This window comes from Uranotaenia lowii, chromosome 2 (genome assembly GCF_029784155.1).
Source record: "Uranotaenia lowii strain MFRU-FL chromosome 2, ASM2978415v1, whole genome shotgun sequence".
Classification (NCBI taxonomy): Eukaryota; Metazoa; Arthropoda; class Insecta; order Diptera; family Culicidae; genus Uranotaenia; species Uranotaenia lowii.
The window spans coordinates 192703125-192847303 of NC_073692.1; the positions used below are offsets into that span (position 1 = coordinate 192703125).

Sequence of the window (144179 nt, forward strand, 5' to 3'; positions counted from 1 at the left end):
TATTATTGGTTCACGGAAAGGCAATTGTCAAGCGATTTGGATAATGATACACGTCAGCTCTTCCATGGAAGTGAAGTATGTTGAAGATCTTCAAATTAAGAAAAGACCTGATTGGAATGGGGATGGTATGACATTAGGTAAAGAGTACTACCATGTTAATAACGAGACTTACAATTTTGCCTCTACAACCCTTGGAAAACGCTTCACTATAAAGCGGGTTATGGGAGTTGCTTGATCAATTAGGTATTCAAAGAAACCAATCATTAACATCAAATTACAATGTGTTCAAAGCCAGACAAATGATAGCACAATACATTGAATTAAATAGAAGCCGCTTCGAGGTATTTCTTTTAGAATACACTGAAGTTTACGGTGGTTTTGAAAATGTTGTAAGAAAAATTAGAGAAGATAAAATTTGGCTAGGACATGAAGCAATAGTAGTGTGAAGAAGCCCCTCGTCAGTGACGCATTACAGGTTCATCAAAAGTGATTCAAGCCTAGTGTCAAAACGAACGACATCATAGCAGGAAGAAAAGCAAGTTGTGCTCAGATCGCCGCATCGTGGAATTATTAGTTTTACAATTATTATATTTCTTAGTTAGAATTGGTGAGTTCTTACTATTCAAAGTGCCTTGAATTGCACCTTATAAAGTTCTTTATTTGTATTTACTCAGTTTAGAGCCCAGTTTCCAAAAACGTAGGAGTTAGTTTGCCGCACGATTATTCCTCGGCACAGAAAGTTACAATCACGAGGTAACCATGAATAACGTGTTAACTTTTAGTTGAATTATTATTAATTTTTATATATATAGATATATTAAAAACAGTCCCGTATCGCCGATAAAGTGGTAGAATGCAGAATCCTTTAAATGCTATAAGGATATACTAAATGTAAGAACTACAAATTTACACTCCTCACTCTTGTCTTACTTACATAACCTATATTCTAGGAATTTAAAACTCGCTTATAAAATACAGGAGATTCAAAGTTCAGAAAGCTGTACATTCATTGCCACCCGAAAACACATCTTTTAAATTCATTTATACGGCGCTTACGGATTGAATATTGGCAAATTGACTCCAAATACAGTCGGAATGGGTCTCAAAAGAACACCCACAGGATCCAAAAGTGGGGAAGTTGGACAGCGTACACACAACACCGTTGGATTTAACTGTCAAATATGCAGCGAATGTGATGATGATAGGATGGTTCTTTGTGATGATTGTTCCCTTTGGCATCACTTCAGCTGCGTGGGTGTTGATGAAAATATCGAGAACTTACCATGGAGCTGCGATCAGTGTACGCTGCTCAAGAAGGCAAAGAAAAAGCAAGCGGCTAAGATCGATACAAAGAAGAGTGGAAAATATGCGACGGAATCTGGAACGGTAGTTGGTAAGTCACCAAATAGGCTCGATTGTGCACCTCCTTTAAGCCAAAGATCAGCATCTTCGAGGAAATCTTCAAGATCGGTCCTCGAGCTCAAACTGAAAAAAATTCAAGCTGACCAAGAACTTCTTGCGCAGAAACAAAAACTAATGGAGCAGGAGTATGAGGTATTGGAAGAACTAGCGGAATTAGAATCACAAGCCTCAGTGGATGAAGAACAAAATGCCAATTCTAAGGTCGAGGACTGGCTGAAAGATGTTCCCGAGACTAACCAACTACGATGTGAAAACACTTCGGATGAAAGTTCCGAGGATCAGGAGAACAGCTGTGTGGCACAACAAAGAACAACTTGTGTAGCCCGGAAAAACTTTCAACCAGGTAAACAATCAACTCCTGTACGGGATTGCAGCAAGCGTAAGGACAAGCGTAACATGCAAAGTGAACCCAGCAACCAGCAAGCCTGTAGTCTGGACCATAATCAACTCGCAGTTCGTCAGATTGTAGCCAAGGACCTTCCGGTATTCTCAGGAAGTCCGGAAGAATGGCCAATATTTTACGCCACCTACGAAAGCACAACCAAATTATGCCGCTTCACGAACGATGAGAATCTGGTACGGCTTCGCAATAGCTTAAAGGGAGATGCCCTAGTCGCCGTTCGCTGTTTTCTCATACATCCGTCTACCGTCGACAAAGCCATGAGCACTCTGAAGCTGAGATTTGGACAGCCAATATACATCATCAAAACCTTGAAGGAAAAGGTAGCTTCTTGGCCTCCACTGAAACCTGATGCTATGAACAAGCTTATTGATTTTGCTCTTTTTGTACAAAACATATACGCAACCATAGAAGCTTGTGGTCAGAAAGAATATAAGCGCGACTTTTCTTTATTAAACGAGTTAATAGGCAAACTATCACCGCCACACAAAATGGAATGGGCTCGCTACCAGAGATCTCTGAAGACGGTAAGCTTGTCCGCATTTAGCGAATGGATTTATGCATTGGCAGAAGATGCTTGCTTAGTAAGTGAGCCTCCGTCGAACCAACCAGTTACCAGGTTTAAAGCTTCAATGCACTTCCACCAAGAATACGAGTCGGAAGCACAGAGATCTGAAGGGCCATCTCAACAACTACAACGTACAATCCCTGGTAGAAGTTCAGGACCTAGCTATACCACCAACTGCTTCGCGTGCCATCGATCTTCGTGTAGAACAATAGAGACGTGTAACACATTTTCACAATTATTGTATGACGAAAAATGGTCGGCAGTTAATAGTAACCGAATATGCCGGACCTGTCTTCATCGTCAGCAAGGTAGATGCAATAGAGGACCTTGTGGGAAAGACGGGTGTACGAAGAAACACCATCCTTTGCTGCATAAAGATGCCGTCGATCCTTCTAGGGCAGGAATTCCTACAGCTTCCTTCAATGCTCACCAGTCAACAGCTAACGCTACTGGACTATTTCGTTATCTGCCCGTCATCCTGTATGGAAAAGAAAAGAAAATTTCATGTTACGCATTTTTAGACGATGGATCGCATCTCACTCTGATGGAGCAGGGGCTAGCTGATGAACTGGCGTTAGATGGAAAATCACAACCAATATTTTTACAATGGACAGCTGGGACCTACAGATATGAAGACAAATCCAAATCAGTAAATTTACATATATCCGGCATACACGGTCCGAAATTAGAGCTTAATGATGTCCGTACTGTAGAAGACTTGCAACTACCCATTCAAACGTTGGATGCAGACCAAGTAAGAAATGAAAATGATCATCTGCGTGACGTTCCGGTTGAATCTTACAAAAACGTTCGACCACGTTTATTAATTGGAATAAAACACGCAAATATTACGTTGGTCAGAAAAAGTCGTGAAGGAAGACCTGAACAACCACTAGCCGTAAAAACTCGCATTGGGTGGACAGTTTACGGCGGAGGAACGGGCGATCAATCGTCGAGCCTGGTTCATTATATCAACCACATATGCTCATGCAAACCAGAGCGTGACGACAATTTGGAAAGCCTCTTGAAACAATATTTTTCTATCGACAACATGGGAATAGTTCCACCAACACCACCACCTCGATCTACCGAAGACGAACGCGCCTTGAAGCTTTTACATGAAAATACGCGTTACGACGGGGAACGATTCGAAACATCATTGTTATGGCGCGATGATAACACTGTGCTACCTGATAATAGGGCAGCAGCCCTACATCGACATCAACTATTAATGCAACGCTTACGACATAATCCAGAACTTGCTAAAACACTTGACGATAAAATCGAAAATTATATCGCACAAGGTTATGTTCGAGAGTTATCTAAAGAGGAGCTCGAAAGGCAACACAATCGGATATGGTATCTTCCTGTCTTCCCAGTAACTAATCCAAACAAGCCAGGAAAAGTTAGATTAGTATGGGATGCGGCCGCAGTAACCCGAGGTGTGTCCTTAAATTCAGTTCTTTTAACCGGACCCGATCAAGTTGTATCTCTGATATCTGTACTTCAAAAGTTTCGTGAACATCGCGTGGCGGTTTGCGGTGATTTGCGTGAAATGTTCCACCAAGTTCGGATCAGGGAACGAGATCAGCATTGTCAGCGCTTTTTTTGGCAAACAAGAAATCAGATAGAACCCAAAGTCTACATCATGAAGGTAATGATTTTTGGTGCTTGCTGCTCGCCAAGTAGCGCGCAATTTGTTAAAAACTTGAACGCCGCCAAATTTTCAACTGCATTTCCAGAAGCTGCATCTGTCATTGTATATTGTACATATGTGGATGACATGCTTTTTAGTGTACCGTCAGAAGACCAAGCTATTCGAATAGCCAACCAAGTGAAGGAAATTCATAAACAAGGAGGATTCGACATCCACAATTGGACGTCTAATTCGCTAAACGTTCTACGTTCTATCGATGACCAGCATGACGCAGGAAAAAACTTAGACCTAAATTCAAAACTCGCCGTAGAAAAAGTTTTAGGTCTATGGTGGTGTACAAAATCCGATAGCTTCACCTTCAAAGTAAACTGGGAGCGCTTGGATAGAGATTTACTAAATGGAGCACGCAAACCGACCAAAAGAGAAGTCCTTAGAATTCTGATGACAATATACGACCCACTTGGGTTAATCGCAAACTATTTGATGTTCTTGAAAGTACTGTTACAAGAAATTTGGAGGTCAGGCATCGAATGGGACGAACAAATACTTTCTAAAGAACACGAAAAATGGCTAACGTGGGTTAAAATTCTCCCCAGAGTCGAATCTTTGAAAATACCACGTTGTTATCATACACTCGACGAAGCCAGAGCTGACGTTTCTGTAGAGCTGCACACATTCGCAGATGCCAGCGAAAATGGTATTGCGGCCGTTGTTTACATTCGATACAAACAAGGTGAACAAGTACAGTGTTCTCTTGTGGGTTCTAAAACTCGAGTTTCTCCATTGGTGTACATGACGATTCCGCGCCTGGAGCTGCAAGCAGCAGTGCTCGGTGTAAGAGTAGCAGCAAGTGTACAGAACAGTCTGTCTGTAACTGTATCACAAAGAGTGTTTTGGTCCGATTCTAGGAATACTCTAGCATGGATTAGATCTGACCACCGTAGATACTCTCCCTTCGTAGCGGCCCGAGTTAGTACAATTTTGGAAAACTCCGTGGTATCAGAGTGGCGATGGGTTCCCACTAAATTAAACCCCGCGGATGATGGTACAAAATGGAAGCGAGAACCGGATATGTGTGACGGAAGCAGATGGTTTCAAGGCCCTGAATTTTTAAGAAAATCGGAGGGAGAATGGCCTACAACATCCACAAAAACCATGAGCACGAACGAAGAACTTAAAGCATGCCTTCTTATGCATTCAGCTTACACTCCTCCATTACTTGATGCTAGTGAATTTGAAAGTTGGAAGCATCTAGTGAGAGTAACGGGATATGTTTTGCGATTTGCGCACAACTGGAAAAATAAAACCTTGCTGATTACAGGCGTACTAGGAAGCGAAGAGTTGAAAAAAGCCGAAGAATATCATATTCGGTGCGCTCAGATGCATTCATACGAAAGTGAAATAGCAGCATTGAAATCAAATCCACCAAGAACAATCCCAAAGAAAAGCCCGCTGTATAAGCTCTCCCCCTTTGTTGACTCACAGGGAATACTTCGCGTTCGCGGGAGGACGTCCTGCTGTGAGTACCTGATCTACGACACTGTTAATCCTATTATCCTGCCTTGGAACCACACATTAGCCCACAAAATAGTTGCCTTCTATCATAATAAATATCATCATCTCCTTAAAGAAACCGTTCTAAATGAAGTGAAACAACGTTACTACATCGCAAGACTACGTGGCGTTTTCGATAAGGTGAAGAAAACTTGTGTAAGATGCAAAATCCGTGAAGCCCGCCCACAGCCACCAATGATGGCAGACCTACCAAAAGGCAGATTATCCGCATTTACTAAACCGTTTACCCACACCGGCATAGACTACTTCGGGCCAATAGAAGTGGCCGTTGGACGAAGAGTTGAAAAGCGTTGGGGTGTTCTTCTGACCTGCCTAACCATACGGGCTGTGCACCTTGAGCTAGCTTGCTCTTTGAATACAAGCTCATGTATTATGGCCATCCGCAACTTCATAGCTCGTCGTGGATATCCAGCAGTATTCTACAGCGATAGAGGAACTAATTTTATAGGAGCCAACCGAGAACTGCGCGAAGCTATGCAGTCCGTAGCACAACATGACTTGGCTCAAGAATTTATCACTACGGAAACCAGTTGGAAATTCAACGTTCCAGGATCTCCACATATGGGAGGGAGCTGGGAAAGGCTAGTGCAGTCGGTCAAACGAGTACTAGCTGAGATGAAAGTTGCCAGACGCCCAACAGACGAGGAATTGCGAAACGCTTTAACCGAAATTGAAGGAATTTTGAACTCGCGCCCACTGACTCACGTTGCTGTAGACCACGAGTCAGAGCCAGCCTTAACTCCAAACCATTTTCTTCTAGGTACCTCAAACGGAGTAAAACCACTGACTGCTCTAACTGACGATCTTATAACTCTGCGTAGAGGATGGATAACGTCTCAAGTCATAGCGAATCAGTTTTGGAAACGCTGGTTGAAATCATACCTTCCAGAAATAACAAGAAGATCGAAGTGGTTTAACGAGGCTAAACCAATTGAAGTTGGTGACATCGTAGTGATTGTGGACCCCGAACTTCCTCGTAACTGCTGGCCCAAGGGACGAGTTATAAATACTTCAGCCAGTAAAGGACAGGTGAGATCAGCGACGGTGAAAACAACCAAAGGCATCTACAATAAACCAGCGGTTAAGTTAGCGGTTCTAGACATCGGGTCTAATAATCGTACGTCGGAATCCACAGCGTCGGATCCTCCATACTCGGGGGGGAGTGTGAAGAAGCCCCTCGTCAGTGACGCATTACAGGTTCATCAAAAGTGATTCAAGCCTAGTGTCAAAACGAACGACATCATAGCAGGAAGAAAAGCAAGTTGTGCTCAGATCGCCGCATCGTGGAATTATTAGTTTTACAATTATTATATTTCTTAGTTAGAATTGGTGAGTTCTTACTATTCAAAGTGCCTTGAATTGCACCTTATAAAGTTCTTTATTTGTATTTACTCAGTTTAGAGCCCAGTTTCCAAAAACGTAGGAGTTAGTTTGCCGCACGATTATTCCTCGGCACAGAAAGTTACAATCACGAGGTAACCATGAATAACGTGTTAACTTTTAGTTGAATTATTATTAATTTTTATATATATAGATATATTAAAAACAGTCCCGTATCGCCGATAAAGTGGTAGAATGCAGAATCCTTTAAATGCTATAAGGATATACTAAATGTAAGAACTACAAATTTACACTCCTCACTCTTGTCTTACTTACATAACCTATATTCTAGGAATTTAAAACTCGCTTATAAAATACAGGAGATTCAAAGTTCAGAAAGCTGTACATTCATTGCCACCCGAAATCACAAGTAGCGTTCTCAGAAATTTTCGGCATGCTCATACAGGTCACTTGCCAGAATAACTATGAATTCAATCTAGGGTTAGAAGACAGTACAAGCATCTTGAAAATTTTCTACTGCGGAGGAGATGTTTTGAACCATTACGATAGTATTTTGAATTCACATTCTGATTCTGAAACTAATTCCACCAACATAGAGAACATCGAAAAAGTTACTTTGACTATGACAAAAGTTGACAAATCAATAAATGAAAATACTGGGGAAAGTGGTGACCAATTACCTAAAACCAAAAATAGAGGCCTGAAAGTAGCATGTTGGAATGTGAGAGGATGCAGGACAAAATCCAAACGACAAGAGATTGATGAATTACTAAACCATTATCAAGTTGACATAGCGTTCTTACAGGAAGTAAACACACTAGGTCAGGAAATAAATACTCTTAATTACTGCTGGAAAGTAATCGACCAAAGACATAACCGAACTAGGGGATTAGCTATACTTTTGAGGAAACAGGACAGAAATAGTGTACAAATCCTTAAATCTAACGAATTAAATAGAGGAATTGTTTGGACAAAATTGAAAGTTGGAAATTAATTGTTCTTTGTTGTCAATGTTCACGCTCCAAATCGTAATCAAAATACGTTTCTTTCAAATTTGCTAGAAGGTACTAAGAACAACAGAAACAAATTACTAATTCTTGGCGACTTTAATGCCCAGATTGGTTTGAAAGATAAGTCTATCGAAGATGAACGTTTTATAGGTAACGCTTTAGGACATGAATACTGTAATCAAAATGGAGAACTGTTTAAAATGTTTCTGCACACTGCTAACTTGAAAAATATTTCATCCATAATAGGTAAAGACATTGTTCATACATGGAAGGGACAAGATAAGCGAAGTCAAATTGATCACATCTTAAAACCTCCGTGCACTGATTATTATGTCAGGTACATCAAGGGTGTATGGACTCCTATTAGAACGGATCATAAATTGTTAATGGCTGGAATAGTTTTCAAAAGAAGTTTAAATAAAGAAACTAAAGATTCCAAAGCTATAAAACTCAACCTAGATCTACTTAAAATACCCAAAGTTCAAGAAAAGTACCAAAATAAGCTACAAGATATTTTAACTGAAACTGACTTTAAAACGCGAGACATAAACGACAAATACTATACATTAGCTAAGGCACTTAAAAAAGCTGCATACACTACTCTTACAAATTCAACAGCTCCAAGCACACCGACGAGGAAAAAAGCACTTAACCGTTTGAAGAAAGCTATGGAGTTGACCAAAAAACACCCTGACATGGAAATCTATAAACACAGGTTAGCAAACAGAAGGCAAGAACTATGTGTAGCAAATAAAAAACACAAGGAAAAAGAAATCATGAACTTTTTCAACAACCTTAACGATTTTGATGCAGGAGTAAGGATTCGAAAAACTTATAGTTATCTTAAAGGGTATGTCAATCTAGGAAGAAAAAAAGAGCTCTGATTAGTTTGAGAACATGGGAAGACATTTTAAAATCTTTTGAGGGCCCAGAAATTGAATTTTGTAGAGAACATGATTTCATACCTTTACCAAGTCCTCCAACGCCTGAAGAGTTAAAGACAATAATAAAAAATTCAGCAAATGGGAAATCGCCAGGATCTGATAAAGTTTACATGGAGTTTCTTAAATTTGCGAACGATGACACTGTTCAAATTATAATAGAAATCGTTCAAGAAGCTTACATACAGAACGAACTTCCGCAGGAATGGAATCAAACTGTCCAGATTCCTATTCCAAAAAAATCTGGTGCAAAAGATGCGGATGATTTCAGGAGAATATCTTTATGCAACGTTGTATACAAAATTTATGCTAGGTGGTTGGATAGCAAGCTTCGAATATATGCAGGAGAGGTAGGATTGCACCAAGCTGCATTTACTAATAATAGATCTACTAGTGATCATATCTTTATTGCGAGAAGAGTGATGGAAGAGCATTGGAATGGAGGGAAAAATTTGTTCGTGCTAGCATTAGATATCAGAAAAGCTTTTGATACAGTGAAATTAAAATGTTTAGAACAGGTTTTAGCGAATTTAAAAGTACCATCACGCTTCATTGACAGAGTCCTTGCTTGTGTTAAAAGTGAAATGACGCAAATTTTATGGGAAAATCAATTATCCAGCAGCGTTAAAAGAGGTATGGAAATCAAGCAAGGATGTCCACTATCGCCTCTATTATTCAATTACCGTAAACTGGGAGTACTTTGATCACCGGGGTAACTTTGATCAACATGAATTTTTTGCAGATAATCATCATGAACTAAGCAAAAAGTTAAAATATCTGAAAACTGTTTACTACGTTTGAAAGCCTATAAATTTAGTTACGAATAAGCTAAATTTGGTTTTTGTTAGAAGATTTTTGATATTCCTAATAATGTAATTTTCAAAACTTAAAATATCTGGTTTTTCGAAGGCTCACAAACAAACATCTCTCCTGATAAAATTCAAGCATTTAGGAGCAAATGGGTTGTTTAATGTGAAAGTTCAACTCTTTCTTTGTTTAGGTTTAGTTTAAGTGTTATCTTTAAGGTCATTTGGTGATAATTTTTTATATTGAAAAAAAAAACGGTGTATTTCCATGAGAAACCCCGTATAGTAAAAATGGCTTAAACCCTATCAAATGGTTCAATTTGAAGAAAAAAAAATACATGGGAACAGTGCGAGGATCTAGGGAATTGCATGAAGGTAAAATTTTATTTGTTTTTTAGGCCAAAAAACATTACATTATGCAAGATGTCCTTCTGAGGGTACAACAACAGGTAAAAAATCTTAAATTGATTGGATTAGGTAACCTTCAACTCCCCCTTCTATTGGCTTTTGCTGATGATTTACTGATAATTTCTTCTAATCAATCAGAATTAGAGGAGATTTTGTGTACAGTGGAAGAAGAGTTAGCTAAAGTAGGGCTTGTTATAAACAACAACAAAAGTCAAGTTCTTATCAGACATCCCAATGCAAAAGCTCAATATCATCAAAGCATGTCCTTGAATGGTAAGGAGTTCAAGGTTTGCGATAAAATTAAATACTTAGGAGTTTGCATAACTTCTACACTTAATAGGAAGATGACTAATAGAGATAGGTGCCGAAGCGCATTACAAATATCAAAATTTATCATCAACTTCTGCAAGACATTTAAACCATCATGGGAGATAGGCAAATTGATATACAAAACTGTAATAGCACCAGCACTTTTGTACGGTACCAAAGTAGCAGTTTTAACTAAAAAAAGCAGAGTTTCAATGGCCACCCAGCTGAGCGCTCTGCATTGTAATGGTCGACTCAAATGTTAGATAGGTTTATTATGTTCTTTCGATGGAGACAACTCAATCCTTTCCCCATCTAGAGCTATAAGCGCTTCTGCTTATATCTCTTCTCCTTTGGAACAGTCCATTCAAAGGCATTTGAACTTATCAATCGGATGAGTCTGGAACAAATTACAGAGCAAGAGTTGCTCGCTGCTACCGGCTGTGCCTTGCTACCTGGGTGGTAGAAATACATACATACATACATACATGAATCAAAATTCTACAAGTGAAACAGCTACAATCGAATAAAACAACTTATCGTAAGAAGAATTAGTAACTAGATTGAGATTAAGATTGCTCAGTTGAAGTACTTGAGATTTCTAAACACTTAAAATCAGCCACAGCCGAACTTAATTTTTGCTTATAAAATACTTTTTAAAAGAATAATTGAGAATTTTGTAAATGCTGTAAGCACAGAGCTCTTAATCAAAGCTTGGATTTTTTATCATCAAAAATCACTAAAGGGAAATTGGGAAAACGGAAAATTTAATGTTGGTTCCAAATAACTTAATCCATTGCGGACCAAATACGAGATATCTCGTTTTTTTCGCTTGACGCGAGTGCACTTCGCTGACAAGCATAACTCAAATATGATACATTTTATAAAGGAATGCATTCTTCAAAATTTAATACAATACCAATAACTCAAAGTTACTAAATTTGTAGAATTTGGTCCAGTGGTTTCTGAGAATGACAAATTTTGGTGTTTTCGGGTTTAAATTTCTTTGCGGTCCTTAATGTGTTAAAATGCCTAAAACTTCAAGATCTTGTGTTATCTTGGAAAAATAAATTTAGCTTAGCTTGATTCACTACCCAAGCTACGGGGCTTCCAGGTACTCATATTACGTAAAAGTTACTCTGAAACTTTCATTTCCTTTTAAAGGTCTAATGCATTAAACAAGGAACTTCAATGCACCTTTCATACGATATCTTCTTAAAGACAATCATGCTATGCTCTTTCTAACGAACCAGTAAGATCACATCTGGAACTTCTAGGAGAATTTCAAGTATTTGTCAAATACTTCTTTAATTTCTTTAATTATTTTCGGATTGTTGACATCGGCAGAACATTGCATTGAATCTGTAAAAAAGTCAACATTAAAATCAATGAAATAATCCAAGAGAGACCGGTAATCAGCAATATGTCGTTTGGTTGTCTGAGCACTGAGGTTTTTCGGCGCGTAAAAGGTTCTTTATGTTTTTTAAGGGGCTGAATAGCATTCTCTTCAACCACTGATATTATCTTCAAAGCAGCTTTAATTACTTACATCTTATGCTGATTAGGATTCTCTAGGAACACCCGCAGAAGCTGATTAAGCTTCTATAGTACCTCTTTATGGAACTTTTGGTTGCTTGGGACTCACATCCACCTTACATCACTAAGTCCGAGAAGATTCATACAATTTTTCAATGTTCTATGTTCCTAGCATTTTTCGATTAATTTAATTTTAATGAAGGTGAATACATTTAGATTCCCATGATCGCTGGTGTGGCTCAGTAGAACTAGTTGCACATCAATTTTGATCAAAGGTCAAAAGAATGTTGCCTGGGATTGGCAGTACATTCACAATGCCCAAAACTGATGCTCTCTCTTTGATCATCAATAACGGCGCCAGCCACGTCCTGGTAGTCAATAGATAATTTGGAAAAGAGAGAAAGGAATGAAAGATCAATGTTTTGCATTAGGACCGAGGTCACTTCTGTATCCTATAGCAAAAAAAAAAAAATGTTCGAATCGATGAAATGATATGATCAGGAGGCACTTTTGACTGGTGCGATTATCTAAGACTTATTACTTTTTCCAGATTTTTTTGTGTCTAGGTTTTCAGATTTTAATCTTTGATCATTTTATCTGAACCTGCCGAAAAATAATTGTTTTACTTTTACCATACAAAAACTGTTACAAACTTACTTATTACTTAATGAAACGGAAGGGTTAAAATTGAAATAAAATAAACAATTGTTTTCAAAATTAAAAGTAATTTTCTAACCTGCCTTTTTGCCTTTCTTGAGTTTTGAAAAATGTAACGTTCAAACACGATAATAAATGATAGATCGTGCCGAGCGCAACGAGCGAGGTGGTTTGACCAAGTGAAGCGTGATTTGCCGTATGTGGGATGCCCGAAAAATTTGAGAACGGTTGCCATGGACCGAGTGAATTGGAGGAATATTGCTCATCAGGTTATGTTGTGAGACGGGGAACCATGTGAATAAAACAAATAAATAAGATCGTGCCGAATTAAAAAATAAACAACTGAAAAAGCATATTTGCGTAAACGCGTTATGACACAATCATGGATCTATTTTTATTGCTTTAAAAATTTGAAAACTGATCCTTTTAAATAAGTTCAAGGATGATCGATTGAAAAAAAAGTTCATATTTTTAGAACCTAATACTGTAAAAGATTTAAATTTGAACCAGCTATGGCTTTCAACTAAAAAGTAACGTTTCGAACCCGGTTTTAAAGTTTTAATAAAAATTAAAAAGAAAAAACCTTTGGAAAAAGCTGGAATGCAAAGCTGTAATGCTTGAAAGGAAAGCTGTAAAGCTTAGATCCCACCTCGCAGAGCAGCGCAGCACTATAAACATAGTGTTGGCGTCGTCAACGATTTATTCGAGAGAACAACTGCCCAATTATCTTGATACTTAGAGATTTTTGGGTTTGAAGATTGGAAGTCTCAATCAATTAATGTAACGGTTAAAGTGAATTTCAATCATAAGCTGATGACCTTGTGTTGATGTTCTGATGTTTATCAGAAATTTCAATCCATTGTATTTTCAAGGGGAATGTCGCCTGTGAGATGGATGTTTCGAGAAATTCGTTACAATTAACACAAACGTTTATTTAATGGTCACTTTTTGGTTTTCTTTATTTCTACAGGCTACCAGCTAGTATTTTGTGTGTGTGTTTACGATGGGACTTAACTATGTACGTTTCTTTTGTTTCATATATATTTTTTTGAAAAAATAAAACATTGAACAACAATATTTGTATTATATTAGGAATTTAATCAATTTAGAATCGATCGTGCCAATTGTATCCTATACGTTCCTCATGTAACTGCAAACGTTTTTTATGTTTTGAATCGTGTATTTTTTAAGCGATATTTCCTGTTTTTTGTATGCTTGTTGTTATTCTAAAATTTTCATTCGCATAGTTTTTCATAAGTTTTTCATATGAGTTACACTTTCAAAGCTTGGACCGGTTCAAATTGTTGCGGGATATCTACTTAAGATTTGAATTTCAGAATTTCATGGATCTCAATTGTTGGCACACTTCTATGTAATAGCATTCGGTGAACATTGCAGTTAGGTTTTGGTAAAGCTGTTGTTGATCTCACAGGGCTATGTAAGGATGCTCCGATATCTGTGTACTCTTATTATCTACTGTAGCATTTCAGAGTTACTTATAACATATAGTATTGCACAAATTCATATTTACATGATACATTCTACGTTTCAAGCTTCTAGCTTCTCTATAGGACACAAGGATCGCAACTAAGTATAAACAGTTTACCATGGACGCCACATGCTGTCATCGCTAGATCCATCGTTATGTTGATCGTGCGAAGGACCTTCGTTCGACGATACGTTTTCGTACGAAGCTCCGACCTTTGGAGTGATTGATCGATGATCTTCACCACCGTGCTGCTCTTCGATGGTCTCATGTGATCGTGGTGGACTTCCTGGGTTTAACTCTTTTTTAATGCTATGATTGGAGCTTTCATCAATATCCGGTACGGGAGAGGTTTTTTGTTCATGGGGTTCATCTACTTCCATTTTGGTTACTGGCGGAGGAGGAGGGGAGCTAGATATCTGAGGCCTGTGAGGAGCAGATCTTGCCATCAGGGCACGCACATCTTCGAGCGTCATTTTGCTGATAGAATCAGGGATCCCTAGAGATTTTTTATAAAGCTCCCAATAACTTTCGTCCACGTTTTCCGGAAGCGTGTGTAAACTTGCCAGCAAATCGGCGGTCATCTTCTCATGGAGCACAGCCTGGCGACGATTTTGTTCTATCAGTGTTTCGAAATCGGTGGCCGGATGTGCACCAGCATGGTGTTCGATCATGGGTTGGGTGTTCAGTCCGAGTGCCGTTGCCAGTTGAATATAGTGATCGGGAAGTAGCAATGACATCTGTCCGTCATTTATCCGTACTTGAGGAGGGTAAGCGTGTAGGGGGATGTGGTGTTCCGAGTGCTGCAAATAAAGTAAAAAAAAAGATTATTAGTGCTGAAAATCTATTGACTTAAACCGCCTTCGAATGAACATTTTGCATAGTTTTTCAATCAATGAATAAACAATAATCGAACGTTCGAAAAGTGTCTTTTGTATCTGAGAATCCATCAGTTTGGCCTTGAGATTTATTATTTAATCTTAAGAATGTTAAGCCTCTTGATTAATAGTGAGGAGTGTAGGAATTGATGTGAGTATATTTTTATTATTTTCTAGAAATAAACAAATTAAGAGAAAAACTATCCTGTGTTAGAAACTGGAATAACTTTATTTCTTTCCATTTACTTCGCTTTATACTTTCTCCCCCAAAACGTGCACGTTTTAATATCCACCGGACCTTCTCATGGCTCTTGACTCGGTAACCTTCCAATGGTTTGCGTGCCTACGACAATCCTTGGCACTAGTCCGACGACCTGCTCTGACCCAACGATGCTCCAGTTTCGACGAATTTCCAGAGGCTCTGATGCAACGACCTTCCTGAATTTCAAAGGATCGCAAGTGGCAATACAAAGCAGCCAGGGTACCTATACCAGAGAAGATGATGGTATCATTGCAGCATCGATCCCATCATTTCAAGTTATTCATCAACTCAGCTGGTACAAGAATTGGTAGGCTCTTTCCATTTTTTTTGTGTATTTGTTTATTTTGAAAAATCTCTTGTCAATCCTATCTGCCAAGTAGGATTTCCTATAAACATAAAAAAACCCTTCCCTTACCTTTCTGAAACAGCATCTTTATATGTAGGGTCGTATGAGTTCTCTGCACCTGAAAAGTTTATTTTGCTGTTTCAAACTATCCCTACATGATTACATTGACTTGACACGGTGTGCATCACGGTACCATACTAATCCTCAATAGCAACACTTGAAATGGGTGTTGAATCCAGGTACTAATTTTGGCATCTTGTGTTGGGCTTGATTATTAGTTGTACCTTGTGTATCAGCCAATTCAAGATGTGTGTAGTCACCCAATGCTATGCTATGCTATGCTATGCTATGCTCTGATGCAACGACCTTCCTTAGAACCAATTTGATGATCACTCTATGAATTTCAACGATCTTCAAACAATTCCTGTCTCGCAGACCTTCTCTGGTGGACGACCTTTAAGGGGATCGTGTCTGAACACCCTTCTCTCGTTTTAGTCCAAAGATTTTCTTATGCTCCAATCCGAAGACTTTCAAGTGGAGTCAAGGTTGGACGACCTTTAGATAGATTACTGCTTGGCTTGCTGCGTTAAACCAATCCCCCTCCCATGAAGGTGCAAGCCCAAAAAAAGAGATGTACCGTAATCCGGGGTAAGATTGATCACTTTTTTCAATATATTTCGATTATTTTTTCTGTTAAGGGGAATGTGGCATGTTTTATATTTTTAAAACCAATACTGGACTCCAATGAATGTTAAACATGGATGCAGAAATTTATTAGACTACTTTTAATTTGATTTAAAAATCGTTTTCGTCTATGTTCAAAATTTGATGCTTAGGGGTGACATTGATCAGTCTCTATTCTGACGGTTTTAACGAGTTTTTTTTTATCATAAAGGATACAAAACACCTTCAGAATATTTAATAATGCTAGTTTATCTATTTAACTTTGATTTTTAACGTTTAATTTTAAAAATATTTATAACCGAAAAAATAACTATGATGCTGCTTAAATTTAGGGGCAAAAATTATAATTATTGCTAAATAGTTTGAACTTCAAAATACAAATAAAATTTTACCTTCACACATTCCCCTAGGCCCTCCTACTATTTACATTTTCATTTTTTCCTCAAAGATAACGATTTTATAGGGTTTCTATCCATTTGTCGAATACGAGCTTACTCTTGGGAAATGTCCTTATTTTTTAAATATCAAAAAATTACCATTAAATGACTATAAAAATAACACTTAAACTATACAAATACAAAGAAAAATAGTTGTTCTTTCACTTTCAACATCCCGTTTGCTTCTAAATTATTTTTAGTTCATCAGGAAAGCTGCTTTTTTGCAAGCCTTGGAAAAAATAGATATTTTTGGATTTTGAAATTACATTATTACTAACATAAAAAAATTTTTTAAATACAAATCAAATTTTCCCTTCTTGATACTCAAAAAATAGGCTATCAAATGTAAAAAAACAGTTTTCAAAAATTCAAACTACAGGCTAAGTTATAGATGATTATGTGGAAAAATGTCATGTTGATCAAAGCTACCCCGGTGATCAATGTTACCCCGTTTTACGGTACATATACTAAAGATTAAAAATCTGCATCCGATTCTACAAAAGCACGTAACTATCCTTTCAATTTTAAAAGAAAATCATTTTAGACCCTATTTAAAAACTGATAATAATTATAAGGAATTTGGAGTATTTTGATTTCCGATGTAATTCGGAGAATCAGCTTGAAATTTTAATATCCAGATTTGCATTCAGAATTGAATTTATTATTGCGATTAACTAGGAAAGTACAATATTCTACTGATTTTGTTTAGCTAATCCGTTGTGACTGAAATATTCGATTTGATTTTAAGATTCCAAAAACAAATAAGATATCGAATTTAAAAACAAAATAGCAATGTATTTATTTGAAATCATACGTAATAAGTCATCATAAATACATATTATGTCATTCAGTGCTGAAAGGTCGAAATGTACAGTTTATTACCTACTTGATCAGAAATTTTCTGCCATTGCTGCCAACTCTGGCTCTCCTGATTCTCCCGTTGCTAGGAAACAACCGAACAGCCGCTCGTTCGTTAGCTAGGAACGCCCTCTACCTAATCCAGTGGGCGAGCGCACTCTCCGAAGTACAGTAGTGGCGGACAACAATCAGTCCTATTATTTTCCGGAAGATGGGGCTGCTCCTATTCAACGCACGCACCGGACCTCATTCGTCGCCTCCATTGCACGACGCGCTTCGCCCCTGTTTCAGCTTGACGACCTTGCTTCTGGCTTCCGGCACGATGATCTACCAGTGGCTCCAGCCCGTCGATCTTCCATGACTTCTGGCTTAACGACCTCCTGGTCCGACGCCCTTTCATGATCCGTGATCCGACGACCTCCATCTGGCTCCATCCGACGACCTACATCTGCATGATCTCGACTCCCTTGCTTCGTCTCGAAGCTTTCTCCTTTGCCTCTACGTCTTTCCTGAGGCCTGCGCCTCCTAGTGGTTCCAGCCCGACACTGACTCGATGTTCCATGATACCGGCCCGCCTACCTTCCGTAGCTTTCGGTACGACGACCTATCAGTGAATCTGGTCCGACAACTTCCTCGTTGTCTCAGCCCAGCGACATTCAATGGCACGGGTCCGACGACTTTTTGGTTCCGGCTCGACGCTCTAATTTTGGCCCGACGCCTCACCAATGGCACGGCGACCTTCCATTGACTCCCGACTCGCCGATCTTCCATGGCACCTGTCCGACGATAAGGTTCTGCACCGACGACCTTCCAGTGACTCTGGTTCCTGCCTCGATGACCTCCCAATGGTTCCTGAAATGCTTTATTTCACCTCACCTAACTGTCTTTTATACAAAAACTATCTCCATGGTTACTTCACTTATTGTTTTTATCAATTACGTGTATGTTGTCATTTGTTCCATCGATTGCTACAAAGAGACAAATCTTCACACTTATGTCCGTTTGAAAAATCTAGAAATTTTGGAAATTTTGGCCCTGAACTGGTTTTGTAACATTTTTGTTTTGTTAGGGTTTGAAAAATTAAAAAATTAACAGAAATCAACTCAGTCTAATGTCGCATCCCTATTTGAAGTGAAGTCAAAAAACACTTGTCATGATATGAAAGTTGCGGATTTTTTAATGCTTCAAACGACTATTTCTTAATTTTTTTAAGCAACAAAATGCCAGTTGAATCTACACAGCAATAAGATTGCTTTTTCCGCTCGGGCCCATAATCCTCCGATTCACAGGAAAATGAATCCAATTACCAGTGATTGAAACCCTCACAAATTTTCTCATCAGAGGCTCTCAAAATACACGCTTTTAGGCCTCGCATACCCAGTACCCAGTAAGCGCGTCCTCTCAGAAATCGACAGAGCATGCAAAAAATTGAGAGTTGAGTCACCGAACTTAGAATAAAACGGTTAACTTCGGCGACACTCCAAGAACGCAAATATTTTCATTCGGTTTGTCCTGCCGAGATACCTAGAGTTAGAGGCAACAAATACGAATGCGTACATGCGAAATCAGTTTGAATCGTACACTCGTACGGTGTGGTCGCATTTGGTTCCCGTGTCCCGTGTGTGCTTTCAATCGTAGTTGTCGACTTCTCAGGCAGGCGAACACGCGTCTCGGAGGGAAACATACAAACACGATTCGGATTGTGTTCGTGTGTTTCTCTGGAGGGCGTGTCTTAGCTTAATTCGTGGCATTCACCCAAGGCACGCGTATGGTGTGTTCCTCTCTAACGATGTAATGATGCAAAATCGCCAGAGAGATCGTTACGATCCCTCTGGCGATTTGAGTTACCTCTCTGCCGATTCAAATTTACCGGGATGATGCATTAAGAAGACGAGGCACACATACTCATTTACGTTATTGAATTTGATGGACTCAAGCCGATACCCGGTAAATTTGAATCGGCAGAGAGGTAACTCAAATCGCCAGAGGGATTGTAACGATCTCTCTGGCGATTTTGCATCATCACATCGTTAGGGAGGAACACACCATACGCGTGCCTTGGGTGAGTGCCACGAATTAAGCTAAGACACGCTAAATCAAGGAACGATCCCTTGTGTTCAAAAAGACATGGTTTTCAACTAAATGAATCGTAATCACAATTTAGCACGATGTATATGATATATATTAGACCGCTGCAAGCTTTGTATGGAAATTTCAAATTCCTAAATTTTCACACCTTCCATAACTTTTTTTTTATTGTGTTTGCTGCCAGGAATAGCAAATAAAATTTTTGTAAGCGATCCATCTAGTCCTGAATTAGCGCAACGAGTTTTAAATTTGTATGGAAATTTGTATCGAAAAACAAATTTTTTCACTCAAAAATCGCCAGATATGTTCTGAAAGTTGCAAAAAATTTAACTTTGAATGGAAAATATTCCTTGATTCTTGTAGTACATTTCATGTGAACATAGCACAAACCTAACTTGTACCCCAGAAAAGATTTCGATGTTATATAAAATTTTTATTTTCAAAATTATTTTTTTTTAAATTTTAGCGTTTTTGACTGCTTATTTGAAAGCTGTGAACCCGTAGGATAAGAATAAAAAAATTTAAAAAATAGCTTTGCAAAGTTATTAAATTTATTGATTTATAAAACCTTTGCACAAACATTTCATGAAATTATTAAGAGCTGTAGCAAGCAAAGTCTGCCATAATTTCTAAATACTTTTCGATGGATTCTGATTTTTTTTTATTTTGAAATGGTTATAACTTTTTCATGAAATGTTCAGCTGCAGGCAAAAACTGAAGCCTAAGAATAGTCAAAACCAAAAATCAAAGACCAACTTCATTCTTATTTGAATTTTCTGGAAAATTTAATGTGCAAAAATTGTTCCATACAAATTTCCACACAAAATTGAAACGCGTTGCGCTAACTCAGGAATCAACCAAATCATCTCAAATTTTACACTGATGCTCGGTGACCCAAAAGGCATCGAAAAAACGTATGGGAGAGAGTCATTTTTTGCAGCGGTCTAATATATATCCATAATATAATGTTTGCCTAGTTGATTGCCATATGTCTGCAACCCAAAAGTCATAGCATACTTGCAGGCGATAATTTATAACGGGTGTAAATAAAAAATGAGAATGTTTTCAATACCTTGCAGTAACTCAAATAAAGAGCGTAAAATTTTCTTTCTACAAGAAAATTGCTCTTTGAGCTCCCTAGTAACAGTAGGCGTGCTTGGTTTTGCTAGTTTGAATTTAGTCAAAGCAAAGATGGCGTCGAAACAGCACGTGCTCCGCGAACGCATTGTACGGTTCTACGAAACGCATTTCCAGCAAGGAAAAAAGTTCACGGTGGCACATTTTAAGGAAGAAAATGTACCTGTCAGTACGGTATATCGTATCCTGGGTTCCCTGAACGTTGAGCGGAAGGTCGGAAGTGGTCGTCCGGTGACGATAATGACGAAGCAGAGGATCGTTAAAGAAGCTGTTTGGCAACAAGGACGCAACCAGCCTGCGTGACGCCGGTCGGAAATATGGCTGCTCCCACGTATTGATCCATCGTACCCTCAAGATGGAAGGAATCGTCTGCAGGAAGAAGACGAGGTCGCCGGAGTACACGGAGGAGCAGATTGAAACGGTTAAATCACAGTGTCGGTCTTCTGGCCGGACAAAGCGTCTTCCCATTACGCCAAGAAGACGCTGGCGTACCTTGAGGAGAAAAAGATACCGTTCGTGCCGAAAGATCGTAACCCAACAAACTTGCCGCAGTGCCGCCCAATAGAGGATTTCTTTGGCTCACTCAGTGCCCTAGTGTATAAAAGGAATTGGAGGGCCAAGGACACGAAGCAACTGACTGCAAGAATCCGGAATTGTATCCGGAAAATGGACGTGAGGGCCGTACAAAGTTCTTGTGAGAGCATCGCGACAAAGTTGCGTCGAACATCAGACCACGGCCCTTACTCAAACATACACTGACATTTTTTTGAAGAAAATACATTATGTTATTAATAAAAAATACTGAAATCGATGAAAAAAAAAAATAACAATTTTTTTATATGTGATTGAAAAAAATCTCATTTTTTATTTACCACCCGTTATTTTAAGACAAAATCAATCTTTAAGCAGTGCTTTAAGTCTTTTTAATTATACACAGCAATTTTTTTTGCTGGAAACCAGCAATATTTTGCTGGTTTTTATCCCGCTGACTTTCCAGCAAAATTTCCAGCGATTGCTGAAGACGATCAGCAAACTCAATTGCTGGAAATCCAGAAATCTCAATAGCTGAAACAAACCAACACTTTTCGCGCGCAACGAAAAATAACTAGCTAAAACAAAAACAAATTCGAGCTTAACAGATCGATTTTCAGCAATGAAGATCAAGTGCTAGAAAATTAGCAAGAAGGAGAATGTTTGGATTGGATTGCTGGACTTTTCCAGCAATTTTTTTTGCTGGAAATCGGTGCAAAAATTTACTGTGTAGCATGCTATTAATATGCCTTAAGAGACTGATAGTGTTGATATGACACTATTTGGTTATTGGAAGTTTGGCGGCTTGTAACTTTTGTCGGGTACATCAAAATAAAAAAAATCTTCCTTAATTATGCATCATTACTTTTTTTTATGGACGCACTATGAAGGCCCAGATAAAAAAAAACTTCCTTATCGGACCTTGAGTGTCAATTTTAAATTCCTCGCTTAAAACTCTTTGTTTTTCAACCGATCTTTACGAAATTTGTAGTTTTAAAAACCTAATATGTTTCTCAGACATTTTTCAGCTACAACACTTCAGTTTTACGTTATTCAAAGTCTAAGAAAAAAAATCCCAAAAAACATTCGAATAAAAGGCTGTGTAGATCATCTAGTAATTTGGCCCATTTTCGCATCTTTTGATTTTAAAAATTCGAAACACAGGATTTTTGAAGAATTTCCAAATGTAGGTAGCTGTTTTTCGAACTTTTTGTCAATTTATTATTTCTCAGATTTTCTAACACTTAAATTGCACTTTGCGCTGGATTTTGAGTACATTAACGCATGATTTCCGCAATAAATTTATATTCACCAGAAAGGAAGCTTCATACCGGTTCTAGTGGTGTAATAAATTCGTCACAAATTTTGGGTTCAGTATTTTGAAAATCTAAAGATGCGAAATTGTGTCAATTTGCCTCAACTTTTCAATCTTCTTTTTAAAATTTATCTGGTGTGACTTAAGCAAGTTTGACGGTTCATTGATTGAAAAGCACTGTTTTTACACCACTTTTTTACATTTTTTTTTACGTTTTTACACTTTTGTGGCCATGAACTGAAAATTTCAAAAACATATATCCTTGAGCGCAACGTATAGCTACTAACTTCAGTTTTCTGTGGAAAGTGTGAAACTTATTGGTATTCGGACGAGAGCCGTAGAACAAACTACTCTGCTTGGCAGTTAGAACAGGATTGAATTTTATTTCTAATAGCATACTTATAACTAACATAGAATCGCTTACTGTGATCTAGACGTAATTCAACACCACGTGTTTCAACACTCCTCCTCGTCTAGATCTCCGATGATTCCAATTCGATCACGCAGGAACTTGATTCGCTGGTGCTGCAACGGCTTCGTCAGAATATCTGCTTGCATGTTTTCCGTCGGACAGTACCGCATGTTGATAAAACCTTTTTCATTAAGATCTCGGACGTAGTAGTATTTCGTCTCGATATGCTTGCTCCGCTTCTCGATCCGATCACCTTCGACGAGCTTGATCGCACTTTGATTGTCCTCGAAGATGGGGATTGGCGTGGACGTATCTTCTCCAAAATCGGTCAAAAGCTTCTTCACCCAAGTTAGCTCTTGACAACCTTCGGTGAGTGCGATGAATTCCGCTTCGGTGGTAGATAGGGACACACAAGTCTGTCGGCGAGATCCCCAGCTAACGACACCTCCTCCGAATCGTATCAAGAAACCAGAATTAGATTTCCGGTCACGATGGTTACCAGCCCAATCGGCATCAGCATACATTTCCAGACCGGCTTGAGTGGCTCCTAGATGTAGGCGATGTGAACTGGTTCCAATCAGGTAACGCAAAACCCGTTTCGCTTCTTGCCAATCTCGCTGTGTCGGACGACTTGACTTCTGAGCTAAAATGGACACGCTGGCTGACACATCAGGGCGAGAGTGAACGGACACGTACAGTAGACCTCCGATGAGACTGAGGAAGTTTCTGTTGTTCGGAAGTCGATCATCCTCCTCCTCCTCCTTCTGCTGTAGGTGTGCAGGGTCCAAGGGAATTTTCGATGGTTTCGCGTTTTCTAATCCGAACCTTGCTGCGAGTTTCCGGATGTACTTCTGCTGGCACAACGAGTAGCTTCCATTTTCTCGTCGTATGTCGATTCCCAGAAAATGTTTGACATCTCCAAGATTCGTCATCGCAAAGTTCTTTTCCAACACGGCAAAAATTTGTTGGAACTCCTTCTCCGTTTGTGTGGCAATTAGGACGTCGTCTACATAAATGATGATGTAGGCGAAACAATTGCCCCGCTTTCGAGTATACAGGCATGGATCAGCTTCGGACGACTTGAACCCCATATCTCGAAAAACGCCGTCTATTCGTTGGTTCCATACACGGGCCGACTGTTTCAACCCGTATAGACTCTTCTTGAGTAGGCAGACTGTGTTGGCTCCTCCTTTAGCGTACCCCTCTGGCTGGCGCATGAAAATGGTTTCCTCCAGTTCACCGTTGAGGTAAGCCGTTTTCACGTCGACGTGCTTCACAATCATACCACGACGACTTGCCACAGTCATCAGCGTCCGGAATGTCACCTGCTTCGCGACCGGGGCAAAAACTTCATCGAAGTCTACCCCGAACTTCTGGGTGAATCCTTGAGCGACCAGTCTGACCTTGTGCCTCACGATGTTGCCCTTCTCGTCTTGCTTCGTTTTGAACAGCCATTTGCAACCAATAGCCTTACGATTTGAGGGTAACTCGACCAGTTCCCAGGTACCGTTGGAAATTAAAGAACGGTACTCCTCGTCCATCGCGTCTCTCCACAAGGCAGCATCCGGTCCGGCCCACGCTTCGGTTGGTGTGCGTGGATCAGCACAATCCGCTGTGCGCCTCGCGGCCAGTCCCAGCTCAGCATGGCTCGCCGCTGGTTTGGATACTGACATCGTTTGGTTGGTTGTACCACTTCCCTCGGTTGCTGTAAAACGATTGGAGGACAAATATTTGCTCGGAACAAGAAAATCTTTTAACTTGCCTGGAATTGCGCGCTCCCTTCCGCTTCGCCTCAACGCCTGTGACACGGGCGGATTTGAAACTGTTTGCGTGGGGAGCGCAGAGGTTGTCACGTCACTGGATGGGAAGTTTTCTTGGCTGTCTTCTGCTTCAACAAAACTATCGTCGCTGACCTCGTCAATGGGAAGTACCTCGTTCGGCTCACCATCGGCGTCGTTACCTTCAACCTTGGTCCCATCGATTTGCACATCGCCACTCAAGTTTAACGGTACCAACTTGGGGCGGCGTGCTCCGCTGGCTGGATCCTTCGGTTTCTCACTGATGAAAGTAACGTCTCGAGAAAAAACAATTTTCCTCGACTCCGGATTCCACAGTCGGTAGGCCTTCGTGTCTTCGTCAAATCCAGTGAGAATGCACTCCACAGCTTTCCGATCCCACTTCCGGCGTTTCTGTTTGGGAACATGGACCATCACCGGCGACCCAAACACTCGCACGTGACCTAGATGTGGTTTCTTGCCGCTGAACATTTCCTCTGGCGTTGATCCGTGACCTTTCGTAGGAGAGCGATTAATCAAATAAACTGCTGTTCCGGTAGCCTCAGCCCAGAATCTCTTCGGTAGATTGGACTCAAAAAGCATACACTTCGCCCGTTCCACGATGGTTCGGTTCAACCTCTCCGCCAGTCCATTTTGCTCCGGCGTGTATTCCGTCGTTGTTTGATGACGGATTCCTCGATGACGCAGACGATCTTGAAGTTGCTTGTTGATGAATTCCTTGCCATTGTCCGTGCGTAACGTTTTCATCTTCTTTCCCGTTTGGTTTTCCGCCATGTTAACAAAATCGTCGAATGCTCTGCATACTTGGTCGGCTGATTTTTCCGGCAGGAAATAGATGAAAACTCTGCGAGACTTATCGTCAGTGAAAGTCAGGTAGTAACGACTGCCACCGAGCGATTCCGTTTCCATAGGCCCACAGATGTCAGAGTGAACCACTTCCAACAGTTCACTTGCACGCGAACCAGACTTGCTGAACGGAAGTCGGGTTTGTTTTCCCATCGCACAGATTCTGCAGTTTTCGTCATTGGTCGTAGCTCCAGCATCACTCATTTCGACACCATTCACCAAACCGCTTCTCAATCGTTTCAGGCTGCTAAAGTTGAGGTGACCCATGCGCCGATGCCAAAGTTCGGGACTTGTTTTAGACGAACATGACAACGCACACGACGACTCTAGTTGGTTCAGCTTGAAAAGGTTTCGCTCACGACTTCCTGTCGCCATCACCGTTCCTTCCTGGTTGGTAACCTTGACACCGTCGATGTTGAACGTCACTGTGTGCCCTCGTTTGACAATTTGATTGACCGACACCAGATTCGCCGATAACTCCGGAAGTACTTGTACATCGTGCATCACAATCGGAGGGTCTTTCGGACAGCATTCGGGCAAAATTTCAACTTCACCTGTGGCGACTACTTTCATGGCTCCTTTGTTCGCTGCTATAACCGTTCCGCTGGACTTCTTGACATTCAGCAAATTTTTCTCCGACTTCGCAAAGTGACACGATGCTCCAGAATCGAAGTACCAGCTGTTGTCTTCCCCAGCAAACGTGGACAAAACGGTGCACCAAGCATTACCTGAGCGTTTCGAAGTACATGCTTTGGCAAAGTGACCGAATTTTCCACATCGTCGACACTTGGGACCGTTGCTTGATGATGGTTTTTCCTCGGGCTTCGGTTTGTGACCATGCTTTTTCCCAGCAAAAGCAATGCCAGACGACGGCACTCTCGTTTCTTGCAGCAATTTGGTCTTGATAATGTCCGCATTTATCGCTGCTCCCGAATTTTCAAGCGCCATAATCATGGGGCGATACTCCTCAGGTAAACCAGCAAGCAACAACGTGCCCACCCATTCGTCGCTGATATCGAAACCAATGCCACGCAACTGATGTGCGGTTGCTATGACACTGTTTACGAAGGTTTCCATGGAATCACAACAATCCAAATTAGTTGTGATGAGTTTTCGCAACAATCCAACTTTCCGGGTTAATCCGGAATCTTCAAATGCTGCTTCCAGGCGTGACCACGTTTCTCGAGCGGTTCGCACGTCCCTCACATGCACGTAATTAACGGGATCGAGCAGGAGAATAATTTTCCCACGTGCTCGCCTATCCTTATCAGCATCCACGTTCTCGAAACTTCCGTCAGGGTTCTGACCCGGCTTGACCGCTTCCCACAGGTCTTCCAGCTCCAAAAATGTCTGCACAGCGAACTTCCAGGTTGACCAGTTGTCTCGTCCCATCAGAAGCTCGATCGACGGCAGAGCCAAGGAATTCTGGCTGCGACTGTGACCGGCGCCCGGCGCGTTAACTCCATTCGGATTGGTTTGACCGTTCATCTTAAACTGCTTGATGATTCAAATCTTCAGTTCTTGATGCGCTTCGATTTCTTCACGAACTCTCAAAAGGCCCATAACCTATTGGTATTCGGACGAGAGCCGTAGAACAAACTACTCTGCTTGGCAGTTAGAACAGGATTGAATTTTATTTCTAATAGCATACTTATAACTAACATAGAATCGCTTACTGTGATCTAGACGTAATTCAACACCACGTGTTTCAACAAAACTAAGTGAAAATTTTTTGAGCATTCCGTAGTTGATCTACAGCTTTCCAAAGTATGTTTTTTGTTTTTTTTTCTCACACTGAGAATAACGGAAAACTGAAGTGTTGTAGTTGAATATTATCTGAAAAACATATTTGAGTAACATGACGAGGTTTTAAAAAATATAAATTTTGTACAAATCGATTAAATAACAAAAAGAGATATATTGGTTTTAGTCAGGAGCAGGCTTGAAATTTTTCATTCATGTCTTATGAATGAGAAATTTTTAACATAGTCACCATCATGTTTTCCCAAAATATGTCTTCGAGCATGTCATGACTGATGTAACGAATGGTCATGACAGACGAAAGATACCTAAATCACGCGAGAAGAATAACTTTCACATGTGAGAAAAGCAGGCAGTGAGTGAATGATAGGCCATAGTTATTTAATTCAAAAGACAATCTTTGTTCTTCGAGTAGTTTGTTTTTTGATTGTCTTATATTTATTTATTCACAATTTTTATGGCCGTTAGCAAACAAAGGCTATTCAGGACGAAAGTTTTCAGTAAGGTTTTCTTATAAACTAGATTAGTTAAAATTGTCCTGTTTTTTTTTTTAAAGAACGATCACAGACGAATAACTTTGTTTTTTTTTTCTTTTACCAATAAATTTAGAGAATTTACGGAAAGGGTTGGTTTTTATCACAATTTCAAACATAATGGATACGACTTACTTTGAATGAATGCAACACTAATTGACCTGATAATTTATTCAAATTTTTATTTTTTAAGACTGATGCGAAACACAATAAAGGGTTGAAGAGCTCGTGCTATTTATTCTGGTTTATATTGTGGTGGTACCTACATCTTTCTGTCTGGCGCCGGATGTGAAAAAAAGTCAGTCACTGGAGTCCCTAGATATCAGTAGTCATACCAACGTTAACGTTAACTTAATTAAGAATTGTTGAAAAATAACACCATAATCGATTGGTTCGAAGAAAAAAAAATCCGTGCTGAACTGAAGAAGGCTTCTGAATTCTTGATGATTGATGTCCCAGCCATAAAGATCACCACAACACTAGATTGTTATAGTTGTTAGGATTGGCAGCAAACAGATTAGTAGTTCCGTGGTTCTTTAATAATCGGGTCAGATTTCTTTTTGAACGCAACACCAAGTGCGCTAAAATGTAGAACTTTTTTTAAATATAAAATTTAACAACAAAGTACCTACAGTAAAAGAAACTCTCCTGCCTCGCGGGTTTTGTTCTCTGATTGGACATCTGGAACTGCAACGGAAAATTTGCAACTTCCTGAGATATTGAATTAGTTCGTCGTTGTGCTGTGCCATCAACGATTTCTCCTTCCTGTATAATACTCGCAATGACCGGAACTCTCCGGCGATAATTCTCGTACTCGAATGAACTCAAGGCATCTTTGCACATCTTCAACTAATTTTCCCAACTTCTTCAAGTGGAGATCGAAAACGAATGACCGATTGTGTGGAAAATAAACAATTGTAGAATTGCCTTGGTGATGGTTCTCATGACACGTCAACCAAGACCGGTCATGACTGATTTTTTTTGCATTGGTCGCGAAAGCAGGCTTTGATGACTGATCACCATGTGATGATATGTTTAACAGTCTACATGATTGAAAGATATATACATGAATGAAATACAGATTTAGAATTTCCATCATAAACCAAGCAATCATTTCGTTTCTGTTTTCATCGCGATAGATTTTTGAATTGGTGACAGACGAAAAATAAATCGACTCCTTGGTCGCAAAATTTAGTTCATGACACTGACATAATCCCATCCCTGGTCAGGAGTGTCAAATTGACACTCTAGGAACTTTAACGGGTAACGGGTTTCATTGTGATTCATTGTAAACATTTGTCTGTGGTAAAAGGTTCAGGGTACTTACATTCGAGATATCCTTGTCGGACTCCATGTTCCCGGAGGATGGCGTGGGCGAAGAAATGGCTGGAGACACTGTTGAAAATGCTCCGCTCAGTAGTCCCGGTTCCTGCTTGATGCCGGCTGTGCCGGGATCGATTCGACAATTCTTCAAACTATTGATGTCGATCAATTTCTGCTGTTGGCTGAGTATCATTTTGTTGAGCGAGACGTGACTAGCGAACGGTGATGTAACACCGGCGGCGACAGCGGCACCCACCGAGGGAAGGTTTCCGGCCACCAGGTCACTTCCGTGGCTCATTTCATCCAAATGGTGAGGAGCCAGTGGCGATTGGATCGTTTTGGACCGGTGACCACCCCGATTGTTGTTTTCGTCTTGGTGATTCTGTTGGGGAACGAAAAAAAGGGTTAGAAATTTATTATTGTTTAAAAATAGGATTTCCGGAAACTCACCGATTTGGGTGTTGTTGATAGCAACGCTAATTCGGTTGTCGGGCTTCTGTAGGAGAACGGTGAGCGACCAATATCCCGATTAGTTTTACTGAAGTCCAAAGGGTTCGAATCTTGACTGCCAAACTCTAGTAACTCCTTCGATTTTTTTATTCCACAATGACTGTCGTAGCTGCTTTCTGATTTTGAAGTTTCCACAACTGTTCCATTGGATGGAATTTTTGGACAAATTTCCGTATCAATTTCGGCAATACAATTGTCCAGATGCCTCAGAAGCCTTGCCTTGGAACCGGCATCGGTAAGCGTGGGCACGCTGGGCAGTGGTGGTGGTTCGGGAGTGGCCAAGTAGCGAGCTACTTCCCGGGCGCAATCTGTATATCCGGCCCGATACTTATCGATAGCTGGATTGTCCAGATTCCGATGCCTCTGGAAGTGACGAACCGTAAGTTCTAGGATGTCGGCTTTCTCCAATTTGGAGTGCTTGGTTTGACCATCGCCTGATTTGGTTTTGACCGTTGATTCTAGGATCAGTGCCTTGAGGATTGCTAGGCTCTGGTTGATCCTAGCGCGCCGGCGTTTCTCCATCAGAGGTTTGTTGGTACGTTTCAGTGGATCCTGAGCTGAGATCAGACCACCCGTGGCGGATCCGTTCTGTAAGTGCGCGTCTAGCTTCGATGATAAGGCTGTTGCGGTTAATTCTATGTGAAAACAAAAATAAAAATGTTCAAACACATGTCATTTATAATAAGCTTTTTGATTCGTCTTACCACTTCCGTGCTTGTGTCCTTTGTAGTCTTTATCCTTCTTAGCAGTCATTTTATGCTACAAAATTGTTAGTCCGGGAACAAAAAAGTCTAATATTGTAAAACGGAGCTTTGGTGCACTTCCGCAAAATCATTCATCTGTATCGTTTATGTTTTTCCGGCAATAAGTCTGTTGTATTCTGAAAAGAGAAAAAGAAAATAAACTAATGGGACTTGTGCATCCAACTTGAGTTGAGTGAATAAACGTTGAAATTCTTAGAACCTGCTTAGTTCTGCTGGAGGTACAGTAATCCAGTCTAGATATTCATGAACCGAACACTGAGAGCTCAACATGTTCATCAAGTACTCTCTGGAGCCACCTTTTGATGTGATTTTAATCAACCAAATTTTGCACACTTTCTTATTGATGTGTACTGTTTACATGCTGTCAAATTCGAAGTCGTGTTTTTCGATTCAACGAAAATGGAGGTGAACCAACGCGAGTCGAGAGAACAAATTCTTTCCAAACACCTGGAATTTCCTGACCTGTCGCATCGGCAGTTGGGAAAAACGTTGAACATTCACCATTCAACCGTCTCCAGATTATTGAAGCGGTTGACGTTGGACCACGGCAAAGGAGCTGGAAGAAACCCGGGACTGGAGAACAAAAAGACGGAGGGAAAGGTGAAGCGGATGATGAAAGCAAATTCCAACGTCTCAAGCCGTGATTTGGCTAAAAAGATCGGCATGTCGCAGAGCTACGTCCAGAATGCAAAGAAAAGAGCTGGACTACATACATACAAGATACAGAACTTCTCATACATGATAAGCGGCAACAATCGACAGCTAAAACTCGGGCACGGAAGCTTTACGAGAAGATGCCAGGTTGGAGTTTTTCACCGGCAAGAGCATGTTTGATGAGGACGACAAATTTAAGAAGAGATAATGTCGAAGTTCGCCTCCAAATATCTCGTTTGGCAAGCCATCTGCTCTTGCGAGCCTGGGGAGTGAGCCTTTTGTGACAGAGGGCACAATAAATGGCGAGATCTACAAATCTGAGTGCCTCGAGAAGCGCCTTTAGCCGGTCTTGAAGCAGCTATTTTGACCGGATTCGGTTTCTTGCCACTATTCTAAAAGTGTCTGGAGCGGTATGAGGCCAATTCTGTCCATTTTGTTCCAAAGAACATGAACCCGCCAAACTGTGCTGAGCTGTGCCCGGTGGAGCAGTACTAATGAAGCGGGATCTTCGGAAGAGCTGTTTCATAGAGCTAATTCAAAGCGGTACTTTTCGTTTGATTGTCACTCTTAGAAAAATAACTTAAAAACTATAACAATGAAAAAATATTTCACCAAATTATCCGAAACCCATTGAATTACTCTGATTTTTTTCTGAGATATATCATAACAATTTTTCCGATTTTATTTTTAGAGTTTTTTGCGGTTGTTTATACCTAATGTTAAAAAATAGAAAGAAAACTAAAAATTCCAATTAATGCAAATATAATTGAAACCAATATTCACCACACTTATTTTCTTCATGCAATGAGAAGGCGACACCGTCAGCATCTTCTAGCGGACAAAATGGAAGCACTTATTCGAGAAATTCGTCTAACTTGTGAATAGCGTGTATTTCGGACTCGACTTGATCAGGGATGCCAGTTATAATACATAAAGTTATTTATTTCTATTCTTGCACCATCAAAATTTCAGTGAATCAACAAACAAAGAAAAAGGGGTTTAAGAAAATATCTCCATTTCATATGTGTAAATATTTCTGAACAAAATATGGAGCGGAGTAATTGCTTTCAATTACCTTCCTAATTTGAATATTTCAAAAGATAGATTTGGATAGATTTAAAATCTTTCATTCAATCGGCCAGAATAGAGAAAACTGTTTAACTTTTTATAAAAATTTTGCTTACTAAAAGTTAAGGAAAAAAATATTCACGTAGAAATATCGTTATTTTTTCTATACTAGATGACGGGTTTCGCTTTCCAATTTCCAAAAAATTGGTTTTTCCGACGATTCATATGAAAAGATGGTATTGTTATTATCTCATGCTTGATGTTCCTTAGGCGGCATCCATAAATTACGTAACGCAAAAAATGCACTTTTTTTACCCCCTCCCCCCCATATGTCACAAATCGTAACGCTTCGATGTACCCCCCTATGAAAATTACGTAACACTGACAATTACTCCCCCCCCCTCCGATCCTTTCATGTTTTTAAAAACTGATTTTCAAAGAAAAAAAAAGATTTCAACACAAATTTTTTAACGTTCTTCAAAACGGAATTAATATCTATCCAAATCGCTTCTTAAGTACTGATGATAACTCTCTGATAAGAGAAATTAAGTGTCTTATTACGAGTTGCTCTATGCCTGTTAACTGATGATTTACCTTGTTTACTTTATTCTGTTCAAGCAGCATAAATTGTTATGCAAAATATACTCTACTTAGTAATATTCGTCGGAATAATCAAAATTGCATTTTTTAAATCAGTGGAGAAAAAATAGTAATATTTCCGTTTTAAGATTGGATTGAGTTCTTGGGGGTAAGTGTACTTAATATTCGGTTTTCCAACGGTTATTTCACGGATATCCAATACACATTTTTGAAATATGTAGTCTATCTCAAAATTTTTGAAGAGGAAAGGTTACAAACCAGTTTCAATTTTGTTGAAGTTCACTAATTTTAAGCTGATATCAGTTTGTATATTATTCTACACAAATTGCATGACATCTAAAAAGCTACAATTAAACTGAAATTTTTAAGGAAAAAATCGTTACGTAACGATGAGCATAACTCCCCCCCTCCCCTATGTCACAACTCGTAACGCTCGAGCTTACTCCCTCCCCCCCTAGGAGCGTTACGTAATTTATGGATGCCCCCTTATTAGTATTTAAAAATTTTTAAACAAATTGGTTCATCATTATCAAACTATGAAGTTTGTTAGATCATTTATCAAATCCAGATCTTAGGTCAAAGAATATTATACGGAGCTTTTATCCGGCAATAACATGACAAAAATCTCTTTTTAAATTTTTAATTAATGAATTGATTAAAGAAATCAAAGCTTACAAATCGTTTCTGAAGTGCCAGTGCTCCAAAAAAAAAAAAAAGCCCCCAATTAACATTCATATACTCTGATAATGGACTTGCATTCATGCCTACGAGACTTACACTAACATATCTTTAAGTTTCCGAAAAACATAAAAGAAGTACAGGCTGGTGGTGCGAATTTTGGATTTATTTCTCAAGTGAGCGGAATTTAATTTTTTAAAGTGCACGTAAACTAAACAAAAAAGTGATGGAAATATGTTCGGACGGCATCCCTGATCAGCATTTCGACAGCTCCAGATTCACATTTTGAAAGGGCACAAATTGATATTTTTTTTATTAATAGAAACAAAAATGTGCAACAGAATTGCGATATATTTTTTATGGTTTTCCCATAATTTATTTATGCACTGTGCACGTGAACTTAAAACAAAAATTTAAACAAATGAAAAATCGAAGCTGAAAAAGTTTCACAGAAACAATTATCGAGAAAAAAACAAAATTTCAGCACATTTACTTTAAATTAATACAAAAATTGAGTACACATTAAGCATCTTGTGATTTGTTATTAGCAAGAAGGAAAAATTCTGTCCCCGCCATGGAATGTGACGAAATTAAATAAAAATTCATCTCAGGTTCCGAATGGCATGTGTGATGGTTTCAAATAGAAATATTTTTATTATTCCTTAAATTTTTGCTATTTCAAAACAAATGATAATCCAAAAAACATAAAACTATTTACATACAGTACCGTTCATAATTGTATAGAAATTGGAAGCAGGCGCACAGTCACTTCGGCTTTGAACTTCCATATTTTTTTTTCTGATTGTAGAATGTTAAATATGATTTTCCTATGGAAACATTCGTCCAAAATTCTATAAAAATCGTATTTTTAGGTTCATTTTCAATGCAAAAGTCTAAAATCTGTGCTGGCAGATTTTATCGTGAATGTCGTAGTTCAATGTATTTCTAGTTATTTATGAAGTCATAATAAATTAGTCATTTAATAATTTTTATTTATTCAAAAAGTGCTTATTTTACTTCCGCCTTTTCGATATGCTACGCCACACTCTTTGCGATTGTCAATTGAAAAATCAGGACACCTGGCATCTCTGATCAAAGCTCCGAAAAAAAAATAACAGTGTAATACTTCCATTTCTGTCGCCAGATAGCGCTATTCGTGTCTCCCGTTTTCTCGTTAAGTGGTTATTATTTATTTACATAGTATTCCGTCTCACGACATAACTTGACGAACATAATTCCTAAAATTCACTCGGTCCATGGCAACCGTTCTCCAATTTCTCGGGTACCCCACGTTCGCCAGATCACGCTCCACTTGGTCTAACCACCTCGCTCGTTGCGCCTCCGCTCGTCTTGTGCCTACCGGATTTGTAGCGAACACCTGTTTTGCAGGGCAGTCGTCCGGCATTCTCGCAACATGTCCTGCCCAGCGTATCCGTCCAGCCTTCACCACCTTCTGGATACTGGGTTCGCCGTAAAGTCGCGCGAGCTCGTGGTTCATCCTTCGCCTCCACACTCCGTTCTCCTGTACGCCGCCAAAGATGGTTCTTAACACTCGTTGCTCGAATACCCCGAGTGTACGCAGGTCCTCCTCGAGCAATATCCATGTCTCGTGCCCGTAGAGAACAACCGGTCTAATAAGCGTCCTATACAGGTTACACTTCGTGCGAGGGCAAAGTCTTCTCGACCGCAGTTGCTTGTGGAGTCCATAGTAGGCACGACTTCCGCTGATAATTCGCCTCCGGATCTCACGGCTGGTGTCATTGTCTGCCGTCACCAGTGAGCCGAGATAGACAAAGTCTTCGACTATCTCCAGCTCGTCGCCGTCGATCGTGACCTTGTTATTACTGGACAAGCGGGTTCGGTCGGTCTCGGATCCGCAGGCCAGCATGTACTTCGTCTTGGACGTATTAATCATCAACCCAATCCTTCCTGCTTCGCGTTTCAGTTTGCGGTAGATATCCTCCACCGCCGCAGATGATCTGCCGTTAAGTGGTGTATATCGGTTCAAGTATATCTGATTAATGGCTATGTTTTTATTCAGGTAAACATTTTTCAGCCAAGTTTGGTTTAATTTATCTGTTAAATCAGTTCGACAAAACATTTAGAAAAATACTGAATTCAATGTTGTTTTCAGTTTCTTTTGTAATCCGTGTGGTTTGTTGAACTATGAACTTTTATTACAAAAATACTGAAATCGAGTTGATAAAACTAAATTTCAATATACGAATAAGACTCATGACCTTCGTCCAAAACATAGGAGAAAGTCGGGTAAGATGGACACCCTAAGGTAGATTCGCAATAGAAAATCAGATATTGCTTTTTTTTATCGCATTTTTCGTGCAGATGGGCAGTTTAGGTTGTTTGCCTTCGCATTTTTCATTGAAATTAGTAAATTTCCTTCATCAAGACTGTTTTTATAGGAATCTAAGACATGCTTGCAAATTGCACTTTACAAAAATGGTCGGGTGAAACGGACACTGCTCAGAAAAGGTACATTTTGCCGCAAAAATTGCTGTGAAAGTAGATATTTTTGTGAGTTAAGTATTTAAAAACGTTTTTAAACCAAAATGGAACCAACTGGTCCGAGTCTAGAACCGAACAGTGTGGTTTCGGTTTTCCGTCTTTTATAGGCGCTTTCTTCACCGGAGATCCTATTTTTACAGTTTTTATGGCCTTTTAGAGATGGTGAGTGCTATTCGACCGACAATTATCTTGCCAAGGTCTTTTGAAGGCATATGGAGAATCAAACCGATGAAAAATTTCTAATATCTGGAGAAACTTATGTGTCCGTTTTACCCGACCTTGAGGTGTCCGTCTTGCCCGCCTTAGCAACTTTTTTTCAAAACGTTTGTTGTTCAAGCCCTTGGACGGAAATTCGCTGATTTCCCTCGAGATGGTTGAAAAGAAGCCTAATAAACACTCTACCTTTGAAAACGGTTGAAATTTTCGAAAATTTTGCGAGTTATGAACTATTTAATGAGGAAAGAGAATCACATCAAATAAAGGATCCTCAAAGTTTTTGTTTGTTTTGTTTACTATTATGTGACCTTGCTTGCTATACATAAACAAAGGGTCTCGAAAGTGTTGATACACTCAAACGAACATATTCCCATCATTAGATTTGTGCCATACATCGTAATTTTCGAAATATTGAAAGTGTCCGTTTTACTCGCTGTGTCCGTCTTACCCGACTTTCCCCTAATTGTTTCTGACGTCTTTAGGTCCAATTTTCAGACGTCAAAAAAATTCGATCAAATTTTTCGTTAAAAACAGTAAAAATGGTTCAATAGTTTCAAAGTCATAATTAAAACACGAATTAAGGTAAATATGATCCTAACCAGCTAATGGATAAACTTTTTGGCTTTCTTACAGAAAGGCATAGCGAACGGTCAGTTGGGGATATCATTAATTAAGGATCCAAGACCCCACTTTATATATACCAATCGACTCAGCTCGACGAGTTACGATGATGTCCGTGGATTTGTATGTTCCATTAAAACGTTCTTACCACCCTTTCTCCTATTCTGGGTTTTACGATTTTGATGAATTTAGTTTAAAAACATTGGATTTATTTTTGAGGTCATATCTTAAAACCAAAAAAAAAAAAACTAAATTGTTTAACATTGTTTTATTCTATTCTACGGGGGCTATCGAAAATTTGACAAAAAGTTCATCAACCAGCCGAGAATCGATCCCACGCTATCTATCATGAGAGTTTAGGAGGCTAACCCCTTGACCACTAGTGAGCGTCGAGAAATGTGGCTCTCAAACTTAAACAGTTTGAAATATTTTAATAGTAAATGAACTCGTTGAATATCAGTTAGCTTATCCTCCAAAAAATGTACTGGCTATCTTTTTTTTAAATTAAGTTTAGTAATTTTTGCTTTCGATTTTCTTTAATCATAATCTTTTTTATAGATTAACTAGCTGACCCGGTGTGCTTTGCTACACCTTTCAAAATCAAATGATATTTTCAAAAATTATTCAATTTTTTATTGTTTTATTGGCATTATTTTAAATCAAATTATAACATAATTCATTAGCAACCGCTATAAAATGAGAGCTGCAGTTGGAGTTACAAATTGCAACACCAAGATAACTTAAACAAATATTCTAAATCTTGCTCTATAAATTTATGTTAAAGATCTGATAATTTGAATCTGTCTGAAGGGTCTCAAATTAATCGTACGAAAACAATTTAACTTATAAAATAAGGTTGTTTTTTCTTAATATGTTCTGGATTTATGCTGAAAAACTGATAAGAGAGCCCCTGCCCTGTCCTTACCTTCACCCCCTGCTGAACGGAGGTCGTGATTTTTAATAATCATACCTTCGTTCCCAAAAATCCTCTTATATCAACTAAAGTTCCATGGGTGATCATTTTTCAAGCTTTACAACAAAATTTATATGAAACCTCCTACTTTCTTCCCCTCTCTACACTGTAAAGCGTAAGGATCTATAACAATCGTAGAAACATATCTCGTAACCAAGTACCTTTCCATGCCATATTTGTTTCCATTTATTGGCTTCGTTAGCATAAATTGAGAACTTATGCTAACACTATTGTTATGGGCTCACCTCCCTCCTCCTATGTACCTACTCACTGAAAGGAGGATGGTGTGTCAGGTAATCATAGAATCATACCAAAATGATTTTCCATGTTTTCCATGTTATGTTTATCATCCTACTGCAAGAAAAGAATTGTTTTACAAAGAAAAAGCATTTTTCATACTCAAATACTTTTTGATGTCAAACTTGGTTTCATTTGCTCGATTAATTCTATATGGAAGCTCCCCTTTCCCTCTTTATATCTTTCCGCTGAAAAAAGGTGGGGCTTCAATTTATGATAGAAATATTTCTCGTATCCAAATAATCTCATATGCCAAATATGGTTCAATTTGCTCGATCAACTCTCCAGTTATACTGAAAATTGTAAAGGAGACCTTTCCTCCCCCTTTTCATCCACCTCTTTGAAGGAGTGAGAGATTCCAAATATTCATAGAAGCATTTCTCGTACCCAAATATCGTTCCATGCCAAATTTGGTTCCATTTGCTGTTGTTGTTTTTGAATTATGCTGTAAAAATTGTATGAAACTCCCCTCCCTCTTTCCTTTCTCCCCGATGGAAGAAAGAAGGGGTCTCAAACAATCATTAGAACATGTCACGTTCCCAAATACCCGCTTATGCCAAATTTGGTTCCATTTGCTTAATTAGTTTTTGAGTTGTGTAAAAAAATAAAAATAGGCCCCTCCCCCTTTTATTTCTCCCTACTGGAAAGAGGGATGGGTCTCAAATAATTATAGAAATATTTTTCGTATCCAAATACCTTCCCGTGCCAAATTTGGTTCCAATATCTTGATTAGTTTTCGAGTTATATGAAAAAATGTTAGGTAGCCCCCCTCCCCCTTCCTATCACCCCACTGAGAGGAGGGAGGGGTACCGAATATTTATAGAAATATTCCTCGTACCCAAATACCACCCAATGCCAGTTTGGATACCATTTGCTTGATGGGGGCTTGAGTTATGCAAAAAATTGTCTTTTGTTTGAGAGGCCCCTCCCTCCCTTATTGAGAGAGGGAGGGGTCTCAAACCATAATAGGAACCTTCCCCTGCCTCCAATACCCCCACCTGCCAAGTTTCACGCAAATCGGTTCAGTAGTTTCCGAGTCTATAGGGAACAGACAGACAGACAGACAGACAGACAGACAGACAGACAGAAATTCATTTTTATATATATATAGATCATAAATTCAGAAATAAGGTATCCATCCTTGTGTCATATGTTTCCAAAGATAATTTACACTCTGTAAGAAAGCCTGCAATCCACTGTTAAATAAGTGGATTAAATCGGGTTTTTTATAATTAGAAGCAAGGTTTAATTTCTATTTGAAATCTTAAACAAAATGTATGTTTGTTTTAAAAAATTGGAAGATACGATCGGTAATCAGTTTAATTCAACCCTGACACGAAAGTGGCTCCAGATAGTCACATGAGTGTTAGAAGTTTTAGTTGTTATTCTATTCAAAAATGATGAGATTGCCTTCACTTAAACAAATATTTTCAACAAAAAGTTCATGTTAATTGTAATTACTGTTTGACACGATCGCAATCATCACCCTCGAGTGGAATAGGGAAATATATTCATCAAAATTGTGCAACTGACAGAAAATCTTCCGATAGCATTTTTCAAGCCGCCAATCATGCAAACGGAACGGTTGTCAATAGATTAAGTTTTCTAATTTCGTTCGTTCTTCCCACAGCCATCGAAATATTCATTTTTTTTAGGAAAGGGGATAGACACGCAAAACGTTCTATCGTCGTCGCCGGGTGTAATAAAAAAATGTATTCCTGCTACCAAAACATCACTTCGCCAAAGCAAAGTGAAGCAAAGTGGGGAGGCGACCCAATGTGGCATCGGCAGGCCACGCGCCAACAATTCTCCCCGACTTGGATTCTAGTTTTTCACGAATCGTTGGGAAAACGGTGCCTGTGAACAGGGCGTGGAAAAAAGGGGGGTCAGAGTTTGAGGAGGTTAGATGTTTTGGATGGGCTACAAAGCGTACAAGAGGTCTCCGCACAATCTCCCAAAAGGCATCTCAACTCACGCGACACAACCAGCCGGTGCGCCTGGATTCACATTTGTCCCGGAGAGCTTGCCCCCAAAATCCCTCGCCTGGTATAGATTCTTTTGCGGTGGGGAATACATCAGGACACGAAGCAGCAGAGAGAGACAGACAGGATCAGAAAAAAATACTGTTGTAGGAGCAATCCAGAAAGTTCACCCAAAGTGTACTCGTGCCGCCGCCAGTCAGAAGCACGGCAAAAAAGGGAAAAAAAATAAATAAAACCAGCGCGCGCGAACAACCGAGGTGTCATGCATAAAAAATAAACCACCCTCTGGAACGGTAGCGCCATCGTCGTCGTCGTCATCATTGCCATCATCATAGCCACTGGGGTGGAAAAGCGAGGCCCCAACCACTTTAGGTGAACAGTTTTTGAACGGGGCGAGGTGATCCCGTCAGGGATGGTGGAACAGAACAGGAAACGGCGAGTGGGCTACCCTTCAGCCGACATCGAACGAGGGTGGCCAGTCGGACGTCTTCGACGGGGAGCACTCGTTTTGCCATATAGCTATGTCACGTCGCCGTCGTCGTCGCCGTTCTATTTAGTTGGAGGGGGCTCCTCGAAAGTTGACTCGACTCCATTGCACGCACGCACGACACGGTGCCACTTATCTGAATCATCACCTCGTGCTACTGACATTGCTATTGTTGTTATTGACATTCTTGCTGTTGCTGTAGCTGTTGCGGGGCAGGGGTTTTTCCTTCTTGTCCCTCTTGTATAGCTACTACCGAAGCTTATTGTGGAATCCTCGAACCTCGAACCTAGTTCTGCTGGTGGATTTTGTGCTGCAGCCGGAAGCTTGCCAAACGACCTATGATCACCTATAGGTTGTCTTCTGCTAGTGGGTGGGTGGATTTATTTCGATTCTTTGGCGGGGCAATAGTTTTCGAGATTCATTCACTGTATAGTGTCTTTTTATTTAACTAACAATTTTCACACAAGTACTAGTACATAGTGATTTATTTTAATACATACTCGTATCTTGCATCGATTTTCGTAAACTTCAAGGTGATGCGTTTCACCCATGAAGACACTTGATATTAAATGAAGACACACACATATATTGAATCTCAGTGAAACTTCAATTTCTCATTTACTTAACACTAAAACTTACACCTTTCAAGGAACTGATGGCTGGCATCTGGTAAATGCTAAAACCAAAAGCCCACAGAAAGTGTACTTTTTATGCCGTGACCGAGATTCCATTTCATGATCATTGGCTTAGAAGACTAGGCCACGGCGCATCGTCAAAGAAAATAACAAAATACGTCAAATTGAAAAATAATTGTTTCTCGTGGATGAGTTTCGATTTATGCTTTCTCATTAGGTTGAAGATTAACTACATCAAAAGACTTAAACGAAATCCTGAAAGTCTGCACTTGAAAGAACTTCTTGCACACATCTCGAATAAAGTTGATTTCAAAAAGTGAAGTTGTAAACGACCTTACTATGAAAAACTTCTCAGTAACACTCCCCATTCAAAGTTGTGGAAAAATATCAATTAAATTTTAGGTAGAGCGAAAAACAAATCCCCCTTGATGTAAATAATGCCCCAATCAATAATAAGCACCAAGTTTGCCAGACTTTTAATGACTTTTTTACAAACATTGGCAAATCACTGGCTGATCAAATTACTGTTGATCCAAAGTATAACTCATTAGCAAACTTTCACAGAGTTTCCAATTCTTTGTTTTTACGTCCGACAATATCAAACGAAGTATCTACTATCATTCAATCATTGAAAAATAAAAAAAGTTGCGGACCAGATAATACTTCCACAGGCTTATTAAAAAAACATGTTGAATTTTTTGGACCAATTCTCTCACAATGTTTCAATCAAATTTTAGAAACGGGAATTTATCCTGATTGCCTGAAAACGGCAAAAGTATTACCTATTTTTAAATCTGGTGATCCTTCAAATGTTAATAATTATCGTCGCGTTTCAACTCTGAGTGTTTTAGTAAAGTGTTTGGAAAACTTTTAATCAAAAGAATCAACTCTTTTTTGAGTCCAGTAATGTTCTCTACAATCATCAGTATGGGTTCAAATCGGGTTCAAGTACTCTTACAGCTATTTGTGAACTTTTAGATTTAATAATTGATAACATTGACAAGAAAAATATAGTTGGTGGCCTTTTTTTTAGATCGTAACCCTTCATTTCATGATTTTTTATTTTTCCTTAAAAATCATTTTAAACAGTCGGAATTTATGTGTGCATTAAGAAAAAAATTTAAAATAAAATACGATTTTTCACTTCTTCCATACATTAAATGTTGCAAATTTGTTACTTTATGAAACGAAGGGTTAAAAAAGCTTTTGATACTTTAGACCATAAAATACTTCTAAAAAAACTCGAATGTTATGACCACAGAGGTATCACAAACAGCTTGATTCGCAGTTATCTATCAGAAAGAAAACAATTTGTCCGTATTGATGAAGTATCAAGTTCCTCAGGGAGTTTTGAAGTCGGGGTTCCGCAGGGTAGCAACATTGGACCAATCCTATTTCTTTTGTACATCAATGATATTAGTAACCTGTCATTGCATGGAATACCAAGATTTTTTGCGGACGACACGGCACTTTTTTACCCAGGAAAATGTCCTAATGTAATTATTAAAAACATGGAAGATGATCCCAACATTCTGCATAAATATTTTAATTCCAATCTTCTCACTTTGAACTTTGCAAAACAAAATACATGTTATTCCGGTCATCTAGAAAAACAATCCAATTCCACAACAGTCCAAAAATAGTTAATAATGTTTTGGAAAAAGTACATAATTTCAAGTATTTGGGAATAACACTAGATGACACTCTGTCGTGGAAATCGCACATTAACAACTTACACAAAAAGATATCGTCGTTTAGTGGCGTTTTAAGGAGGGTGAAACATTTTGTACCATGCCATGTAATGTTGCGTTTTTATTTTGCGTTTGTTCATTCACACATGAATTATTTGATTGCGGCGTGGGGTAGAGCTTCCTTATCTCTCCTATCTCGTATACAAACTTAACAAAATCGTTGTCTGAAAACTATATTTAAACTTCCCTTTCGTCATCCATCCAATCTGTTGTACTCTAACCACTCTCACAATATTTTACCATTGGCTGAACTTTGTAATTTCCAAACTTGTACTTATGTCTTTGATAATTTACATTCCTCTCATATATCTCGAAATCTCAGGTTTACTTCAGGAATTCGTATTCATAACACAAGGCAGTCTCATCACCTTCTGAGGAGTAATTCGTCAACAAGCCTAGGCCAACATAGGATTTCTTTTGTCGGACCTACGAAGTACAATAATCTACCCGAAGAGTTAAAGATAATTAATAACAGGAATATTTTCAAGACCAAACTGATGCAACACTTTAAGAACTTATTAAACCAATAAACAACGAATCACCAAACTACCAAACTTGTTTGTCTGTAGTTTATTTTAATTTCACCTAATTTTAACTTTTAGTTTAATTTATTTTAATTCATTTTATTTTTTTTAACTTGTTAATACTCTTCAATTTCTTCCATCGAGAAGTGGATCTCTTAAAAGGAAAACTTTTTTCCACTGAGATTCACTGTATTTGCTTACTTTTTATTACATTCTTCCGCGCCTTAAAGTTAGAATATATTGTGTTCTCAGCATGCTTAAATTTTGTGTTTTTGCTCGCGTTTTTTAAATTAAATTTAACCTGTTTGCTGCCAGACATGCTGAGAACTGAAGTTTCCATTACTAGGGGGCTCTTTCGAGCTTTTTGGTGTGGGGGAGTGTGGTGGGCCAAAAAAAAAATTGAGTACTTAAAATTTTCGGTCTAAAACAACTCGATTTTTTTTATTTTTCACAATGCAGATTATATGAAAATTTTTTGTTGGTCATTTATGTAGGGGAGAGTGGGGTATTGTGGGCCATGGGGAAACGTGGGCCACTTTTAATATCTCAGATGTGTGTTGAGGTAAAAATCTCAAACCAACTGTCATCGTCGTCGCTTTGCGTGAGCATATATTCCTATATGTTGTTGACTGAAATACGCATCATATGCTTCTTTTATTTATCAATCTAAAAAAAGTAAGGAAAATTTACTTACATAATTTAAAAAACACCCGCTAATTTCATCGATGGGGAGCCTAAAGTGCATAACAAAAATATGCTCATACGCTTATGATCTTAGTTTTGTCATGATCTTTCACGTGGAAAAGGAATTTTTGATGAAACATCAATAAGTCACACAAACGCAACCAATTTGCAAATCATAGCTTGTGGGGAATCGTGGGCCACACATCTTGAATCACCTATATTTTTATGTTTTTATATACATTCCGAACTTAAATACGTTTTTCCTATCTGTAAAGTTTTCTTAAGCCAAATGAAGAGTTATGAAACATATTTTGTCCATCCTATATAAGAAATTTTGCCAAAACGTTCGCGAGCCAGGTTTTGGAATCTATGCGGTCATACACAGCTCTCTTTTTTATTTCATCATCTGAAATTGCTTTAAAATAACGAAATGAATTAGGAAATCACAGTTTTGGATCAACTCATAAACTTTGCATGTTATTTGGTCAATTTAGATTTGGTGGCCCACGATTCCCCACCATTTTTCAAAATCCAAAAAATATTGCTTTTTTTCAAGCAGTCAGAATTTGGGGAAAATAACTTATCAAAAATTTAATAAAATAACCTTATGATACCTTGAAAACGTAGAAAACCATACCATTTTTTATTTTCATTTTAACTTTTATAGTAAAGAAGTTATGGAACAACGAAAAAAAGTGGCCCATGATTCCCCACTCTCCCATACAATTTAATCGTATTTATCGTAATTTGTTGAATTGTTTATTTTATTCATTTTATCAGATTTTTTTATATGACAAAATATATCACTTATACGTGGACTTATACGGCGAACCCAGTATCCAGAAGGTTGTGAAGGCTGGCCGGATACGCTGGGCGGGACATGTTGCGAGAATGCCGGACGACTGTCCTGCAAAACAGGTGTTCGCTACGAATCCGGTAGGAACAAGACGAGCGGGGGCGCAACGAGCGAGGTGGTTAGACCAAGTGGAGCGTGATCTGGCGAGCGTGGGGTGCCCGAGGAATTGGAGAACGGTTGCCATGGACCGAGTGAATTATAGGAATTATGTTCGTCAAGTTATGTCGTGAGACGGTATACTATGTAAATAAATAAATAATACGTGGATCTATTTTGACCAACAGTATATCAAAATGTAGCTCTAAGATCTTCCAAAGATGTATCGAGATTTGTAATAAATTAGTTAAACAGCCAAACAAGTACTATAAGTATTGCTCCGAATGTGTTTTTTTGTGCATTTTCTCTACTTCTTAGTGACCTGATTAAACTGTTTTTGTAATGACCATGGCACAGAGAACAGACGTACAAGCTCGAACAAAATATTCAAACAAGTGTGTAAAATTTCAAATGCTGACATCCAAAAAATACGTTGAAAATTGACTTGAAACAAACCAAATTTTCAAGGGCCCAGATTTCGAAAAGGCGTAATCGTATATGAACTCATTAATAATTAAACTAATGCCGCTCTAAAATAGACGAGTTAAATTTATTGCTAGATAAATGCAATAAGAGTTACTTTTGACTGGATAGAATTTCACTTCCTTAATTTTATACGGTTTTTACTTATTGAGTTTTTTCGGTGAGTAGAAACAATTTTTTTAAAATTTACCTAACGTTTCGGATTACTTCATCCATCATCAGATCTCCCCCAGAGTAACCAGAAACGAAACTTAAATTAAAAAAAATGTTGTTTCACTTACCGAAAAAAGTCATTAAGTAAAAACCTTAAGGGGATAAACTTTAATTCATTCCTTTATTTTGCACTACTGAAGCAGTCGAAATAACTAACAGTTTTACAATAATTTTTTGCACATTTTGAGCGGTTATCGTCAGAGGACGAATCGACTATATCCAGGGAATTAGTAACATAGTTGATGATCAGCCTTAGACCAAGCCCACCCAATGGTTGCTAAACCACGAATCGAGCACATTCAGCAACATATCTATCAACCCATCATCGCACCAGAAGTCGCTAACTTGATTCGAGAAATAGCATTCGAGTAGTAGGTTGTTACAGGATGCGTTTATGTAGCAACCCGGTAGCAACGCAGCCGGTCGTCCCTATCAGAAAATAAACAAACACAAATACCAACCTGGATGGCAACAATGGGTGCGAAAATCAGTAAGTAGATAAAAACGCAACCAATCAAACCATCTAAAATACCGACCGAAATAGCAACGCCTGGTGGGTTTGGTCTTAGTCATCAGAACTGATTCTATACATTTCGAAGCGGGTTACTTTAGTATCACTTTTGCATCCCATTGTTCAAAATTGAACACTTTAAGCTTGAAGGAAATAGCGATTGACTTTTAAGATATATTTCCATTATGGAACTGGGCGAAAGTGTTACGAAACTTCAACAGTAATTTTCTTGAAACACGCTAAACAGTTCATACGACCTGTTCAGAACTGACCAAAATTTTGTTTTTTTTTCCTTAGTTTGGTTAACAGTTCTTTTTGGTGTGTTTGGAGACATCTGGTGGCCCAGCCAAAAAAAAAATGATTCAAATTGATCGTTGGAAATTTTACACAAGTTTCGTTGGCTAGCTTGTACGTCTGTTCTCTGTGGCCATGGGTCGTAGTTACGGCCCGAAAAGATTCAATTTTGAAAATCACGGGTCACTAGTTCTAATTATGCGATTTATCGTCGCTTTGTGGCAAATTGAAGGAGAAGAATAAGTGCACACATTTTATTTTTTGCAACACTTCACCCCGCTCATTTCCCCTCTAGCTGGAATGTTTTAACACATTGCGCATCAATCATGAAAGGTTTTTCGGAAGCCTAAAATACGAATTTAAATCTGTTAATGAATTTGAAAACAAAAAATTAAGGACAAGTATTTGAAGCTAGCTCTATATCTACGTTGTAGGTAGCGGACAGTTATTGAAAACTTATCCGGAACAAATGTGTTCGATGTTTAATCTTGGGCTCATGAATGTGTATAAAAACCTTTAAATATCCCCCACGAAACCCCAAATTTTGTGGCCCATGATTCCCCAAAAGCTACGATTTGAACATTTTTTGCATTTGAATGACTTATTGATATTTCATGAAGATTCCCTTTACGTGTAAAAGAGTAAGACAAAGCTAGGTTCATTACAAATAAACATATTTTCTTTATGAACGTTTGGTTTCCCACCAATGCAACTTACAGACGTTTCAAATAATCAAAAAATACATTCATTTTGGTAAGTTAAATATAATTACCATACGATGTGTAAACAGGTCAACAACTTACGGGAAAAAAATACTTACACAGAACGACGATAGAACAGCTGGGCTGAGACTTTTATCTCCAACACAAATCCGATGAGGGGGCCCACGTAAATCCATGACTCACGATACTCCAATCTGCCAAACTTATTTTCCTATTGATTAATCACATTAAATGTTATATTTCATGTTTTGATTTATTTTATCTTATTTTCATTATTGTTGTTTTTTTTCTTTTTCGTCTTTTCTTTTTTTTTTGTCTAAAATGTAAATGAATCAGTAATTTTGAGCTTTAAAAGATTGTTAAAGTCTTCGTCGATGTAGGTGATGTGTCACTTTATCAAGCCATTTCCTGCGGGTGGTTGGAAGTTCAACATACCGACAGTGTGTAGGTAGGTCCCTAACAAACCCCTTGGGGAAAAGAAAAAACCACCATCACGTACTGGCAAACCAAGTGCCGAGGTCTGGCCGTCAACGTTGTCGTTGACGTTCTTCGTCGTCGTCATCCACGTCGCCAATGTGAAAGCGCCAATCGTTCATTCGACGAAGCAGCAGTCGTTCCGTTTATAGAGAAAAACCGGAGGTTTGACTACACAGGAAGATTGCCGTTGGCCGCTGTCCGTCCCGTGAGTAATCGGGCAGTCACACACAAGCACACATACATAGCACACAACAGAGTTTGTTCGGTCGGTCTTCACCGGAACGATGCCGTCTCTTGAGGGGATGTTTTTTCTGTGCTGTCCCGGTCCTATACGGTATTATAGACATCGTCCTATGCCAACATTAGCAGTTGGCTGCTCCATTCCAGAAGGCTCACAAACTATAGAGAGGTAGATACTCGGAACTGCGACTTGCTGCTGCTCTACTATCGGTGCTACAGAGCCTGACTTCGTTAGTGGCTGCGTCGTTCCGTGTGTAGTCTCTGACACGTCGAGAAGTTTTCATGTCCTCGACCATTTATCTACCTCTCCATTTTGCTGCTGCTCGCTGAATCAGCTACCCATGGCCGGGCCAACCAACAATCCAACGACGATGGCCAACCGATATAGACGCACCGGCACACAGCGCCAGGCCAGGGCAGGCCACAGCACCGACCAGCATCTGTCTGTCACAGGGTTTGCTGCTTCTTCTTGCATGGTGTTTTTTTATAGGGAAGGGTGGAAAGCCACGTTCTGTTGGCAGAAGCGTTTCTGTGGGTGGCTGGCAGTGGCGAATCCAGGAGTATATTTCGAAAAAATCCAGGGGACCTTTACCTTTGTTAAAAATTGAACCAAGTCGATGATGAAGGTTCATTTGCTATAACTGGGTTATTTAGCGTTTCGCTTCTAATAATAATACTGCGATTACTTGCGATTGCTCGATGCTTGTCTTTGAAACATGAATGACAAAAGAAAAATTTGATATTTGTTCCGGCCTTATACGGTATCAATCAATCTTCTATGGTTATTTGTGAGAGATTCAACACGTTTTACGCCTTATATACGAAAACACCAGCCCTTTAAACTCCCTTGATTGATGTCTGAGCTACAGAGAAACTGTAGTTTAACCTGCAAACATCATACTAAAACGCTATCTTGGAAACAAGACGGATTAAAATAAAGATCAATCTTTCCAGATTGTGACCTTATTTACCATCGTCATATCGCTGAAATAATCAATAAAAACCTCGTGATCGTCGTCTGTTGCCATTTTGTCGTCCTTTTACAGCTTTACTCAAAGGGTAATGGTACTTGATTGCGCATTTGAGCTCGAAACTGCACGGTCGAACGGCAATAGAACATGGTTATGCTAATATTAGGTTGTTGATCAACACTATCAAGCTATCTTGTGAGCCAGACGCAAGCTCTCGCCGCTGGTCCAGAGTGGAAAAGCTTCTCCAAACCTGACGATTGCAGATATACGCCCAGAGAACTATAGGCTGCCTACAGATGAGCCCACACACGGCACCTAAAACACCCAGCTGTTGATGTTTGAAGTTATGATTGCACCTTCGTGGAGTGCTATATTTCCATCTCTTATAGATTGCATTAATAACTTGAGTATTACCACAATTAACGAGAATCGCCATCCGATATCCCCTCGTCAGTAAACGCAACCGCCAATCTTCTATCGCATTCATCGCGCGAGCATCTCCCTCTCATTCATCAGCCCATCGCCCGCGCGGACAAGTCGCAAGTCGAGAAGCGTCAAGTCATTGTAGTGAATAGAATTGAGCAAATAAATAAAGTTAACCGCTTTTCTATGAAGTAAGAAACAAAACGAAAAAATAGAACATTTCTGGCTAGAAACTTATTCATCCAAATTAAAGTTAAAAGTAAGTCCCAAAATGATTGAAAAATCGTTAGCGTGCAAGCGTCACATAACATGAACATGAAACGGTAAAAAAAAGAAAAACTGGCATTCTGTTGATTAAATTAGGAAAGAGAAGACGTTCGGTTTTAAGGTGCAGTTTGTTATCGGTAAAGTTTTTGGTGAATTTGAATGCAGTTTCTTCGAAACTTACATCGACAGTTACGACAGTCATGTCATCGGATACTCGTCTAGGTGAGGAACCGCCAGCTCACGGGATAATCATCCTTTCTGCCGAACGCGAACCCACAACCTTGTAATAAAATAACCAGAATCTGGACGCAAAAGCTGTCCGACACTAGAGGTGTTAGCCGTAGACACAAGAAGTGGTAGCGTTGTATTTAAGTATTTGTGTTTATTTAATTTTGAGCGTGTTGTTATTGTATTAATTGGAGCCAAAATTCAGTGTTTAGAGTTAAGAGTTTTAACGTCAAACGCACACCTGTGGTGAAAAACATAAACAAGAATCGGCAAAGCAAAACAAAATCTGCGGAACGAAACTAGTTAAATAAGCATCAGAATTAGCCAATGCGATTGTGATTCGCTGAACGTCGTGGACCGTCCGTCGCTTACATCCCGGAGTCGAAACCAACAAACTGGAAGCAAAATTCGAGTTGGTTTGGTGAAGAAGTGAGGTCTCTGTAGGAAATGACGGAAAGATTGAATGACATGACCATTCGGAAAACGATTGTTTTGACGAATGGACGTTGCGAAAGTAGTAATAGTAGTAGTAGTAGTAGTAGTAGTAGTAGTGTCTTGTGTTTTAAATCGGTACAACGAACGTTTGACTATCGATCAGAAAGAAAAAAGTGGCAAAAATGGACCTCCGTATAATGTTAAGGATCACAGCGGGTAGTTCAAGCTTTCAAGAGGAATCCCAACAGTTCAGTTCGAGATGTGGCGAAGAAACTGAATCTAACCAAAACTTTCGTGCAAGTTGCAAAAAAACGTGATGGACTGCACACGTGCAAAGTCCAAAAGACGCCTCATCGCGATGAACAGCAGAATGCGGTAGGTAAAACACGTGCACAGACTCTCCACCCAGATGTTGACGAAACCACATTGCCTCGTTGTGGATGATGAGACGTTCGTAAAAGCAGACTACTGGCAGCTTCCAGGGCTCCAGTTTTTCACCGCTCTTCATCAGTTCGATGTCCCTGAGGACGTTAGAATGCAGAAGATGTCAAAGTTTGCCAAAAAATACATGATTTGGCGCAATTTTGCTCGTGTGGAAAGCGGACCACCCCATTCGTAACAACTGGAACGGTCAATGGGCAGGTGTACCTAAAGGAATGTCTTCAAAAGCGTCTTTTGAGGTCACACGATGGTCCTACGATGTTCTGGCCGGATTTAGCCTCGTGCCATTACTCGAAAGAGATTTTGTAGTGGTACAAGGCTAAGGAGGTAAATTTCGTGCCGAAGCATCTAAACGAACGCATCGGAACTGTGGCCAATTGAAAAGTACTGGGCCATCATGAAACAGACACTTCGGAAGCATCCTAAGGAAGTGAAATCGGAAGAAGATATGAAGAAATCATGGATTGCCACCCAAAAATGTTGGTTCAAATGTTGTACAGGACCTTATGAGTAGTGTAAAGAAGGAGGTTCGTGCATTCCGATATAGAATTGAGTTTGAATAAAACCAAAATGGGAAAATATTCATAACATGTTTTATTTTACTCCCTGAAGGTTTGAAGGTGATTAGTTGAACGGGTGAATTTTGCCGAATATTTTTGTGTGTCGCAATTTGATTCCGTATACCCTTTAAGATGGAAACGGGCCCGTGAGACGATAATGTAAGTTAGCTTAGGATTTTAAAATGTCGTGTGATAGTAAATAATTGTAATAGCTACAAGTTTTAGGTTTTGCGTGTTTGTGTTTTGGGTAAAAGTGTTGCTCAACTTGTATCAAAGTGTCAGAAGAGTCAGGGTCCGAAAAGCGTTTCGGGAGGTCTCCGATTCGTGTCTGTGCCCGAGGAAAATACGATGGACAACTCGATTTGCGCTTCAAGAGGTGTTAGAGATTAACACAAGAGGTATCAGACGCAGACACAAGAGGTATTAGAAGTGTCTGGGTTTGACACATGCTTCGGTTGGTCAAAACCACGACTTGTATTTGCCACATGAGGAAATTCGGTCGACGACTCGAATTAGAGCTTAGGACTACCTGGATCCGACTCACAGAACGAGTAAAGTTGTGCAAGGTGTGGAACTTAATTCAACACGCCGAGAGGTTGGTCCTTGATTCATGGAGAGTTGAGGTCATTGTTGAGGGAAATGAACTCATATATAAGTATGGTGTGAAACGCATTATGTCGTGGAACGATGACCTTCCACATCAAGTGAAGTTTAACGATAGTACAATGTGTAGGGCTTGTGAGACGTGGTGGAGAATTCAATTCGTAAACAATGATTTTCCACTTGAGTAGTTGATTCAAGAGGGCTGTCGCATATAGATACGCCATGCTGGGGATGTCTTTGTAGCTTACAGCGAGCTTTAGTGGAGGTGTTCTATCTAGGCTACATTCTCTGCTGCTTGTTAACGGGGTCTCTTCCAAGCTATTTGTAGGATAAGGACACTTATCCATGTCCATCCATGTTATTAGATGCCCAACTTAGGGAGAAGACTCCGCTTCCCGGAGATGCTGTCGCATTTAATGGTCCTCAGACTACCTTTTCGGTGGCCAGGTACGTTCCAGGTTGAGAGCCAGACAAGAGCAAGTCGGAAAAAGCATCCGACGCTCGGATACTTCTTCCGGTCAGACCAGCGACGATTGACGAAGATTCTCCTGTTTACCCTGACAGTGACTAAGTAGTATCAGTGAGTTACTGCCAGCCCATGTTGGAGAGGTCGGACCTCCGTTGAAAGTGAGTCTCCTCAGTTAGGTATTATCTCAGAGGACGTTGTCCAAGTATTCTTAGGATCCGGGGAAAGCGGTCGCCTCTATGTTGGCTTCAATGTAACTATGAATAATTGAATTAAGATGACAATACGAGCATCAGAGGGTACTGATGAATAAAATTTAAAATAGTAAGGTGAAACATGCCAGAAATACTGTATACTGAATAGAAATTCCTTCAATTTGCACTAACTATCAGCAACTGGACAATACCGGAATTCTTCCTTTTTGAGCTTATTTGTATGGAGAAATAATCTCCAACATGTTCATACGAAAAAAAAACGGTACTTTCTTATGTAAAAGGCTGATCAACCGTAAAATGTCAAAAGAAGCTTAGAACCTAAACCAAATCCTACTTCTGTACGAAGACACTCCCGAATAAATCAAGCCGAAAAGGAAAAATAAAAAGAAATGAATATCCGTTTTAATCCCACTTGTTGAACGAAGTTCTTCTCAATGCCCTCGGAACCCTTCCAGAATCCAGCCCTGATTGACTGTGTTATGTTTGATGGGTGGAATCATTTTTTCCCCTGTCTGGCCTCCGGGGGTTGGCGAGGTCGAATTTCGAAATCCACCCTCGCTTCGGTCGACACGCCAACCACCGCGAATAAGCTTCGAAAACCAATGGTTGACTGGGGATGGGAAGCTCTGAGACACCATCGACAGTTGCCAACTTCCCTTCCACCCCTTTTGGAAAATGGCACAAAGCCAGCAGACGGGTGGCACGCGACGACGTGAACAACAAGCGCCAAGCAAGAGTGAAATATGCGGTGCCGTAAATCAGCGGAGCTCATCGTTTGTGGGGACCGTAATCGGTCCAGGGTTGGGGGTGGAGAAAAAAAAGACGGCGGATGTAGGAGAGTCAGTTGGTTGGAGCCTATTCTACTTGGTGGCGGCATTTCCACTCTGAGTTGTCGTTCTCATGCTCCTGTAGGGGAAAAGTTCATATAACGCCCCATGTGGCTAATACGCGCCACCCTTGTTTTGAAGAATCTGAAGCATTTTAAGCCTGCAAAATATTACCAATTTGTTTTAAATGCTGTGATTGGTCATGGCAAGTATGAATTATTTCTTAAAATGCCCCTGTGTCGTGATAATTTCACAATTTAGGTTTTTCTTCATTTCGATCTAAATTTTAAAACACTTTCAATAAGGTGTCACCGAGCTGAGAAAAACGAATAAGACAATATTTTCTGACACATCGATAGAGGAGAAACTAAACTATGATTTTATACTAAAAAATCATTCTGAACTCGCTAAGGTATGCTTTTTATGGGTATGTTCTATCACGGCCCATGCGCTCGTTATAACGCGCCAATCGTAGTAGGCTGAAAATAGCATTTATTTTTCAAAAAGGCCAATTTTCATTGAAAATGGACAAAAAGTCTAAAACCATATTTTGAGCGTTCATTCAGCCCAAAAAATCTACTTTTAATTTTTTTTTAAATTTTGATTAGTCCATTTTGATTTTATTTTCAGTCAAAATGTCTGTAAGTATTGGTGTGTTTTCGGTCTTCGGCTGCTTTCGGGTGTGCTCGGCTGCTAGGCGCGTATTGAATACACAGCGGCGCGTATTTGCATCACAGTTTTGTTCTGTGGCTTTGAATATGGTTTTTAAAAATCAAGTTTTTGAAGCAACTATAGCAATTTGAGTTAAAACAAATCATAGGCATGTGTAGAAAACACTTTTCTTCAACAATTATACCAATTTTTAACACAATTTGTACGTGGAATACAAAGAAAATCAGCGATTCGCTTAGGTGGCGCATAATAGGGCATGTTCCCCTACTGTTTTTTTTTTCTACAAATTTTGGGTATGGGCGCGTTGCTTGTCGTTTTTCGGAAACATCACAACTTGGCACTTGTGCCGTTTCCTCGCTCACAAGATCTTTCTACAGCAGACACATTTGAACTCGCTTCGGTCACAACAATTGGAGGTTACCTGATGATGGGTGGAAAAAAAGGAACAACAATCCTTCATGGTTACACCGGTAAAACCTATTGATGCATAGTTCCGAATCGTGCCTATTTTTGCCACCATAGATAGTTTTCTCGGCATTAATGAAACAATTAAAAATGATCAATGTTTCTAGTGTTTGGTGCTTTGAATCCAGTATAACGTTTCAAATTTCAAATTCACTTTCATAATACCGTAATACACACCTTTACCATAATGGTGAAAAAGAACCCCGCTGGCAGTAATGGCTGTTACGTTTGGTGTTTGGATTGGCATGGCGCGTGCACGAAAACGATTACCTCGCTCGGGAATGTGTCGACAAGTGCCTGACTGCTGCTCCTAAACGGATGGCAGACGGACACAAACGGTGTGGCGTCACACGAGTTGCTGGAACGGTAACGGTTAAGTCACAGGGAGCAAGTTTTTTTTCTATTATATATTTTTTATTATCCTTTCGAAACGTCTGTTGGGAAAAGCTACGTCACCATGTTTGGTTCAACATATAGCGCTTCTGATTGATGTATAGTGAAAGTTTAAGTAAAAATCGAGAATATCGAATCGTTATTGAGGGTTTCCCTCAATATAAAAAAAGTATAAAAATGTTTTTTTAACAAATTTGGCAGCCGAGGTAGGGTGTGCGAAGCTACTGACCCAAGTCAATATAATTTGCAATTTATAAATTTTATAAATATTACCTAATGAGTGTAGAAAAATATACCATCGAACGGAGATCATACAACAGCAGGGTTAGATGCTACACATGTATGTATGTATGATTTGGGGTCATTTTTGAATTTCTCAAACCCCGGAGTCTTAAAAGCTTCGTTTTGGTTCAAAACTCATTCTTGATTTTTGGCAGAATTTTAAAGTAACGTTTCCATGAGCAAATTTTAACTTTCAGATTTGTATTGAGAAATTAAATATTTTGTTCTTAAAAATTAAAGTTTTATTTTTGTTTATTCTGTGCTAAAAATATTTAGTGCCAATTCATAAATTCTTTGGAGGAAATAGCCGTGACTTTTGGCATTAAAAACGGTCAATTCAATTGAAATCACTGCTGGTGTCAGGTATTGCATGACTGGAAATAAATACTACGCTAGGCACCAACAGTGATTTCAGTTGAATTGATTTCCAAGAAAAATGCCGGAAACACCAAGTCCCTACGCACCATCTATTCATCGACTTCAAAGCCGCATACGACACGATTGACCGTAACTCAGACTGATCAAGGCGATGATGGATGGAACGCAGTGCTGTATGCGGATTTCGGGTGAATTGTCGAGTTCATTCGAATCGCGCAGGGGGCTTCGACAAGGTGATGGTCTATCCTGCATGATGTTCAACGTGGCGCTAGAAGGTGTTATTCGACGAGCGGTGGGCGAAATGCGGGGCATGATTTTCAACAGATCCAGTCAACTTATCTCCTTTGTCGATGACATTGATATAGTCGGCAGATCATCTGCGGCGGTGGAGGAGATCTTGCGGTAGATCTCCACCTCCACCTCCACTGAAACGCGTAGCAGAAAGGATTGGGTTGATGATCAATGGGTCCAAGACGAAGTACATGCTGGCCTGCGGATCCGAGACCGACCGAACCCGCTTGTCCAGTAATAACAAGGTTACGATCGACGGCGACGAGCTGGAGATAGTCGAAGACTTTGTCTATCTCGGCTCACTGGTGACCGCAGACAATGACACCAGCCGTGAGATCCGGAGGCGAATTATCAGCGGAAGTCGTGCCTACTATGGACTCCACAAGCAACTGCGGTCGAGAAGACTTAGCCCTCGCACGAAGTGTAACCTGTATATGACGCTCATTAGACCGGTTGTTCTCTACGGGCACGAGACATGGATATTTCTCGAGGAGGACCTGCGTACACTCGGAGTATTCGAGCGACGAGTGTTAAGAACCATCTTTGGCGGTGTACAGGAGAACGGAGTGTGGAGGCGAAGGATGAACCACGAGCTCGCGCGACTCTACGGCGAACCCAGTATCCAGAAGGTGGTGAAGGCTGGCCGGATACGCTGGGCGGGACATGTTGCGAGAATACCGGACGACTGTCCTGCAAAACAGGTGTTCGCTACGAATCCAGTAGGAACAAGACGAGCGGGGGCGCAACGAGCGAGGTGGTTAGACCAAGTGGAGTGTGATCTGGCGAACGTGGGGTGCGCCAGAAATTGGAGAACGGTTGCAATGGACCGGGTGAATTTTAGGAATTATGTTCGTCAAGTTATGTCGTGAGACGGAATACTATGTAAATAAATAAATAATGACTGCCAAGCAAGCAAAAGTTCCATATCTACCTAAACGAGTATCTCCAAAGTTCAAATTTTGCTTAACAAAGGTTTCAAAGAGAATTGGTACTAAATTTTCTCGAATGCGAGCATAATAGTTACAACATGTTCCTTAAATAGCCTTTCTGTGACACGTCAATCGCATCACTCAGTATAAAAGTTACAAATAGCCTTCTATGGACTTGAAGTTTCAAAAAGATCCACAAATAGCCTTTTTTGTGACATGGCAATCACACCCATTCAGTATAAAAGTTACAAATCGGGTCTCAAATAGCCTTCCATGGACTTCATCAAGTTCCAAAAAGTTCTTCAAGTAGTCTTTTTTGAGACATGTCCGCCATTTCATGAATATGAAATGTGAACGAACATCACAAAAGGGCATATAACCAATAAATCTTTTTTTTTGTAGCTTGGAAATTGCTGAAATGTACAATTTATATTCTTATTTCAACTCAGATCAACTTAAAACTAACTTGCAAAGGATTGTTTTTGTAAAGAGTAAATTTTTTCACTTTAAAAAATGTTGCCCAACTGTATTTACTCACCACAAAATTATCATACATTGATAGTCAGTTGAAGCAATTCATGAATTAAATATCAAAAAGTTATAAACATGGAATTCATGGAAGTTATAAACATGGAATTCCATTTTTTTTAGAACCGATATTATTTCAACAGATGCCTATGCCGTTTTGTAATGTTCTGAGCAATAATAAACCCTTCGTTTCATAAAGTAACAAATTTGCAACAATTAATGTTTGGAAAAAGTGAAAAATCGTATTTTTTTTTAAATTTTTTTTCTCATCATTTCCAACTTTTATAATGATTTTTGAGGAATAATAAAAAATCATGAAGTGAAGGGTTAATATGCTTCTTCGCTGCTGGTGGCTGGTTGCCCTTGCAGGTTTTCTATAGAAAAGCTCATTACCATTTCGAATTTTAGCTGCTGGTAAGACAACAAATAGGCGTGACCTCGTGACCGTGTGTTTGGCTATCATCTCGGAGGGTCGCGGTTCAAATCTGATATCAGAACTAATTTTTTAATTAGGTTGTTTGATTGCTTGAGTAAGCAAATAAAATAAATGTGTAACAGAACTGGCGTGCGTGCCGGCTTGTATCGAACAAAGTCAAAAACAAAGCAATTAAGTCAGACGAATTGAGGTGATGGGAGGGCTAAATATGGATGCCGAGAAACCGGCAGCACCACATGGGCTGGTGGTGACCGAATAATGAGAGCAGAGAAGAGTTTTTTTTTTGGTTTTTGCTGATTAAACGATTTCTTGTGAGCTGAACAGAAGGCTGTTCAAATCTATAATGGAACTTTAAAGTTTCAATAAGAACTTAAATTTTAGGCTGAATAAAACGAACTTCAGCACATTGGTTATGCTGATTAAGCTTTGTTTGACCTTTTTAACGAAACTTTTGATTGCTTGGGTTGTTTATCAATGCCCAAAGACATACTTCTATTAAACAGCTATTACCTTTTTTGCCTAATGAGATACGAAGTTGCGGTCTTCGACAAAGTTGTTCAGTGCAAACTTTGCTAAAGAATTTATGAATTGTCACTAAAACCATTAGGGGGATTTGCCAATCGTTGTCCCCTTACCCATTGTTGCACGGAATGACTAAAATTGTCAATATTTCAGCTGTTTCAACTTTTTCTCAAAAATAATACTGAATCATGTTAATTGGAATGTTTGCTAATGAAATGAGGCTTTTTACGATATTTTCTGCTGTAAAATAAGCATATAATGACAGTTTAAATTTTTCTTGTTTTTTTCGCGTGATTTTTGTGCTAGTTGTTAAACAAAACCTTTAGATTCCTTCTACGGTAAATAAGGTTTAACATCAGAACAAAACATTTTTCGTATCGGTTTCTTTATGAAATGATTGTTGGACATTTCTAGCATATCTGAATTTCCTGGATGATTTCATATGCAAAAATTTCTTCTGCTTTACAAATTTTCATGCAACTGCAACTGAAAAAAACTGAGATTGTCTTTTAATATGACATGTTTTTTTTTTGCTCAATAAGTAGATATTTACGTTTAGCTATTAGTTTTAGTTTTTTCTATGCTCTGATTAACTGTTTTCCACTCAGAATTTTCATATTTTAAGCACTTAATGTTGATTTTCAATAATTAAAACTTTTATTAAAATTGAAGTTTTGAGATTATTAAACTCGTTGAAAAACATATCTAAGCAACTTGCAATGTCTGAAAAGTGTCAAAGTCACTTGAACTGCTTTAGCTTTGAGGGACTACATTTTTATCAGATTTATTTCGAAATCCTTTATCCCGACCATTCACTCAACATTTTATGCAAAGAATTCAAAGATTGTTCTCAAAAACCCAGTTTATCTAATTTCGAGACAACAAATCTTAAAGAACTGTATTTCATGTCAATGTTTATGTTCATGTTTATGATAATAATATTGTCAAAATATTGTGCAGTAGGAAAACTTCGACCTTAAATCCAAAAATACTTCGTCTTCGTCTACCCGAAATATTACTTATATGTGCAATTTTCTCAGAAATTAAAATCTGCCGTCGAGCTAGACCGTAGACATTTGAGTGAAGCTTTATTTGGCTCTTATTATTCAGATAAATATACAGTCATAACTTCGTAAACTTATTTGATCAAACAGTTTTCCAGCCGAAAAGTTGTTGGGAAAGATTTGAATGTGAAATCAACGTTTCTTGAAGATTGATGAAATGCTACAGAGGATATTCAAAATAAATTAATTTTTGAAAAGATATTTTCAATAAATCGGACCAACGATCTGAAATTTTGGGCGTGGTTGAGTTCATTTTTAAGCTTTAAATTGATATTTATTATGTAAAAATCGATCGTACTTCCAAGTAAGTCGTAAGCCAATTATTTTATAAAATCACATCTTCTTCATACAGGTAAAGGAGGACAAAACAGATCGCGTCCTTTTATACTTTCACCTGTAAATATACACTTAAAAAAAGTTTTAAATACCTTTCAGTTCATTCTATGGAATTTCAATGACACTAAATTTTATCTTGGGAGGACATATAAAAAAAAGCTCATTACTGGCAAATAAGGTCAATGGCTCCGGTTAAATTCAGCGGCAGATTTGACTTCTGAGGAAATTTCACGTGTGATAAATGCTATTCCAGACTCTCAAACCGGCGAATTCGTGTTTTGTTAGATTTTGGGTCCGAAATGTCCCATTGTGCATTGGACGGTTTATGTGGAAGACCCCCCTCAAAAGGGGCCGACTCCCAATTGGATTTTATTTCACGGACAATAAAAAAAAGGTAAAATTTACCTTTTTGCGAGGTGATTTTTTTCCACCCCGCTTTCGAGGTAAATTTTACCTTTTTTTTCATTCATTTAGCAAAAAGGTAAATTTTACCTTTTTTTCAATTCACATAGCAAAATGATAAATTTTACCGTTTTCGCATTCACCTAGCAAAATAGTAAATAATATCGTTTTCCCATTCACTGATTTGAAAGGTAAATGCTAGTTGGTTAGGTTGGTTTCCTCAATAAAAATGAAAACAAAATTCATTTAAAATTTTATATTTATTTTAAAAATAAATAGGGACAATTCATTATATGATTTTTAAATATATCACCTTGTTTAAAAAAATTATTGAGGTAAGTCCTTTTTTCGCCAGGCTCGTGGCAATTCGGCTTCGCGTTCTTCCGCGTCATTATGGCGACTTATCCAGTCAGGTCCGGCTTTTCCGGAATGATATCTGAAGGATGACGTGGAATACAACTCGAAGCTGGGCTGATCTGAAACAAAAGCAAATTATTATGATGAGAACCAGCACAACTAAATAATAGCTAAGAAAACACTTACCATTCTGTTCCGATTTTTCCATATTGGCACGAAACAAAACTTCACTTCTGAACGACAAAACAGCTTAACCTCAATAAACGGATTCGGCAAATAGTTCTTTTGTTCGAGATGATGGTACCGTTTTGTTTAGCTCAATCCAGGTCAATTTCACCTCGCTACGAGGTAAGTTTTATCTTATTTGGATTTACTTTTTTTCTAGGTGAATTATACTTTTTTATTGAGCTCAATTCAGGTGAACTTCACCTCGCTACGAGGTAAGATGTACCTTCTTTGGATTTACCTTTTTTCTCGGTGAATTGTACCTTTTTTTCAACCTCGATTCAGGTCAATTTTACCTCACTGTGAGGTGAGTTTCACCTCGAAGAGGTAGAAGTTACCTTTTTGGCTTTCACGAGCGTTCACCTTGCTATCTTGGTAAATTTTACCTTTTTTTTATTTTCCGTGTTCCAATCCAATCGGTCGGAGATCTGGACAATTTGGTGGATTGATGTTTTTCTCGACGAATTGGATGTCATTGTCTGAAAGCCACTGCAGGATAGGCTAGGCGAAATGTGCAAATGCCAAATCCGGCCAGATGAGAGGAGAATACTGATGCTTTCTATGGAGGGCAGCAATCTTTTTTTCAAGTATTCATCTTTGTAAACTTGAGCATTTATTAAACCTTTTGTGAAGAAAATACTTAACCGCAGACCACAGGTACAAAAAGATTACTTTTTAAGCATGTAAACAACTGTTGCTTGCATGCACACAAAAAAAAATTCACCCATTTTCTTGAGTAAACTAGTTTTAAAAGTTGCCAATGACTTTTCGATACAGTTCTTATCGTTTACAAGCAATATTGGTTTTATTACTCTTGTAGCATTATAATTAAGTCTGTGTAGCTATTTTGTTCTGACTGTATCCTACCATTATGGTTAACAGAGAATGAGTGTTTAGAATTTAGAGTGTACATTTTGTGTATTCCCACCCAGTAAGCGCGTCCTCTCAGAAATCGACAGAGCATGCAAAAAATTGAGCGTTGAGTCACCGAACTTAGAATAAAACGGTTAACTTCGGCGACACTCCAAGAACGCAAATATTTTCATTCGGTTTGTCCTGCCGAGATACCTAGAGGCAACAAATACGAATGCGTACATGCGAAATCAGTTTGAATCGTACACTCGTACGGTGTGGTCGCATTTTGTCCCCGTGTCCCGTGTGTGCTTTCAGTCGTAGCTGTCGACTTCTCAGGCAGGCGAACACGCGTCTCGGAGGGAAACATACAAACACGATTCGGATTGTGTTCGTGTGTTTCTCTGGAGGGCGTGTCTTAGCTTACCAAGGGGTACGATCCCACGCGTGTCTTAGCTTAATTCGTGGCACTCACCCAAGGCACGCCTATGGTGTGTTCCTCTCTAACGATGTGATGATGCAAAATCGCCAGAGAGATCGTTACGATCCCTCTGGCGATTTGAGTTACCTCTCTGCCGATTCAAATTTACCGGGCAGTAAACATGAATCGGCAGAGAGGTAACTCAAATCGATAGAGAATCGTATCGATCTCTCTAGCGATTTTGCATCATCTAATCAGCAGAGAGGAACACACCATACGCGTGCCTTGGGTGAGTGCCATGACATAATCTAAGACACGCCCTCCAGACAAACACACGAACACAATCCGAATCGTATGTTTCCCTTTGAGATGCTTGTTTGCCTGCCTGAGAAGTCGACGGCTACGATTTAAAGCATACACGAGACACGGGGACAAAATGCGAGCACACCGTACGAGTGTACGATTCAAACTGATTTCGCATGTACGCATTCGTATTCGTTGCCTCGGCAGCACAAACCGAATTAAATTGCGTTCTTGAAGTGTCGCCGAAATTAACCGTTTTATTCTAAGTTTGGTGACTCAACTCTCATTTTTTTGCATGCTCTGTTGATTTCTGAGAGGACGCGCTTACTGGGTTGGTGCATATCCTTCACACCATCTCTACATTCCTTCTCACCTCCATTTGAAATTGAAACTTCTTACTTATAGACTTTTGTTTCTTTGTTCTTAAACGAGATTTTGTTTACCAAATATCCTTCATCTTTATTCCAAATTCCATTTTAAGAAAAAGCTGTTGTTTATTTTTCCAAATATCCTTCTTCTTAATTGTTTATTGTTTATTGTTTATTGAAAATAATATCATCTGACATAGGTGTCTTAATGATCTTAATACTATTTGTACATAACAAGATTCTTAGTTTCGTAATTGTTCGCTTAAATCAGATTCAATCCGACGTCTAAAGATTGAAATGGATACATTAAAGTCAAAGTGTGTAAAATGGCGTAAAAAGCAAGTTATTGCGGAACGTAGAGGATCATTGCTGCCATAGCGCGTGCTTCTTGATTCCACAGAGAGCCAATTTCGATTGAGAAGAGTTCGTTCTGGTGCGTAGATGTTACATCGGGAAAGCAGCCATGCGCAATCGATTTCGTTTCGTAAAATCTTTGCCACGAATAGAGATTGGGCGGTGGAATGGCGATCTGATAGCGTCTGAAGACCAAGCAGAGCACAACGATGAGCATATGGTGGCAAGTTTAACGGGTTTTCCCAGGGTAGCTCACCAAGAGCATAACGCACAAAACGTCGTTGAATTGCCTCAAAACGCGTAATCCAAGCATCTTCGAAAGGCCACCATACCAGGTTCGCCGATTCCAATATTGATCGAACCAGGCAGCAATACAAAGCTCGCAAGCAGATCGGATCGGTGAATTCTTTACTCAAACGTATGATGAATCCCAGCATGCGGTTTGCCTTCTCGAGTACCACAGAGTAATGACGTTTAAAAGTCATACGACTGTCCAATAAAACGCCAAGATCCTTTATCTCCTCTACACGATGCATTTGCACGCCCAGTATATTGTAATTATACAAGAACGGGTGTTTCCTGCGCCCAAATGTGATAATACAGCACTTAGAAACGCTCAAAACCAGTAAATTATAGGCACACCAGCTCGCTACTATGTCCAGGAAACGTTCTACAATCTATTCTCAGCACAGGCTTTTCAAATCTATAATATTTTATTTATTTTCTGCATATCCTTCATTTCACATTTTATGCCAATTTCGTCTTCATCCACCGGAATGTTGAATCATAACAAACAATCAGCAGCAACAGTCTTTAAATCTGCGCTTTCTAAGACAATTTATCTTTTTTCTACCGGGAGGCCGAATCAAAACAAACAATCAGCAGCAGCAGCCTTAAAAATCTGTGTTTCTCTTAGCGAATCCTTTTTTTTACCATCAAAGGGCCAAATCAAAACAAACAATCAGAAGCAGTAGCCTTAGCAATCTGCGCATCCTAAGCCAACTCGCCTTTTTTTCACCGGAAGGCCAAATCAAACAAACCATCAGCAGCAGCAGCAGCCTAAAAAATCTGCGCTCCCTAGGTCAATCCGTCTTGATACCGGAGGCCGTTCGCACTGTAAGTTTTCATCTTGTGGGGCGAACCACGCTAGGCCTACTATTGTGTGGTGGTAGCTACAATCAAAGATCCCTAACTATCAAGATAATCGGGCATATTATTTCACGAACGAATCTTCGGAGACAACAACACAATGCATATGGTGCTGCCATCCAACGAAATGGGATCCAAGCTTTGTACTTGACGATTCCACCTTTCACTAATACATTGAAAACAAACGTCACTTTACCCAAACGAAATTTTGTTTACATTGTTCACGCCAATCAATTTGCACTATGGGTGAATTGTTATTCTTTCCCACTGTTGATGGAATATTTTGTTGCAACTGGCCTTTTTCAGTCAACCCTGACCCCGATCGTTCGCCGGCGGAACCGATTCCCCTAGCATTCATCACCAAAATTCAAAGAAATTCGCTACACCGGTAAGTTAACAAACTAAAAGTGAACGAAATTTGATTCTGAATCCAAATCAGGATGCAAGAAGGAGATTCAGAAATGTGTTATCAACGAATTTAATTTAAGCTTATTATCCGATGGAACGGCCAATGAAACGAGGGTCTCGTACAGAATCAATGTTTTATTTATACGGGGCAAATAAATGTTTCAAATAATCATATCGAAAATTAAAATAACTGAATGCAAATATTCCACAAGATCATAATGTTCAATCCAGTAACATATATATTCAACACATTTGAACAACTTTGTAAAAATTCACATTTTTCGCAACTTTGACCACTGTGCTGTGGTGTAAACAAAGAGAACTGGGATGTAAACAAAAAAGTAAACGCCAGCTGCTTTGATTTTTATGCAGAAGTGTGAGTAAAGCCTAGTCCACACTAGGCAACATGAACTGCGATTTTTGTTATGAGACGAACTTTGTTGTCTGTTGTTGTTGTTGGAAACCTGAGACGGTCTCAGTGTCTCCCGAAGAAAATGGGAGACGCTGAGACCGTCTCGAGACGAACCGTCTCCTAGTGTGGACTAGGCTTAACAGATTACACAATTTGAGCTTGGATCTCAGTCCGTAAAATCTATTTTTTCGCTAGTATTCTGTCGCCAAAATTTCTCGGAAGCCGGTAGGACCTGCTACAATTCTATCTGTATCTACCACTGTAAGGTAGTTGACCCGTGAGGAACAAAACGATGAAATGTGATGAAAAGTTTTTCAAATTAAAATTACCCTTCCGCTCATTTTCAACATCTTTCACCTTATTCTAATCTTCTATCCGTCTATAATTTTTCAATTCTTTAATATTCTTTCTCATTGAATATAAATAAAATAAATAAAATAAATTTACGGTTATCAATTCTTTATTTCAAAGATTATTTAAAAATTTACTCAGGGGGACGTTGAGCTCGAAAATTTACAAATTGGGAGCGATGAAGGAAAAAAAAAGATTGAAAATCACTGTTTTAGAAAACATATGATAATAAATGTTAATGGTAATGAATACCTTTCTCTCCTCTAAACTTGTTCCAATGCCAGGATATTAAATATCTGTCTTCCTCACTCTCAAACAACTTCCAATAAAGATAGAGAAGTTCAACTTGGTCTATTTTAAACTTTGGTATTTAGGGGTTTTTTTACAAGAAAACTGGCATTTTCACAAAACAATTCAATCAACTGGATTACAGAGAATGATGTTTCGAAGGAATATTTTACACAAAATTTTCGTGTTCGCTAATTTCAGTAAAATCACTGATCACACCTAGTATTAACATCGTAAGACCATTCAGGCTTCCTAACCCCTAATTACCGCTTTGTTTCAAATTCAATCTATTTCACGGTATTTTTCACATTTTATCCTTCTCTGTGTTGTTTCCACTTGTATTTTTCATCGGCGAAAGACCACAAGTTTCGGCTGATTTGGCCTGATGCCACAACTTCACTCCATCCCAGCCCCGACAAGCTTTTCCCATTCGATTCGGTTTGGTTTAGCTGCTTGCTTGCAAGTCGAGTCGTCAGAATCGCTTGTCGCTTCCCTTTCCGCATTCTGTTACACATCATCAGCAGCAGTGTCTCCATTCCCCAACTGACTGACACCAAGTCTGTCTGTTCGTATTTTTCCGCCGTTCCGGTTACACTTTGTCTCCCCACCTGGCACCAGAACCTCCCTGTCCCTGCCCCTATAAAACGACATGGTCGTCATCGTGTGGATTTGGCAAGTGGATGCGGGCAGCACGTGTTGGATGCCTTTTTTCCTCTGTTGGCTCGTTTCGTTCGTTCATCCGCACACCATAAAATTCCACCCAATTGCAGTGGGCGGGATAAGGATCTTTTTTTTTGTGGTAGTTCGCCATCGTCCCTAAAATACAAGTGGGAAGTTCTCGGGGGCAATGGAACGAGAAGGACGAGTATGAAACCATCCGTTCCACTCAACGCCCAATCAGCTCAATCTCGTTGGTTTTTTGTTGCTCCAGAACCTCACCCGCCAAGGGTTCAGGTTTCTATGGCTCGGGGTTTGAGGGTGTTCTGATACCCAGAAAGTCAAAGGTGAGGCGCACATCGACTGGATTTTTTGTTTCTTTTAGGTTTTTTTTCCCTACAAAACGGCAGCAGGCAGAATGGGATCATACGAATAAAAAAAGCGGGCTCCAAAACCGTGTGGAAAAATTGTCACCGAAAATTTTCCCAACGAGTAAACGGTGCGGCATCCATTTGTCATATTTCTTTGGCGGGTGATTCCACCACTTTTTTCTCTGTTGCCGTCCTACATGAAATGATGTTGCCGCCGCACAGGAGGAATTCGAATGGTGGAGCGATGGGTGATTTTTTTTCTACCGGCTGCCTGGCTCTGGAATATTTGTACATTGCACGTGTTGGATGGGTTTTTAAGTATTTCAAGTGGGTTTCGTGTTCTAGTCGCTGCTGTGGATTAGGTAGCTAGATACATAATACATGTGTTATGTTTTCCCAGATTGGGGGTGCTGTTATTTAGTGAAACAATTTTGTCAAGTTCGGTGATGGTTTTGATACCTGTTAACGAGCTTTTTGGGAGCAATTAGCCATGGGTATATGTATATTTCAGATTTTATTTTGAAGCTTTCGATACTGTTTCGATACTGTCAGAAACATTATGAAATTACAATTTGATTGTATTTCTTTGTATATTATTTTCGTTGATATATTATGAATTACTGATGGATTTCGTAACAAGTTAACTACATGTGATTGCTGGCTGTTTAAAATGAAATGCTAGAACGATTAATTACGTTTATATGGGAAAAGATTACCAAATTTTAGTGGAGAAATTCAGAAGAAAAACTTTGGATTATGGAATCGTCAAACTAGCTCTCTGGAGCCACTCTTAAAAGGATTATTTTGAATGAAACTTTATGAATCATTAAAGGCTGTCACATTTAGTTTAAAATAAGATTCTTCGTCATGAAGAATGAGCATTGCATTAATATGTATTTTTTACGAAAACTTAATTTTTCTTGATGTCGTGTTTAATTTTTCGGCTGAAGTGGATTTTAAAATACTGTTGCCAAACATCATAATGATGGGTTTTTATACTTGTTTTTTTACAATTGAAAGTTGCTCAACTCGGCAAGCCACGTTGAATAAATGTTGAGCTTGTGAGGAAGTCATCTTATTTTTGCAGCTTATTGCATAAAGACTCGAGCTCCCAAGCTAAAGGGTAACTTCTTAAAAAATATTAAGTAAAAAAATATATAAAAAGCCGTCGCCTCACAATGGGGCAGACCTGACCAACCGATGTTCAAAAACTCATTACTTTTTCAAATCAAATCCTACTGGTTTGAAGTCTTCTGAATAGTTGTTCATCTGATCAAAATCTTCAATTTGATGTATGTAACTTTTTTTTATCTAGATGTGGTGAAATTTGATCTAGATAACTTTGTTTAGCTGATTTTCCCTATTAACTTGGAAGCTACCCCGTCGATCGGCGTGAAAATTTTAATATAAAGGTTTTAGGACCGTTATCTGCACAACTCTTGAATTAATAATGGAAATGGATCCAAATTTGTCAAGATTTCTCATATTCATGTTATTTTAACGCTAGTTTGAGACCCATCTCTTTTCTGGAAGAGGGAGATTTCATAGAAATTGTACAAAATTTCTAAACTTTCAAAAACTAAGCAAGCAACCACAAAAGATCTACCAACTGGTAGAAACTTTACAAGGAACAAATCAAGCAAATGGAACCAAATTTGATTTCTGAGAATTTCGAGATACGACAAATTGTTTATTTTGATGGCTTAAAACTCATTCCATCTATGAAACGAATACTTCCATACAAATTAAATATAAAATTTAAGTAAAACTCGAGAATTCAGCAAGCAAACCGAACTAAAGTTGGGCATTCAGTGGCCAATTTTCTTACAGAAGAAGAAGAAGCTTCCGCAGAAAAGAAACTCAAAAATCTTGATACACTTAAGAAAAAACAATCAAACTTTCTTCAAACCAATAAAAAAACACGTGCACGATGTCAGAGCTCAGTAACGGAACAAATAAGTTCATATAAATCAGCCATAAACTCATATTGGTACTTTATATAAGTAGCTGATGGATCAAGTAGGCTGTTGCTGAATATGACAGCAAAAAACATGGTTGCATTGTTTTTTTAAAATATCAGAACATTCAGTGTGTGAATAATTTGTATTTTATTTTTGAGTAAAACTAGAAGATCTTGTTGTAGAAACATTTTACAAAAAAAGTTCAATATAAAATTAGGTTAGTTAACAGGTACTAAGCATCTTACCGAAAAGGATTTGAGAAGGTTATAGAAAGTTTATATTTCAAAGAATGTTATCTGCTTTTCTGTAGATTAAGAAAAAACATTTAAAAAACCGAAATAATATTATTAAAATTATTAAAAGGAAAATTAATTTGCAAAAGAAAAAAAAATGAGCTGAATTTCAAATTCGATTGAGTTCAAGTTTTTCAGTCAAAAACATTATCAAAAGCAATCTCAAAAGTACGAAAATTGTCCAAAAACATGTTTTACTAAAACGTGAATAACTTTTGAATTGGCGAAAAGTGGCAATTAGTTTTTGTTTTGTTGGATAGCTAAGAATTCCATTTAAATATTTCAGTAGGAATGAGAGTGGGGTCTCGTGGGGGTAAACATGTTTTCCAGATGTCCGAATATGATGAAAATTCGTAATTTTTAACGTTATACGTTTGTGCTCGAAAAAAAAAACGTTTTTTTTTCACTTTTTCAACCTCAAATAAATAAATTTTATATTATTTTGAACACATCTATGGCGATAAAATACAACAGCATCAAACCCCAACTTCACCTTCATAGATAATTGTATGAAATAACGGATTTTAAGAAACAGATTTGTGATCGGTGTAATTTCCAGTTTCTGAAAAGCATAATTTTATGATGAATTTTCGAAATTTACAAAAAGAAGTTTTAACCAAGCTTTCATAGGTCCTGCCCCACTGTGCGCCCGTGGCATAGAGGATAGCCTTCAAGTCTTCTAAGCCAACGATAATAAAAAAAGAAGAATACTATGAATTATTTAAAAAAAATGACAGATAGTGCAGCTTTTAACACAGAAATAAATTTTTGTCGACATAAACTCATTCATTAAAGCCTTAACGGTGATAAAAATTTGTTTTTTTTTAAAGAATCTGTGATAATCAAATTTTCCATCAAACAAAGTTATCTGCAAATTTGCCGAGATTTTATAGAGCTAATAGTTATCAAATATTTTTTCATAAAAGTCTCTGCTGGTGTCACAGATCTAACTGTGGAAGTTTTTTTTTGAAGATAAGTTAACCACCGTAAAATTGATTCTTGTAAAAGAAAAAGGCAATTTGGTTGTCTAATGTATGCAGATGTATAATATACGATCCAAAAAATCTTGACCGCAAACGTCCCGGGCTGCTTCTTGACCTAGATGAAATGCAAAGATGAGCAGCTGTCGCAAACGGTGTGTTTCGCCTCCTGAATTTCCAATTTCTAAGCTTCTGAATAATTAAAAAACAAATAGGATGAATGATTTTGAGCGAAACTAAACGGCTCAATTCGACGCAACTCGGAACAGTTTATCAGGCGGTATGGATATGGGTTATATCCGACCGAAATGTTTCTCAGTTCAGCGAATAGATCTTGGTTTTTGCTTTCTAATGATGATTTTAAGAATATTTTAGAGTAAATCCTAATAACTCTAGAGCTGTTTTACTAAAGTAAGAATTCTGATCTTGAGCGGAACTAAAATATGATCTTGAGCGGAACCATTTTGTACTGTCAAAACCTTTAATAGCTCTCATTCCTTATCTTTGTGTAACTATGAAAGCTTCAATTAAATTTCATCTTTGAAGATTTGGAAGTTAAAAAATTAATGTTTTTACGTAAATAAATGAAACTTAGCCTTCCAAAGTTGTTCTCAAAATATCCAATCAAATTTATATCTTACACAAAAAAAATACAATTTTCACTTTGATTCTCTGTATCTTATTTTGATGTAATTGATTCTCTAAACTCAATTTTTTTTTTACCTCAAAAATTAAATTCGTTAGTATATTTGATTGATTAATTGAATGTGCGTATTTAGGGTCATATTGCCCTGAATAACTTTTGAAGGTAACGACGAAGTCAGTAATATAAAAGAAGATGCCTTAAATAACAGATTTTGCTATAAAAAACTGTACATCGGGTTTTTTTCATATTTTAGTTGGGAAAAATCAGTTTACATTGAAAATCTTTTCATACTTTTCTAATTCAAAGTAAGAACCCTTAGTTTTATATTTTTCAATTCTGTGAAATTTCAGATTTTTCTGTGATTTCGGTAACCTCGCTCTAAACAACACATTCATAGAATAAAGTTTATAATAAATTCCAGTTTCTTATGAATCACAATAAAATTTATTTATATTAAAAATTTATGGAAACATTAAATATTTAGCTCAATTGATAATACAATTATTATTATTTAAGCATTATAACATTGCTAATTCGGTGTTTTTGCTACACTTTGTAAAACACTTTGTAAATTTATATAAAAAACAATTCGAATTTTTGTTTATTAGGTGTTATATCGTTTTCAATTGGAATTTGAACATCTAAAACAACCTCTTTAAATGAAAGCTGCTTCATATAGTTCGAATAGTAATGGCAGATTGATTCTTATTCTGAAATAATGACTTTACTATATTAGATACATTAGGTCTCGAATGCCAAAAATGCCAAAAAATATGTATAAAAGCCTTCCTTCTCCTTCCCGTCGCGTCGTCCTTCTGAAAGACAGAATCAAAAACACATTTCTTGTACCCCAAAAATTAAACTTTTTGTGTACATGGTTTGGTACGCTGTTACACCAATTAAAGTAATTTTTGGTTCTATTCGAACTTAATTTTACATCTTTTCTGTCCCTAAAACTGACATAATAAGAAAAATACATAGGTGCTGCATACATTCAGGGGTATAAAAACCGTGTGAGATATTAGGCATAAGGCAGCGCACCTAGCGGTTTATTTTGGAAGCTAGTAGTTCTGCTCAAGATCAAAGATGGTTCCGCTCAAGATCATATTTTACTTTAAAAAACTACGCCATTAATTGATTTTTTGATTTTGAAACTGTAGAGAATATAGGAACAAGGTTAAATGAAAGTATTGAAAAATATGAGTTTGAATAACTTATAAACTTATATGTGATATGTGATTCACAGTGAAGACGTATGTTGTCTGTGAAATCAGGAGCTAATCCAGATCAGTATAGAGCTTTCTAATACCTATTGAACCAGTATCTTCACTAACACTAACACTATCACTAACATGCGACGTGAGAGATACGAGAGCGTTTATATAATTGAGATCGAAGAAATGGAACTTAACGAAACGAACGTGTGACTGTGTGTGTAATCGAAGCGGAAAAATATTCTCGCTTCCCGAACCAAATCGTTGATAGAAGTCAGTTGATAGAGTATTGCGTTGACGAAAAGTTCGAACGTAAGCGACTGAGGAAAGCATTTCCGAAAGCGAGATCAGAAATGAATCCTCCGGACTCGACAGAAACTTGTTACAAAAACCCGAATAATGCTTTCATATGAATTTTTCTACCATTTTATTCATTAATAATCAGTTTATAACGGTCAAGGGTGAAATAGATTGACTTTCAAAATCAGCGTAGATTGATGAAAATTGCAGCAGAAATTTATATGCTTTTAAATCTTCTTATATTATTATTTCCTTTCATAAATTTTAGCCAAAACGATTATGCTTGAATGAAAAGATATTGGAAAAGTGTTTTTTCATCATTTCGTTAAGATTCATAAACAATCATTGCCTAGATCTTATGAAAAGTAAATGGTTCTGCTCAAGATCAGATTTCGACTAGTTCCGCTCAAGATCATTTACCCTATTTTCAAAATCCAATTAACATAGTTTTGTAGAGCAGTTTAAAATCTATAGAATGAAGTTTTTCATCAAGTTAGTAAAACCTTTCAAAAAAATTCCTCCAAACCTGTTGTTTGAATAATTGCCAACATTTTTCTCAAATATTCATTCAACCGTCGACCTGCGACGTTTCTGTCAGCCGTCAACTTCAACCACTCACTCACAGTCATTTGCCTCTCCTCGTAACGGAGCGAACGTGTTGTCGTTGCCAGTAAGTTCTTCTGCTTTGGTCGGTGGGTGTTTGGTGCGTGCCTTCTTGTTCGTTGTGTTTATTTTTTTATATTTATGTAGCATTTTCAACCCACGTTAAGCGGGCTTCCAACCCCACCCTTCTGTCTGAAACATGGATGGTCGGCACCCGCCAGTCAGTAGCAGCTTGTTCAGATTGTTGATGATGACGTTCCACAGACCACATCGAACCACCCCAATTATGGGCGGGAGCGTCCCCCCTTTTTGCCTCGGACGCGACGTGAGCAAATCCTTTGCGGAAGTTTGCCGGTGGCCATCAGCATAGTATTGTCGCTGGGTATTACCCTACGTCCTCGGGTTATGACTTCAGGGAGGGGATTCAAATTTCTCACACCTGCTAGGTGCGTCGTGTTTCTACCTTCGATCCGTTTAGGTCCTTCTGGCTTTGGAAATCGGTACCGGGATACATAAAATAAAATTTACAAGTTCATGGCTCGGTTATTTGTCACCCGTCGTCGCTGCCGTCGTCGTGGTCGTGAAAAACGTTTGTGAGACGGTCCTTTCGAGCCAAAAGTCGTGTCACCAAAAATATCCTCGGTCGTCGTTTGAGACTGGTGTCTGGGTGCTTTCGAAGGTAGGAAGGCATAAACACAAATCCACACCAACCAGGACGACTGAATGGTTTAATGGCTCTGTCGTCGTTTCTCGCTGCTTTGTGCACATGGTGGTGGAGAAAAGTGGAATCGTTTGATCTGGCCGGTGTAGTACCAACACGTTTGGAAGCACCGGCAGACTCCACAAATGGACGCCAACAACGACGACGACGCCTAGTCCTCAGTCTTCGATCGGCGACGAATGACATCGTCAAAGTTTTATTGCTCGGTGCCATTTCCGATGACGAAGCTGATGATTTTGGTGACGACCGGTGGCATCGTGACAGTATGGTGATGCGTGTTTTTTTTTGTTATCAAATGGAAAAGCTCCATATGCAGAGCGATGTCTTCTGAGGAATCAATCCAAATATAGACACACATATTTACATACATGTGTTAGGCTTTTTTTTTTACAATTTTTAACAAAAATAAAGTACCGTCAAAAGTGTCAAATATTGTAGGAGGTTTTGGATCCGCTTAAATTATAGTCGTTTTACCATATTAATGGCATACGCCAAAATAAGGTATTGATGAAACAGCTAAAAAAGTGGCTCCAGAGAGTGGTGAACAGTATAAAATTAAAAACGACGGTATAGTTTGGAACATATGTTTCTAATTTAAAAAATGTACCTCGGACGCTGATCATTGGCCTTCAACCATAACTCAATCATATAATTACTTTTTTCCGATAAACCAATTGGCGTTAAGGACCAAAAATATGAAAAAAGGATGCGAAATGAAAATAATACCACTTATGTAATTCTAAAAAATCAAGAATATTTCATAAAATTTTTTACTTGCAAGTGAATAATACCTAATGTTTCTACGAACTAGAGTGTCCATTTCCCGGCCATTTTAGCGTTTCCGGGAACCGGGAAATCTGACGATCCTTTTCTCGGGAATTCCCGGGAAAAAATGAAGATCTTAACCCTCTACTGCGTACGAATTCTTATCAATATGGTATTTTTAAATTCAAGGTAGTACCTAGTATTGCAAAACATTTAAAACTTTTTTAATGTCTCATAAATTCAATAAGCAAACAAAAGACACAAAAAAAGTACTTTAACCACCAAACTAGCTGCAAAAGTTTGAAATAATTGAAAAAGATTTCCCACTATCGATAGAAGTTTGTTGGCTATACTTCAGGTTATTCATCAAATATCGTAGATTTTCAGATAACTATCCATTTGTTGCACAATATGTCATTTTGAACCAATAATTTGACTAAAAAAGGGGGGTTAATAAATGGGAATAAACAAATTACGATTCACTTAGATAATTTTCGCAAAGTAGGGACGCCGAGTAGATAAAATGTGAAAAATCAACAAGTAGCAACTACTCTAAGCGAAACCCAAAAATTGCAATCATCGCTAGAATCGGGTGCGCATCTAAGAAAGCACATGTAAGTCGGTGTGGTGCTACGTTTTTGCCTGACTGTGTATTGACAGTACACAGTCCAACTGGCCTGCTGTGTTTAGGAATGTGTTGATCAAAAGTCGATCACGCTTCCTATACAGAGTAGTCTGTTGTACGGCAAAGGCGTACCACCACACTTTCATGCTTTCCAATAAAAATGCCCTAGACTTACAGTTTCAACACCTATCCAAACTTTATCCTACGAAGCTCATCTGATGCTTGCCTATCCGCCTATTCTTCATGCCTTTACAAATTCTTCTACCTAGCGTTCCATCTCGCCGCACGTGTCAATGAACATATTAAATTAATTTTGATTTTGTTACTGTAAAAGATGAATGTTGCAAAATATAACATTCAGATTCTTTCCGTAGCGTTTCATTGCTGGAGTGTCATGTCAGTGTGATCAGTAGTTCTACCTTGAATTTTTTTTCTCAAATCTGGTTAATACATTGAATTTGATGAAAAAAATGTTTTTCCAACTGAAAAATTTGTGTAAAAATGAAAAAAGACAAAGAATCTATAAAACCAAACATTTAGAGATTCTCTGTCGTTTTTCATTTTTACACTAATTTTTCAGTTGGAAAAACATTTTTTTTATCAAATTCAATGCATTAATGTGCCTGTGTATCCCAGTTTTATCGTAGAAATAGCATATTTCTTTTCAAGTTGGGTGGCACTTCCTAACTGGGATAACATTTCTTCAAATCGATCGATGCGCACTCTGGAATCGATATTGCGTACTGTTGGAAAAATTATCCAACAAACCAAATTGAGTGTCCAGTCAGTATGGTCAGTGGTAGAACTATCATTCTCCTTGCTAAATCTGATTAATTTTTCGAATTTAGATCGTGTAAGTTTGTATTAATTTAGCAAATTTTACTGGCTTTGGGAATTCCGGAAAATATCGGAAAGTACATTATTATTCCGATTACCAGTTCAAAAAAATCACTTTTGGTGAAATTGATACAATTCTAATTATTTGATTCAGTGATATTAGAATGGATCGATCAGAAAAGCATAACAAAATCGTTACAAAAACCTATCTCATCGAGATATTTATATCTTATCCAGTTATAATTTTATTATGAGAATTGCTGTTAATGTTTTTTCAAAAACAGATTTATATCTGCTTTAGATAAAAACAATTTGTTTAAACGCCCCAGCATATATTTAAGAATTATTCAAACAAATGTACCAGGTGAAAAGTTTGTATTAAACTTACCAAAATAGAATATAGCTACAAAAGTGGAGGCGATATATCTACAATTATAAGATTCCAACGATTAGATTTTCCCACAAAAAGCAAAATAAACAAGTAATTTAAGTAAAACGAAAAAAAAACTTGACGATCGAGATTTGAAATCCAGTCCTCCGAGTTTGCTGTCCGATATCTTACCACGACGCAAACTCATCAGTTGATATGATGCACCTAAGGTTGCCAGATTGCCCGGTTTCATCCGTGTTTGCCCGGATATATAATACCAAACTTGGAAACAGTCCGACCCGGCCTGGTTACTCTGACTTTATTGATAAATGCCCGAATTTGGCCCGGATTTATTCACTTTATTTGGCAAACAATTAAAAAAAAAGTCAATCGTGTTGGTAACATTTATTATTTATGCCTCCAAAATGAAAGTTTTTTTTTGCATTTTTTTTAATAATCTTGAATGGTTTTTGGAAGCCTAAAACACAATTTAAAATTTGTCAATTAGTTTTGATGGATTTTTTTTCTCTTGATTTTCGTTGAGTAATTTCTGGGTTTTGACAAAATTTGCCCGGACATTGCCCGGAGTTTTGGTCATCAAATTTGTAATCAAATGCTCAAATTTTGCCAGGTTTTATATAGAAATTGTCCGGATTTGTCCGGTCCGGAAATATGCTGAAAAAATTATGGCATCCTGGAACCTGGCTCTAGAGGTCAGGTGCCCTGATATGTCCGGAAAACACAGACTTTCGAGCCTTCGTCCAGATGTTGCCAAACAAGGATTTGGCCCAGATTTTTGCTCAGAGTGCCCAAATTTGACACCAAACTTTAGTAAGAAAGTTACAATCATAGCCAAAGAAGGAATTACTAAATATTTAATTCAAAATATAAATTTTATTTCAATTTCATGTTCATACACACAAAAAATCGTTTTTACGTAATGGTTTTAAAATTTTAAAATGTGATGCGGATTTTAAATTTCATACCAAATTGGAAACAGAAAAATTTTAAATGTCACAAAAAATATATTTGTAAACATAAAATAAAGATTGTAAATTAGAAGTTCAAAACATAAAATCAGTAATCATTAAAAAAATCAGAGTTTAGAAGTTTCAACAAAGATCTCGAGCTCCCAAAATGTAGAAAACCATGAACATAAATAAACAACACAAGACTTGAAAAAGTTACTGAATCTCTAATTGTATTGAAAACAATTATAAATTTAAATTGAATGCTAAATTCAGGAATAAAGTACATCAGAATCAACTTCAGTTGGAAAAGTTTCAATTTGAATTTCTAATCTAAGATAGAAATTGGAATGAAAATTCAATAAAGAATCTCAGAATGGCCGATTGGACCAATTTGAGCAACTAGAGAAATTTTTTTTTTGTAAGCTGATTTTCGAAAATTTCAAAAATGATCAAAAAACTAATAATAACTTTACATTGTTCATACTCATAATGATGCTTATAAAGCGAGCATTCTAGATTTCCCGATTTTATAAATTTAATTCCCATTGATTTTCAATGTTTCTCTTCAAGTTCTTAGTTTTTTTTTTAATTTCAAAAACTCCCGGCATTTGCTCTGATAATGTCCGGATAAAATTCAGGAATATTTTTTTGTAAAGTCTGTAAATCAATTTAGGTAAACATGAATTATAAATTTCTCACAAATAACGGTAAAGTTGAAATTTGAAGCAATATACCTTGCAATTGTGCAAGAATTCGAACTTAATTAAAAGGGGAGATGTTTTTCTTTATTCTACCTATTTTATGCTACAAGTCTTCATTCAAAAACTGTATTTTGTTCAAATCTCGACGAAGCCAATAAAAAGTAATTCCAGTCGCCGTAAAAGCCTTAAAATTTTTTGACAGTTGAGAAAATATTTCATTAAGCTTAGTTCTTTTGAAAATGGGACAGTTACGAATTCGTGTATCTCTAAAACCATTCGTTTTATTGAAATAATTTCTATGAAGGAAATAAAGTTAGTCTAATGACAATTCATGAAAAAATTTGAAAAAAGATATTTAACGTTTTTTGTTAGAAAAAAATCTAATTTACTCTTGGTATCTTCCATCAGCCGGCGCACACTTTTTTCAGTCATGATATTGATCAGTTTTTTAAACTTATACTTCGTCTAATCTGTATATTAGGTAGCTGCATCCTCCTCCTTAAATTTCTTCTACTTTTTGGTCCAATTCTTCTCTTTCAAAAAAAAAACTGAGGGTAATTTAGGAGATACAGCTGTTTTGAATTTAACAAAACTTGATTATTTTTGAGCCCTTTAAAGTAAAATCGGTTAGTATAGATCGTAGGTTACGAAGGGTTACATACAAATTACTCTTTTTAGGCTTTTGAAAACAGCGAAATCCAATGTTTTTGTTTTGAAAATTTTTAGTTCGAAGTTTGGCAAACGATTTTAACGTTGCTGACGCGTTTCTATTAAAATTATGAAATTTGTCCTCACTTCCTTTTTTTATAATGACTGAATTCTGTCTAGATTTAACGAGATTTGGTTTATCAATAAATTTGGACCGTTTCACCCTTCATGTACACATGTATGTGCAGAAGCTGAGCACATCAGGACCAATTTTTTTCTCCAAAACTTGATAAAATATGAGCATATGGTTTGCTCATATTTTATCAAGTTTTGGAGAAAAAAATTGGTCCTGATGTGCTCAGCTTATGCACATACATATGTACATGAAGGGTGAAACGGTCCAAATTTGGTCAATATCAACTTGACGTATTTCTTTCAATTTTGCCTTTAAAAAACCTAAACACCCCTCATTTTGAAGGTGTGTGTGTGTGTGTAGAATGTTGCTCCTATTTTGATTTTGGAATTCACTCTTCAGTTGTCAAAATGCCTTAACCGTTACAAATGTAATTAAAGTGTTTAGGGAACGTTTGTCGACAGCCAGGAAGTCTGGATCGGGGGGAAATCGAAAACCGGAAGCCGCTGAGACGACAAAGAGAGTTGCCGGTTTCAAGCGAAACCCTAACCTCTCTCTCCGAGATGCCACAAATAAGCTGGGTGTATCGTCTACAACCGTGCATCGAGCTAAAAAACGAGCCGGACTATCGACTTATAAGAAGGTAGTGACTCCAAATCGTGATGATAAACAAAATACGACGGCCAAAGCGCGATCCCGGAGGCTGTACACGACGATGCTGACGAAGTGTGACTGCGTGGTAATGGACGACGAAACCTACGTCAAAGCCGACTCCGGGACAGGAGTTTTATACGGCAAAAGGAGGGGGAAAGGGAGCAGATATTTTCAAGCACATGAAACTGTCAAAGTTCGCGAAGAAATATCTGGTTTGGCAAGCCATTTGTACCTGTGGCTTGAAAAGCAGCATTTTCATAGCTTCCGGGACTGTCAACCAAGAAATTTATGTGAAAGAGTGTTTGAATAAACGTCTGCTGCCTTTCCTGAAGAAACACGGTTGTTCCGTACTGTTTTGGCCGGATTTGGCATCTTGCCGTTACGGTAAAAAGGCCATAGAGTGGTACGCCGCCAACAACGTGCAGGTGGTTCCCAAGGACAAGAACCCTCCCAACACGCCAGAGCTCCACCCAATTGAGAAATACTGGGCTATTGTCAAGTGGAACCTAAAGAAGACCAAAAAAACTGCTAAGGACGAGCAGCAGTTCAAGGCAAACTGGCTTTCTGCGGCGAAGAAGGTGGACAAGGTGGCTGTACAAAATCTGATGGCAGGGGTTAAGCGTAAGGCCCGGCAATTCGGATTTGGAAAAGCGGAAGCCTAACTGAATATTTTTCCTGAATTTTATACTAATTACACTTGAAAAAGAAATTTAATTTTATTGTTTAAATAAACGATTTCACCGATTTACACGCGTTTTCCCTTTACAAAATTTTGACCGTATCACCCTTTATGTACATGCGGAATAAATTCTGCAATACTCACTTTAAATAAGGGGCATATATGTATATTCGAGTGAAACTATTCGAAATATTGTTTATTTCAAAGGAACCCCCTTATCAATAATATTTTATGTTTTAATTCTGATTTTCAAGTTTTTATTTCCGTTCCTTGATTTTAAAGTACTTGGTTAAAGTAGTTAAAGTAAAGTAATGCTCATTTTCTTACTCTGGGGGTAGATCGGGGCCCAGGGAAGTTGCCCTCATTGCCCCCCTCTTAATACGGCCTTGCAAAGAAACCAAATGTCACTAGAAATTCATCGAACCCAATCCAATCACAAACGAAATATTCCTGGCAAGCGTGAACGGTGTTGTAACGTGTAGAAATAATATAGGTAGCTTGTTTATGTTTCGTTCCTGTCCTTTTTACGAATGTATGACAACAACAATAACAACACGCGCTCCAGAAAGGATAGGTACGTCAGCAACAGGATCATGGGCAAAGGGTCGACCGACACACACGACACGTGCCCATCAGTTTAACGATCGGGAGGCCATGTGTGTATGTTGCGGTCACTGACTGATTGCTCCAAGTGGCTGATCGGATATCACCACCACCCACCCACAACTGGGTAGGTAGATATGTCTTTTTCCACCTAGGAACGCGTGGGTGTGAAAGTTGCCACCATATCGTCGAGAAACCGACGGCTGCTGACCTGAATCCCGCTGAACCAGCAGCCACCCACAGCCAGTGGATAGATGGATCAACTGGCTCAAACGATAGAACTCCTGAACTTCTGGCCAAAGGATTACCGTCACCAGGTCCTATGGCTATGAGTGACTGACGGGTGTCGGAAAGGTTATGATTTTACGCTCATTTTCTTTTTATGGTTCGAGGATTACGGCTGGGTTTTTGCCATTCTTCACACGACCATATCGCCATATCCTGCCGGATTGACCTGTCTCGTTTCGTTTCTTTCCGTCTGTTCCACCTGTCCAGCTGGGTGGGATTTTTCCGACGAACGTTTGCGGAACAGGTGTGGCGCGTGCTGTGCTATTGGGTTGACCCTAGCGGGGAGGATTAAAAGAAAATCTACCTTTTTCACACTGCTGCTGGTGCTTGCTCTGCCTGCTTGCCTGCCAGTGACTTCTTCGGTCCTATTTGGGATGCCTTTTTTCCGCCGTTGGTATCCTTCTCTCGTTCGTAAGTTTCGTATCCAGGGATTTTCTTCACAACACTTGCCAACTTCACTCTGTACGTGTGTACATCAACATTCACCTTAACCACAAAATCTTTTGTGTGTCGATCTTCTTATAAATATCTAGCTCTCCAGATATAGCTTAGGGTCACCGCAAATATCCTCCTCAGCACACCAAGATATAGGTAAATACCGATGATAGAAAATTCACATGAGCAGGATACTCGGCAGCTTTCTTCACTATACCCACCGAGAAGGGAAAAACACCCAACTGCAAACTCGAGAGCTCTATTACACGTGTTCAGAATTTAAACATCGCGCAAAAACACCAGAACAAAACACAAGGCGCGTAACCGAAAATCCTGCTTCAGTTCTGCCCCAAACAACCAAAACCGGCTGACTACTGCTGCTGGAGCGAATATTGCCAGACAGACGCGTACAGACCAAATTCGCCTTGACGAGCGCGGGAGAAAACCAAACGTGCGAACGTCCCGAAGTCCTGTCGTAGACTGACTCTGTTGTTGTGGCACATTCTGGCTCGCTGGCTGGCTGGCTGGTTTGTTGGGCTGGCTGGCTGACTGACTGCCAAACTACGGCGACGACGACGACGACGACACGGCCATCCAATAGCAGTCAGCAGGAAATCCTTCGATTCCTTTTTCGATGGGTGGTTGGTTGACTAGAAGGCTGGCTGGCAATAGGTGGTATGGTTTTGGCAGGCTGGATGTTTCAGCTGTGGGCTTAGTTCTGCGAGGGCGTGTCAATTTCGGACCGGTTTCTTTCCATGAAAAATGTAGCATACAGTTATGATGAATAGCATATCTCCTATTTTGTTTAAATAAGTTTTGTCACAGTAGTACACAATAATCCTGTGTTACACACCAAATAATTTCTAAAAGTACACGGAATCTAAAACACGAGTGATCTATTTTTTCTTGAGTGTAATTAAAAACAGATGAAATTTTAAACTTCTTTCGATGTAATATTAGTCTATTTTCCAAAATTGAATAGAAATAAACTGTTTTGATTTAATATTACACTGCATCATGTAAAAATCAACCGGTAATATTATTATATCTGTTTGATTTAAAATTGAATGCAAATATTAAAATTGTGCCTTTTTATATTTCAAGTTAGTTTGCGCGTCGGGCACAAATTGAACAAGTCGGAAAATTATTCGGAAACGAGTCATTCAAAGGCACTTTAAGAGTCTTTAAAGTAGTAAGTTTATGAGACGTGAAATGAGGAAGGTCAGATTTTTCGCAGCGGCTGATATCCGGCCAGTGATTATCCAGAGAAACTTTTGTCAGAACAATTCAAGTGTGCAGGATGCTGACCGAAAAATTGTGATTTCCGGAACCATTCGAGGATGCTGATCGTGCTGATTCGAAAAACATCCCCGTGCTGGGAATCATCGGATTCATTTTCACTAAAGGAAATTATACTTTCATAGACCTTTAGGAGGGAAGATATTTAATTTCCTTGTGGTTTATACACTTTTTTCCTCATTGTGCACCGTTTCGATTGAATAATGAAGAAACTTTTTTGAAATAAAAAATTGAAAAAAAATCCAGAAAATCTCATTGTGAGACCCAAAACACAGCTGAAAATCAACTATTCGACCAAAGTTTACATGGTTAATTGTTCAAGAAGTCGTAGAGGATCCAATAGTAAGCTCAAGTTTGAATAAAAGTGAAAGTGATTGATTCCATGAAGTTAAGGAATGTGTGATTTTTCAAGCTCAATCCGAAAATATTATTAGAGGAAGTGATTAAACAGTCAAATTTTTATGACAGGTTCGTCTAGCTGATAAATAAACAGGCCTGACTTTGTTTCTACAAGGAAGAAAAGCTGCCAACCGGTAGAATAAACAACATACGGTGGTCAAATCGTGCGCAAAATATTTGCGGGAACTACATGTGGGGAAATATTTTGAAAAACTTCTAAATGGACTGCAAAACCAACTCTTTAGCGGTCACCTGGCAGGTTTCCAACCGGAAACTTTTCGTTTGTCAGTCTCGCCTGTTTTTCCCGGAGATAAATAAGGAGAAAAAATTGTAAAATTTAATGTCTAGTACTCGAGGGCGCGAACCATCTGTAAAAACTGCAAATCACTCAGTTTTTCATAACGATTGACCCGATGAATGGCTAAAAATACAAAGAAGACTGCCTCCAAATGCGATCGTTTTCTCTTAAAAGCACTTCAATAGCTAAGCTCAGCTTAGTTGACTACTCATATCCACCTTAAATCATTGAACTTGAAGTGCTCTGATCATGGCCGTAGGAACGGGGGGGGGTTTTGGGGGTTAAACCCCCCCCCCATGAGGATCCAAAAAAGCATGCGAGGTATTCTACTCTTCACACCAAATTTTAAATTCAGAACCAAATTATAATAATAGAGTAAGGTGAATCAAGATTATCAATCTAGAATAAAAACTAATGCCGAGACCTCAAAAATCCATCCCACTTTTTCAAAATTTTCTTACTTGTTCATATAAATTCAGGTCTGAATATTAAATTTTAAATTAAATTAAACCCATTTCGTAGGTTCTGATTCCATAATTCCCATAACCAAAATTGTATTCCTATTTTCGTATTTCGGATTCTGTATCCAGTTTAGAATTATGGATTTTCAGTTTGATAATCATAAGAAGTTAGAAATAAAAGCTGCTTTGAAATTCTGGTTCAAATTTGGTTTTGCATTTCACATCAAATTTGAATCACGCTTTTCGAGATTATATGCATTTTCACTATTTTGATAATAGTTTTCCGAATATGAAAAAAGAGAAATATTTAAATTCGAAGTTCTTAAACTTGATTCATACATAAAATTCAAACATTTAAAGCTTCAAAATGGCAATCCAAAATTAAAAAATCAGATTCAGATCATTGCAAATTAATATTTTAATGCTGATTCACAAAAATATAGATTAAACCTAAACTACAGGATATAAATTATAGATTCTTGAATGAGAGCTCAAAAACTAGGCTCATAAAATTCTGATCTGGAATTAGATTTGGAAAATCGAATTTTTTGTACATTTCAGAAATCGTATGGAAATTCGGATACAGATTCAAATTTTGCAATTTTTGAATTCAGGTTCAGAATTAAGATTCGGAATGCAGGTTAAAAATTCAGAAAAAAACCAGTTGGTAAATAAATTTTACATTCAACATAAATTATTGAGGAATTCCATAGATCATGAATTTATCACATGGCGGACTCAATACGAGATATCTCGTTTTTTCACTTGCAAAAGTGTGCTTTTTACACTTTGAAGTAAAGCTCAAATGGACTGAATTTAATTGCAATTTTTTTTTTGAAAAAACTGAAAACAAGATTTACCGTAACTTAAAAATGCTAAATTTGTAAAATTTAATCCAACGGTTTTTGAGATATAGAATGCTGAATTTCGGTGTTTCTCGTCATAGATTTCTTCGCGGTACTTAATGTGTTAAGATTGCTAGTCAATTCAATTTCGAGATTTCAAATTTTCAATCAAAATTATTTTCTAAGCACAGTTCAGCTGAAAATCACAAATAAAAGGTTCATTTTAAGTTATTTGTTTTATCCGAAAACCCCTAATTTCATTTTAAAAATCATCCACACGATTTTCATTATGGAATTGATTCTTCTTTATGAAAAATATTTGCTGTTAAAAAAACATTCTTACCTTATTAACATATTAAGGACGCCCAAAATTCGACATTTTATGTTTCAGAAACCAATAGTCAAAATTTTGCTAATTTCATATATTTGAGTAAGGGTCAGTGTTGTGTTAAATTTAGTAGAATGAGGTTTCATTATTAAATTTACGAACGCCAGCATCGATACGAAAAAACACTTCAATAGATAAAATCAATTTACGAACACACCGTTAGGATCAGGTTTTTCATCAAGCAAATTTGATCCGAAAATCTAATGATAATTATTTCCTACTTTTTTTTTTAATACAAAAATTTTTAATATCAGAGTACTTAAAAATAAATAATCATATAGTCACACACCTAATTTGTTTTTTTTTTTTTGTTTTCGTGCAGTATTGGGCAATAAATCATAGATAAAAATAAGTCACCAAAACCCCCCCCATGAGTCGGTTCTTCCTACGGCCCTGGCTCTGATATGATCATACATTTAAAACTTCAGATAACATATTTATTAGACTTTGTTCAACTGACACACTTTAAATTCCATGATCGTTGGCGTGGCTAAGCAGAACAAGTTCTACCTCGCCAATGGTTGCTACTCCGTGATTGATTGAGGCAATCAGTTTTGTGCAAGGGCCAAAAGAATGGTGCTTAGGACTAGAAGTTCATTCACAATGCACAAAACTTATGCTCTCCCTTTGAAAATGATCAATAACGACGCCGGCCACGTCCCAGTAGTCAATGAGGAATGAAGAAAGAATACCTTATAGGATCAACTAAAAACCTATTGTCCCTTTGTATTCCAAATATTGAATTTGAAAAATTCAGAGACAAAGGTAACTCAATATCTCCAACTATAGAAACCGTCTATACGTCTGCGAATCTACGTATACTTAAATACCCAAGGAAAGGTTGTGTTAGTAGGGGTAAGGTTATAGATCAGGATCCATTTTGGTGAATGGTGCGATCAATTTTCCCTACACCTCCTATACTCCTAGATTAAAAAAGCACTTCAAGTATATACTGTGTTAAAGTAGGATCTGGATTCGTTGCATTACACAAAAACTGTGGTGGAGTAATAAAAAGTCAAATATATTGTTTTTGTGCCGAAGCACGCATATATTTTATATTACGTATATTAAAACGTGTTGAGTAGATGCTTTTACTAAGACATCTGAAAAACTAAATTTCCTCACAAGGCTTCGCTTTCATTCTTGCTTGAACATTTTATTCACGTCCTATAGTTTTTAGATTTTTTTTTTCAATTTGTTAGTCAAAAGTTTCAAAGTTATTCCACATACAAAAACCATTCTTTATGGATTTTTTTTCAAATATTCTATTGTTTGCTCGTCATAAACTGTTTGGGTTGCTATAAGGCCTAATTTTATCAATTTCTTCTCTTTGTTTAACCTAAAACTGTAACAATACTTATTTACTGCCAAATAAGTTTACTTTTTTTCCTATTTTTTCTCAAAGTTTACTATGTTTAATGGATAATAATGTTTTCAAACTACTATTTGAATACATAACTGCATTTTAGGCGACTCTTAGTATTCTATCAGGTTGTAAAGGATTTTGTGAGATTTTCCTCTAGCACTCAAGAAATTAACATTTTAGCTACATAATATTGTAATTTTCTTGAAATAGATTCGCCTGCACATTTTTCGATGGGTAAAATTTGCATTTTTTTTTCACACCTTGAATTATTTGTTTACACATATCAGTTGACAAGTTTGCAATGTGACGATGTTTGCTTGGCGAAATTTCAGTGATCCACACTAGACTGTCAAATTTCCCAAATCTAAAAATCCGGATCGTCCGGTCCATACAACTGGTTGAATAGTCTAAAACCGGACTAAGTAACAAACCAATGTTGGACCGTTTCAAGGCCCTGGTTAAACGTCTGCATGTCAACACAGTATATACATTTTTGGACACAAACCATGTCCATTTCAAAGCTATTATTTGGCCTGTTGCCATAAACAATCTGTATGGAATTGCTGAATATTTTTAAACATTTTGATATTGAAAATATATAAAAGTTTATTCTTTCAGTCTAAATTTATTGTAACAAGACTCTGCGATAAGCGATAAAGAATTATTTAAATGGTTTAGAAGTAGATGAGATTGGGGTCGAGCCTGTTGTTCTGCCGCATGTCGTCCCTCATGATCTCTTCTTTAACTTTGACCCTAGCTTTATCACAGCCTTGTTTCAATCCAGAACACTTTCGAATTCCAGAAAACAGCTCAGATAATACTTGATGGTGGAAAATAAAATAAAATTTTAAAAAAATTACATCCTTTGGTGTCAGAAGGGTGCAAGTGCACTTGCATTACCGTAGCTAATTTTTCGTTTTCTAACACGCACAAACAGAGTGGTGCTATTTTTGTTTAGTTCAGTGTGTGTGCTTCAAAATTGTAACCCTGTTTAATAAATAATCAATTCGAACCACCTGAATAACAAATAACATTCAACTGAACCCGGACATCAACATCAAACAAAAAAAAAATCAAGATTAGCTCGTATTTAAACTCCTCCCATGACCTCAATTTCTGCTTCAACTCAGTCAGTTGCGAGTGCCTCCGACGATGCTCGCTGGCACTTTTTCCGTAGGGGAGAGTGGGGATACTTGATCCCCTTTTCTTATTATCACCATACCTTTTTAGAAACATTTAGCAACTCGCCGTCTTTGACATTTTCTGACAGCTTGTAACTTCAAGTTTCTATGCTCCAAAAATTAGAACGATACTTGAACCCGTTGATGAACTAGAAGTATTTTCGTGGGAGTAAAAAAATTGCGATTTTTCTGAAGTTAGGGGAGACTTGATCCCCTATTGAAGGAGATCTGAACTTTTATTCAGGAAGCCCTAATATTTGTATAAAAATCAAACAAAACTCCAAGATAGAATGTTAATTGACTATTTTGGTCATGTTTGTTCTCATTTCACAATTTAGAGCAGACATGCGAAGAAAATTCTATAACTTCGTCTTAACGCTAAATACATTGCATACTTAAAGGCGCTATTTTCTATAGTTAAGAGAAAATTAATTATTTTTGCTCTTTTCTTCAGACAATTGTTTGAGAAATATTAGTTTTTGGATAAATATTAGTAATTTTGTAATCAGCAATCATAACGATCAATTCAGAATAAGAATATGCCGTTTGGAAAGGGGATCTATTGTACCCAACTCTAAGGGATCAATTGTACCCATAATCAACATTTTAGAAAACTTTTTCTGAAAAAAGTTGAGAGTTATCCATTGCTTTGAAAATATGGCATTAGGAAGTTTATTTTACGCTCGAACGATTGATATATTGGAACAAATATATTTTTCATAATTTTCCCATGTAAAGAACATTTTGAAGTGATGAAAAAAGATCTTCAAGTTACATTTTGTGTATTTTTTCAAACAAAGTTCAATTACTCAAACAATTATTTTTTTTAAATTTTTTAAACCGCAAGCATTGTTATTTTGCTCATTTTGACACATTTTTCTAGAACATTTGATCTTTGTGAGACATTCCAGTTTCGAGATATAGCTAAGGAATCAAGTATCCCCAGGGATCAAGTATCCTCATTCTCCCCTATATGTCGTTCTAGACGCTTTAAGATCATCTCCAGTGCCGCATCGTAAAGCTGAGAGTTTTTCCTACAAAATGTACTACATGGGATATCCCTTTTGGTTTGACAGGCGAGTATAATTGACTTTAAAGCCCCAGAAGCGAAAAAACTGAATTCTTCTGCACCAAAGTGTTCTCGTTTTTAATATAACTTGAATAAGTTGTTCAAGACGACTTTATAATGCGTTTTCTGGGATGGTTGGCAGCACTGCCGTGTTGATGGTGGCAAAATTTTTAGTCTAGGTTTAAAATTCTGAAATTTACCCGAATAGTTGCATTTTACATTGTGGGTTAGCTAACTGTTGTTAAGTTTTCAACCTATGAAAGTGAAGTGTTGTGTGAAATCAAGTTAAAAAGTGTATAAAACTCGATTAAAAAATTCCAAGTGATAGAATTGCGAGGGCTGGTGCTACGCCCTCCGGCACGAACTATTTATATTGTTATGCAGCGTAATCTGATCTGGACTCCCCGGAACTGGATAAATTCCTGGTTCAAGTTTAAGATAAGTATCTGCTTTCCATTGCTTTCCTCCATACTAGTTTTCGTTCACCTGTTAATTCTTGTTTTTGTAAATATTTGTTTTAAAAGTTCACAATCTGAGCCAAATTTTTGGAAATGTTGGCGAATTTAATTTGAACAGCAACCCGTGAATAATTTAATCACATGAAAGATTGAACGCAAGATAAGTTGCAAGAAAAAGCTCACTCCACCGAAATATAATACTACGAAGCTTTTTCATCTTAACGAAACTAAATGAAGTATACATTTAGGCGTTTACCACCCACGAACAGCTAAAACTTTAAATCACCAAGTATATAAGTTGCAAATTCATCAAAGTTATCAAAACATCAAATACCTATATATTTTTTGAAATGATTTAAATTAAAATATTGATATTTTACAAAATTTGCAAACTCAATTTAGTGACATGCTTCAAAACAAATAAATAATATTCTAAATTTGACCTATTTTGACTTGCTTTTCGTTACAGCTGCACTTAGCATTCCCACACTGCCACTATATAAATATTTTCTGAGATTGCTGTGGCTGTGGCTTTTTGTGTAATCAAAAATTAAATGAATCTAATTTTTAACTAAATCTTTTTTAACATCTTCATCAATCATAAATCTTTTAAGTACTTTTTAACTTCGTCATCAATCATATTATTAAATTTTTGAAATCATTTTACAGAATTTCATTTTCAGACGTTTCAGGAAAGCTAGCAGTTTAAAAAAACTCATACAAATTAATGGTATGGTGAAGAAATATTCCTTATTTTTTACCTTTTTCTTTTTTTTTATCTTAAGTACATATATTTCAAATACATTTCATTCTTCATATTTCAACCTTTCAACATTCAGCAACAGCATGTATGCAGCTTAAAAAGCTCGTTCATAACAGCAGTTTTAAAATAGGACAGGGAACCACGGAATAAAATATATTTCAACATCTATGTATTGGACACCGTATAACTCTATCTAAAAATCATCAATTCAATCAATCTATACACTAATGCTGCTAATAAAACTGTCTTATGAAGGTTTTAAATATTTTTTGTATGTAGTTATTTTTTTACGTGTTTTTGCATTTATTCTGGAAAAACAAACAAATAACTTGTTTTTGCATGAAAATATTCGAATATTTCTTTTCTCTTTCTACATCTTTTGAAATTAAAAAAAAATGTCATTGATTCGTCTCTAAATTTGTTTTTCGATACATTGTATGAATCTCAAAAATAAAATATAACGTTATATTTTATATGGGGTATAAATAACTAGCTATTCTTAAAAAAATTTGGAATTAAATTCATTTTTGACTGCTTCTTTCTATTGAAAAAACGACTTTTTAGATAATGTTATGAAATGTTTACGATGCAGATTGGCGAATTGGAACAGGAATTTAATAGAGACAGTTCAAAGGTGAATCTCAGCTAAATTTCTTTTAAAAAAACTCTTTATTTTCAGCATCTCGAATGAAGGATGGTTTAATAGTCTAAATTGTAACTTGTAATGTACTTTATGTTTCCCATATATTCACACAAAAATAAGCAGCATCATTGAATCACAGCTTTTTTTTCATTGTATTGCCATGCCACGAATCAACTTCATCTTTTGGAAAGCATGATTGGTACATGGCGTTTAATATATTAATATTTTATTACAGCTTCAACCAGTAGAATAGTCGCCCACAAATCAGATATTAAGTGGTAAAGTAGGATAGAGTGAAAAATAACATTTTGTTTATAAACGTTACACATTTGAAAAGTCAAAAAAAATGTGCATTTGATTTATTCTTATTATTAATTTTCAAAAAAGAGTTTGTGATATTTTAACGATACTTGTGTTTCAGCTCCTTCAATCAGCATTTTAATATTTTTTTCATAATTTTATTTTGTTTTTTTTTTTGTTTATGAAATTATCTTTTTCCATAATATAATAATAATCATAAATGTATACCACCGTTAACTAAATACACGTCTATCTTTTATTGGATATGTTAGGGTGCTATGTTTATATAATAAGACAATTATATTAATATAGTACTGAATATGTCAACAATAAGAGATGGAAAGTCTAATCATAATTACATGGCCCATTTGGTCATGTGACTCTGATTGGGCGGGGCTTATTGATAAGGAAAGTTACCTCGGGATGTGCAGCTAGGTCTCTGTCATTCTGAAATGGGTTTCTGGAATTTCAATAGAGCTAACACTACCAGCACCCGCAATTGAACAATTTTAATCAAATGGATTAAAAATGATTCTTTTGCATAACATACCTGCCAGTTCAGGGGGTCGTTGGATGGATCACACACACACACACACACACACAACTTGAATAAGTTGTTCAAGACCCCTGGATCGATTTATTCCTGAATAGTGCGTTGAATAGGGTAGAGTCTCCTCTATAAAGGATCAAATTTTTAGAAATGCCGATTTTTTTTCTTGAAATTGTTCATAAAAATACCGTGACTTTCAAATGAGACTAGCTTTTTGACGGATCTTCGGTTAGCTTAGAGTATTATGTAGTAATGAGATTTTTCGGGAGTCAAAAATAGCAGAATAGTTTAATCAGACTTTTATAATTATCTCCGTAAATAAAAAATAACATAGGATAAGAAATATAGCCTCGACATGGCCTCCCGTCTGTGATAGCTATAATAGAGGAGAAAAATGAGAAGCTAGCACGCGCGAGGGTGCGAGAGCAAAATTTACGTTCCGGGAGCGAGCCGACTGCCGGCCGACAACGACGACGGACATCGGCATGATGCCGCACGGCGCGATTATCATCCAGTGTTATTGGTGGTGGAGCAGCACATCCGTGTCCGGCAGGTGGGTGGGGTGGGTGGCGAGAAAAGCTGTGCGGTAGAAAAATGGTCTGGCCCGGTGGCCTCTCTCTGTGTGTTGCTGTTGCTGGCAATGCGATGGAAGCAATGGAAGGACGGCCCCATCCCATCCTCAATCGTTTGTTCGGTCGTTCGTGCACACGTGCTGGCACTACTGTTGGGCTCTTATGTGGCAATGTGTCTGCAGGACTTCGATACCGAACCGACTCGACCAAACTGAACCGGGAGTGGGTTTCGTGTTGAAGTTTGAAGAGTCGAGTTGGTCGTTCGTGTTCGACCTGTGTGGTGTAGGACACTGTGCACAATACCTATGCTATGTGTTATGTGTGTTTGATAGAGGACCGGTTAAAAACCTTCGGCGTCCGGTGTTGCTACTGCTGCTGCTTATGACTGATGGATGGAGGGCATGAGTGCCATCGGTGGCACTTCGAGTCGAAGCCGATCCAGAAAGTACGTCGTGAGTTGTTATGTTCAAAGATTTTTTAACAATACAACTTCATTTAACTTTTTTTCAGAGACAGCATTTAAAACTTTTTGTCATTATACTTAGAGGAGAGTAGGGTATCGTGAGCAACTTTTTTTCATTGCACCATAACTTCTTTATTACATAAGATCATTAGGTAATGATAATTATTTTTTAATATTTTTCCCCGAGTAATGGCTTTTAAAAAAACAGCCTATTTTTTGGATTGAAAATAACTGTGGGAATCGTGAGCCACCAAACCATTTAATCATTTAATCGAATAACATGCCAAATTTACGAGTTAACCCAAAAATTTAATTTCATAATTCATTTAAAGCATGGATCACGTTAAATCTGGACGCTTTCAAAAGGGTCTATCTCGGAGCTATGTAAACAAAATAAAAATGTTTTTTACTCAAAATGTAGGGGTTTTATTGCACTTTAAAGAAAAAAATATTAAAGAAATATTTTGATGTTGTTTTGATAAAATTTCGAACTTTTCGTCGAGTACCACTCATCATAGTTTGGACACCCTATTCGCTGACCTCAGCGGCCATTTTGTTCCACGATCTCTTCATTTCTGTTGCATCCCGAGTCGTCCTACCATTCTTCTTCATCTTCTGCTTGACAATTATCCAAAATTTTTCGATAGGGCGGAATTGAGGGCAGTTGGGTGGGATGATGTCCATTTCGACAAATTCCAACGCGTTGTCCTGATACCACTGTAGTACCTATTTGCTGTAGTGGCAGCTTGCCAAATCTGGCGAAAACTTTACTGGTCCTTTGTGAGATCTAATATACGGAAAAAACGTTTTTCAGGCACTCCTCCTTGTACATTTCGGAGTCCATGGTCTTGTTTTTCACAAAAAACCGGGGTTTTTCGTCCGCAGCTGCAAATCTTATGCAAATGCAAACTTATCGGCAAAAACGAATTTGAACTTGGCGGGAACATTGCCCCGACCAGCGGCTTTATAAAATTTTTGGCCAAAAAGCTGCTCAAAATTCATGTTGACGTATGTTTAGTGATGTATGAGGACGCATCCGTCGTACTTCGTTAGAACCTTGTTGTATAACTTCTGGGCCCGTCCTTTGGCTACTACATTCATTGAATTTCTCGGCGATGTCATAGTCCGACTGCCCTGGGTTTACCTTGATCGTTCTCAACACCTTCAAATGCAGTTTCCGATCCTTAGGTCCACTATGACGCTTGGTATGAGCCTGCCGGTCGATAGCATGCATCTCACGGAAACGTTTGAGAACGCTGCACACGATCGATTTGACCATCTTTACAGATTTCGCGATTTTTGAACCCGACCACGTCAGGTTTTTGACGTGGGTGTCCAAAATTAATTTTCGTCTCGCGGCTTCCATCACTTTTTTGGAACAAAACGAATCGTAATGAAAAACGTTTCCATTTTTCTATATAATATCAGTCAGATAATTATCGTTGATGGCTTTATGGCCAGCCCCCTACCGAGGGTTGGCTCTGAAAAATCACACACGTGGTGTAATATTCGACGTACAGAAGTATGGCACGCGTTTTGTTGGAGCAAAGTCATGCTTCCTTTCACAATCTTCCCTTTCCCTCGAGCAGAAAGCAAAAGGTTCTTGGCCCTGATGATTTTATAATACAATTTCGTAGCCGTTGTCATTCGTAACTTGAGTCCTGTCTCTTCGGAACATACTTGAACTTGCCACGGGATTTAGATAGACATCAACCGGAACGTCTACTAGGTACGGACTTTCAAACCTCCATCCCTACTAGCTAGTAGATTCCTCATAATTGTCCGAGCTATCGGCACAGTCTCAATTGGATAGATGGATGGATGGAGGAAACCGTTTATGATGATCTGGCGTTCCCGTTCCGCTTGCTCCTATCCTTGGGGTGTTTAGATGTTGATAAATACGGTGCTGTTCTGTGCAGTGCTGCTGGTTCGTGTTCTCTGTCCTCCGTGAATGGTTAATAGGCACACACACGGTGGACATCCGGGCTATGTCAAGAGTTCGGCGATGCTGTTGCTGCTGCTGGTTTGAGTTATGGTGAGAACTTTTGAGACCATAGCCATACTGTAACAGGAACTTACAATAGATAGTGGCACAAGCAGACACAAGCAGGACAAGCTTCCACACGTAGTCCTTCGGTGAGCGATGTTAAACCTGTTTCGTCCTGGTTCACCTCGCCTATACGGGACTGTAAATGATGTTACTTATCTGCTCGTCGTTACCGCAACAATTGCGGTGTTTTAGGATTTTTTTTTTTCGTTTGCTTTTTTAGAGTGGTTCAGATACAAACTTTCGAAGGCAGTTTCCATCCTTCAACAATGGAGCAACTGAACGACCTTGACCTGGCAGACGATATTGTTTTGCTCGCCCAAACAAAACCGGATATGCAGAGCAAACTCGACGACCTCACCGAAAGCTCCAAGGCAGCAGGTCTCAAATTCAATGTGGGAAAGACCAAGTCGATGAAGATCAACACTGGAAATCCCTTCAGTTTCATGGTAGCTGGGCAACAGGTTGAGAAAGTGGAGTGCTTCTAGTATCTTGGTAGCCAGATAACGCCTGATGATGGTACCAAGAAAGATATCGAAACCCGGATCAGGAAAGCCCGATTTGCGTTTGCGAGTCTCCGGAACATCTGGTGCTAACGTAAAAAATAGTTTCTATTAATTTTTATGTTAAAAAAACATGGGTTTTTTACCTTACTCGGAGAAAAATTTTCTTAATTTTTTTTTGGTTTTATTTATGACACTCCTGTGGCATTCGTGTCTGAATCACTTTTTTTAAATGAAAAATCGAATGATAATACCTTTGAATATTTATTCATAAATATAAGAATAACAAAATATTACAAAAAATGTCATACTTTTAATTTAAAATACAAAAATTTCGGTGGATGAAATTTTACTGTTAACAAAAGTGGGTTGTAAAACAATCATATTCAAGCGTAAGAAAACGGCATGGGAAGAAATACATAAGGCGTCACATTTTTTTCCATCTTACCTAAGATTTATTACTGAATTATTAAAACATTTCTTTAAAAAACATACAAGGATTTTCTGAAAAATATTATTTCAGTAAAGTGTTAGTAAAGTGTATCTAAACCATTATAAAGTTTATAGTGTATATCTTTAAGCCAATCCGTCATACACAATTAACAAAATCTTAAAGTATACGAAATCTAAAACACGAGTGATCTATTTTTTTACAAGTATAGTTCAGAACAGATGTAATTTTCAACTCCTTTTGGTGTAATTTTAGTTTTTTTTTTCAAATAGTGAATAAAAATTGTTTTGGTTTAATTTTATATTCCGTTATGCAAAGTTCAAACGATCGATGAAATTTATATCACAAATAGTGTAAAAATATATTTGTTGAATTAGCTATTATAAGTTAGATCTAAAATTACATCAAGATCCATGTGATACATAATAGATGCAATGTGTATTCCCGGAATAAGTTTATATACTTTGACTCGAGATTGTGGATCTTATACGATTATAGCGTAATACCAGATATTGAACACTAGTAGAACATAAAGCAATTAAACTAGGGTTGCCAGAATTTTTTCCACTCCCATGTGGGCATTTTTTCAAAAAAAACCTGGCAAAATCCGGGCATGAATTTCAATTTTTCAAATCCAAAAACCGGGCAAAAACCGGGCAAAATTTAGGTGTTATTATATATAAAAGCAAAGAAAAAATGCAAAAAAATTAAATTAATATTTTATTAATGTAATTGAAGACTTCCAAAAACTTTTTTGAACACTTGAATATTTAAAGGCTTATAAAAGTAAATCAGCGAAATTTTTTGAAACAACCGTTGAATCGATTTTGCTGCAACTTACTCAAAAACTTTGTTTTTTTTTTGTTTCTTTGTGAAAAATGTGAAAAAATCCGGGCAATATCCGGACTTTTTCACAATATCCGAGCAACCGGGCCGGACCGGACTATCTCGAAATTTTGCATCAAATATCCGTGCAAACCCGGATAAAACCGGGCAATCTGGCAAGCTTAAATTAAACAATTATAAACAGTAGAAAAATCAAACAAAAATCGCTATTCCACTGTTGAAGCATTTTCTACCTCTGTTCAAATTTTTATCAAGAATTTGGACTCTTAAAGCCACAATCCCCGAAACTAGAATATGTTATCAAATTTTAGCTTGGTTTTTCGATTGGATGAAGAAAACAGCCTCTTTTTGATTGGGAGAAAAATTGGATTAGCGACAAATAAACGTCTAAGATAATAATATGAGTGTTTTCATCTAAGTTTTTTTAGATGATTTCTGAAAGAGTGGCAGCCTTTACTATCCCCATTTTCTTAAAACTTTACAAATTAAAGTGTTCAATCATCGAATCACAGAAATCGCCAATGTTTCAATTATTGAACGTTCAATCTTGCAGTATTCGTTTCGTAAAGAAATGCATGTACCACACACATAAGCACACATTCTTATTAGGGGAGCGTTTACTTGATTTATTCGTACAAGTTACGTGAAAATCAACTGGATAAAAATTATGTAGTTTTTCACCTAGCGACTACGTGCAGATTATGTTGGGTGTATAAACAAACTGTTTCTTGATTTCAAGGGAACAAATTTATATTACGGAACCGAAATTCGCAAATTAGAAAATATTTCAAAATTCACTTCAAGATCTTTCAAAATCACTCAAATCAGTTGAGTCTCAAAGGGTTAGTCTTTCTAATTAGCATGACCTATGAGATACATTTAGTTTAAAACTTAGCCATTTTTGTGAGTGTACGATGTAGAGGAAATAATGGCAAACCTTAGGATTGGTTAGTGTTTTGGCCTTTTTGCCTCCTTTCAAAACTTTCAAATGTCTTATATCCCAACTCTAGCCATCTGTAAAAAAAGTTTTAAGTTTGTAATTAATTTCTCTGTTAAACCACGCGTAATGTTAAGGTGTTCGTCTAGCCTAGGATTACCATATCCTGCAATGCTAAAAAGAGTACAATGAAAAAAAAAATCCTCAAGAGTAAGGAAATCTTAAAAAAAAAAAAACAAAAGATCTAATTTAATGTCACTCAAATACTGCCAATTTGTTGGAAAGTTTGACTAGGCATTCCAGATTGCCTGGTTTTATCTGAGCTTGCCCGGTTTTCCACTTTTAAAATTCAATGCTCGAATTGTGCTAGGTATTTGGGTAAAAATGCTTGAATTATCCCCGAATACGCTCAGGAACGCTTATGACGTACATGATATTTTTCAATTTTCTCTTTAAATTTTATTGAAATAATGAAAAGGGAAAAATTAGGTTGCGAATATTTCTATTTGGATTATTTGAAGTTAAAGTAGTATTTGATGTTATGATGACAAACCAGAACAAACACGATAAAATACTTGATTTCCAAATAGATTTTAGGCGCGCATTTTTCATTTGAATAAACAATATGTTAGATTCTAAGGCTACGAAGTAGTTGATTATGTTGGTTTTGTGCTCTTTGATAAATACGGGATATTTCGGTAAGGTATTGACCGTTGTTGTAAGTTGTATTTTTCTCGTATATTTTGTATGAGATGTGAAAAATATACTCCATAAACTGAAACAAACAAATTATTTTTTCTATTAAATGGCTCTCATACAAAAAGAGTAAATTTCATAAAATTTCACAAAAAGAAGGGTACACTCATTTCTCGATCGAAAAAGAGTACATGAACTCTTAAAAGAGTATGTATGATATCCCTAGTCTAGCCTATATTCCCCCTACATTTAATTAAAAAAATCAAATTCCTAGAAATAGATAATTTCTGCAAAAGCCTTCAAATTGATTTCCTCAACACGGAAATCTATTTGAAGACAATGCCCGTCTCGTAGGTTTTTCTTTTTACTAAGGCTGCCAGAATTTGATTTTTCAATTCCGCAAGCTTCGAAAATAAAGTTAGGCGCACTTTAAATTGTCGATCGTAGGATTTCTTTTTGATCGCCATTGGTTATTGAAATCAGGCTTCTTTCCAAAAATTAAAGGGAAACGGAGGCTTCTCAGGATGGGCCTCAAAATATCGGACAAATCCTGAAAATTCAGAAACATTGACATCCCTAGTTGGTAAAAAAAAGTTTCAATTCTTGAAAAGAATTAGAAGCTTCCACTGCACTGCCATCGAAGATAAAAGGAACGAAAAAGTTCTGCACGGGTTGAAATTTCCATGATTTAATATTTAAGTTGATTAATTTATTTGATAACGATCCAAACTCAGGATTAGGGTGGCAATGAATGTACGGGAAGAATTTCATGATCGAATTTTGAAATCCGACCATGTACATTTTGTAGATGTAGAAAATTTCTGCTCAATCGGACTTGTGTAATGGGTGCCTCAAAGCCTTAAATTCCGGTTTTTTTTTTACATTCGAAAATCACCAAAGGGGGAAATCAGAAAAATAAAAAAATCGAGATTTTAATTTTGATGTCAAATGACTTTAAAATGCATAAATCGTCGATATCTGGTGTCAATGTTAAGAATTTTGAAAAGGAGACCGGCCGTTTCATGGAAAATCGAATTATAATTTTTTTTTTTCGAGATAACACCAGATCTCGACGTTTCATGCATTTTTAATTCATTTGGCATAAAAATTAAAATTTAGATTTTCCGGATTTTCTTTGGCGTGATTTTAAAATTCTATAGTCGATTTTTGGCAATTTTTTTTCGAAATAACACCAGATTTTGACTTTTTATGCACTTTTTAGTTCTTTGGCATCAAAATTAGAATTTCAAATCTCCCCTCTGGTGATTTTTAGGGTAAAAACACTGGAACTTTTAATGCATTGAGGCATCACTAACCCAAGTCCGATTCTTATTTCTAATTAATCAAACATATTTAATACTTTTTAATATAGGGTGTCCTATTATGTCTAAGCACGATTTCAAATAAACAGTATAAACACAATCTAGGAGCAAATCCATTTTTTTCATACATGTTCTTTGAAGTCCTCTTTCACAGTGCATCAATTAAAATTTAGATCCCAGTCAATGACACTTACATATGGCTTGACAAATCATTGCATTTTCCACAGATGTTTTGTGTAAAAAATGATACCTCCATCTCAAGCGCTGATGTGGTCTAGTGGCTGGCGCAAGTCTGGTAACCAAGCGTACTGGGTTCGATTCTCGATATCGGCAAGAAAACTTTTGGGTTAGAATCCCATAAGCTGCCGACAGGTAAAATGTATAAAATTGTATAAATAACTAAAAATGTACTTAATATTTCAGAGGGAATGCATCTGGGGATAATCTGAAGAGACTATTGCAAGCGGAGTGGATTGCCAATCATTGTAGGTCCCTGAAGTTTTGATGGCTTCCCTCGACGAACCATCGACCGTGGAAGCCCTAGAAGCAATTCGAAGGCCAAGCCACACAGACATAGGCTGGACCTTGCTACCGATGGGGGAACCATACATACATACATACATAAACAAACGTTGCTCTGCGACGTAGTTCCACCTCCCCGTGGTGCAGAGTGGAAACGTGTCTGCTTTATGCAGATGTACGGCCGAGAGAACTACACCCCCCCCCCCCCCCCCCTTATGAAGACCCTCGCCAACGAATTTTGATTACGACAATGGAATTACTATCGGAAACCGACTCCATTGGTGAAGGTGTGAAGCTAACCGTGCCGATGTACCTGGAAGGCTGGCGGGTCGTTAAGTCACGCCAGTCTCTAACGGTTGCCTGTGGGGCACCGGGACACACCCCACAGTATCCCAGTCCTTGCTGCGCTAAGCAGGTCACCGTTCGCAGTGGACCGTTCGTTACCTGACACTCGTGGGATTCAAAATCAGAAAGAAATCAAAAGAAGTAAAAAAGGACGGAACGGATAAAGGCGAGAGCTCGAATCCGTTCGGCGGGAGTGGCCTTAGGCGTTCGCCGGTTAGGCCATCTGCCAACCCGGTGGACCCGACGGCAACGTCGGTGGAAACACCGAGCGATGTTCGAGCGGACCCGTACGAACAAGTACAGGAAGCGCTGGTGGACCTACCGAGCTCTCCGGAACTCCAAGATCCGGGAGCTCCAGTAGAGTTGGTCACGGCCATGGCTGGCATCGCTGACCTTGTGGAATGTGTGAAGGGGAAGTCCAACATCCACAAGGAAATACGCGAGAAGCTAGCCAGGGTGATGCAGCTTTTCATCGCAGCCAACAAAGCTGTGGTGGAACGTCTTGCGGAGCCCGAGGCGCTAGACCAAAAGAGCGAGGGCCGGCAGAGACCCCTCTGAGGGCGCCTTTGCCCAAACAGAGGGCAGCCTTGCGTTTGCTGGCAACAGCAAACGTAAGAGAGGGTCTCCCGGGGAACTCAGACCCGGTGACCCTAAGAAAAGAGCGGAGGATCCGTCGGCATTCCGATCGTCGCGGTGAAGGCCGCGATCAGGGAATTCCCCGATATGTTCCGAACATCGTCTCAACGATACGTGACGGAACGGGTGTTTCCTGACACGTGGAAACGGCAGAAACTTGTTCTTCTGCCAAAGCCGGGTAAGCGTCCAGGAGACCCATCGGCATATCGGCCGATCTGTCTACTGGATACAGCGGGTAAGGTCCTGGAGAAGGTGATTCAGAACCGACTTCAGAGATACACGGAAGGTGAGGGTGGACTCTCGGGGAAACAGTTTGGTTTCCGTCGAGGTCGCAGCACCGTAGATGCTATCCGCTCGGTCATCGAGGTAGCGGACAGAGCCAGGCTGACCAAGAGGAGAGGGCTCCGCTTTTGCGCGGTTGTCGCTCTGGATGTGAAGAACGCCTTCAACAGTGTCAGTTGGACAGCGATTGCGTCTTCGCTCATCCAAATGAGGATCCCGGCATATCTGTATAGGCTTGTGGAAAGTTACTTCCACAATCGCCAACTACAGTATATGACCGGCGAGGGTTTGCGAACACAAGAGGTTTCGGCGGGTGTTCCACAGGGGTCAATACTCGGCCCGGTTCTGTGGAACATCACTTACGACGAACTCATACGAACGAGCCTCCCATCGGGAGCCGAACTCGTAGAATTTGCAGATGATGTAGTCCTCTTGGCGAGAGGCTCCTCAACAGCGGAGGTTGAGCTACTGGCCACGGTAGCTATCCAGGCAGTGGAAAGCTGGATGCACTCCAAGTGCCTGCGTCTAGCCCACCACAAAACCGAGATGGTGCTTATCACCAACCTGAAATCACCCCAAACAGGTACCGTTGCCGTTGGACCGTGCAATATCGTGTCCAGACGCGCAATCAAGTACCTAGGGGTGATGATTGACGACAGGCTCAGCTTCACGAGTCATGTCGAATACGTGTGCAAGAGAGCGGCAATGGCCACGGCCGCACTCATACGAATGATGCCGAACTCCTCGGCCATCCAAAGCAGCAAAAGGCGGATCCTGGCAAGTGTGACCACATCGATCTTGCGGTACGGAGCAGCGGCCTGGAGGCAGGCCTTGGGAGGAAGCTGTAACCTGCAGCGACTTAGCAGCGTTCAGCGGCTGATGAACCTGCGGGTTATCAGCGGATACCGTACCATGTCGTCCGAAGCCTCCTGTGTAGTAGCGGGTGTTATGCCCATCTCGGTTTTGCTTGAGGAGGATGTCTATTGCTACGACAACAAAGACACGCCCAATGTACGAGACCTCGCCAATGAGGACTCGATGTCTAACTGGCAGCAGCTGTGGGACAGCTCAACGAGAGGAAGGTGGACCCATCGTCTGATCCCGCACATCGGGAGCTGGATCGGAAGAAGGCACGGTGAAGTGGACTTCTATATGACGCAATTCCTGACTGGTCATGGATGCTTCATGAAGTACCACTACCGGTTTGGACATGTGGCTTCGCCATATTGCCCAGATTGTGGTGATGAAGAGGAGACACCCGAACATGTGGTGTTTGTCTGTCCGAGGTTTGCGGCGGTACGTACTTCCATATTTGCCGCCTGTGGGCCTGACACGACAGCAGATAACGTTGTACAGAGGATGTGTGTGGATTCCAACACTTGGCATGCGGTCAGCGATGGGTTCACCCGGATCATGACTGCCCTGCAGAGGAGCTGGAACCAACGGCAGTCCGCGAACGGTATAGGATGACTCCATCGGCGGGGAGCATCCGAGTAGTGTGCGTCCGATCCCCTGATCGAAGCTACATAGATAAGGCATCATCTTCTGCGTAGCGGAGGTCAGGGGTGCGCCGCGAACGTGTGTAGGATACCCCAATGTCGGGGGGTATCCGAGTTGTGCCGCTTCCTAAGAAGGAAACAGCGGGGATAAGACTTTACCTTTTCCACAGATGTTTTGTGTAAAAAATGATACCTCCATCTCAAGCGCTGATGTGGTCTAGTGGCTGGCGCAAGTCTGGTAACCAAGCGTACTGGGTTCGATTCTCGATATCGGCAAGAAAACTTTTGGGTTAGAATCCCATAAGCTGCCGACAGGTAAAATGTATAAAATTGTATAAATAACTAAAAATGTACTTAATATTTCAGAGGGAATGCATCTGGGGATAATCTGAAGAGACTATTGCAAGCGGAGTGGATTGCCAATCATTGTAGGTCCCTGAAGTTTTGATGGCTTCCCTCGACGAACCATCGACCGTGGAAGCCCTAGAAGCAATTCGAAGGCCAAGCCACACAGACATAGGCTGGACCTTGCTACCGATGGGGGAACCATACATACATACATACATAAACAAACGTTGCTCTGCGACGTAGTTCCACCTCCCCGTGGTGCAGAGTGGAAACGTGTCTGCTTTATGCAGATGTACGGCCGAGAGAACTACACCCCCCCCCCCCCCCCCCTTATGAAGACCCTCGCCAACGAATTTTGATTACGACAATGGAATTACTATCGGAAACCGACTCCATTGGTGAAGGTGTGAAGCTAACCGTGCCGATGTACCTGGAAGGCTGGCGGGTCGTTAAGTCACGCCAGTCTCTAACGGTTGCCTGTGGGGCACCGGGACACACCCCACAGTATCCCAGTCCTTGCTGCGCTAAGCAGGTCACCGTTCGCAGTGGACCGTTCGTTACCTGACACTCGTGGGATTCAAAATCAGAAAGAAATCAAAAGAAGTAAAAAAGGACGGAACGGATAAAGGCGAGAGCTCGAATCCGTTCGGCGGGAGTGGCCTTAGGCGTTCGCCGGTTAGGCCATCTGCCAACCCGGTGGACCCGACGGCAACGTCGGTGGAAACACCGAGCGATGTTCGAGCGGACCCGTACGAACAAGTACAGGAAGCGCTGGTGGACCTACCGAGCTCTCCGGAACTCCAAGATCCGGGAGCTCCAGTAGAGTTGGTCACGGCCATGGCTGGCATCGCTGACCTTGTGGAATGTGTGAAGGGGAAGTCCAACATCCACAAGGAAATACGCGAGAAGCTAGCCAGGGTGATGCAGCTTTTCATCGCAGCCAACAAAGCTGTGGTGGAACGTCTTGCGGAGCCCGAGGCGCTAGACCAAAAGAGCGAGGGCCGGCAGAGACCCCTCTGAGGGCGCCTTTGCCCAAACAGAGGGCAGCCTTGCGTTTGCTGGCAACAGCAAACGTAAGAGAGGGTCTCCCGGGGAACTCAGACCCGGTGACCCTAAGAAAAGAGCGGAGGATCCGTCGGCATTCCGATCGTCGCGGTGAAGGCCGCGATCAGGGAATTCCCCGATATGTTCCGAACATCGTCTCAACGATACGTGACGGAACGGGTGTTTCCTGACACGTGGAAACGGCAGAAACTTGTTCTTCTGCCAAAGCCGGGTAAGCGTCCAGGAGACCCATCGGCATATCGGCCGATCTGTCTACTGGATACAGCGGGTAAGGTCCTGGAGAAGGTGATTCAGAACCGACTTCAGAGATACACGGAAGGTGAGGGTGGACTCTCGGGGAAACAGTTTGGTTTCCGTCGAGGTCGCAGCACCGTAGATGCTATCCGCTCGGTCATCGAGGTAGCGGACAGAGCCAGGCTGACCAAGAGGAGAGGGCTCCGCTTTTGCGCGGTTGTCGCTCTGGATGTGAAGAACGCCTTCAACAGTGTCAGTTGGACAGCGATTGCGTCTTCGCTCATCCAAATGAGGATCCCGGCATATCTGTATAGGCTTGTGGAAAGTTACTTCCACAATCGCCAACTACAGTATATGACCGGCGAGGGTTTGCGAACACAAGAGGTTTCGGCGGGTGTTCCACAGGGGTCAATACTCGGCCCGGTTCTGTGGAACATCACTTACGACGAACTCATACGAACGAGCCTCCCATCGGGAGCCGAACTCGTAGAATTTGCAGATGATGTAGTCCTCTTGGCGAGAGGCTCCTCAACAGCGGAGGTTGAGCTACTGGCCACGGTAGCTATCCAGGCAGTGGAAAGCTGGATGCACTCCAAGTGCCTGCGTCTAGCCCACCACAAAACCGAGATGGTGCTTATCACCAACCTGAAATCACCCCAAACAGGTACCGTTGCCGTTGGACCGTGCAATATCGTGTCCAGACGCGCAATCAAGTACCTAGGGGTGATGATTGACGACAGGCTCAGCTTCACGAGTCATGTCGAATACGTGTGCAAGAGAGCGGCAATGGCCACGGCCGCACTCATACGAATGATGCCGAACTCCTCGGCCATCCAAAGCAGCAAAAGGCGGATCCTGGCAAGTGTGACCACATCGATCTTGCGGTACGGAGCAGCGGCCTGGAGGCAGGCCTTGGGAGGAAGCTGTAACCTGCAGCGACTTAGCAGCGTTCAGCGGCTGATGAACCTGCGGGTTATCAGCGGATACCGTACCATGTCGTCCGAAGCCTCCTGTGTAGTAGCGGGTGTTATGCCCATCTCGGTTTTGCTTGAGGAGGATGTCTATTGCTACGACAACAAAGACACGCCCAATGTACGAGACCTCGCCAATGAGGACTCGATGTCTAACTGGCAGCAGCTGTGGGACAGCTCAACGAGAGGAAGGTGGACCCATCGTCTGATCCCGCACATCGGGAGCTGGATCGGAAGAAGGCACGGTGAAGTGGACTTCTATATGACGCAATTCCTGACTGGTCATGGATGCTTCATGAAGTACCACTACCGGTTTGGACATGTGGCTTCGCCATATTGCCCAGATTGTGGTGATGAAGAGGAGACACCCGAACATGTGGTGTTTGTCTGTCCGAGGTTTGCGGCGGTACGTACTTCCATATTTGCCGCCTGTGGGCCTGACACGACAGCAGATAACGTTGTACAGAGGATGTGTGTGGATTCCAACACTTGGCATGCGGTCAGCGATGGGTTCACCCGGATCATGACTGCCCTGCAGAGGAGCTGGAACCAACGGCAGTCCGCGAACGGTATAGGATGACTCCATCGGCGGGGAGCATCCGAGTAGTGTGCGTCCGATCCCCTGATCGAAGCTACATAGATAAGGCATCATCTTCTGCGTAGCGGAGGTCAGGGGTGCGCCGCGAACGTGTGTAGGATACCCCAATGTCGGGGGGTATCCGAGTTGTGCCGCTTCCTAAGAAGGAAACAGCGGGGATAAGACTTTACCTTCCTCGTAGCGGATCTCGAGGGAAGAGGGTTAACCACTGTCGGGGGATACCCACGGGTAGAGAGGCTCTCGATGCCGGGCGAGCCTCTCGAGTCGATGTAGTATGTCGTCACCGTCGGGAAACATCCGAGTCGTAGCGTTCCAAGTCCCGAATGTGTGCCGTGATAGGCGCGAGTCTAGGATAAGGTGCTCTCGATTTGGCACACAACGCTCAGGAAAATCCGCGGGCCAAAAATCCTAGGGTTGCCAACCAAGGGGGATAAAGAAGACCGGACAACGGTCGGAGTAGACTGACCCCATCGACGGGGGGCTGTCGAGTAGAGTGCGTCCTACCCCACGGTTTGAAGTTACAAAGATAAGACAATACCTTCTGCGTAGCTGATGCCGTGGGTGCGCCGCGTTCGTGAGTAGGATGCTCCACCTTCGGGGAGTATCCGAGTAGAGCGGTTCTCAACGACAGAAGCTGCGGGGATAAGACATGACCTTCTTCGCAGTGGAAATCGTTGGGAAAGGGTTATTCCACGTTCGGGGAATACCCACGGGTAGAGTGGCTCTCGACGCCGGGTTAGCCATTCGAGTCGGTGTAGGATGACGTCTTCGTCGGGAATCATCTGAGTCGTTGCGTTAAGTCCCGCGCGTGTGCCGTGACAGGCGCGAGTCTAGGATAAGCTGCTCTCGATCAGGCACACGACGGGCAAGGTGGCAAACCTCGAACCCTGAAGATAAGAGGTCGGTCCTCGAGAGGAGAGGTCAGGCCTCAAACCTTTAGGCAGAGAGGTTTGTGTGGTAAACCCCGAGTCTCCATGATAAGGGGTCAGGTCTCGAGTCGTAAGAGGAGGGACCAGGCCCCTTACCAATAAGAGGAGGGGTACAAGTGGTCACCTCGAGTCATTACGAGGAGAGGTCAGATTTCAAGTCGTTAGAGGAGAGATCGGGCCTTGAATCGTGCAGAGGAGAGGTAAACCTCGAGTCGATGCGAGCGGTTGCATTCATGAGTAAAAAGTTGACAGGGGCTCAGAAAAATTATAGTGCTTCCGAAAAAGAGTGCTTGGCGGTTATAAAAGCGATAGAGCACTTCCGCCACTATGTAGAGGGTTCACATTTTACTGTCTGTACCGACCACAAAGCTTTGACGTGTCTTAAAAATCTCAAGGATCCTTATGGTAGATTGGCACGTTGGGCGCTGCGTTTAGCCGCTTACGATTTTGATATCCAGTATCGCAAAGGTTCCCTAAATGTTGTTCCGGATGCCTTGTCGCGTATACCGGACCAACCTCAGTGTACTGCTGAAAAATTAGCCTTGGACATTATTGATATTGATAAAAACGATCCATGGTACGTAGATTTGAAAAAAAAGTTCAGAATTCACCTAACGAGTTTCCTCAATATCGTGTACTTGACGGTCAGCTGCAACGTTACGAGCCTCTCAAGACCCCTGATACTAGTCTTGCTTGGAAGATTGTCGTTCCGGAAACAAATAGATCGTCTCTTCTACGCCAGTTTCATGATACTACTACTGGTTGCCACCTTGGCATTCGAAAAACGGCTCAACGACTGTGGCAACATTATTACTGGCCAGGGCTCTCGCGTGATGTGAAAAATTATGTTAAAAAGTGTGATGATTGCAAAAGTTCTAAACCTACCAACCGGAATGAAGTAGCTCCTATGGGCGCTCAGAAACCCTCCAATTACCCGTTCCAAGTGGTTTCGCTGGATTATATAACACATTTTCCGCGCTCCAAAACAGGAAATTCGGTTTTACTCGTGGCTAGCGATTGGTTCACCAAATGGGTAATCGCCAAACCGTATCGTGCAGCAACCGCCGCGAACGTCGTGTCTTTTTTTCGTGAAGAGATATTATTCAAGTTTGGTACTCCGGAAATCACGATAACGGATAATGGTAAACAATTTATTTCACAATGTTTCCTCAATCTTTTAGCTCAGTATAAAATCAAACATTGGAAAAATTCATTTTATCATCCGCAGTTTAATCCTACAGAGCGCACAAATCAAATTATTGGAACATCTATAAGAAGCCTTCTTCAATCTGACCAGCGAGAATGGGATAAATATTTACAAGAAATTGTTTGTGCCATAAACACCTCGACACATGAATCGACTAAGTTTACCCCTTATTATTTAAACTTTGGCTGTGAAATGAGAACAGATAATTCTTTAAATAAATCAACAGATAATTCGGACCCCATCAAAGCATTAGAAAAATTGAATGAAGTTAGAGAGATCGTTAAAACTAATATAGCTAAAGCCTACACTACAAATAAAAACCGATATGATCTCAGGGCTCGACCAACATCGTATGCTGAAGGTGACATAGTTTGGCGTAAAAACTTTGCTTTATCGGATGCTGCTAAAGGATATTCATCAAAATTAGGCCCTTTGTTTATCAAATGTGTGGTAATTAAAAAACTGGGGTCGAGCTCATATAAGCTCAAGGATCTAGACAGCCAGAAACTTGGAGTGTATAGTACCGAACATATGAAGCATGATTGATTTGTGGTATTCGTATTCATAATAGTTTTTTTTCCTACTTAGCCTTGCAGAGTATTTTTCATTTTAAACGGTGCAGGGTAAATTTAAAAATTAGAAATAAGTTTAAATAGTTTTAAGGAATAGTTTTTAGTTTCTTTTGAATATTTTTTTCGCTGCAGATAAAATGTAAGTATTATTGGCTAGAATAAAGTAAGAATAACAACGTAATCATAAAATCAAGTTAATTTTCTTAATCGCATTCTTAAATTTGTTACTGAACCCTTGAGCATCTCGCTGGAGACCTGAGTTTTTGAACGCTGACGGTCAGTAGCTTTTGAAGTGAAATTGAGTTGTAGCTTTCGGGCGATGATCAAATATGACCCCGAGTTGCATCATGGGTTCGGGGGCATTCTGTTTCAGCCGATTGCTATTCGGAACGGGGCATGAAACAACACTCTTAGAAATCACAACCCGATTTAATTGCGGATTTGGTACCCGCGGGTTGCTTCTTGCACGAGGGAAGGTTTTTTTTTTAGTAGAACTGTATAGCGCTTCTTAGTACTTGGTTTTCTGTCCCAGGGGTGGTTTTCCAACGATTTTTTCTGAAAGTGGCAAGGCGCATACATTATAAAAACCTGGTTTTTATCTTGAATGAGGGGGTAGTGTAACGGCCCGTAGTAGGCAAAGTGGGAATATCCGTAGTATCTCCAATGCATAATTTGAACATGTATCATGTCAGTTTTATTGGGAGTGGATCTTTGTGTGCTGAAAGGTGAAATTTCGGTAAAATGGAAATTCCACCCATAAGGACAGCAGAATAACTTATCGTTATTCTGACAGTCACCATAAGCTACCAAAGGTGGCTTTTCTATGGGAGGATGGAAAATGGAGTTTTCTTGGAGACCAAAAAGAAAACCTGGAGGTTTTAGCATTTTGATCCTGGAGTTGTTCGGTCGGTTTTTGTTAAATAAGCTGCATTTTGAGTAAATCGGAGTAAGGCGGTTATTATCCTACTGCCTTCAAGTATTTTCCCCCGTAAATTCGCCGTAGTAGTACGTGCCGCGCAAGTTGTGAATCGAGTCAACGACGATCTCGGGAGTTAACGGCCTATACGTTTTGGCATCCAAACCCAGCCCGGGAAGTTCTCTGGCGGTAGCTTGTGTGCAGGTGCAAGGACGATTTTATCGGTAAGTTTGCCTTTTAGTTACCTTTGTGAACCTCTTTTTAAGCATTGTGTTTGGTCATTTTATGCTGCGGAGAACTACGGATATTGTGCGGCGACTAAGTTCGTGAACCTACACAAACTTTCCTCATTTCGCCAACACCATTTTGGTTAGTTTTCTTTGGAAGCCCACCCCTGGGAAGAAAGTCCGGGTTTTAAGAGACTTCAGCACATCAACTTTTTTAGTTGTTGGCGCTTAAGTGCTGTTAAGTTGAGTTACGCAATTTTGCTAATAAAATTTTCACTTTCCTTTAGCACGAAGTGGGATTCAGTCCTGATTAGAATCAGTGGCTGTTGGTTTTTGAGAGTTTTGTCGTCTTGTTTCAGCTTCGACTTCCGAAGGAAATCGAGACGTTACAAACTCTTATCAATTACACATACGATTTACCAATTTGAATGAATTACAATTTTCTTACAGGTCGTACTAAACAAATTTCACGGTCACAAAAGAATTCCTGCACCAGCTCATTACTCTATCATTTCTATCACAAACTCTCTGTCTTCAAAATGGTAAATTCGCCATTCTATCAAGAATAACTTTTTTCCAACATGTCAGCGCCCATGAACATGAACATCAACAGATTTCAATGTTTTGTTTTTGTTTTCCTTTCCTTATATGCATTCTATTTTCCGTCTGTTCCGCACAGTGGTGAAAAATTGCTTCCAACATCCTCCCCCGCAGTAAGCCCCGAAGTCAACTTGTAGGTGTGAACTTCTGAGCTTACTCTTCAATAATCTCAAGCACTGCCAACTTTGCAACTGGTCTCTTTCGTTCTCCTTTGTCAGTTTTCACCGCTGCTGATCTCACCCGACCATCAGTTCCTTTAAACACCTTGGTAACTAAACCTCGTATAAGCTGATTGTCTTCCATGACGAAAACTAAATCCCCAGGTTTGATTTGACGACTGTCGTTGAACCATTTTGGTCGTTTGTTCAGTCCCGGAAAATATTCACGACACCATCGTTCCCACATCTTATCTGCGAGCTGTTGAGCTCGGCTGTATTTGCTTCTTAGTGCTGCTGCTGTTTCTACAGGATTCCGAGGTGGCAAGCATTCCGCCGAGACTCCTTTCAGAAAATGATTTGGAGTCAAAGCTGCCGGATCATCTTTACAGTTTGTAGACACATAAGTTAATGGCCTTGAGTTTATTAAATCTTCAGCTTCAACTAGTGTTGTCAACAGAATTTCGTCTGTCAATCGACCACCGTCTTGTAACGCATTTAGAGCTTCTTTCACCGAGCGAACCATGCGCTCCCATACACCTCCCATGTGAGGGGCTGACGGTGGGTTGAACGACCAACGGGTTCTTGCGTTTGTGAACGTGTCCGCACAGTTAGTATGAATTTTCTTGATTTCTGCATTCAATTCTCTGCTAGCTCCCACAAAATTTGTGCCATTATCAGAAAATATCTCAACAGGGCTACGTCTCCTCTTAACAAATCTTCGAATCGCCATTTTGCAAGACTCTGTTGTCAAGTTGTGTGCAACCTCCAAATGTACTGCCCGCGTGGTCATACAGGTGAACAAAGCAACCCAACGTTTCTCGCGCCTTCTGCCAACCGCAACGTCCAAAGGTCCAAAATAATCAATTCCAACAAAGGAAAATGGTTCAGCTCCTGCTGCCATACGCTGTCTTGGTAAAGGGGCCATTCGGGGTATACTAGGTTTAGCTTTCTGTATCTTACACCACAAGCATTCGCGGGAAACCTTTTCTACCAAGGATCTCACATTTCCTATATAAAAACGCTGTCGTATTTCGTTCACTACCATTTCTCGGCTTCCGTGGGCGGATTGTTGATGAAAGTATTCGACTAATTTCTTGGTAACTAGATGTTTTTTAGGAAGAATTATTGGGAATTTTGAGTCATACGTCATGTACTCTGCTGCTTCGGTTCTGCCTTCCATACGTATTACTCCATACTCGTCCAAAAATGGCGATTTATCGTACAAAGCGCTTGATCGTTCAAGTGGTATCTTACGTTCCTTAGGCAACTTCTGATTCCGAGTCAAAATAACGATTTCATCTCCGTATTCTTCATTTTGAGCGATTCGCCATAAACAGTTCTCTGCTAACATGTATTCTTCCTGCCGAAGTGGAGAAACAATGTACGGAATCTTAGATTTTTTTGACTCATCTTCATTTGTCGGTAAAGCTTCGATCGGGGATTCTTTGGCTAGTCGTCGGCAGTTCGATACATAACGATATACAGTGGCAACCATGCGAACTAGGACGTTCCATCGAGATATTTGATCAATGCGATGAAATAATCCTTCTGGTAACAATATCTCGTGGAATAACACTCGGGCACGAAACTCTTCTTCGACGTTGATCAGGGTGTGGCATTGTTCGGGCCAAGACTCTTCCGCTTCGTACAAAAAGTCTGGTCCTTTAAACCATCGACTGCATGAGTGGACTTCAGTTGCTTTTCCCCACTTCGTAACATCATCGGCTGGATTACTTCTTGTTGGCACCCAACGCCAGTCTTCTGGATTAGTGATAGATAATATTTGTCCAACACGATGAGCAACAAATTCTTTGTACTTTTTTCGATCGGATCTGACCCATGAATAAACAGCGCGTGAATCAGTCCACATGACCCTTTGGGTTATGGAAAAGGAATGTGTCTCACTTATCGATTTTGCTAATCGCGTGCCGAGTTCTGCAGCTTGTAGCTCCTTCCTTGGAACTGACATGTGTTGTAAAGGAGAGACTTTTGCCTTTGCTTCAACGAAAGAACAGTGTATGGATCCCTCACATACGAACCTAAAGTAAGCTACGCAGCCGTAGGCATCTTCCCCAGCGTCAGTGAAAACATGTAGCTGTATCGATTCATATGCTGAAGAAGCCATGTTCCCCAAATAGCATCGTGGTATGCGAACCTTTTCAATCAAAGGGAACAACTCAATCCACCTGAGCCACTGCTTGAATTGAGCCTCCTCCAAATTATCATCCCAGCCGATACCGCTACGCCACACGTCTTGCATAAGTATTCTGCCGTGTATTAACAGTGGTGCCAGAAACTGCTTCGGGTCGAACATGCTCATAACGCATTTTAGAGCTATCCGTTTTGTTGGCCATGCACCTTCTGTCATATATGGCCTGAATCTCTGCACATTTCGGTGGAAAATTGAAATACATCATCTTTCGAACTCCAGCTCACTCCTAAAACTCGTTCTACGTCGCCTCCTATTTTTTATAAGTTTGGCTTCCCTTGGTTCAGAAATCGAAGCTTCGAGTTTTTCCAAAACATTCGCAGAATTACTGACCCAATTTCTTATCTCAAATCCACCAGCAGCGTGAATTGATTTGACACTGACTGCTCTTTTTACAGCTTCTTCCTCCGTATCTGCACTGTCGAAATAGTCATCGACGAAATGTTTTTTTACGATAGCCTCTACCACTTCGGGACTTTCACTCTCATGCTCGCGAGCATTTAGGTTCTTCACAAACTGCGAAATACAAGGGGAGCATCTAGCTCCAAACGTAACGACATCCATAACATAAATCTGCGGTTCTTCATATGTATTCGATCGGTAAAGGAAGCGTTGGGCTTGTCGATCTTCTGCACGGATCTGGATCTGGTGAAACATTTGCCGTATGTCACCGCCGAAAGCAATTTTCCTCTCACGAAATCCATTGATCACAGCTGGTAATGAAGTGATCATATCGGGTCCTTTGAGGAGTTTATCGTTCAAAGACACTCCTTTCACCTTAGCTGCAGCATCCCATATAAGTCGAATCTTTTCAGGTTTCTTAGGGTGAGTCACGTAGTTGAGCGGCAAATACCAAATTTTTTCCGGCATCGTCTCTTTGAGCTCTCTTGGTGTTATGCGATGCGCGTAACCTCTGGCTATATACTCCTCTATCTGTTGCTCGATCGCTTCTTTTACTCCCAGATTTCGATTCATACGAGCTTCGAAACTATGCATTCGGTTCACGGCCATCTTGTAACTTTCTGGAAAAGATATTTCATCTTCTTTCCACAGAAGACCTGTCTCGAAATGCTCATCTACTCTTCTAGTCGTTTTGTGCAGAATCTCTCGCGCTCGTTGATCTTCTTTCGATTCCAGAGGAACAGGGGATACAACAACAGCTTCGAGCTGGAAGAATTGTTTCAAAGCGTCGTTCATTTCACGATCTGTCTTGCAACACTTATCACAGTTACAACGATGGTGCCCTATGAAAAATACATTTGATACAACTCGAGGCCTTGGTCCATACAGTGTCCAACCAAGCTTGCACTGAACTGCTATGGGTTCGCCAAGTTCACCTACACGTGATTGGAGAGGGGCAATCAAATGGATATTGTTGATGCCGATCAAAAGCTTTGGAGCAGAAACGCTGTAGGATGGAATTGTGACATCTTGGATATGTTTGTACTTCCTTTCCAACTCAGATTTGCTAAGCTCTTGCATGGGTAAATCCAGATTTTTAACCGTTCTGGCATCAAGCAAATTATACTTATGGGTACTTCCTCTACCAGAAATCTTAAGATTTAACTTCAACGATTCGTTCTCAGTTGAATTAATTCCATTGGCCCACGACATTTGTAATGGTTCTCGTTCTCCTTCTGCTCCCAACTGATTTGCTAAATCATTATCTATCAAGGTAACAGAAGAACCCTCGTCGATAAGAGCTAGTGCATGGACTTGCTTCTCCGAACTATATAGAGTAACAGGCATAATCCGAAAGAGAACAGAATGATCTGAGCGATGATGGTTGTTGCAATTTCTGATGGTATATGATCCCGTAGTTTCCTCCCAGTGTAACATTGGGTGATGTCTTTTTTGACACTGGTTAACATTACATCTTCGTTTCGAATAACACTCCTTTCCACCGTGATTGAAGATGCATAATGGGCATAATTGTAATCGATTCGTAGTCCTCCATCTTTCTTCTATGTTCAACTTTAAAAACTCGTTGCAGTTTCTTCCAAAGTGACCGGGTTTCCTACAAACTGAACAGCTGCGATCGTTTGTCACTGAACGAATGACTCCGCCAGCTTGTTGGGGTTTTTGTATATCTGTCGCCGATTCCTTTTGGGTACACATACAACATTGATTTAGTGTCTCGCCGTCTGTAGAATTGACAAATCCTTTCGTTCCAAGCTTCTCCTTCTTCTTGCCTTTCATTATGTCGTCCGCACTAAATTGCTCAAACGTTCCTTTCAACGCTTTATCGACTAATTCCTCCATAAAATTTCCAAATGTTTCCAAATCAACCACAGACCAGCGACGTTTAAACTCAACCCACTCCATAACGTAACACGAAGGGAGTTTTTGTACAAGACTTTGCATAAGGATTGGATTTTTGAGATGATCGAAAAGTTTCGCCGCTTTCACGTGTTCGGTAAACTCTTCCACAGCACTGCCGAATTCGATCAACGATTCAAGATCTTCTGAACTGGGTCCTGCAAGACGTTCTATTCGGTATGCTAGCATAGTGGATAGGATTTCAGGATTTCCAAACCTTTTGCGGAGCTTCTCGATGATTTTAGGAACGTTTCCTGGAAGCAGCAGACGGTTGCGCACAGTTTCCAGTGCTTTCCCCAACAATGCTTCTTGAAGCCTCACCAAATTCTCTGCATCAGTGAATCCACAAGATTCATTAGCTTGTTCAAATGCACTAATAAATATCGGCCACTCTTCTGGTCTTCCTGAAAACTTGGGCAAGGTTTTAGGATACACTTGTCGGGCAGCTATCTGTAGATGTGTTGGTTCTTTTCGAATTCCTTGTAAACCTCTCCTCATTACACCACATGGAGCCTCGAAATCACTCCCTATGCTGCTTATGTTGGCTGGAAGCACTTCACGACGACCAAAGTTCGACTTTGGTTTAGCTCCTGACGACCGCTGCTTGTTTTCGTCTCGATTCATGGTCGATTGTTTCACTTGAGCAGGTATCTCCAAGGTTTCTCGCAACGGATCTTCTAAATGTTGATTTTTCTGATCTGCATTCCATGCTTCAACCTTCTCGAGAAAAGCATCTGCCTCTCCTTCGCCCGAATTATCTTCACTTGAATCGCTGACTTCTTCAGCAAGCCTCTCCTGTTCGTGCCTAGATTCCATCTCTTCTCGTTCGCGTTGAACTGTTTTAAGTTTATGTTCCAACAACTTTCTCTCGATTTCTTCTTCTTCCATTTTCTTCATACTTATTTCATGCATTCGTTGCAGTTCTCGCTTAGCTGCCTCACGCACTGATCTTTTTGATGTCTCACTTCCACTTTTCCTTATTTTAGTCTCACTTCGCGCTTCAATTGTACCGGGACCGCTATTTGATACTGCATTTGACAACAAGCTACTTCTAGAACCTGGACCTTGCATTGAGTTTTTTTTTATTTGATTTACTCCCTGACGCATCTTTTTGCCGTATAGTTTTACTATTACTAAGCTTCTTATTCATAGTCTTTTTTGACTTACCGACTGCAGGCTCTTTACTACCTTTCTTTTTGGCTGCCCTATGTGGCTGCCGACGAGTTGCAGTTTGTCCAACTGCTCCAAAGGATTCCAGAAGGGATGGTTCCAAGCAAATACATTTATTACAATACCAAAGCATTCCCTCCACGTCCTCTTCATCGATGTTGACGCAGCAGAAATGGTACCACGCCTCACATTTGTTACAGCGGACACAGGAATCAAAGTCGCTCCCTTCATCGCAGCACGGAAATTGGTAGTCTTCGGCCATTTGCGTAGATTTTTGTAATCTTTAAAAATGTTGTGGGTTGGATTCCGGAAGATGAGCTCAGTAATCAAATCCTCAAAATTTATCGTTGGGACAATTTAAAGCTACAATTTATTGAGTGGTTTTAATGATAAAATTAAGATGTCTATTACACTAACTTACATTACAAGTTTCTTTTCCGATTCTATCAATCTTCGATCCAACACCACAATTCTTGGATGTGTTTCCAGTCCTGATAATAAACAAATCAAATTCCGCTCTATTGTAAAAAGTAAAACGACTTACGGTAAGTTCCGGATGGGATGTACTTATGTTGTCAACAAACAGTTTTCTCCAGTCATCAACCTATTCGAATTAATGATTTTATCTGTAATTATTCATGTTTGTTCGTATTTTACATCTACTCACGGTACGTTCTTTATCAGTCGGTCATCAAGACCCAAGAAGTCGAACAAAAACAATTGGAACGATAATCTGACCTATCTTAGAAAAACTCTTATCAATTACACATATTTATTTATTTACATAGTATTCCGTCTTACGACATAACTTGACGAACATAATTCCTAAAATTCACTCGGTCCATGGCGACCGTTCTCCAATTTCTCGGGCACCCCACGTTCGCCAGATCACGCTCCACTTGGTCTAACCACCTCGCTCGTTGCGCCCCCGCTCGTCTTGTTCCTACAGGATTCGTAGCGAACACCTGTTTTGCAGGACAGTCGTCCGGCATTCTCGCAACATGTCCCGCCCAGCGTATCCGGCCAGCTTTCACCACCTTCTGGATACTGGGTTCGCCGTAGAGTCGCGCGAGCTCGTGGTTCATCCTTCGCCTCCACACTCCGTTCTCCTGTACGCCGCCAAAGATGGTTCTTAACACTCGTCGCTCGAATACTCCGAGTGTACGCAGGTCCTCCTCGAGCAATATCCATGTCTCGTGCCCGTAGAGAACAACCGGTCTAATAAGCGTCATATACAGGTTACACTTCGTGCGAGGGCAAAGTCTTCTCGACCGCAGTTGCTTGTGGAGTCCATAGTAGGCACGACTTCCGCTGATAATTCGCCTCCGGATCTCACGGCTGGTGTCATTGTCTGCGGTCACCAGTGAGCCGAGATAGACAAAGTCTTCGACTATCTCCAGCTCGTCGCCGTCGATCGTGACCTTGTTATTACTGGACAAGCGGGTTCGGTCGGTCTCGGATCCGCAGGCCAGCATGTACTTCGTCTTGGACGTATTAATCATCAACCCAATCCTTCCTGCTTCGCGTTTCAGTTTGCGGTAGATGTCTTCCACCGCCGCAGATGATCTGCCGACTATATCAATGTCATCGGCAAAGCAGATAAGTTGACTGGATCTGTTGAAAATCGTGCCCCGCATTTCGCCCACCGCTCGTCGAATAACACCTTCTAGCGCCACGTTGAACATCATGCAGGATAGACCATCACCTTGTCGAAGCCCCCTGCGCGATTCGAATGAACTCGACAATTCACCCGAAATCCGCACACAGCACTGCGTTCCATCCATCGTCGCCTTGATCAGTCTGATTAGCTTCCCGGAAAAGCCGTTCTCGTCCATGATTTTCCATAGCTCGTTACGGTCGATCGTGTCGTATGCGGCTTTGAAGTCGATGAATAGATGATGCGTAGGGACTTGGTGTTCACGGCATTTTTGGAGGATTTGCCGTAATGTGAATATCTGGTCCGTCGTAGACCGTCCCTCCATGAAGCCGGCCTGATGACTTCCCACGAATCTGTTTGCTTGTGGCGTGAGGCGGCGGAGTAGGATTCGGGACAACACTTTGTAGGCGGCATTGAGGACAGTGATCGCTCGGTAGTTCTCACAGTCCAATTTGTCGCCCTTCTTGTAGATGGGGCATATTACCCCTTCCTTCCACTCCTCCGGTAACTGTTCTATGTCCCAGATCCGGATTATCAACCGGTGTAGGCAATCGGCCAACCTGTCCGGGCCCATTTTGATGAGTTCAGCTGCGATGCCATCCTTCCCAGCCGACTTGTTTCTATTCAGCTGGCGAATGGCTTCCTTAACTTCACTCGTCGTTGGGAGTGGCTCCTCTTCGTCGTTGGCTACGCCGGCGATGTACCTTCCCCCACCGTCTTGATCTCCTGCATGTGCGCCGTTCAGGTGTTCATCGAAGTGCTGCTTCCACCTTTTGATCACCTCACGATTGTCCGTCAGGATACCCCCGTCCTTATCCCGGCACATTTCGGCTTGCGGCACGAAGCCTTTGCGGGATGCGTTGAGTTTCTGATAGAACTTTCGTGTTTCTTGGGAACGATGCAGCTGCTCCAGCTCCTCGAGCTCCTCCTCCTCCAGGCGGCGCTTTTTCTCCTGGAAAAGTCGAACTCGCTGCCTCTTCCGCTGTCGGTGATTTTCCACATTTCGACGGGTGCCTCTTTGCACTACTGCCGCCCGCGCGGCATTCTCTTCGTCCATCACCCTCCTACACTCCTCGTCGAACCAGTCGTTCCGTCGAGATCGCTCCACATAACCGATGACGTTCTCCGCAGCACTGTTGATGGCTGTTTTGATGGTATCCCAACAGTCCTCGAGAGGGGCTTCGTCAAGCTCGCCCTCTGCCGGCAGCGCTGCTTCGACCGATTGCGCGTAGTCTGCCGCGACCTCAGGTTGCTTCAGTCGCGCGATATTTAACCGAGGCGGGCGCCGGTTTCGCGTGTTGTTCACTACGGAGAGTTTTGGGCGCATCTTCACCATCACCAGATAATGGTCCGACTCGATGTTGGCGCCCCGACAGGATCTGACGTCGATGATGTCCGAGAAGTGCCGGCTGTCGATCAAAACGTGGTCGATCTGTGATTGAGTTTGGTACGGTGATCTCCAGGTGTACTTGTGTGGGAGGCGGTGCTGAAAAAAGGTACTACGTACGGCCATTCGTTTGGAGGCGGCGAAATCAATGAGTCTGAGGCCGTTTTCGTTGGTCAGCTGGTGCGCGCTGAACCTTCCAATTGTCGGTTTAAATTCCTCCTCCTGGCCGACCTGAGCATTGAAATCCCCGATGACGATCTTGATATCATGTTTTGGGCAACGGTCGTATTCACGCTCCAGCTGCGCGTAGAATTCGTCTTTGTCGTCACCGGTACTTCCGAGGTGAGGGCTGTGCACGTTGATGATGCTGATGTTGAAGAACCGGCCCTTGATTCTCAACCGGCACATTCGTGAGTTGATCGGCCACCACCCGATCACGCGCTTTTGCATCTTTCCCATCACTATAAAAGCTGTTCCAAGCTCGTGTGTGTTGCCGCAGCTCTGGTAGATGGCACGACCATCTGGATACGTTCGTACCGTGGAGCCCTTCCAGCATACCTCCTGCAGCGCTACGATGTCGAATTTGCGGCTCTTCAATTCGTTGGAGAGCACGTGGGTACTGCCCACAAAATTTAGAGATCGGCAGTTCCATGTTCCAAGTTTCCAATCGCTAGTCCCTTTTCGTCGCGTGGGTCTTTGCCGATTTCCATCCGAAATTTGTTGTTCGTTATTCGTTGCTTATGTTTTTTAGTAGTCACAGGCTCGCAAGGCCCGCAGCTAACCCCACTATCTCGCAGGAGGACCGTCGTGATGTTGCTGTTTTGGGTCCCGAACATCACCAGGACGTTGTTGCACTCCGCACGCCGCCCCTAACATGGAGAACAGACGCGTACGAAGCCCCCTAACTCATTCTGCATGCGACCAAAGCAATTACACATACGATTTACCAATTTGAATGAATTACAATTTTCTTACAGGTCGTACTAAACAAATTTCACGGTCACAAAAGAATTCCTGCACCAGCTCATTACTCTATCATTTCTATCACAAACTCTCTGTCTTCAAAATGGTAAATTCGCCATTCTATCAAGAATAACTTTTTTCCAACATGTCAGCGCCCATGAACATGAACATCAACAGATTTCAATGTTTTGTTTTTATTTTCCTTTCCTTATATGCATTCTATTTTCCGACTGTTCCGCACAGTGGTGAAAAATTGCTTCCAACAACAGCTTTCTTCGTCGGTTTTCGTGCATCGATTTCGATCTCAATTTACATGCTCCTAAAATAGCATTTAAAAAAAAATACACCGTGATAGAGTTTAAGGTCAAAATCGATGTTCCATTTTCGTGCATACTTTTCAATCCAAAATTACACGATTTTTTTTGGCTGGGTATCAGGCAATGTTTTTACGACATCATAAAATATTATAATTCAGACAATTACTGATCGTTTTTTTTTTAAATTTTTTTTATATAGACCCAAAACATAAAATGTTTTGTAATCATACAATGATAAATAAATTACATCATAAAAATTTAAAAATAGAACTAGTGCAGAGGTATAAAAATGTTGCATCAAACCTCGCTGTTGAATGATGCCCCGTTTGACTGAATGTAAATCTTTTGAAATTTTGTTCCCATTTTTCGAATTTACGGTACATTTTTTTTTATTCAAACGGGTTAGTTGCTTGGTTGTTTCTTCGACCTATAAATCTTCCTATCAATGAAATTTTCTAACACAATTGGGATTCAGATAAGTAATATACGGATAATTAATTCATCTTCGTTGGCTATTCTAGGCAGTTAATTGATATGAAATTACCTCTCATCGATGCATCAGGTGGTTTTGTGATTTCATCACGATTTTGGAAGTACCGCACAGTACAGTACGCAGCCCGTCTGGTTTTCCCGAAACAAAATGTTATGTCCCCGTCCCAGAATTACATAAGCATGAATCACACTAAACTACAAAACATCCATCCCTGATCTGATGTAACCGGTACGTACCTGGCAGTGAGTGGCGCAAGGTAAAGTTAAAGTGTGCAAAGTTTCGCAAGCTTTTCGCCTGGCATGGCATCGGATGCCAATGACAGCTTCTAACAGTTCAGTAAAAGTCCTTGTCCATGGGCACATACACACATACATACATACATACATAAAGAGATTCATATGAACTCCCCACACTCCAACGCCCACAGCACAAAGAACAAAAATTTTCCCATTTGTTACGGGATCATCGTGCACAGGCAGTTGGAAAGTGGGAACTATTGGGAGATGCTGCATCCGGTTCGGGGATCTCGTTGATGGCAGAAGAATCACGTGTGGCTTGCCAAACAGAAGAAGCCCTTTTGCTATCTGTGTCAGTCGCCGACATCGTCATCTACCGACAACTGACTGGGAACGGTCCTGCTCCTTAGAAGATGTGTGCTTTCTGGTGCCCATACGATTCCTTTTCCCCCTTCCTTATTCACTTTGAAAATGGAAGCCACCAGCCACCATTATGGACCTCCTGGACTGACTCTGACTGGCAAGTGTGTCTCGTTTCCGTCCCACGGGTGTGGGGTTTGGCAGTTTCCGGACGTACTCTGGAATTAAACCAAGTGCAAAAACAAAATCCGTAAAACCTACACGATGACGACGGCGTCGCACAGTGGGACAGGTTGAAGTTCGTAGCTATATATTGCACATCATATGGATACAATGTTTTAAATTTTTTTTCGATCATGGTCACAGTAAATGTAAAAAGTGGATGTATAAACCGTACTTTTCAATTAATCGACCGTCAACTTTATTTCATTGACATTAAAATTTGAGATCATAACATGCAAAAAGACTTAAAACTGCAAAACTGCTTAAAAATTATGATAAATTTTTTGTCCACTTGCTTGTCGGGAAATCCCCCACAGTGCGTCGTTCGCTCGCTCAGCTACCCTTACCAAATGGCAGTTCCTGAGCAGCTCTTTGGCCTAGAGGCAAGGGGGTTTGCCACTCTGGGAAGCGGAAACAGAAGCCAAGCTCCAAGCAACATCAACCATCCGGTCCATGGGAATATAAATGCTGCTGCACTTCCATCCGACCATGGTTCACATACGAGAGCAGGGGATATCAGAAAACACCGTACGGAGGCAAAGCCAGTCCGCCGACGGATAGAGTTGAGTAAAGCAAAAGGCACATTCACAGAAGGTATTTTTGGGTGTAAAGAGGGAGGCAGCAAGCAGGAGCCGACGAAACGGAGCAAACGGAAGATGCAGACACCGGCGGCGGTGACGATAGAAGGAAATCTCGTAAACGGAGTATGATCAGACCAATGCACGCTCCATGACCAACCATGTGAACCAGCTAGAGGCTCTTTGCCCCCAAACAACTTGTGTGTTGTTGGTTGGGTAAAGAAGGATCAGAAGCGACGAACTTGGGGCCGTACTGAATGGGGTTCTTGGAAGTGCCTGGACATGTCATGATTACAGTTTTCTATGATTCCAAATATCTGCGATTTCTTTCTGGTCGTTTTGAAAAAAAAATGGAACTTAAAATTCTTATATTGAGGTGATATTGATTGCTAGACAGTTTATTTGGTATTGCTAAACTGTGTTCCAGTATTCATCTGTCAGAGTATACATTTGCAATTTAAATACGTAATATTTTGAAGGATAGTTTCTTCTGAGGATGAAATTTTCTCTCTGATCATTAGTATAGATAATGACTATCAGGAAAAGAAATAAATAAGACACAGATACAGCGATTAGTAATTCCTTAAAAAATTCTTTCGAATTTAACAACACTCATTAAGGAGTGTATTTGAAAAAAAAATCCAACACTTTTGATTGCATGGATTTTTTTTCCTGTTGGGGGGAGAGTCCACTGCGACCATTAAGTTGATCTATTGTGGTTTACCCCGCGTGCATGGATGGAAATTTTTGAAAATTTCAGAGGAGCTGCTTTTTAATGTACTTAATGTTTAAATGTGCAAATTTTTGTGACGTTGTCTTAAGTGATTTCTGAAATAGCGTCCAATAAAGAAGTTTTTTGACTTTATTGCGCCTTCTATAATGTAAACTATAAACCACCGTTTTTCCAAATCAAGGGTATTTTAGATAACGTTTTCTGTTTGCTGAAGCATGACCTTTATAAATCAAACAATATTTTAAATTTTGTAAAAGTTATGACTAATTTAGCCGTTTGTCCTCCATCGACACAAAAACTACATATATGGCTTTTTTTTCACTTCATCACAGGTTTTGCGTTTTGGAACCGTTTCACATCCAGCCAAAACAGAGTATAAACTATTTAAATACTATGCAGGGAAAACGGTCGCATTTAGAGGCGGCATTCAATCATGTCATAATGGTATAATCATCAATAGGTAGCGGAGATGAGGGCATAACGAACACCCAGGGCATAATAAGCACTCCTTTTTCTACATAAGTACGTATTTTCTTAAACAAATTTTCATATGGACTTGTTTCGTACTACCTATAGTATTAATTTTTCACAAAAAATCCTAATATCCATTTCATCTTTACAGAAATATTAAATAATAACCAGCTACGTTCTCAAGTGATGAAAATATAATATTTTTTGAGCACCACCAAATAAGCTTTTATGACCTTTAAATCATCTTGATCTGAAATGTACGCACTGCAACATGATCTACACATCGTTTCTCAATTTTCAACATCATAAGATCTCATCATTTTTCACTTTAATCAATCTTAAAACGCTTTTTTACTTTAATTTGTTCACTAGAGGCGAACAGAGCACTATCAATGAAGGCATAATGAGCATTTTCTGCCGGGGAATCTAGCAGCGAATTCACCTCGATGAAGCCAACTGAATAATAGAGCTACAGCTTGACTTGTTTCGTCTGTCGATTTGGCCTATTGGTAAGGTGTCGGAGAGGTAATCAGTAGACTCGAGTTCGATTCCTGTTCGAGGGGATTTATTGTTTGCACATAGCGTTCATGATTGTTTTTTTATTGTTACATTATACGGCTAATCAGGCCCGTGCGAAGGATCCGTCCATTGGGTTTCGAAATTGAAATTCAGCTAAAAATAATAACAATACCAAAAATAAACAATAAATTAGAAAACAGTGATTTCTTACACCACTTTCATACTCATGAAAATCTCACAAACTCAAAAATAAGAAATTTTACTGAAATAAATAAATAAAAATTTCAAAAACAAATTGTAATGACTGTTTCAAATCAATGCCATTTCCGGTAAATCATTAACAATGTTTTCAAAATGATGTTCCTCATTCTGAACTAGAAATTTGCTTGAAAATAAATTTTCAGTAGTCTAGTTTTCAGATTTGAAACATATATTTCCAAAACAAAAATCTGAGTTCTCAAATAATGGTCGGATAAGGTTAAGAACCACTAATCATGATTAAGAAGTGTTAGGAAAAAAACAATAATTGTTATTAATTTTATTCATCTTTATTTATATTTGTTTTCTTCATTTTCAATTGAAGGGTTTATTAAAAAATTCCTCTGTAGTATTTTGAATTTAAAAAAAAAATTAATCACGACTTGAAATGTGAATTTTTGATTTTAAAAATATTCATTTTGAACTTTGAAGGATTTATTCAAAAGTTCTTGATTGAATTTAATTTGTTAAAAAAGAATGAATTTAATACTATTTCTTTTTTAACTTTTTCAAAAATAAAACTGATCCAATTATCAAAATAACAGGCAAAAAAAGGTCATTTTTGAAGTTCTTGATATTAACTTTATAAATCATGTTCAATTAAACTGACAAAGTACATGTTGAGGAACGGATAATTTCGTGAATGATCAATAAGAAAAAAATAAAAATAAGGAACTGAAATTTAATGTAAATATTTGAGGCACAAAGCAAATACAAATTTAGTAAGCATTGCGCATTCAAACTAAGCTTTAAAGATGCTGCTCCGAATCGTTTTTCGAACTTTTCAAAAAAGGATTAAAAATTCATAATCATTTAAAAAAACATTGTTCCAAAAATAAATAATAAGTTTAAAAAATTTCAATCAAAGATTTAAAAGTTCAAGACTTCAAGATTTCAAGCTTTGAAGATTTTGTCACTTTAAATTGAAAGATTGGGGCCTGGAAAGAACACAAGTTAGAAACTATGTTTTTTCTTATCAAAATTTAGATTTAAAGGCTTGCGTTTTCAGAACACACAAATTCAAAATTGAAAAAATAAAGATGAATATAAAGTAATATCTTAAAATTTAAAATTAAATTAACTTAGAAATTATAAAAACTGTTCTATAAAATTAGGTTTATTTATTTGAAAATTATAATAAAATATACAGATGCATAGTAGAAGTCATTGAATGCTGTGAAGCAAACGAATGGACAAATTTATAACCTTTTTTCAGAATTCAAAATTACTTGAAGTTTAAAGGAAAGTTGATAATTGATTTGAAACTTTTATTTTAAAACGTTATGTTTTTGATTTTAAATCTTTTGAAAAAAGTGGGGAAATTTCTTAAATAACTATTTTCATAAGTTATTTAAATATCAAAAGCTGATAGAAAAATTGCATATTTTGATTCACGGTACCCAAATTAATCAAAATGCCATTCAAATTCTTTGCACGTCGGAAGAATGAAAATTTTTTGGCCTTGTATAATTTATCAAAAAAAATTAAATGTGAAGTTGAGCATTGAAAAGAACGAGAATCAAAAAATGAAATTGAAACTAAATTGTTTTCCTGATGAATATCACATACTAGCGTAACATTTTTAATAACGTATACGATTTTTTAGTCAAAATTTTTAGTTATAAATTAGAAGACATAAGTTCAAGTTTTTTTGTTAATGCTGTTGACCATCGTGAATAGAAAACGCATGTTACAAAGCTTCCAACTTGTTGATTTATAAAATTAGTATTACATGAATTAATTTTGAAGTTAAAATAGTTGGTTTCATACTGTGAACTTGTTGAGTTACACATTTTAACAAAAACCCTTTCTTAATTTTTTTTCGATTATAGTCGTTTTACCATCTTTATGGCAGTCGCGGCTTTATCAATGTTGCAGTTGGCGGATCGTTATTGAAAAATTTATCCGGTACAACTGTTTTCGATACTCTTGAGCTCGAACTTGCGGACATCGGCTAAGGACACAACACACTTGCCAACTGAGCTATATCTCAAGCCCTCCTTTCTTAAGATAAGTTAGGGTTTTCGTACATCAAATTTAGAATTTCAATACAGAAGGTTGAGTAACTCTTGACTTGAGTAAAATCTAAATTTACAATTTAAATTAGTTTCAATTCGTGAACGTTAAATAGTTTAGTAAACTGAAATGTTGCAAGCCTAGAGTAATTTAAGACTAAATACCGCCGAAAGCGAGCTAAATTTTTGACTAGCTTGTTAACACTTATTTTCAAACAACTTTTAAAATCAAGTAATTTTCCGTTACTAAGGTGAAAATTTTACATAGAAAAAATCTTCATGGGGGGGTAGGGGGGTGTTAAACCCTAAGCCCCCCCCCCGTTCGCACGGCCTTGCGGCTAATAGCATCAAAGCATCATCCGTCAAACAAAACACCAGAAACATAATGTTTGAGCATGTTTTAATTCTGTGAATTCTACTAACAGACCTAGATTATTTTGTTATTGCTTTGTTTGATGAATCTACGCCTCACCGTTTAGTGCAATCAGGATCATGAATGATAAATGAAAAAAAATCACCTCCACCAGGAATAGAACTCGAGTCTACTGATTATCTCTCCGACATCTAACCAATAGGCCAAATCGTCAGACGATACAAGTTCAGCTGTAGCTCTATTACTCAGTTGACTTCATCGAGTCCAATTCGCTGCTAGATTCCCCGGCAGAAAACGCTCATTATGCCTTCACTTATGGTGCTCATACTGCCTCGGGGGGTTTCTCATTATGCCTCTACAGTGACTGGTTTTCAGCTTTCGGCAAAATTTTTTGAAATGCATTTTTAAACGTTTTTATCTACTTTTTCAAGTTTCATAAAATTAGGCAATAGACTATTTGAGTGTCTGAACACGAAACAATGGTGTAATTCACATATTACAGCTGTTCTCTATGGTTAAATAAGCATTTTCCTTAAGGTGGCCATTATGCCTTCATCTCCCCTATGTTTTATTTTTTCGAAATAAATTTGGTCAAACATCGACTTTTTGGAAATACAGAAACCGAAACAAAAGTAGAAGCAATCACTATGTGTTTTGCATATTAAAATATGAATGATTGAAAATAATCTAAATAGTCTTCTACAACTTGTTTTCAATTGTTTAACGGATAAATCAAGCATAAGTTTACATTTTTGAACGAAGTAATTGGCGTTGAGGACCAAAAATGTGAAAAAAGGTGCGAAATAAAAATGGTACCACTTGTGTTTTTCTGCAAAAATCAAGATTATTTCTGAAAATTTCCTGTGTAAAAGCGAATAATAATCCTTCTACGAGTTATTTGAATTGATGACTGCACTTTTAGGGGTTTTCTAGTATTCCAAAGGGGTTTTTAAGAGATGCTTCTCTAGCGATAAGGAATGTGATATTTGAGCTATAATACTTTATCAAACTGCTTTATTTCTGCATTAACATTCATAAACATGACGTAGATTCAAGGCTGAATTAAAATCCAAAAAAACAGGCTTGTCATTCAAATATACTAATGTTTTTAAACAGTCAAACACTGTCTATCCAGTCTCAAGTCAAAGTAAACGGAATTGAGACCCATTTTCGATTTTCCGGGATTATTAAGGTGTGCTGGATAATTTCGGGCAGGGAATAAGTACTTGGTACCGTGTGAATGCCTTGGAAATTCTTAGATCACTAAATCAAATAATAAGAATTGCACGAAGGTAACTAAAAAGTGAAATTTTTGAACCGATAATCAGAATAATGTAGTGCTTTTCGATAAAGCTTGATGGACCAGACGGCTAGCAGTTTTATTGGTATGATTTGAAATTGTATCGGAAATTCAGATAAGCAGGAACTTTGGCGGTGGTATATTCTTGTGCTGATGATTATTTTGAAAATCCGGAAAAGTTTTCTGCAGCGTGAACTTCAACAAAACTGTGTTGGAAAACTACCCCGAAATGATGAATATGGGCCTAAATAAACCTGAAAAATCAATATTGAGACTTAATTTGGTTTTAACGGCAAGATAGTGCTGTCATCTGCGTCTTGAAACTGGAAAAAGTGTGGTTTACTGAAAAAAAACAAAGTTTTTGAATTCCATTTTGTTTTTTCAGATTCAAAATTGATCCAGAATGTTTGTTTAATCATTTTACATCATGTTAAAGACGAAAGTAAGCAGTTTGGTAAAGTATTATGTATCAAATTCGTCAGTACTAGAGGAGCTTCTTTAAAAACCCTTTAAAAACTTTTGGAATACTGGAAAACGTCTAAAATAAGGTTGCCAGAATTTTTTTCACTATTATCCGGGCCTAGCAATTACGGGCATTTTTTTCAAAAAAACCTGGCAAAATCCGGGCATGGATTTCAATTTTCAAATCCAAAAACCGGGCAAAAACCGGGCAAAATTTAGGTGTAATTATATATAAAAGCAAAGAAAAAATGCAAAAAAAAATGAAATTAATATTTTATTAATGTAATTGCAGACATTCAACAACTTTTTGGAACACTTAAATATTATAGGTTTATAAAAGTAAATCAGCGAAATTATTTGAAATAACCGTTGAAAATTTCCATACCAATAATCGATTTTGCTGAAACTTACTCAAAAACTTTGATTTTTTTTTGGTTTCTGTATGAAAATTGTGAAAAAATCCGGGCAATATCCTGACTTTTTCCACGATATCCGGGCAACCGTGCCGGACCGGACTTTCTCGAAATTTTGAATCAAATATCCGGGCAAACCCGGATAAAACCGGGCAATCTGGCAAGTTTAGTCTAAAATGTCGGGATCTATTCAAATAGTTTGTAGAAGCATTATTACCTATTAACATTTATACTGTTAATTTTAAGGAATAATCTTGATTTTTGTAGAGAAACCTAGGTGGTAATATTCTAAATTCAAACTTTTTTCCACGAAGAAAGTTTGGGTGATATTCAATCATTCATATTTAAACAAGCAAAACACATAGTGATACTATTCTTGTTTCGGTCACTGTATAGAATTGACTTCTAAAATGACTCTTAACTCGCTCCAAACCACATTACTATATGAAAAATATGACAAAAATTACAAAAAGGAAAAAAAAACACAGTTTTAAATTTATTTCTGTTGGGAACTTTCCGTTGTTAAAATTATTTTCCGGTTTTGTTCCAGCTATTCCAAATAAGTTTGGATTAAATTATTTTGTAAACTTTTGATTAGTTTTGCTCCTTGGTTGGTGTGAGTGATGAAATCTTAAAAATGTAAGTTTTTTTTACAGTTTTTGGCAGTCTCTGCTTGAATCACCTCCCACCGTTGGACTCGGAGAGCAAACAAACACGTTGTGCTGGACGCGTTCTGCTTGTGGTTCTAGAATTTCAGGAATGATTTTACGTTTATAATTTTCATATTTTTGTGAAATCTCACAGCGTAAATTGTTGCACCTCATTATAATGTAAATTAAATTCCCTTTCCAACGAATTTAGTTTTAATTGCTTCAAACGGCGAAAAAGCACTGAAAACCTGGGTGACCTAACGCTGATAAAAAAAAGAGATAAAATTTCAATTTAAAAAAAAAATCGCGTAAGGTTGTCAACTTTGAAAAATTGTAGTAAATTCATTTTTCGTTGTATCAAAAATCTAGATACAACAAAATGTTAGAATTAGAATAAATTTTGAAGTCATATTTTTTTAAACTTTACCACCCCTCAAAAAGTCTTTACAAGCAATCGGATGAAAAGTAGGTTTTTCATACCACTTTTTTTAAACTTTTTGTGACCCTTTCATTAAAAAAAAAATAAAAAAATTGTCTTGATTTTATTATGTAGAACATAACTTAAGCATTCATATGCATAAGATAGATATTTTTTGAGTATGTAATGCATGAGCTGCAAAAATTTTTCTGAGGAATGTTTTTTCGGATTTTTTTTTTTCAATACTGATGTTATGAAATGGTTTGGTACATTTTTGCATCTGAAAATAATCACATTTTCGTAGGTGATGGTAAAAATAAGAGAAACATGAGGTATCAAAGAACGAAAGAAAATATGCCGTAAATATCATGAAATTTTCGAAAAAGATACAACGGTTCACCGGCAGGACTTGAACCTGCGGAAATTTTTGAAAAATTCATGATGTTTACGGCTTATGTTCTTTCGTTTTTTGATACCTCATGTTTCTCTAATTCTTTCCATCACCTACGAAATGTGATTTTTTTTTCTTTCCTGCTGAATACCGAGAAAATTAGTATCTTTAGCTGTATAAAGGGTGATACGGTCAAAATTTGGTCAAGGGAAAACGCGTGTAAATCGGTGAAATCGTTTATTTAAAAAATCAAATTAAATTTCTTTTTCAAGTTTAATTAGTATTAAATTCAGGAAAAATATTCAGTTAGGCTTCCGCTTTTCCAAATCCGAATTGCCAGGCCTTACGCTTAACCCCTGCCATCAAATTTTGTACAGCCTTGTCCACCTTCTTCGCCGCAGAAAGCCATTTCGCCTTGAACTGCTGCTCGTCCTTAGCAGTTTTTTTGGTCTTCTTTTGGTTCCGCTTGACAATAGCCCAGTATTTCTCAATTGGCGGAGCTCTGGCGTGTTGGGAGGGTTCTTGTCCTTGGGAACCACCTGCACGTTGTTGGCGGCGTACCACTCCATGGCCTTTTTACCGTAATGGCAAGATGCCAAATCCGGCCAAAACAGTACGGAACAACCGTGTTTCTTCAGGAAAGGTAGCAGACGTTCATTCAAACACTCCTTCACGTAAATTTCTTAGTTGACAGTGCCGGAAGCTATGAAAATGCTGCTTTTCAAGCCACAGGTACAGATGGCTTGCCAAACCAGATATTTCTTTGCGTACTTTAACAGTTTTATGTGCTTGACAATATCTGCTACCTTTCCCCTTCCTTTTTCCGTATAAAACTTCTGTCCCGGCAGCTGCTTGTAGTCGGCTTTGACGTAGGTTTCGTCGTCCATTACCTACCACGCAGTCAAACTTCGTCAGCATCGTCGTGTACAGCCTCCGGGATCGCGCTTTGGCCGTCGTATTTTGTTTATCATCGCGATTTGGAGTCACTTCCTTCTTGTAAGTCGATAGTCTGGCTCGTTTTTTGGCTCGATGCGCGGTTGTAGACGATACACCCATCTTATTTGCGGCATCTCGGAGAGAGAGGTTAAGGTTTCGCTTGAAACTACCGGCAACTCTATTTGTCGTCTCAGCGGCTTCCAGTTTTCGATTTCCCCCCGATCCAGACTTCCTGGCTGTCGACAAACGTTCCCCAAACACTTTAATTACATTTGTAACGGTTGATTTGGCAACTTTTAGTGATTTTGTCAGCTTTGCGTGCGAGTAGCTCGGATTTTCGCGATGCGCGAGCAAAATTTTTATACGCTGCTCTTCTTCCTTGGACGGCATTTTGACAACTGAAGAGTGAATTCCAAAATCAAAATAGGAACAACATTCTACACACATACCTTCAAAATGAGGGGTGTTCAGATTTTTAAAATGCAAAATTGAAAGAAATACGTCAAGTTGATATTGACCAAATTTTGACCGTATCACCCTTTAGAATGTTCCAAACATATGTTACTGACATGACAAGGTTTCTAGTGATATAAGTTTTGTTGTAATCGGTTAGATATGAAGAGAGTTATAACGATTTTAGCTTGGAGTGTCAAATTTGCACTTCTAAGTTTGATAATGGTAACGAAATCTAGTGCGGATGAGGGTTAAATATGCAAATAATAACCTTATTGCTTTAAATCACAAAATATTTAGAAATAAAAGTAAGAGATTATGTTTGCGGTTCAAATCAGATTCATTTCTACGATTCTTGTTTACTCGAATTGAAGTTAAAATTTATGTTAGAAACTTAATTTTTGAATAACTAGTCAGTTTTAAATAATTTATGCAATCTGTAAGCCTGGACCGGCTAAGACGGTGTATGTCTTTGATTTGCAATATGACCAACAAATAAAATAAATTTATTTTATAATTAGATTCCATTAGAAAGATTAAGAAAATAAAATATATATTATTCCAAAAATGAAATCTTCAAATAAATATAAAATTTAGTTCATATTTAGGGTTTCTGCTGATTTGTGTTTCCCAACTGACTCTGAATAAATATTAAGTTTAAATATTGAATCCAGAAATGAAACTATGAAACTGCGATCTCCTGCAACTTGAATCCTTAATGAAATTCTCAAATTGATATGTTTGTCTTGATTATGAAACTTAACTTTGAGCTGATCCACAATCCAAATTTTTAATTGAATTCCGGATCTGAATCCTGCCCTTTGCATCTGAGTTCAAAATCTGAATTTCGAATCTTACTAGAAATTTTGGTTCTAAGTTCCAGATAATAAATAATTTTAATTATGAACCAACAATCGAAATTTGTATCCCTCAGCCGGAAATCTCTTATTTGAATTCTGAATTTTCACATTTTAATATGAGTTCTTTCTTGAGTTATTTATTTGAAATTCAATTAGAAACCTTAAAAGAAATTGCGAATTAAGAAACAGTTTCGGATATTTCAATTCTGGTTCTCCATTATGACATTTTCTTAAGTTCCAATTCTGCAAGAGAATTAACATGTTGTAATAGTTTTAATTCTAATTTTTTCGTTTCACATTTCGAAATGATGAGTTTCTTTTTTTTGTTTCGATTATAGTCGTTTTACCATATTCATGGCATTCGCGACTTTATCAACGTTGCAGTTGGCGGATTGTTATTGAAAAACTTATCCGGTACAACTGTGTTCGATGTTTACTCTTGGGCTCGAACTCGCGGACATCGACTCAGGAGACAACGGACTTGCCAACTGAGCTATATCACAAGCCCAATGATGAGTTTCGAATATGAAAAATGCATCTAGTTGAGGTTTCAAATGTAAACCATGGTTCAGGTTTCTTTTCCCATTAATAATCCAAACTGGATTTCAATAAAAAAAAACTGAATTGAGAATCCGAAGTCTGATCACAGACAACCACCTTTAATTTTGATAAGCATATTTGGTTCTACAAAATACAGAGTTATTCTAACCTAAGTTTACCAGATATTTTTCTGCTTATATCCGGGACGTGTAATTTCGGGTTATTTTCCCCAATATCCGCCAATATCAAAATTATTTATTGGAAATCATGAAGAAAAGCACATTAAACCCTTTTCATTTTTAAAATCAAAACACATTAATCAATTTTAAATCATATTTTAAGTTTCTAAAAAATCGTTCATGTAAATTTTGATAAATTTGCTAAAAAAATTAGGACGCAAAATACGTTATAATATTTCTTATAAATTTGCTGCGATTTTGCTGAACAAAATCGGGGCAAAATCTGGGCAATCTGGCAAGCTTAGTCTTACCTGCTAAAAATTTGATATTCGGAAATCATTTTGAAATTCGAAATTTGAATAACAGTTTTGAATTATGAGTTTAATCAAGAACATTTCGCTTGGCTTTTTAGAACCTCATGGGCCGCAAATATTGATCTATTTCAATGATTTTTCCTTCATTGTATAGATAATTTATTCTAGTTTCGCAATATTACAAAATTAAGTCAATATGTTTTACCACATTACCAGTAGCTGATTCAGAATAAAAAAAAACTCGAAAAAGAGCTTTTTTAAAATACTCATTTCTTCTGATAGTTCTACGAATTTTCTATATTCGAGGTTAGATTTTTGGATATTATATCATATAGATTGTTTCGTTGTAGAACGAAGTAACGCAGTAAGAACGCCTCAAACGGTTAAGTTTTCGAAACTAGGCTCATCTTTCATGAATATGCATCGGTAACATTCAACCTTTGCTATATCGAATCTAGAGTAGGATAAATATTATTAAATTTTTCACCTCTTCAAGCATGAACGCCGCATCCAGTATTTAGGTAGGACCTATTCGAATTCTCCGGCATACACATATATTCTGCAAGAGTGCTCCCACTCATAAAGCAATATGCCAACGGCAAAACTTCTAGAGAAAATTTGATCCTGTAGCACCAAACAATAATCTCGATCCTTCAACTATCGTATGATGCTAGCAAAGGTTGACCCCCCGATGGGGCAGTGGTTCGGAGAGAAGCCGAATGAGGAACTGCCCAGAAGTGTCATCATCTCGGTTTGTCCCCTCCTATATCATGTGTGTATGCATGTCAGGCTGCTGGCCTTTAGTTCACATTCATCTATAATAACCGAGACCGTATAAAAATAAAATCATTCCATTTTATGAGCATGCATCTCTATCTATGTTGCAGGATCCGACGACGACGACGGGTCGCTGTGTCTCTCTACGGGGGCCATAAGTTTTCCACCCGCTTATCCTGTGAGGGGGTTTGACTTGACTCCGAAAGAGCAGGAATACGACAAGGACGACGACGACGACGGCTATAGGACGATGTTATAGGACGTTAGGACTTTGAGCACAACAAATGTGGAAGGCATCGTTTTGTGCTGCCGGAGGAACATAGCAGGGCACCAGGAAGTAGCATGTGGATGCAGGGGGAAGGTGAGCCAAGGTGGGTCGGTCGGTTGGTCGTTGGGATTTAGAATCCAGTGTGCTATACACATCGACATACACGACTTTACACGGGAAGGTCCTAGGACGGATGCCAAAGGCTGGAATGAACATCGGTGTTTTCCCAGCTCAGAAGCGGCAGCATCAGCAATAGCAAAGGTTCAGGCCACACGGGTCCAAGTGCTTCTTTTTGACGTTGTCGTTTATGGTTCCCCTGTTTCAGTTTCCCGGCAAACGGATTCCCCCATTCCAGTGCCGGGTGCCAGTGCAGAGGATATGGTTTCCCAAATTCAAGAGCATGGCTTCTTGTGCGAACTTTTCCTGACTGGTCTTCGTCCGTCCTACCTATCTACGTAGGTTCATGTGAGCCAGCATCGTGTCCGGACCGACTCTTCTCACTGTATAGGGCTACCTATATCTCGTGTAGCAGAAGCTCAGAGGTCGGTCGTTTAGGTAGACGAAACCATCAAGCACGCGATTCTCGACCGACCTATTATATTTGCTAGGGGTCGTACACACACCGGCGACTAACTATACTGCTGCCTGGTGGAGCACCCGAAAGGACTCGGGCTACTTTCATTCCACATTCCATCGCCTTTCTCCCACTCTTCCTTCATTCTTCCTTTCCTACAGCCCTCCTACCGTGGGTGGAAAAACTTGGTCTCACCACATTACAAACTTTTCCGGATGATGGTTAGCAGCTATGGGGATGATTCGTTGCTACTTGTTCGTAGTGTTATTTTGATATATATCTAGCAGCATACCGTCGCACGTACGGGGCTTTTGAATTGTCACAGTGATGCCAAAAATGGTTGAGGTGAAGTTTCGGAGGTTCTTCTGACCAATCCGAGACTTGGTAGAATTACTAAGTAACTATTTCAAACCTCTAAGTTGTTCTTTTCTTCCTCTAAAAACTAGGTAAGAATCGTATCACACGATATGCTATCTGCGCAAACAATGTAAGAAGTTAAGTATAATTGAAGATAGGGGAGTTAAGGGCTTAACGGCCACCTTAAGAAGAACGCTTATTTAACCATAAAAAACAGCTATAATATGTGAGCTACCTCATTGTTTCGTGTTTAGACACTAGAAAAGTCTAGTTTCTAACTGGCTGAAACTTGAAAAAAAGATTTTTTTTTTGTAAATTCTTTATTTGAAACGGCTCATACCTTTAGGCTTTAAGGAGCCAAACACGTTTTGTTTGATTACAATTGTGTGCTTATATCTAGTTCACTTTAAATAAAAAAGAGAATAGATAGGGAAATATGAAAATAAAAATGAATTATAGACGAAGACCAATAGCTTTTAGGAACAGGTATATTTCGAACATGTAGTCCAAGTTCACGACAGCCAGCACATCTCTCACAGGAACATAGTGTGGTTTTCCTCGGGCCCGAAGGGAGTCTATCAAATTCGTTCTAGCGACAAGATGGACCTCGCACGACCAAACAATAAAACCAATCTATTAAACCATGGTTCAAGGCTTACTTTTGGGATAATCGAGTGCAGCCTCCGACCGAACTCATCCTCGTCCCATTTGCGCTGCCAGTTGACAAGAGAGTTTCTTCGAACTAAAAAGTAAAATTCGTTGAAGGCGATTTCACAATGATACGTGTCCCCTTACATCGCCCCCACCTTTGCCAGAAAGTCTGCCTTCTCATTACCCTCTATTGAGCAATGGGAGGGAACCCAAACAAAGGTGATGGTAAAGCGACGTTTTGATAAAGCACTCAAACTATCCCGTATCTTCTCGAAGAAATATGGCGAGTGCTTTCCCGGTTTTATTGAGTGAATTGCTTGAACAGAACTCAGACTATCCGTTACAATAAAATAGTTCCCAACTGGCCTTGAAGCGATACTGTCCAAAGCCCAATGAATTGCTGCTAACTCTGCTATATACACAGAGCATGGTGACTCGAGGCTGTAAGAGGCGAAAAATATTTCGTTGAACACTCCAAATCCTGTTGATTCCTCTATAAGTGATCCATCAGTAAAGTACATTTTATCAGCATCGTCGTGTCTATATTTAGCTTCGAAAATTCTTGGAATCAGAAGTGGATTCCACGGATTTCCTGCTGCATAGACAAATCAAACTGGACAGACTTGAAAAATAGAAAAAAACGTTTCAAAATGCATTTTAATTTTTTTTGCCGAAACTGAAAAACAGTAAACAGAGTAGGGGCATAATGAGAACCCTCCCCCAGGGGCAGCATGAGCACCATTAATCGGGACACGATAAGTGTTGATGAGCATTTTCATGGTACCCGGATTAAAAATGCTCTGTTCGCCCCGAGTCATCAAATTAAAGTAAAAACGTGTCTTAAAATTGATTATATTGAAAAATCAAATATTAAATGATAGTGAAAAATGAGGAACAATTTGTACAACACGTTGCAGTGCTTACATTATAGATCAAGATGATTTAAAGATCATAAGAGCTTATTTTCTTGTGCTTAAAAATTATAAAATTTTCGTCACTTGAGAACCTAGCCGGTTTTTTTTTTAAATATTTCTGTAAAGATCATAAGGAGATTGCTTTTTTGCTGAAAAATTAATTCAATGGGAAGTACGAAACTAATCCTCATGAAATTTTTTTTTAAGAAAATACGTTGTTTTGTAGAAAACACGAGTGCTTACTATACCCCGGGTGCTCGTTAAGCCCTTATCTCCCCTATAATTTAAATATTCTAATTTTTCTTTTCTTTCTTTTCATTCTTATTTTATTTTGTTTATTTATCTGTTTTATTTATTTTGAAGTCTTTGACGACTCTGTCATGCAGACTGATTGTTTAAAAATTAGCTTATAACTAAATTAAAGTAAGCTTAAAGTTAGTTGACGTAACGGATTGCAGGTTTAAACACAGATTAATTTACATGTCAAATAAGTGTGAAGCATCATTAAAAACCTCACAATACCGGAAAAGGGGATGATTCTGGAAGCCAAAACATGGTTTGATTATCGCTGGAATCACTTTAATTTTATTTGTAGTTTCAAGAGAAAACTTCGTTTTGAACACTTTGTTCTGATGAACATTGAAAAAAAATCTCAAGTAAATTTGTCCCATTGAACGAATGATTGCAAGTCGGTCCCATACGGCATAAATCATCGCATGTCGGTCCCACAGCCATAAGGGCCCAGCAAATGATTTTCAACAGAATCAAAACAACAAAACTATCCTCATCAAGCGAAAATGTTTCATTAGCCGTTGCAGTGACAGATTCAGTTGATAACTTTGATTAGAAACGCATAAAAGTGCCGAACTACCGTTGGACTTTTAACGATTTTTCATCATCATTCATTTTTCAATCGTCGACAGTTCCACTCCGACGATTGGCTTGAGGATTCCGAATCGTCGTCAATGTTTCCTTATACCGTTTGATATTGCGCCAAAACTGTGCAGAGTTTTGTTTTCCCTTCATTCGGCTTTAATGTTGATTGTTTGCAAAGTACAGTCGATTTGTGGAATGTCAAAAATACATAAGTGATGCCGACAAAATTCCCGATACGTGAACGCCAAGAACTTCCAAATCCGTCCATCAGGAGCGCCACAATATGAGCAAAAGTTTGTTCCACTTCTAAATAAAGCAAGCTTTATGTACAGGGTGTTCAATAAGTTCGAATACACTTTTTAACCAAATGGTGTGGTAAAACCGCAGCATATCCATCTAATTTTTTTTTTTAAATAATTTTGTGCTATTATCAGACAAATTATTCCTGGTGTCGAAAAATTTATTTTCATTAAGTGTTCGTTTTTTATCAGCCTTTTCACACTAAAAGTGCGGGTACAGGCCAAAAATCCAATTTATTGACCATATAGTTTACAGGTCACCTAATCAGTCCACCTCCTTGGTCAAATTCTCATGACCAATGATGATATCGAGAATAAACATGTACAGAATTTCAAAACTTGTCTCATATAAAATCTATTTTTTCTTATCATGTGTGAAATGTCGAAAAAGTAGCTACGTGCTAGCTGATTTTTATCAAAAAGCTTAACAACGTGATGGAGCATAGAATAATTGCACATCATAAATAGATGATACCATTATCTAAATATGTGCTTGTGTAACTTTGTATTAAGTTTACATTTGTCATGATTGAATGTTTTGGCTAATTTAGCATGTAGTGTTTATATTTTACACAGAATAATACAGGTTTTTGGAAATATTGGTTCAAAATGAAAAGTGCCTTGCCTTTCAAATATAGCTCTCTTGGATTAGTTAGTTATATCATATATGTTGTCGAGAATAACCAAATACAGGAAACCTATTTTGGCTCTCTATAAAAATCGTCAGCATTCTCATGGGGAACGCAACTTCAACAATAGAGGAGCGTGCCGAGTACGGTGGACTCGAGAAACCGCTGAAGCTCATATAATTGGTTTAAGGTAAAAGATTACCTTTCCATTTGAGTAAAAAAAATTTGTCCAGTTGATTTTGAATTACCGTTATTTATGAACCGTTATGAACACCCTCGCCTCGGATGACGGCAAATCAAATTTCAGTAGCCATAGCAGTCAATTGTGCGTTGTTGTTGCCTTTTAACATTCGTGGAGTCGCATAATCATAATCGCTCACCGGAAGCCTTGAAAGGTGACCTGGCCGCCAAATTTGGTAGCGTAGAGATTGACATGGAAGAGAAAGGTTCTGATCTGTTCGAATTCCGAATATTAGAAAGCGAATATATTTGCAATCGCCCTTCTCCAGCTATTCCGAAATTCACCAACTTGTAACCGATTTCGTTCTGAGTAACATCCGCCGTACAAGTTAAACATCTCTCTTTGCTTTCAATTTCTGATCCCAACTGATTTGACACGTTTTCTCCTAACAGAAATAGAAGTGGTAAAGTCCATTTAACATAGAATCTGGTCGGATAAAATAGATCATTTCTCCGCAAAGAAATAACGTACAACAAAAGTAAAAATGTTATTTTGTAGGGTTTTTATTGCACTTTAAGGAAAAAATACATAAAAATCATTCTTCAGCTTTTCGGATGAATTTTCGAACTGTTTTTGTGATACCACCCATCATTTTCTGCACAGTACTGCTGGTAACCTCATTCGCCATCTTGTTCCACCACTTTTCCATTTGAGCGGGTTTTTTCATGGTTCTGCAACATTTCTTCAGTTTGCCTTCCCTTAACTATTGCCTAATATTTCTCGATGGGACGAAAATCCGGACAGCTGTCTAACTAGTTTAATGGATTGATACTTTTTTCAACAAAATCGATCTTGTTCTCCTTATACCACTTAACGACATCCCGGCTGTAGTGGCAGCTTGCCAGGTCCGGCCAGAACATCACCGGACCTTTGTGGGACCGAATGAATGGCAAAATCCTCTTCTGGAGACATTCTTCTTTGTAAACATTTCCATTCATTGTGTCCCCAGTGATGAAAATCTTAGTCTTCTTCCCACAACTACAGATCCCTTGCCAAATCATCAACTTACGAGCAAATTTATTTGCGAAAACAAACTTGAATCTACCCGCAACACTCCCTTTACGCTTCGCAAGGTAAAATTTGTTACCGGGTATTTGTCCAAAATCCATTTTGACGTAAGTTTCGTCGTCCATCAAAATGCATCCGTTGTACTTGGTCAACACTTTCTCGTACAACTTCCTTGCCCTGGTTTTGGCAACCAGGTTTTGTTTCAGCGTCCTGTTGGGGTGTTTGCTTGCATGATACGACCGCAAGCCTTCTCGCAAACAAATTCGTCGAGCTGTACTGTGGTTCGTCTTGAAGTTTTTCGCCAAATCACGCAAGGAGATTGCAGGATTATTGTGAACTGATCGAATTACCTTTGTTCGCAGCTTCCGGTCATATGTTCCACTTTTACGCCTGGTTTGTTTTGCTCGATCCACCGTAAGGGTCTCCCGGTAACGTTGCAGCACCGAATTTACAGTCGATTTTGGATATTTCAGGAATTTCGCGATCTTTACCCCTGACCTCGTCGGTTTCTCTACGTGAGTGTTCAGAATTTTCTCTCGCCTTTCGCGTTCCATCGTCGATAACTTTTGACTGACTGCTTCAATCTTGAGAAATTTTCACCACTAAGTAAACAAACCATCCAGATCAAAACACTGTCAATAGATTCGCGATGTGACAACTGGGGCGCTGCAGTAAATGAAAAGATGCGAAGAGATTCTATGTGGAACAGACTTAACGTAAAACTTTATAGAAGAGACAACTAACTTTTAGTAATTTATTGAAACTTGAAAAAAATATCGATAAACTAAATGCAAAAAGAATAATCTTCTATGCATCCTAAAGTACTGATTCAGTACAACTGAACCTTTAGCTTTGTCATCCTCCCACGCCACAGCAAAATTGGCAACACTGACGCTCTTCTGACGGCAAAGGACGAAACCGAAAACCCGAAACTATCCTTTGGGAGAAGGAAAAGTTTTCCACCGTGGACTTGCCTTGTACCGGGCTCGTGTTGTCCTATACCTTAGCCCTACCTACTATCCGTTGTTGTTGTTGTTATTATGCTGCTGTCGATGCTATGCGAAGCGATGGTGCCATGATGCTGTTATTGTTGATGTTATTCCACCGCCTCCACATTCGGTATGCCCGGCTTGTTCATGTTGAGTATTGCTGCCGCCACTTCTCACAGGCTGCTGCTGCTGCTGCTGTCGACATCGTCCTAGTCGTCATCATCGTCGGCGGTTTCGGTACGGTCGGTTGTCGTTCTCTTTTGCTTGCTAAAAGAAGGTGCCACTTGCTTTTGCTGCTGCTGCTGCCGCTTCACCAACAACAAAAACACCAACGACAACGACTGCTCAACCCGGATCCAAACCACGCGGCCACATCGTACGGAAGCCGGGGCCCCAAAGAGGCATCATTCTAAACTTCCTTTGGCTGCTTATGATATGATGGCTGCCGCTTCTGCTTGGTGGGTATGGGAGGATGTTGTGGATTTCAGCAGTTGGGCTGCTGCCTATAGGGTATAGGGACTGACGGTTTTATAACCAGGTCGGTCGATTGGGATGGCCGGCCAGTTAGGGCCTTTTTTGTCGAGGAGCTTCTTGCTGATGTTGCTCCTTCCCAGGTCGGTTGTTTTTCTGTCTCTCCGACGACGCCGGACAGCAAAGGATACTGCTCGGTGCTATGTGTGGGATTTCTCAGGACCGGGTGGTCGGATTGTGTGGGTGGTGGGTGGCAAGTAGCAAGAGCAGTCAGCCGTCGTTCGGTTTGGTCGTTGCCTGGTCTGGTCTGATGATGGTATACTAGAAGCAGGCAAGCTGCCATCGTACGGGACCAAAGTTGGAGCAAAGCCAGTGGCAGCATGATAATCGCCTTCGTTTGCTTGCTTTTGACATGGCATGGCCATGGCACTGCCACACTTCGCTTGCTCGTTTGCTCTAACAGCTGCCACGGATGATGACGGTCTGTGGGGATGATGAAGGTGGATGTGCGTGGATGGCGGAAGGTGTAGAGCTGTGAAGAGAACACAAGTGTGTCGTGCAGAAGAAGCAACTTGGCTGAACCTTGGCTGGCTGACTGCTAACAGAGCGGGCTCAACTGAACTGTTTCCGGCAAGGACCATATGAGCAGGCGGAAGCGGCCGGAACTGATAGAACGGAGGGAGAAAACCCAAATACAAGAGCCGTATAAAACGAGAAGCGAAAACGGCAGCCATGGGTATTTTCACATTTCGTCTCCCACACCCCCAAGGTTGCCAACGTTCCATTTCTGATCCGGGTCGTGCTTCTGTGGCAGCTACTAGCGCGTGTATGCTTACGGCGAGATTCAGCGACCCCTTCAAGAGCCTTTCCGGAATAAGACTCCGGGTTCGGGGTTGTCGGTGCTACAGCCGGCAAGCAGCTAGCATCACGCCGTCCTTCATTGAAGATTTTCTCGCTCTTTGCTTTTGGACCGAACGACGGCAGGGTGATCGTGTGCCTTTTCCTCTGGCCACAATTTTCACCAGTGCACCATGAAAATAACATGCACAGTGGAATTTTGTTAACATGAATCAAGTTTCTTTAACATAAAAGTAAAGAAAATAATACCGTACAACTTTAAAAGGTATCTAACTACTTCGTCTTATTAAATGCAAACGGCACAGTTTCTAAACATATTCAAGCCGCTTAGTCATTTTAAAAGGAGCGGGCTCAGTTTTTGAATAATCCTCCAGCTATATGTTACAATTGCTGTAGCTGGTTTAGGTTACCGTAAACTGGGGGAACTTTGATCACCGGGGTAACTTTGATCAACATGAAATTTTCGCAGATTATCATCATTAACTAAGTTCGAAATGAAAACTTCATAAAACTGTTTTCTACGCTTGAAAGCCTATAAACTGAATTTCAAATTTGGGTTGTAGTTGGAGATTTTTTTAAATATTACTTAAAATGTAGTTTTAAAGTTTTAAAATATCTGATTTTTCGAAGACTCACAAACAAGCACCTCTCCTGACGAAACGATAGCATTTAGAAGCAAATCGATTGTTTTGTATGAAAGTTTAACTTTTTTCCTTTGTATAGGTATTGTTTTAGAGTTATTTATATGGTCATTCTATGATAATTTTTGGATATTAAAAAAACGGACATTTTCTATGAGAAAGCCTGTATAGAAAAAGTGGCTAAAAACGCTATCAAATGGCTAAGTTTGAATGAACAAAGAACAAAGGAACAGTAGGAAGTCCCAAATATCCCTCATTCTACACTTCATTCTCTGCAAAAGTTTTTCAAATCTTAATTTTTTTTTTGCATATTCTTTATCCCATCCGGAAATATTCTTCACAGAAGCCTTCCCAATTTGTGCTTTTCCTGTCGCTCTGCTTTTGTTTACCAGAGCCGGAACAATCTGCAAAAAAAAAACATTTTTAGCAACCGCTTTCTCAAACTGTGCTTTTCTTGTAACTCTGTCTGTGTTTACCAGAGCCAGAATATTTGGAAAGTATTCTAAGAAACAGCCTACCCAACTAGAAGGCTTAATAATAAAAAAAACAATCAATAACAGTAGCCTTGAAAATCCATATCAAAATAACAAATCAGAAGCAGTAGCCTTAAAAATCTGGTTCTTAAGCGAATTCTGTCTTTTTCCACCAGAAGACCGAATAAAAAAAAAACAATCAGCAACTGTAGCCCTAAAAATCTTCCTAACCCACCTCCGTTTTTTTTCACCGGAAGGCCAGATTGGAGCAGATAATCAACAAAAGCAACCTTCAATATCTGCGCTTTAAACGCCAGTTCCGTCTTATTCCACCGGAAGGCCAAATCAAAACAATCAGCAGCAGCAGCCCTAAATATCTGCGCTTCGAACGGCAATTTCGTCTTATTCCACCGGAAGGCCAAATCAAAACAATCAGCAGCAGCAGCCCTAAATATCTGCGCTATTTGTTCTTACTCTACCAACCACGCCATTGTCGTGATTATACGAATCTCAATTCTGAGATTCACTTCTACACGTCTGTCGCTCACAAGAATCGGTCAATGACTGACCTTGTTTTGTTTGTTAGCCTAGTGTTGCCAAAATAGCAAACGATGCCATAGTTATTTATTTCATTTAATTTATCTTCAGTGTTGCCGAATAAAAGTATTATTTTTTTATTTTTTATTTTATTCTTAATTAAATTTGATTTATTTTCTGCATATCCCTCATCTCGTC

At 39.1% G+C, this 144179-nt stretch overlaps 4 protein-coding genes across 5 annotated transcripts; 1 reads left to right on the forward strand and 3 right to left on the reverse strand.

Moving 5' to 3' along the window:
• Positions 1-1095: 1095 nt before the first annotated feature.
• LOC129742214 (uncharacterized) lies at positions 1096-6834 on the forward strand. Its single transcript, XM_055734086.1, has one exon. The coding sequence runs from the start codon at positions 1096-1098 to the stop codon at positions 6832-6834; it is 5739 nt and encodes a 1912-aa protein (XP_055590061.1).
• A 6738-nt stretch (positions 6835-13572) lies between these two features.
• LOC129742686 (uncharacterized) lies at positions 13573-81749 on the reverse strand. 2 transcript variants are annotated; one of them, XM_055734625.1, is made up of 5 exons: positions 81126-81749; positions 30535-30710; positions 29771-30465; positions 29325-29702; positions 13573-14916 (listed from the first exon to the last, which is right to left on the reverse strand). In XM_055734625.1, exons 2-5 carry the CDS (start codon positions 30581-30583, stop codon positions 14230-14232), a joined length of 1809 nt encoding a protein of 602 aa, XP_055590600.1. In that variant the 5' UTR covers positions 30584-30710; positions 81126-81749; the 3' UTR covers positions 13573-14229. The 2 variants fall into 2 exon arrangements, with proteins under 2 accessions (XP_055590600.1, XP_055590601.1); XM_055734626.1 differs by lacking the exon at positions 81126-81749 and adding an exon at positions 47561-47673.
• A 28468-nt stretch (positions 81750-110217) lies between these two features.
• On the reverse strand, positions 110218-111717 carry LOC129742215 (uncharacterized). Its single transcript, XM_055734087.1, has one exon. It carries the CDS (start codon positions 111715-111717, stop codon positions 110218-110220), a length of 1500 nt encoding a protein of 499 aa, XP_055590062.1.
• A 110-nt stretch (positions 111718-111827) lies between these two features.
• Positions 111828-116182, reverse strand: LOC129742216 (uncharacterized). The gene is made up of 3 exons (XM_055734088.1): positions 115918-116182; positions 112761-115814; positions 111828-112096 (listed from the first exon to the last, which is right to left on the reverse strand). Exons 1-3 carry the CDS (start codon positions 116180-116182, stop codon positions 111828-111830), a joined length of 3588 nt encoding a protein of 1195 aa, XP_055590063.1.
• Positions 116183-144179: the final 27997 nt, after the last annotated feature.

Excerpts from the sequence above, each read along its gene's own strand:
- LOC129742214 (XM_055734086.1), top strand. The coding sequence starts at position 1,096 with ATGGGTCTCAAAAGAACACCCACAGGATCCAAAAGTGGGGAAGTTGGA.
- LOC129742686 (XM_055734625.1), bottom strand. The coding sequence starts at position 30,583 with ATGACTGCTAAGAAGGATAAAGACTACAAAGGACACAAGCACGGAAGT. Across the intron at positions 29,703-29,770 it reads TATCAACAACACCCAAATCG|AATCACCAAGACGAAAACAA; the intron begins GTGAGTTTCCGG and ends GTTCCCCAACAG. Across the intron at positions 14,917-29,324 it reads CCGACAAGGATATCTCGAAT|CACTCGGAACACCACATCCC; the intron begins GTAAGTACCCTG and ends CTTTATTTGCAG.
- LOC129742215 (XM_055734087.1), bottom strand. The coding sequence starts at position 111,717 with ATGGTTGCCACTGTATATCGTTATGTATCGAACTGCCGACGACTAGCC.
- LOC129742216 (XM_055734088.1), bottom strand. The coding sequence starts at position 116,182 with ATGGCCGAAGACTACCAATTTCCGTGCTGCGATGAAGGGAGCGACTTT. Across the intron at positions 115,815-115,917 it reads TAGTAAAGAGCCTGCAGTCG|GTCCAGGTTCTAGAAGTAGC; the intron begins GTAAGTCAAAAA and ends ACTCAATGCAAG. Across the intron at positions 112,097-112,760 it reads TGAGATAAGAAATTGGGTCA|GGTCATGTGGACTGATTCAC; the intron begins GTAATTCTGCGA and ends CATAACCCAAAG.